Source organism: Eretmochelys imbricata, chromosome 8, assembly GCF_965152235.1.
Source record: "Eretmochelys imbricata isolate rEreImb1 chromosome 8, rEreImb1.hap1, whole genome shotgun sequence".
NCBI classification, from domain to species: Eukaryota; Metazoa; Chordata; order Testudines; family Cheloniidae; genus Eretmochelys; species Eretmochelys imbricata.
Genome location: NC_135579.1, coordinates 75,813,770 through 75,957,948, shown reverse-complemented (window position 1 = coordinate 75,957,948; position 144,179 = coordinate 75,813,770). Strand labels below are relative to the sequence as shown.

Genomic DNA, 144,179 nt, shown 5'->3' with positions numbered 1-144,179 from the left:
TTTCATTAAAAACATTAAAGAGGTCTCTATCCATATCCAAATTAGATCCTAGTGGTCTATAGCACACCCCAAGCACTATCCCAGTAGAGGCTCTAGTAGCTTTCTTCCCCAATGTGATTTTTGCCCAGACAGACTCCGTCTTATCCATTCCATCACTTATTTCTTTACAGTCTACCTCATCATTGATATACTATGCTACTCCACCAACTTTACTTCATTTTCTTTCCTCTCAATGTTAAAATCTGGTGTGGAGATTACCTGGACATCTCCCAACCATTTCCCCCAAATTCCTAGTTTAAAGCTAGTTTAAACATTTTTAACAAACATGTTAAACAAATTCCTAGTTTAAACATGTTGCTAATGGTTTAAGAGGCGGTCCCATAAAGCCCCATAACACTAGATTAAGGTCCCATGAAGGAGTAGGAGTTTGTATTTCGGGGCAGATGTTAAGAAGGCCCTTAGGAAAACGTCTGGTGATTGGGTGGGTGAAGATCAATAACTCATCCACGTTACGGTGGAATGCTGTGATAGCTACGAGATGTACTCTGATCGAGCTCAGGGAGAGACCCGATTTCTTAAGTTCCAATATATAGTTCAGTATCAGAGGAAGAGGAGACTACCGTGATTAGTTTATTTTGGCACCATATAGTGAATCACCTCAATTTATGTAGGTATGTATGTTAGGTAGTTGGTATACGACTGTTTAACAGAATGTTCCTTACTTCCTCTGAACAGGTCATTTTGGCTTATCAGAGTCATGGAGTAGCCATGCCTTGAGGCAGAGTCTTGCCAGGTTCAGCTGGTGAACCTGACCTGCATCTTGTGAGAGGGGATGAGGAAGAAGAGGAAGAATGTGTGATGGGCACGCAGCCATCTTTAGGAGGTAAGGAAACCAAATTTGCCAAGCCCATGTGGGGGGGCTATCAAGATGACTTTGGAATTGTCCGTTCTGATCTTGTGTATTACCCATGACAGAAGGGGGGTTGGAGGTAAGGTGTAAAGTAGGGTGCATTCCATTTGATGAGAAAAGTGTCGCCCAGGAATAGGGATCCAATCCTGCTCTGAAGCAGAACTGAGGACATTTGGCATTTTCTGTCATTGTGGAGAGGTCTATAGTTGGAAATGCCGACTCTTTGAATATATTCCATAGTAGTTGTGGGTTCATTTCCCCTTTGTGGTCCAGGGAGAATTTTCTGCTTAGTGCATCTGGAGTGGTGTTCGGACATTCTGGTAGGTAGGGAGCTGAGATATTGATGTTGTGACTGATGCACCAGGTCCAAAGTAGCATGGCTTCCATGCATAGGGCGTGTGAACATGCCCCCCTCCTTTGTTGATTTATATAGAATATGCAAGCAATGTTGTCTGTAAGGATCTTTATAGTCTTGATCTTGATCACAGATAGGAAATGACAGCATGCATTGCAAACCACCCATAGCACCAGTAGGTGTATCTATAGGAGGGATTGCCACAGGGACCAACGGCCTTGGACCACATGAGTGTGTAAGTGTGCCCCACAACCTAGTAGGGATGCAAGGGCAGCATGTGACTCCCACATTTGGAGAGGCTGGACATGAGCGCCAGAAGCTCCCTAGAAGTGGGGGGGCCCACCGACGCCTAGACAATGGCCTTGCCCCCTGCTCCACTCCAAGACCTTCCCCCACTTGGCCTCCTCCCCCAAGGCCCCACCCACGCTTCAAACCCCCACTCTGCCCCAGGCCCTGCTCCTCCCTGCTCCCCCAGAGTCCCCATGCCTGACACTTGCACCTCTTTGCCCTCTCCCCCATCTCCGTCTTTGTGGGGTATATTGCCTGTGTGGTTGTGTGTAAGGCGCAAATTGAAATCTTTATGACGCATAGTACTTGCCTTGTTTTTTTCTTATTCATAGGATGTAGATGTCCAAGGACTTCAGCGTCACTCTGGAGTTCTTCAACATATGAAGAGACTCATCAGTTTTGGCTGCAAAGAGTTGAGGGCCTTCAAACAGAAGATTCTCAACTGTTGATTGTGCTTCTCTAGGAAAACCAGAGAGGTGTAGCCAGGATGCAGGTCGCATGACTACAGCTGTGGCTATAGACTGCGCCACGGCGTCTGCGGAACCCAATGAAGCTTGCAGTGCTGTTCTATCAAAAAGATGCCCCTTGGAAATGATGGCTCTAAATTGTTCTCTTTTCTTCCGACAGGAATTCAATAAATTCTGACAGATTTGAGTAATTTGTGTTGTTGTACTTGGCCAGGAATGCCTTATAGTTGGTGAGTTTGATGCAGGTGTGATAAAAGGAATTCCATTCCCTTAGAGGGCACATAATACTATTTATCCGATCTTTTGCAGGTGGGTGAGATTGTCGCCGGGGTCTGCCAAATGGTTTTTGCTTGTTCCATGAGTGAGTCATTAATTGGTAAAGCAATTCTGAAGGAGGTTGATGTATGTAAAATATCTAGTAGCTTATGCTGGGATTCAGCCATTTCCTTTAGTGAAATGTCCAACAAGTCTGCCACTTTCTTAAAGAGCTCCTGAAATTGTTTAAAGTCATCCCCTGTGGTGGGAGGTGGGGGCATGATGTTTTCATTTGGGGAAGAGGATGAGAAATTGTTTGCTAGTGCATCTTCCTGGTCTGAAACCTCCTCCAACTCCTCGACTGCCTCTTCTGGGGGCTCAGAGGGTCCCAATACTGAAGATGAACGGGAATGTTGTGTCCTCACCCTGGGTAGACTGGGAAGTTTGTGATGTTGTGGGGGGTATGCTTCTGGGGGGTTCCAGTAAGGCCACTGTTGTGGGAAATGCATTGGTGGCATCCATAGATGTCCATACCAACTCTGTGTTTCAGGCCCTGTATGATAGCCCCTTTGCTGTGATGGACCTAGTCCAGTAGATGTATGGAGGTGGGAAGAGTGGTGAGAGGAGTAGATTCCTCCTTCATCATCCTCATCACTTGAGAAAGGAAGAGATCTGGGCAGTGTGGGGAGATGGCTCAGCATAGACCAGACTGGAGTGATGTCAGTGCCAAGAGGAGGAGATTCTGGCATTGAGGAAACCAGCAAGTCCTTATGGTGCAGGAATTGCTGCTTCACCAGGAGCCTCAGTGCTGCTGAAGGTGTTGCTGGTGGTACTGATAGCTGCTGTGCTGTTGTCGGTGCTGAGGATTGTCCCACGTGGGTTGTGCTGACAGAAGGTGGTGCCATGGTCTGCAGTAGTGCCAAGCTACTCAGTGCCAAGTGTCTCATTGGCTCCTATGATGCCAAGGCAGAGGGTTTCAATTTCCCTTTGCTGCCATTGTCTGAGCTAGACCACTTAGGGTCTTTTGCTCTTGTGGAACCCACGGTACCGGATGGTCCTGCTACCTCGGCGGTGGAAGGTCCTGGTGTGGGTAAGTACCGATGGGGGTGGTATGCTGATCTGGGAAATGCCATTTCTTGGCAGATTCCCAAGAAGAAGTTGGAGCCCACTTTTTAGTCACTTTCTTGGCAGGGTGCTCTTTTGCCTGAGCCAATAAAGGAGCGCCTCTGTCAGAGGCTACGGTGGGAGACTGTTGTTCAGGAGAGGTCCATGATTTGGGCTCGGATACCGGGCGCAGAGACTTTCCATCATGAGATGTTTCAACTGCAAGTGTCTTGCCTTCCTTGTGTGGGCTTTCAGGTTATGGCAAAGTGAGCACTTTTGCAGGATGTGCATCTCACCAAGGCAGCGGACACACTGTGAATGCCCGCCTGAGACCGGGATAGAGAATTTGCACAAAAGGCAGCATTTAAAACCCGGGAAGGTTTTTAATCAACAACTATCTATTAACTGAATAACTATGCTATTTAGGTTAGGTACAGAGGCGCTGCTAAGTACTTCAAGTGAATCCAAAGGCGGCAGAGAAGGAACTGAGGGGGGGTTGGTCGCACGGTGCTATGTAACTGCCTGAGGCAACGCGAGATGGGGACAGAACATGTGTAACCCAACCAGGCACTGCTACTACAAATCTCCGATTACAAGCAGAGGGGCACATGGACATGTAAAGTGGAGCACAGGGACACTCATTGAAGAAGAATCTCCTTTACAGTTCATACATTCACCATTTCCTAACCACAAAAGGATTATCAACAAATCAATGCTCTGAGTAGTTTAACTATTTTAGGGGTCTAATCTCTACGTGGATGTGTGTCATATTAACTTCTACAAACTTACAGAAAGAATTAACTGGTCAGAAAGGTGTTGTCTAGCAAAATGGACAAGTTCCAATGAATAGGAAGTACCTCAAAACCTTGGTTACTTACGTGTATCTCGATAATACCTACTCTATTGTCCAATTGACATGCATGTTTCATTTTAATTGTGCATGTCAGAATGTTCTTATTCTTTAATCAACACAATGTGGAGAAAATCCCTGTGCAATAGCTCATTTTCAAAGCAGTAACTATGAAGGCGGCAGTATTTTGCCTGATGCTAGCTTCTTCCTTCTGTTTTTTAGTTATAAACTGAATTAAAATTCTTGGGCCAAATACTCCTCTCTCACAGACAGCAGTGGGAGGGGATTTTTTTTTTAAACACATGTAAATCAGACTTTCTGTGAGGATTCCTTTGCAAGCATTACCCCACCCTGTCTTGGCATAAGGGGCTGGGTTCCTGTCCCAAGGAAAAACTGGTGGATCCCAGGGCATATGCAAGTGACCAGGGCCATACACACAGTGACTCTGTTCCCTTGCTCTGGCCATGACCCCTGGTGGGCCTCCCCCTGCTCCCTTGCAGTTCTATTGCTGCACTGCCATGGATTTTCCCTGTGGCAGCAATGGCAATTTTTCCAGGTAGCTTTTGTGAAGCCAAAAGACGGGGTCAGGGGTCATATACAATCCCAGCCCATCCAGCCTCTATCGCCTTCCCTAACACTGACCCTGGATGGGTCTGGTACAGTATCCATGAAGATATCCAATCCCCCCTTCTGTGTGGAGGAAGGGAAATCCACACGTAGAGGACACCTTCACTTACCAGTCTCTGGGGGACATGATTTGGCTCCTTATTTGCTAGGCGTTTCACAGTTCTTCATAAGTCTTCCCTTTTATGTCAGACGTTTATGTCATGTACACAACTATTTATTAAAACCCGTGTATCTTGAATGCACACCATCACACCCCCAAAAGAGGAAATACTTGTCTTTACGAAATGCATCAGGAAGACAAAGCGTGGCCTAATTTTTAAACCTGGTCTACAATTTGGCAGGCACAAGTTTGGATTCTCAGTTAATGATGGGCACAAATGCTAGCATTTTGGTGCCTAATTACTTCATTGGGTTCACATATCACGTAGTTTGATTTTTAACTGGTAACATTTGGACTATTAAAACTGGAGGTCAAACTTGAAAAGCAGGCCCAGAGTGAGTAACACAAAAACAGAGGGGAAGTCACAAAATTTTTAAGATCCTCAGATTAAACCCCCCCAAAAGAAATGCACTTTAAGAAACTGGCAAATCCTTCTGAGTAAGTTCCTACATATTTTCCAGAACAGTTTTGCTGACAACTAGTATTATACAGACCTATTTTACACCTGGCACAATTTACTTTCTTACAAGAACACCATCAAGTTTATTCTGCCAAACAGCGCATACAGTGTATGAAGTATCACATACTTTCAATGCCAAAATGGAAAAAAAGTGAAAAGGACCAAAGAGGCTTACCAGGCTATTGCATGTATATCTATTACTTTGTGTCATCATCCTACCAATGTATAGCACAGAAGTGACCATAACAACTACATTGGTGGGCATTCTTGAGAACATATATGTAAGTTTAAATAAAATCCTAAGAATCAACCAAACTTCAGCCCATATTATATAAATGTGCAGATCAATCTTTTCAGAGTATGAAATAACACCATGTTCCTTTTTAGATAATTGTTTGCTTAGTGCTGTATTTAAACAGCAAAGAATTCTGCATCATTTTACCATTTTTATATTATGAGCTTAAAAAAATTGTTATAATACTAGGAAGTGTTTTCCTTTTTTCCAAGCATGAGAGAGAATTATTCTCTAATAAAAATTCTATGAGGGCAGGCACTGTTGATAGAACATATATTTTAAAATGCGATGGCCTTGAATTTGACAGATAGTGGCATAGCGAGTGCCCCAGCTTTAAAAAGCTGTATGTGTATGTCAGAAATATTACAAGTTCCATATGTCTATTACAGTAGATGCCAGTTAGACAAATACACTCCTACTCACACAGAACAGCAATCTCCCAAAACTTACGTCAGTGAAGTATTTACAACTGAATCCACTAGGAATTTGTGGTCCTAACATTGCTCCTCTTAATGAGAAAAATGTCAGTATACAAAAGCTATTTTTTCTTCTCTTTATCAAATCCTTCAAAAAGCTGATAACTAGCCTTTATAGATTGTGGGAGTCAGCTATATCTCTGAATCTATTATTTTACTAGAACCCTGGGGGTCAATTTATCACCCGGAAACCATTTTACGTGGACAATTTGACTTTCATGTGGAGCATCAGAACATACCCTAGATGGAAATCTAAAATAAATTATATCGAGTGCCGTCTTCCTCGTGCGCAACTTTATCGTTCCCACACTGTAATAATTTTGAAAATTGTATCCCTTAAGCTAAAAGACTGAGATTATTAGCTGTTTGAATTGAAAGAGCATTTCTGATTGGCTGATAGCAATCAAAGCAAGTCAAAGGGTGGGGATTAATTTCTGTGGAACCACAAGCTTATCTGAAACGTTTTTTCAACAATCTAAACAGCCAATTTTATCTTCTTCTCGAATGCAATGTCAATTTTATCACCATAATCCCAAATATATGTTGTCATTTCAGTAAAGCTGTTCTAGGAAGTGAGAATGTGTCTAATCCTCCACTGATATAGTTGTCTGAGACAATCATACCCCAGAGAAAAAGGGAGTCATTCACTTGGGCCTCCTATCTTCCTCTTACAGGAAGTTTTCTCACTAAACAAGCCTTCCGAATCTGGAATGTACTCCTGCAGTATGTCACAAATTGAAGTGCGTCCGTTTCATTGGCTACATTTTGCTAATAAATTTCTAATGATATCTTTTAGGAGCAAAATAGTTTTAACATGTAGTGGTGATTTAGTAAGTGCTGCTTTTGGGTAAAATTTTCAAATGTACCTAAACGACTTAAGAATCTAAGGGTATGTCTACACTACGAAATTAGGTCGAATTTATAGAAGTCGGTTTTTTAGAAATCGTTTTTATATAGTCGATTGTGTGTGTCCCCACACAAAATGCTCTAAGTGCATTAACTCGGCGAAGTGCTTCCACAGTACCGAGGCTAGTGTCGACTTCCGGAGTGTTGCACTGTGGGTAGCTATCCCACAGTTCCCACTGCCCATTGGAATTCTGGGTTGAGATCCCAATGCCTGATGGGGCAAAAAACATTGTTGCGTGTGGTTCTGGGTACATGTCATCAGGCCCTCCCTCCCTCCCTCTGTGAAAGCAACGGCAGACAATCGTTTTGCAAATTTTTTCCTGAGTTACCTGTGTAGATGCCATACCATGGCAAGCATGGAGCCCGCTCAGCTCACTGTCATCGTATGTCTCCTGGGTGCTGGCAGACGCAGTACTGCATTGCTACACAGCAGCACTAACCCATTGCCTTGTGGCAGCAAACGGTACAATAGGCCTGAAAACCATCCTCATCATGTCCGAGGTGCTCCTGGTCGCCTCGGTAAGGTCGTTCAGGAGCGCCTGGGCAGATACGGGTGCAGGGACTAAATTAGGAGTGAGTCGACCAGGTCATTCTCTTTAGTCCTGCAGGCAGTCCTATTGTACCATCTTCTGCTGAGCAGTCAGGAGATGTGGATGCAGTCCTTCTGCACTGTCTGCTGCCAGCCAAAGATGTAAAAGATAGATGGAGTAGATCAAAACAAGAAATAGACCAGATTTGTTTTGTATTCATTTGCTCCCCCCCTGCCTCCCTCTCTCCCTCCCTCCATGAAGTTCTGCCTGAAATACCAGAGGGAGGGATAGCTTAGTGGGTTGAGCATTGGCCTGCTAAACCCAGGGTTTTGAATTCAATCCTTGAGGGGGCCATTCTGTGTGACAGTTGTTTTTGTTTCTCCTTGATGTAAAGCCACCCCCTTTGATTTTAATTCCCTGTAAGCCAACCCTGTAAGCCATGTCGTCAGTCGCCCCTCCCTCTGTCAGAGCAATGGCAGACAATCGTTCTGCGTCTTTTTTCTGTGCAGATGCCATTGCACGGCAAGCATGGAGCCCGTTCAGATCACTTTGGCAATTAGGAGCACATTAAACACCACGTGCATTATCCAGCAGTATATGCAGCACCAGAACCTGGCAAAGCGAAACCAGGCGAGTAGGCGACGTCAGTGCAGTGACGAGAGTGATGAGGACATGGACACAGACTTCTCTCAAAGCACGGACCCTGCCAATGGGGGCATCATGGTGCTAATGGGGCAGGTTCATGCCATGGAATGCCGATTCTGGGCCCGGGAAACAAGCACAGACTGGTGGGACCGCATAGTGTTGCAGGTCTGGGATGATTCCCAGTGGCTGCGAAACTTTCGCATGCGTAAGGGTACTTTCATGGAACTTTGAGACTTGCTTTCCCCTGCCCTGAAGCGCATGAATACCAAGATGAGAGCAGCCCTCACAGTTGAGAAGTGAGTGGCAAGAGCCCTGTGTAAGCTTGCAACGCTAGACAGCTACTGGTCAGTTGGGAATCAATTTGGAGTGGGCAAATCTACTGTGGGGGCTGCTGTGATGCAAGTAGCCAACGTAATCAAAGATCTGCTGATATCAAGGGTAGTGACCCTGGGAAATGTGCAGGTCATAGTGGATGGCTTTGCTGCAATGGGATTCCCTAACTGTGGTGGTGTGATAGACAGAACCCATATCCCTGTCTTGGCACCGGAGCACCAAACCGGTGAGTACATAAACTGCAAAGGGTACTTTTCAATAGTGCTGCAAGCTCTGGTGGATCACAAGGGACGTTTCACCAACATCAACGTGGGATGGCAGGGAAAGGTACATGATGCTCACATCTTCATGAACTCTGCTCTGTTTCAAAAGCTACAGGAAGGGACTTTCTTCCCAGACCAGAAAATAACCATTGGGGATGTTGAAATGCCTATAGTTATCCTTGGGGACCCAGCCTACCCCTTAATGCCATGGCTCATGAAGCGGTACACAGGCAGCCTGGACAGTAGTCAGGAGCTGTTCAACTACAGGCTGAGCAAGTGCAGAATGGTGGTAGAATGTGCATCTGGACGTTTAAAGGCGCGCTGGCGCAGTTTACTGACTTGGTTAGACCTCAGCGAAACCAATATTCCCACTGTTATTACTGCTTGCTGCGCGCTCCACAATATCTGTGAGAGTAAGGGGGAGACGTTTATGGTGGGGTGGGAGATTAAGGCAAATCGCCTGGCCGCTGGTTACGCGCATCCAGATACCAGGGCAGTTAGAAGAGCACAGGAGGGCGCACTGTGCATCAGAGAAGCTTTGAAAACCAGCTTCATGACTAGCCAGGCTACAGTGTGAAAGTTGTTTGTTTCTCCTTGATGAAACCCCCAACCCCTTGGTTCACTCTACTTCCCTGTAAGCTAACCACCCTCCCCTCCTCCCTTCAATCACTGCTTGCAGAGGCAATAAAGTCATTGTTGCTTCACATTTATGCATTCTTTATTAATTCATCACACAAATAGGCGGGTAACTGCCAAGGTAGCCCGGGAGGGGTGGTGGAGGAGGGAAGGACAAGGCCACACAGCACTTTAAAAGTTTACAACTTTAAAACTTATTGAATGCCAGCCTTCTGTTTTTTGGGCAATCCTCTGGGGTGGAGTGGGTGGGTGGCCGGAGGCCCCCCCCACCACATTCTTGGGCGTCTGGGTGAGGAGGCTATGGAACTTTGGGAGGAGGGCGGTTGGTTACACAGGGGCTGTAGCGGTGGTCTGTGCTCCTGCTGCCTTTCCTGCAGCTCAGCCATACACTGGAGCGTATTAGTTTGATCCTCCAGCAGCCTCAGCATTGAATCCTGCCTCCTCTCATCACGCTGCCGCCACCTTTCAGCTTCAGCCCTCTCTTCAGACCGCCACTTACTCTCCTCAGCCAGCCACCTCTCCTCCCAGTCATTTTGTGCTTTCCTGCACTCTGACATTGTCTGCCTCCACGCATTCGTCAGTGTGGGAGGACAGCATGAGCTCAGAGAACATTTCATCACAAGTGTGTTTTTTTTGCCTTCTAATCTTCACTAGCCTCTGGGAAGGAGAAGATCCTGTGATCCTTGAAACACATGCAGCTGGTAGAGAAAAAAAAAGGGACAGTGGTATTTAAAAAGACACATTTTATAGAACAATGGGTACACTCCTTCACGGTAAACCTTGCTGTTAACATTACATACACAGCACATATGCTTTCGTTCCAAGGTTGCATTTTGCCTCTCCCAACCATGTGGTTAGCCCCTCTTCCCTTCCCCCTCCCCATGGCTAACAGCAGGGAACATTTCTGTTCAGCCACAGGCAAACAGCCCAGCAGGAACGGGGACCTCTGAATTTCCCCTTAAGAAAAGCACCCTATTTCAACCAGGTGACCATGAATGATATCTCTCTCTCCTGAGGATAACACAGAGAGATAAAGAACGGATGTTGTTTGAATGCCAGCAAACATACACTGCAATGCTTTGTTCTACAATGATTCCCGAGGACATGCCACTGGCCTGGTGTGGTAAAGTGTCCTACCATGGTGGATGGAATAAGGCTGCCCTTCCCAGAAACCTTTTGCAAAGGCTTTGGGAGTACATCCAGGAGAGCCGCGAATGCCAGGGCAAATTAATCGTTAAGCCTACTTGCTTTTAAACCATGTATACTATTTTAAAAGGTACACTCACCAGAGGTCCCTTCTCTGCCTGGCGGGTCTGGGAAGCAGCCTTGTGTGGGTTTGGGGGATACTGGCTCCAGGTCCAGGGTGAGAAACAGTTCCTGGCTGTCGGGAAAACTGGTTTCTCTGCTTGCTTGTTGTGAGCTATCTACAACTTCATCATCATCATCATCATCCTCGTCCCCAAAACCTGATTCTGTGTTGCCTCCATCTCCATTGAAGGAGTCAAACAACATGGCTGGGGTTGTGGTGGCTGAACCCCCTAAAATGGCATGCAGCTCATCATAGAAGCGGCATGTTTGGGGCTCTGACCTGGAGCGGCCGTTTGCCTCTCTAGTTTTCTGGTAGGCTTGCCTCAGCTCCTTAAGTTTCACGCGGCACTGCTTCGGGTCCCTGTTATGGCCTCTGTCCTTCATGCCCTGGGAGATTTTGACAAAGGTTTTGGCATTTCGAAAACTGGAACGGAGTTCTGATAGCACGGATTCCTCTCCCCATACAGCGATCAGATCCCATACCTCCCGTTCGGTCCAAGCTGGAGCTCTTTTGCAATTCTGGGACTCCATCATGGTCACCTCTGCTGATGAGCTCTGCACTCTCCTGCAGCTTGCCATGCTGGCCAAACAGAAAATTGAAATTCAAAAGTTACACGAGCCTTTTCCTGTCCACCTGGCCAGTGCATCTGAGTTGAGGGTGCTGTCCACAGCGGTCACAATGGAGCACTCTGGGATAGCTCCTGGAGGCCAATACCGTCTAATTGTGTCCACAGTACGTCAAATTTGACCCAGCAAGGCCGATTTCAGCGCTAATCCCCTTGTCGGGGGTGGAGTAAGGAAATTGATTTTAAGAGCCCTTTAAGTAGAAAAAAGGGCTTCGTCGTGTGATGGGTGCAGGGTTAAATCGATTTAACGCTGCTAAATTCAACCTCAACTCCTAGTGTAGACCAGGGCTAAGACTCACTGACATTCAGTGGGACTTAGTGGCCTCAGTTCCACTGAAAGTCAGTAAGAATTAGGCTCTTAAATCATTTAGGCCCATCTGAAAATTTCACCCATGTCAATACTGAACCAACAACCTAGCTTGAGGCTGGATCAGCCACTGTGCTAATGCATATACAGGAATGTAGCTGATATAGGGTCAATGCTGGTGGACATACATTCAGCAAAAGTCCCAGGGTAGGAAGAAAAAACCCTCTCTAGATGTAATACACGTGACATAGGAATGCTGCTGTGAGACAAGAGAACTGTATATCCAGGCATAGTAACTTGACTACAAAAGTTAATTCCTCTGTCACGATTTCAAGTTTATTTATAAGGCAGTTTTTTTGTAATCAGAATAAGACCTGCTACCAAATGCTAACTACATTCCTTCAAGTAAATCAACAGTTTTTAAACACCAAAACAAACAATATAAACAGGGCAGCTCTTATGTCTTCAGACATCCTTGTATCAGCTTTCAGGTAGACACGTCCACCTGTCTTCCCTAAAAGGCACTCAGCCCCTTCCTAAGGCATTCAGACTAGACTTAGCTGCAAATGATTAACTCCTCTGTGGACTGGAGTTCTATGGGTTCCTCCAATGACACTCAGGCTTTGTCTACACTAGCACTTTTGTTGGCAAAACTTTTGTCAGTAGGCGTGTGAAAAAACCACCCCCCCGACTGATATAAGTTTCACTGACAAAAGCACCTATGTAGACAGACGCTCTACTGCCAACATAGCTATCACCCTTCATTGGGAGTGGTTTAATTATGCCGACGGGACAGGTCTCTCCTGCCGGCATAGAGTGGTTACACAGGAGACCGTACAGTGGTGTAGCTGCAGCAGTACAGCTGTGCTGTTGTAAGGGCCGTAGTGTAGACATAGCCTCAGCTCAAGAAGGTATTTGTAAGCAAGAGCCAAAAATTAGTTTGGAACGCCTGCTGGGATTTAATCTTCTCTGCCAAATCCCCATTCTCTGGCTCAGTAGGGTCTTTCTCTAGGGGGCATAATTTAGGTAGGATTTGTCATGTCTGCAACAAGGGCCCAAGAAGCTCCTTTACAAGGGGTGTATACTCAGATGCAACTCTCTCTACTTGCATGAAAGTGGGGAGATGCTGACTGCATCATGTTCCCTCTTCCCCCCATCCCAGCAGGCTTCCCAAGGATGCTCTTCTGGAATTCTGTGGAGTTGGTGCTCTGCAGGGTTTTGTGGGCAGAGCTGTGGAGCAGTGGACCAGAAATTCTCTGCAGAATCTTGCTTTTCTCAGTGCCTAAAACTCTGGGTGGGAGTTTTGATGTTGAAGCAACATTTTGTGCTGCAAACTCCCTCTCATGGCGGCTGTTCAGCAGCTAGATAGGGACTTATTCAATGGCAGCATGAATCCTGTATAGAGTTAATGAAACAGCATGCAAAATATTCCACCTAGAATTATAGATATTATTCCACAACCCCATCACCAATACATTAAAACAAGTTGCAGAACAACTGGAATAAGATGGCTTGTATAGTCAAATATTTATAGCTTTAGTTTTGAAACAGTGGATTTTTGTTTAGGGCTGACATCTGACCAGGTCAACTGTTGGCCCTGTGTGGAGGGAATTTTTAGAGAGAACAACCATATCTTAGATATAATTATGTGCTGAGGAAATTGTTTGGGGGGTATTAAAATGAGTATCACTGTGTCCATTAGTAATTTGGCCTTTGAAACGCTGAGGTAGTTGGTAGGACTTCTTTCATCTTATCTAAAAGTAGTATTTTCCCAAAATCACAGGATTTTAGTACTGGAGATAAAGAAAGTGCATGGTTTGTGGTTGGGCTCTTGGATTGCTGAATATTCAGACCATTTATAAACAGTTTAGATTGCTGACCTAAATGTTTTTAACCTATTTTAAAAAGTAATAGTTTAATAAGTTCACATTTAAAAATTCAACAATCTTATCGTGGGTAAAACTGATACAGCCTGAATCCTGTTGGAAGTGTGATCAGACAGACATCAACATGTAGTAGTTTAAAAAAAAAATATCAGACAATATGACTTTAATGTGTGTGACTATCAGCTTTCACTGTAGCAATGTGAATTTTTCAATATTCCTCGCTGAGCTTCAATCATGTCATTTATATGCAAATGAGACTATATTCTGCAGCTGTTTCTTCACTGAAGCCATGGGAATTATTTGCACTTAAAGCCTCATAAATAGGTTTTGCCTCGAAACAGGGTGGGGGAGAAGCAAATATATCATATCCATTTGCAGTTACAATCTTCTTTTTATTTTGAAATTTACATTAATCCTTTCATAGGAAGTTTCACAGTTATAAAAGAAACTGTTTCATTTATCCAAATAAAGCATCCTTATTCTGTTGAACAGGATTTATTTTGCCTTCTTTCCTACACTAAGGAATATTTTTTTAAATCCTTGAGTAAGAGCAGAAAGTGTCATTTAATGTTGACAAAAAGAATTGCACTGTACAAGTCATTACATGTCAGCCACATGTAGTATGCAGAAAACCACTCTGGACTGGATCCTGTTGTCATGTCACCATATGTTTAAGCCAAGATACTGATTTTACATGATGCATGGCAACCCTACCTACCTACTACCAATACCCCTACTTATATTAACAACTGATTTGCAACTTGCTACAATTACAAAGTAATTTTAACCCATTAAAATGTTTAAAACAGTATGAAAGCAAAATTATAATTAAAAACTAAATACGAGATGCGGGTATACGATTAAAATGGCACATCCTGCTACATTCAGAGATTATATTGTATGCATATACATACAAACACCTGATTGGCAGCATGTATAAGCCTTGAGGGCTACAGTCACAAAGGAATTTAGGAGTGGAGTAGGGGGAATGGATCCTAGGTCTCCCATCTCCCAGGTGAGAGCTCTAACCACCGGATACAAAGTCAGTCTCTCAATGACTCATTTATCCACAGTGGAACAGTGTCAACAGAAGAGACTGAAGGATACCCAATCACAATATGTCATAGCCCAAGTGGTTAAGGCATTCACCCGAGAGGTGACAGATCAAATCCCTTATCCCTCCTTCAGGCAGAGGGGGGACTTGAACCAGGGGTCTCCCAGGTGAGTATACTAACCACTGGGCTAAAAGTTATGAGGGAGATCCCCTCCCTCAACCCAACCCAACCGTTCTGAGCAAGTTTGCATACCATGCCTGATTCAGTAGGCGAGCTCTGATGAGCCTACTTACCAGATTGGGTACTGCAGGTGAGTTAGACAGAGCATCTGTCTTCCCTCCAGTCTGTGGATCACTCTGAGGCTTAGACAGGAGATAGATGCCCAGCTGCCTAGGAAAAAGCAGCAGTGCACATACCCAGAAGCAGGAACTTAGACACCTATGGAACTTTTACTGCAAAACTTAGGCACAGAGCAAGTTTAGGCACCCACAGTGTTTGGGGGCAATTGAGCAGGGGTTTTGTGAATCCCAAGGGGGCCCATGCACCAGAAATGCCTAAATCCTTTTGTGAATTTAGCCCTCAGTACATTCTCGCACTAACGATTTTGAGAATCATGCTTTTCAAAGTGCATACTGTAGATTTCTTTTCTGTTTTCTTCGTATTCAGGTGCAGCTCTTTTCAATCTCAGTTTTTATTTGGAAACCAATATCTATGACAGGACAAGGAGGCACATATGGAAGTTCAAGTTAAATTAAAAACAGGTATCAGCATGTACTTCTCAAATTGGTAAGATAGTAAAATTTGACTTCTTGTCATATTGAACTTTTCTTTCACTACTTCATTATGGGAAGCAGTATTGTTATAATGTGAGTTACATAGACTCTTCCACTGAATAATGACCATAGCATTCTCTTGAATTCTTGGAGAATTAGTTGTTTTATCCCTTTTATCCAAGCCTAGTCACTCATTTAATGCTACATTTCTATACTAGCAATAAATCAAAATCATAGAATCATAGACTATCAGGATTGGAAGGGACCTCAGGAGATCATCTTGTCCAACCCCTGCTCAAAGCAGGACCAATCCCCAATTTTTGCCGCAGATCCCTAAATGGCCCCCTCAGGGATTGAACTAACAACCCTGGATTTAGCAGGCCAATGCTAGAACCACTGAGCTATCCCTCCCCCAAAATACTTGAATATACTCACTTTCAATGAAATTATAGACAAAAAATTGCATTTCAAGCTCATATTTTGTTTTTAGTAGCTTAGTAAAATTGCCCTTATTACACCTGTTGTATTTAATTAGTGTTTTTATTATCTCCCATAATATCTGTAGGAAAGTTGTATGTAGTGACATTAGTAAGGATGTAGCCATTCTATGGTTGGTTTTGTTTGTGTCAGATTTCAAAAGCAAAGCAGGATCAGGCATGGCCAATACTTAGAAAGGAAGTGTTGTAGGAATTACCACTAGTGAGTCCATATTGGTCTGATCCAAGGTGCACTCAAAGTCAGCTGAGTCTTTCCTTTGACTTCAATGGGCTACAGAGGAAGGTTAGCACACTTAAGTCACTGGACTGGGCTGCAGGAGAACTGGGTTCAGTTGCTAGCTCTGCACAGGCTCCCTCTGTGACATTGGGCAGATTGCTTAATTGGCCTTTGCCTCAGCTCTTTATCTGTATAACAGAGTTTACTTGCTGCTATGGGCCTCCTTGTGGCCAGGCATGGTGCAGCACCTTGCTCAATTCTCTAGCGCTCCCTGCTAACGGTTGCTCCAGCAATTTCTCTTGCAGTGACTTAGTCCTCCAGCTGGGTCATTGTCTTAAGTCAACACCTTCCAGAGTCACGACTGTCCAAACTAAAAAGTCCTAAAAATGTCTTGAAAACAAACAAAATCCTTCCTCCATCACTGGGTCTATTCCTAGCCTGTTTTGGGGACTTACCCTGCAGCCCCCTCCACTGGGCTGGGTAACCTTTGTGATGGGCTTGTATGCCCCCTTCCCTGGGGCCAATAGGGGAACCCAATTTCACCCTCTACTCTAGGTTCCAGCCCAGGCCCTGTACTGAACAGCTAGATCTGGCCTGCTCCTTTACCTGTGCTATAGTTTTCCTGGGCCACTTCCTACCCAGCCTCTTAAGTTCCCCTCTGGGTCTCTTCATCTCTTCCTGGCTTAGTCAGTGTCCCTCCAGAACTCCCTGCCTGGAAAGCTTTCCTTACTGCTCTGAGCTTGCTTCCTGCCTGGCTCTTTCCTTACCCAAGTTTTGCCATCACTTAAAAGCTTGACTCTTCCCCTCTCTACTGCAGTCCGATTCCCCCACGTGGAGCTAATACTGTAATCAGGTTTCCTTAGCAATAGGCTCTCTAGCCCACAGTGCAAGCCATACTGTTAAAATCTACAAAAGGGGGATAATATTTTCTTACTTCCCAGGGTGTGGTCAGAATAAATTAATTTATCAGATGCTCAGATATCATGGGGATGGGGCTATATCAGTATGTATATTGATGTTTAGGTTTTAATCAGTTTTTACTGAATCAGTGCCATAACAACCATGGGGTGGGAGGAAACTGCTGCTGGAGGAGGTGGTCTCCTTTGATAAGGCGTAGGACCAAGGTCCATTCATCAACACTTAACATGCCAGTGCACTTTTTGTAAGAAAAGGTATTAATCTCTATATCCTTGCTTAATTCCAATAAACAATTATATTTTACCTATCTAAAATCCACATTCAGCATCAAATGAATACAAGATTATTCTTCAGTTACTGTCCTAAACTATTATGTAGTATTGCTGTGTTCTGTTAAACAGCTATTTGCATTACACCCCAGTGGTGGCGGCAGTTCACAAGTAGGTGAGATAATTTTAAAGTGAATAGTGTGTAAAAGGCATTATGTAATTGCAAGTTGATAATACTAGTGATTTTCAAATTAAACAGATGCTTGCCAGGTTGCAGTATGAGAAAAAAATATATATAGCATTTGTCAATACTCCTGCCGTAGTTCCAGATATAAGATAAGCACTAATTTAAGATCAAAGAACTCTATAAAAGATTTCTATTGAATTAACGTGGTGATTTCTGTGTCAGTCAGTTAAATAGGATTACATGAGGTGTATGTGAAGGCAGAATATGACCTGGAGTCTTAATTATTCACTTTAACAAAGATATAACAGGATACTTCATAGGTGCAGTACATTTAGCATGGTGCTCAGTGGTCTCAAAAGAAGAGGCCATATCATGGCAAATTACATATAGGCAAAGTATGCCAGCTCATGAAAACAAAACAGAAATTTTTTTGAAAAGCAAGCTCAGACCTCCGAGCAGCTCCAATTCATCATTCAGGATGTGACCACTGTGATGTTACACTCCATATTCTTTATGAAAATATGCTTATGATATGATTATGACATAACTGAGATATACTTTATGCAAGATGGCTCATGTAAGAAATCATTGGAAAGGTTATGATTTACTGAATCTGATTATCCAATTTGTATGCCTGTATAATTTCTGTATTTGAAGTTTGGAATATTGACCATGTATCTGTATTTCAAATGTGCTACTTTGGGTGTCACCCACAACTAATCCTTCAGATACAACAATGGAAAAGCCAGATAGGGCGATGGCCCATTAGCAAAGGCAATGGACTGCAAAAGAGCTTAGTCTTCCTGTAGATGCTCCAGACAACATACGAGTAATGACTGCCACAGACCTGCAGAGACATGGGTCTGTGTCACCTGGTACTGGACCCATCCCTGGGAATGCCAGTGTTTTTCCACTGGAAGACAAAGGGTTCACACCATACACAAAAGCTATATAAGGCAGGGGAGTGACATCATCAGGCTTCTCCTCTGCCTCCCCACCCAAAGAGACACTGAGAAACATCTGGAAGCAAGAACGGAACTGAGGGGAGAAAGGTTGAACTCAGGCTGGGAGGGTATCTAGTCTGTGAGTGGAAATACGGGAAGTCTCAAACTGCAGGCCAGTGCAGCTGCCTTTCAAGACTTTCTGTAATCTACCTGTGGCAATATTTACCTGTGGCAATAATGAGAAATTACATTTTGTAACCGGTTTCTTTAATGAATCAAGCTCAGTTTGCATGTTTTGTTTTATTTGCTTAGTAATCTACTTTGTTCTGTTTGCTATCTCTTATATTCACTTAACATCTACTCTTTCTAGTTAATAAACTTGTTTTTTGTTTATTCTGAAATCTGGTTTGTACATATCATAATGGGAGAGGGGCGGAAGAGGCTATGCATACCTTCCTCCACATTGAGGGAGGGGGTGGATTTCACAATACCTTTGGGTCTGCACTCCAGGGGAGGTGGGCACCAGAGTGCTGGGTCAAGTCCCTTAAGCTGAGTCTTCCCAGAGCTGACCTCAGTGTCTGCTTTCTGCAGCAGAGTGTGGCCCTGCCTGTGTGCGTGCTAGAGGAGGCTTAAGAGCCTGGCTCAGCAAGACAGGTTAAAGGGGGCCCATGCATGCAGAACAGGCGGGCTCAATGGTATCTCAGCACATCAAGTGGCACCTTGAAAGGGGGCAACCCGTCACAACCAGCACTTATGCCACTGTGCATAAGTCTTAAAAGTTCTTGAAGTAGACTTGTGTATTTACTATAAGCAGTCCAGAGTAACAGCCGTGTTAGTCTGTATTCGCAAAAAGAAAAGGAGTACTTGTGGCACCTTAGAGACTAACCAATTTATTTTAGCATGAGCTTTCGTGAGCTACAGCTCACTTCATCAGATACATACCGTGGAAACTGCAGCAGACTTTATATATACACAGAGAATATGAAACAATACCTCCTCCCACCCCACTGTCCTGCTGGTAATAGCTTATCTAAAGTAATCGTCAGGTTAGGCCCTGGAACCCCGACCTGGGATATTCTATCTACTACCCAAGATCCATAAACCTGGAACTCCTGGGCGCCCCATCATTTCAGGCATTGGCACCCTGACAGCAGGATTGTCTGGCTATGTAGACTCCCTCCTCAGGCCCTACGCTACCAGCACTCCCAGCTACCTTCTAGACACCACTGACTTCCTGAGGAAACTTCAATCCATCGGTGATCTTCCTGATAACACCATCCTGGCCACTATGGATGTAGAAGCCCTCTACACCAACATTCCACACAAAGATGGACTACAAGCCGTCAGGAACACTATCCCCGATAATGTCACGGCTAACCTGGTGGCTGAACTTTGTGACTTTGTCCTTACCCATAACTATTTCACATTTGGGGACAATGTATACCTTCAGATCAGCGGCACTGCTATGGGTACCCGCATGGCCCCACAGTATGCCAACATTTTTATGGCTGATTTAGAACAACGCTTCCTCAGCTCTCGTCCCCTAAAGCCCCTACTCTACTTGCGCTATATTGATGACATCTTCATCATCTGGACCCATGGAAAAGAAGCCCTTGAGGAATTCCACCATGATTTCAACAATTTCCATCCCACCATCAACCTCAGCCTGGTCCAGTCCACACAAGAGATCCACTTCCTGGACACTACAGTGCTAATAAACAATGGTCACATAAACACCACCCTATACCGGAAACCTACTGACCGCTATTCCTACCTGCATGCCTCCAGCTTTCACCCTGACCACACCACACGATCCATCGTCTACAGCCAAGCTCTGCGATACAACCGCATTTGCTCCAACCCCTCAGACAGAGACAAACACCTACAAGATCTCTGTCAAGCTTTCTTACAACTACAATACCCACCTGCGGAAGTAAAGAAACAGATTGATAGAGCCAGAAGAGTTCCCAGAAGTTACCTACTGCAGGACAGGCCTAACAAAGAAAATAACAGAACGCCACTAGCCGTCACCTTCAGCCCCCAACTAAAACCCCTCCAACGCATTATTAAGGATCTACAACCTATCCTAAAGGATGACCCAACACTCTCACAAATCTTGGGAGACAGGCCAGTCCTTGCCTACAGACAGCCCCGCAACCTGAAGCAAATACTCACCAACAACCACATACCACACAACAGAACCACTAACCCAGGAACTTATCCTTGCAACAAAGCCCGTTGCCAATTGTGCCCACATATCTATTCAGGGGACACCATCACAGGGCCTAATAACATCAGCCACACTATCAGAGGCTCGTTCACCTGCACATCCACCAATGTGATTTATGCCATCATGTGCCAGCAATGCCCCTCTGCCATGTACATTGGTCAAACTGGACAGTCTCTACGTAAAAGAATAAATGGACACAAATCAGATGTCAAGAATTATAACATTCATAAACCAGTCGGAGAACACTTCAATCTCTCTGGTCACGCAATCACAGACATGAAGGTCGCTATCTTAAAACAAAAAAACTTCAAATCCAGACTCCAGCGAGAAACTGCTGAATTGGAATTCATTTGCAAATTGGATACTATTAATTTAGGCTTAAATAGAGACTGGGAGTGGCTAAGTCATTATGCAAGGTAGCCTATTTCCTCTTGTTTTTTCCTCCCCCCCCCCCAGATGTTCTGGTTTAACTTGGATTTAAACTTGGAGAGTGGTCAGTTTGGACGAGCTATTACCAGCAGGAGAGTGAGTCTGTGTGTGTATGGGGGTGGGTTTTTGGAGGGGGGTGAGGGAGTGAGAGAACCTGGATTTGTGCAGGAAATGGCCTAACTTCATTATCATGCACATTGTGTAAAGAGTTGTCACTTTGGATGGGCTATCACCAGCAGGAGAGTGAATTTGTGTGGGGGGGTGGAGGGTGAGAAAACCTGGATTTGTGCTGGAAATGGCCTAACCTGACGATTACTTTAGATAAGCTATTACCAGCAGGACAGTGGGGTGGGAGGAGGTATTGTTTCATATTCTCTGTGTATATATAAAGTCTGCTGCAGTTTCCACGGTATGTATCTGATGAAGTGAGCTGTAGCTCACGAAAGCTCATGCTAAAATAAATTGGTTAGTCTCTAAGGTGCCACAAGTACTCCTTTCCTATAAGCAGTCCAGTGTTTTTTTCATGACTACCAGCACATTTGATATGTACATTGTAAGATAAATTTTACTTAGACTTGGCTAAGTTTTGCTGATACTGCAACAAACCCATTCCTTCTACCTTTATTTGCTTTAAAAAGGGAATTATTACACGCTAGCGTGAACGAAATACTGCTGAGAAGACCTACTAATCCTATGTTTGATCTGATCAGGTATTGCAACTATTTATAAATCAGAAAGCTGAACAATCAGAAAATGGATGTCAGCATATTAAAAAAAACAACAACCTTTCCTTCTCCTGAGACTTCAGAACATTTCAGCATGTATTAACATTTCCTAACTCTTTTTTTGAAAGGAAATTATACTTTAAAGAGTCACAGAACCAAAATGAATAATGAAGTAGAACGGTGTCAAATGAAACAATCTAATGAAATACTGCAAGCTCTTCTATTTTCTACCTTAAATTCAGCATTACTAAAAGGACTCTGCAGTATAAAAAAGGTTCATATCTTTTGAGATCTGTGAAATACTGTTACCATTAACAACAATACCACAGTTTTGTTATTTTCTAAGTATTTTATAAGGTATTGATTTGTTATGAAAAGAAAGAAAGTCAGGAAGTGATTTAATAATTGAGATGAAAAATAGTCACAATCGTCTTCAAGGTAGCAAAATGAGTTTATTACCATGTGTTCTGACTATACACCAAAACGGAAATGAAAGCCTTTTCTATCAAAATAATATGACCATGAATTACAAACAAACTGATGATATTCCCCAAAACATGGAGGATAGATTACTGATGAACAGCATATGAAATGAAAAATTCATATGGGGAGGAAAACCTATCAGGAGGTATCTGAAATTTGGCTACAGAAAATTAACCAGTTTGAAGATGTAAAAATTCCAGTAATAATTACTAACCCCCCCACACTTGGGTAAGCTTTAATTTAAGGGGAAAAGAGAATAACCTCGAAGATAATATTTTCAAGATAATATTCTCAATATAAAACTAGCAAATGTAGGTTAAGTATAAAGTCTCAGGTGGTGTTCAATTTTGGGGTACATACAGGCACATCTGATTTTGCAAAGGAGCAATAATATGGGCCTTGTTCTGCACCGCACACAGCTCACCAAAAAGCTCTTCATATTGACCTATATCATCACCTTCTGTAGGAAAGGAATACCATGTTTCCTATAAGGTATAGATCTTTTTCTAATGTTTGGTAGGTTGGAAAGTACTTTGAATTGGCACTGTCAATTTAGATTTATCATGTAATATGTGTTTTTAGCTTTTTTGCCTTCCCTTACTGTTGGCTGTCTCCTAACAAGGAAGGATACCATAATTCCATAAAATGATGATTTTTAAAAAGTTCAGTTAAAATAATTTGCTATCAGAATCTGTAGTTGCATGTACAATCAAAACTAAAAATACTTATTACACAATAAATATAAAATTGACAATACTAATTTAAAGCACTTTCTAACCCACAAACAACTAAGATCTGAAGACAACTCAATGGAAATATCTCACTCAATGTGCAAACGTGGCCAAAATAGCCAATAGCAAGGGAAAGATAAATTATTAGAAGGGAAAAAAATTAGAAAATGTATCCTGCTCATTTTGGTCAGGCGTTAAGCACTATCAACTCCCACTGAAGTTGTCAACTCAGAGTGCTCAACATATTATAGGATCAAATCCTCAGTCTGTCAAAATGGGGAGTTTTTTGCCTCTGTTTTTCAATTGTGTAGCTTCTGTTTGCTTGTCTTGATTGTGTTTTCTAATTCATGGTCTGTTTTGATTTATTCTCCGAACACTTTCTAAACTGATTATGATGAAGGATCAGAAAATCAAAAATACAAAACCAAAACAATGGTATTTCCTTACTTTTGAGTGTTTAACAGTGCAACTGTAACATTTTCTTAATATAGATTTTTATGTAATATTATATATTTCCATAACTGTATTAATTTGGGAAGCCTAATATTCAAGCATTGGTGCTTTAACAGGATGTTTAAATCCAATATTAACATGTACAAATCAGACTTAAAATGCATAAATGCCCATTTTATAAGTTTAAGTAGCAATGTCAACACCCAAATACTACTTCCAGTCACTCTTTGTGGACATATTTTAAAACTGTCTTGTGGTGCATTCTGAGACATTTTGCATGGAAAATGCTATACAATGTTTTAATGTTGACAAATACATTACAGGTTTATAGCGCTTTAGAATGAAATATAGAGTACAGAATATATTAAATTATTCAGTCTATTTCTTTTTATTTGTAAATCTCATTGTTTCAGAAATAATCAGTATTATGAAAAATTCAGTCTAAATGGGATACCTAACAGACATCATAAAAACAAATAGTGTAAGAAGTTTGTTAATGAACAACATTTCAGTTACACAAAAATGTGTTCTGTGAGCAGATGCATATTACAAACAACATCTTTGTTCTTATGGTAAAATTACATATGATTTATACCAAAAGTGCTTAGCTTGAAAACTATCCCCTTTAATAAGAGACTGTCAAATACGTTTATCATTCCAATCCTAAAAACAGCAAGTTAGATAAACAAAGATTTTAATATTTTTTAAAAAGATAAAACACACATGGAATTCTGTAAATAAATTAGCTAGCAATTTCATTATCTAGTCTGTGTAGCAAAGAGGGGCTATTAATGAACAGCTATTAAAGAAAATCCTCTAACTATATTTAAAGTTTTCATTCTGGAAATGAGAGTGTAATATGTTTCAGCACTTACAATATATCTTGTTTATGTTTTAGAAAATGCCATCAAATATTCCAAGAAAAGGCTTAACATCATTGGTTTCATCATCTGAAAGAGATCTAATAAAAATGAAGCAAACCAAAATAATTAAATTGTGAACAATACTGCATACCAAAACCCATGAAATCAGAATATTATTTATAATACAGCCAGGAAAGATCTGTATCTGAAAAATAATTTTAAAAAGTCTATTTGCATGAAAAACTAATTACAACTAGTAAAATAAAAACTTGTAAGTTAGAAAGAAGAGCTTGGTCTATGGCCTAAGATTGTGAGGTCCTCAGTACCTTGAAGGATAAGAATCTACAACAGAATATAAAAATTATTTTTATTACCTGACATCAATTTCTTTTTTCCTTTCTTTGTTGCAAATAAAAAAATTCTCCTTTCCAATGAATTGAGAAGAACCTGAGATTATTTCTGAGTTTGGAGAAAACTCTCTGTTTTTCAACTTTTGTGGAGGATTTGGATGTTTTCTTTTTTGGAAGCTGAACTGAAATGTATGGATTACAAAATAAACATGATTAAAAATAACAAATTTTAAGACAAACTTCCATATTGTAATAAACTCTAATATATACCATAGCATGCAACCAAAGCTATGCTTAATGTGATAGAATTCCAAACTCTAAAAATAAAGATTTGATATATAAAATTGATATTACACTAGTCAATGGGATATCCACGTGATTAAAGTTTAGCATGTGCTTAAGTGCTTTGTTGAATAAAAGCCTAAAAAACCAACTGGCTTGTTGAAATCAGTTCCAAAACACTGCATAATGGAAACTATGGGTCAAATTCAGGTCCTATTTCTTTTTGTAGCAAAGGGCACAACAAAGCCAAAAATGGATGAATATAGGTATTTTAACTAAGATAGCTTCCACAAAAACGTATGTGAACAGACACGCCAGTCATTCAAATAGCCACAGAAAACTGAACATGGCAAAACTGAGTAAGCTGACTATAGCAAACAAGTTCACCAAAAAAATCCCTTCACTGCATTGCAAGAAATCCTGTTATAAATATACCTTTACTTACATTACTTGTATTTCCATATTGTATAGATAATTTCTTTTCTGATGGTGATTTTAATGTGGAAGAGGCAGAATTTTGTAGACGAACATCAGACTTATCTCGTAACAGGCAAAAACTGAAAATGTGGAAGTTTGGATAATTTAGATATTTATGCATAAGCATAAATGGTTTTCTCAAAGTTCACTGCTTTCAATTTCTAAGTTATTTAAAATAATTCAAAAATTAACTATTTAAAGTAGTTTTTTAAAATGTTCAAACTTCTGTCTTTAGAGCTTGTATTCCAGCTACTTAGTCCTCAAGTTTTCCCAAAATCTCAGGACACATTGATACAAATTTAATAATACATATGTCCCTCAAATATAGACAATACTTTTACTGAACTGAATAATAACTAGTGTTATACATTATACTTACTTTTTTGAAATGTCACTTGTTACTTTGCTCTCTGAATTCTGGAACAGTGGTTTACATTCTATTGTACTTTGAAAGTAGGTGTTTCCAGATCCTATATTAGAATGATAATTTTAAAATATAGTCACAAAATAGCCAAAGAACTCTTTATGAATCCTTTCTGGAATTTCAGAAGTCATAGTCTCACACAGGAACTTTAATATTCATCAAGGTTTTAATATTTGTTTGGCTTTTTGATTAATTTTAAAATGTTGAGGGAAACAGTCAAACTATCAAACGTGAAGAGTCACATATCCTCCAAAAGATCTGAAGCTATTTCTTTCTTACTGTTCCATGAGTGTTGGTCTTGCACAACTATAGAAAAAAAGGAATGAGCCAAATATTCTGCTGGTGTAAATCCATGATCTCAGTGGATCAGCTTACTGATAGTCCATGTGGTTCCCTGGACTGGGACCTGAACTGGGGCTCAGGAGACGTATGTTCTATTCCTAGCTCTGCTGTGTTATTTTCAGCAAGTCGCTTTACCTCTCTGAGCTTCCATTTCCCTTCCCACCCTTTGTTTGTCTTTAGCTGTTTAGATTTCAAGCACTTCAGGGCAACAACTATATATGTTGTACTATACGTTTATACAGTGTCTAGGCACAATGGAACCCAAATTGCAGTTAGAGCCTCTAGGTGCCACTGTAATAAAAACAACAACTAATAATAAAAAATTTGGTCCTCTTGTTTGTCTATATTGGCAAAAATGGGACACAAAAATTCACCACAGGTAGCAAATCTGGAAATGGTGGTTACTCACCTGTAACTGAGCATTCTCTGAGATATGTGGTCCCTACCCTTATGCCACATGTGGAACGTAGGTGCTCCATGTACCTGAGACTTCCAGCAAGTATTGTCACTGCCTGTGTAGCTGCTCACCTCATTCTCCATACTGAGAGAATAAGAGGTGCTTTAGATGGACACCTGTCCAGGTCTTCCTTTTAGCATGAATTCGAAAGGATCTGAAGCAGAGGGGAAGGAGTGTGGGTGGTGGAATACAGATACTTCACAAACAACCTCCAGTTACAGGTAAGAAAAAAAAAGTTATTAACCTTTTGTAACTGTTGTTCTTTGAGATGTGTAGCTCATGTCCATTTCATGCCAGCTGTATGTGCACAATTGCCAGAGATTTTTCCCTTAGTGGTATCCATAGGACCAGCTCTAGCGCCCCCGGAGCCGTGCATATATGCCCTGGTATAAGGGGTGCTGCAAGCTCCGCATCCTCTCAGTTTCTTCTTCCCAATAACTCCAACAGAGGGGTACGAGGGTGGGTCATCGAATAGACATGAGCAACACATCTTGAAGAATAATAGTTCCAAGAGGTTAGCAACCACTTTTTCTTTGAGTGCTTGCTCACATCCATTCTATGCTAGGTGACTCACAACCAGTACTCTCAGAGGTTGGCTTGGAGTTTATGGACCTACTGACTGAAACATCACTCTTCCAAAAATGGCATTATGACGGGTCTGCTGCTGATGGCGCAGCGGGATGTGAAGGTATGAACTGACAACCATGTTGCGGATCTGCAGATGTCCTGGATTGTTATTTGTGCAAGGAACATATCTGACACAGTGTTCCTTGCACTGAGCTTTCATGGAATGAGCAGTCACAATGGCTGGAGATGGAACCTTCACCTGCTTGTAGGAAATCTGGATACAGGTGATTATCCGGGACGAGATTTTTTTGGGATGACACCAGCAGCCCTCTCATACTTTTCGTTACTGCTACAAAGAGTTGCGTAGACTTTGCCAAAGGGTTTACTCCTCTCAATATAGAAGGTCTACTGTATGGAGCCGACATTCCTCAGTGGTCTTGTGAGGTTTTGGGAAGTAAACAGGCAGAATAATGTCCTGGTTGTTATGGAATTGTGACACCGCCTTTGGCAGAAAGGCTGAATGAGGGCACAGCTGGACCTTGTCCTTTGTCACTGTATAAGGGGGTTCTGACATAAGGGCTTTGATCTCGGAGACCCTTCTGACCGACGTGATTACCACCAGGAAGTGACCTTCCAAGACAGAAGCAGTAAGGAATAAGATACTAATGGCTCAAAGTGTCTTCCCTTGGAGACTATGGAGGAGCCATACCCACATCTGCCTCCAGGTGGTGCCAGGGAACCGGTGACCAATGACAGACTAGAGAATGTTGCAATGGGAACATAGAGGGATTTCCTCTGGGTGATTCTATGATGGTAGGAGCCACGATGGAGCTCACCGCCTCTTGCTCCCTTCTATCCCCAGCAGCCATGGCTGTCAGGGAACCTTGGGGAGTGGGTGGGATTGGGAGGGACATCAGATCCTTTGCCAACTGGAAAGCCTCCGGAGTTGAAGGGGCCTGCAGGCGCGAAGTCCCACAACCACTCCTGGGAGTCGGGGGTGGGTCCTGGACTGGACTCAGTGTCTAGGTAGAGTCGCCAGAGCCCACAGAGGCTCTAGGGAGGACAAGTGGCCCAGCATGGGTCTCAATGCGCTAGTCACTCCCTGCTTGTCCTGCTTCAGCACCAGAGGGCACGCTATTTCTTATGCTTATTCCTTGGCACTGGAGATGGAGAATGGTGCAGGGAAGAGCATGGTGCCGGTGGAGCGCTTTGCATGGAAGCCAAAGTACTCAGCGCTGATTCGGAGCAGCTCAGCTCTGAGGCTGGTCTGAGTGCTGCCTCCTTGAGTAAGGCCTTCAGACAAAAGTTTCTATCTTTTTGAATGCACAGTCTGAACCCCTGCAGATCTGGCATGTCTCTGTAATGTGAGTTTCCCCGAGGCACTTTAGATACTCGAATGCGGGTCACTTACTGGGCTTGCAGCAAGAGGCACGTGGCTTGAAGCCCAGGCTCCGGGGCATGCCCAGCCCCTGGGACAAAAGTCCCTCAACAACACAGACTACTATTCACACTATATACACTAACACTAGGTAAGAACTATATACACTAACTACAAAAACTATACAATATAGTACAAAGTCCAAACCACTGGGAAAGAAGCTTTGCAAGAGCAAGAAAGATTGTTCCAAGCAACCGTCACGGGCGGTAAGAAGGAACTGAGAGGATGCAGAGCCAGCAGCACCCGTTATACCAGCGCATATACACGCAGCTCCATGGTGTGCTAGAGCCAGTCCTACTGATATCAGGAAGGGAAAAATCTCTGGCAACTGTGCACATGACATACACACACCTAGCATGGAATGGCCATGAGGAAGCACTTAAAGAAATCTCCATTTCTTCTTTGAGTGCTGGTCCCTAATGTATATTCCACACCTGGTAAGTGATACTCAAAGAGGAAGGGGTGTGAGGATGCAGTTGATATAATGTCTGTAATACCGCTGTCCCAGCTGCTGAATCTGCAGAAGAGGCTTGGAATAAGGTGTAATACTTTGTGAAGGTATGGATGGAACTCCAGGTTTCTGCCTTACAAATATCCAGTATAGGTACTTATTGAAGAGATGTTACTGAGGTTGCCTGTGCTCTACTGGAGTGGGTCCTCACTCCCTTCAGAGAAAGGAGATGTGCCAACTGATAACAAAGAGTGATACAATCAAAGATCCACTTAGAGAGTCTCTGAGCAAATAATACTTGTCCCCATGATCACTCTACTACAGTGACAAAAAAAATCTAGACATTCTTCTGATTGGTTTTACTCTTTGAAGGTAGACTGCTAGAGCCCATCTAATGTCAAGTGAATGAAGTCTCCTTTCTCTCACTGGAAACATAAGGATTTGGAAAGAATATGAGTAAGTGAATAGACTGATTTATGTGAAACTCAGAAATTACCTTAGGGATGAACTTTGGGGAAAGGTGAAGGGAAAACTTCTCCTTATGAAATGTGGTGTATGGTAGATCATCCATAAGTGCTCCCAGTTCATTCACCCTTCTAGATGATGTGATGGCAATGAGAAAGGTGACCTTCAAGTATAGGGACATCGACCACATGGCCAACAGTTCACACGGTGGCTTGGTAAATATTGAAAGTACAAGATTGAGGTCCTATTGCAGTGTTGGCTTCACTACTGGTTGGAAGGTCCTTGTGATTCCTGTAAGGAATCTGATCATCACTGGGTGAGTAAAAATAGAATAGCCCTCTACTGGAGGATGGAAGGCACGACTGCTGCAAGGTGGACCCACAGTGAGCTACTGGAAAGTCCTGATGTCTTGCGAGTGAGGAGGTATTCTAAAACATCCCCAGAATCAGCAGGCCTTCCTGCTAACTATTTATGTTGCACCTCAATAGACAAATGCCTCCATTTAGCTAGATAGCAGTTTCTGGTAGAGACTTATCTGCTGTGTCTAAGAATAATTTGAACAGCCTCCACACATGAATGCTCTAGGCCTGATGCCTATCCAAATACCAGGCCATGAGATGCAGAGTTTTGCGCAACTGGGAGGTACATCGCAAAGAGTATGATGTGGTTCCTGATACAACAGTTCCACCAGTGTACCATCTCTATACAGAGTGCAAGAGATTTTGCTTCTCTTCATTTGTTTACACAGAAGTGTGACAGGGTGGACTACGTGCAGAGGCCCCCTGCTGGAGGCCTCACAGTCCTGCCTCACCCCACTCAAGGAATTTGGCTCAAGGAAAGAGCAGAGGAGAAGTCCTCCAGGCAGCCCAGAGTGGCTGCAAGAGATGAGCCAATCAGATGCCAGAAGGACCATATAAAAAGGTAGCAGCAGAGGAAGATCAGTCAGTTACTGCCTGGAGCTCAAAGAGGGAGAACCGGGTGCCTGGCTGGCTGGAAGAGCAGCAGGACAATGGACAGGTCAGTGTGGGCAGGCTGAGCCCAGCACCTAGCCAGACCAGGCGAGGATACTGTGACTCGTCCTGCTGATCTGGCTGAAGTCTGAACCCAGGCGAGGACTGCTTGAAGGACACCACCCAAGGGTACAGAGGTGGGTCCCTGTTGAGCTATTAAAGAAGGTAGTGGCTCCAGGAAAAAAGCTTTTGTGCTATGGCCCCATTCCAGGGCTGTGAGAAAGAACTAGAGTCTACATACCCCGGAAGGGGAGACAATGTGTGCAACTCGTCCAAAGGGATGAGCTGCTGAAGACCCGGCAAACAACCATCAACCGAGGGGTGCTCATAAGAAACGGGTGCCATCCTATTGTAAGGACTGAAAGAAAAGCAGGGTCTTACTCGACCAGAAAGGGGGTGCCTGTGTGAGGGGGTGTCACCCTGTTCAAAACTGAGTGATTGAAGGCACGTCAGACGCAAGAGGCGGGTGCTGACCCCGTTACAAGAAGACAGTTGTCATTTTGTCAGATATCATTTGGATATGTCAGGACCATAAAAGAGGACACTGCAGGCCAGTCGGACTGCCCTTAGTTCTAGGAGATTGATGTGCATCCCGACCTCTTGAAGAGTCCACCTGGCCTGTGGAGTGTGAGTGCCTATGTGGGCTCCCCAACCTATGAGGGAAGTTTTGGGTGGAAGGAAAGGGACTCCAGCATTCACTTGCTCTGGGTTTGTCCACCATACAAGGGAAGCCATGACCATGGCCAGGATCGTTAGCTTGGTATTCATGTTGTCTCTGTCTGGAGAGTAAACAGACTGACGACAAGCCTGTAGGCAATGGAGGTGAAGCCTAGTGAACAGCATTACATCAGTGCATAAGGACATGTGGCCAAATAGGGAAAGACAGACCTTGATTGTGGTTCGAGATCTACAGTTGATTTGTCTTATCAGGCTGCTCATAGTTTCAAATCTGTTGAGAGGGAAGTAGGCTCTTACTGAGGTGGAGTCTAGGGTCACTCCTATGAAGCCTATGATTTTTGTGGGAGTCAAAGAAGACTTTTCCTTGTTTACGCAAATTCCTAAGGGTGCCAGAAGGTGGACCAAAGATAAGATTGCTGACAAATACCCAGTGGGATCTACCTGTTAAGAGCCAATAATCCAGGTATGGGAAGATGCTGTAACTGCTTCATCTCATCTGAGCTGCCACCACTGAGACGACTTTCATGAATACCTTGGGTGCTGTTGCTAGCCCAAATGGAAGTACTCTGAACTGGTAGTGCTCTTGTCCTACCAGAAATCTGAGGAACCTTCTGTGGGATGGCAGAACGTTCACATGAAAATAAGCATCTTTTATGTTGAGAGCCCCAAATTATGCACCCTTCTCCAGGGAGGAGAGGATTGATGCCAACATAACCGTGCATAATTTCGATTTGCAAATAAAAATATTTAGCTGACATAAGTCAAGCATGGGTCTCCAGACTCCTTTTTTTCTAGGATAGTATGAAATAGTGGGAGTAAAACTGTTTCCCTTGATGTTGAGGTGGCACTCACTCTATAGACCCTCTTTGGAGAAGAAAATCCACCACCTGGCAGAGGATCTCCACAGGAGATCCCTGAGGAGGGGCCAGGAAAGGGGTTTGTTTAGAGAAGGGGAAAGAAACTCAGCAATGTAGCCAGAGTGGATGATATCTAGTACCCATTTCTTCATTGTTATTGGCCTCCAGTTGTGGGCAAAGTACGGAAGATGGACGCCAAAACTTTGCGGGAGGATGGGGGGCAAGTGATGGCATCAGTAATGGGACGCAGTTCTAGAGCTTCCCATCAAAAGTAACCCCTGGACAGTGGATGGGTTTGAGTGGCTGAGGTTGAGGAGGCTACATACCTTGGTCTTTCTACTTTCTGGAATTTGCATGATGGCTCATATAGGTGCTGGTGACAGAAAGGCTGGTGAAGAGGCCTTGGCTTACACATCTGTTTGTGGTGGTTCCTCTTTGGGGCCGGGGTATAACTACCCAGGATGCATAGGACTGTTCTGGAGTCTGGGTGTAGTGGCTCATCTGTCTACTCATTAAAGCAGAGGTGGGCAAACTATGGCCCGCGGGACCATCCTGCCAGGCCCCTGAGCTCCCGGCTGGAGAGGCTAGCCCCTGGCCCCTCCCCCACAGCCACACCGCCAGCGCTCCGGGCAGCTGGGCTGTGCTCCTGCAGGGCAGAGTGGTGGCGTGTCTAGCTCTGGCCAGGCGGCGTGGCTGCCAGCCATGCTGCTCTGAGCGGCATGGTAAGGGGGTCGGGGGGTTGGATAAGGTGTCAGCCATGTCCATGCCGCTTGCAATGAGGTCTTAGCTACCAGTTTGCCCTCATCAATAAGAGTTTGGAATTGGACACTCTCCTCCTGAGGGACTTTGGATTGGAATGGATAGGAATGTGCGCCAGGAAGGTGGGCCCTCACGATCGGCAGCGGTGGGACCTGTGCCAGCTCGTATTAGGTCCAGATGCAGGAGGTGACCTAGCTGGAAATCCTCTGAGCTCTTTGACATTTATATTCAATGTCACCTCCTCCAGGAACCACATGCCCTGGGTCTGGAAGTCGTTGAGATGCGCTCTCCAGCCGAGGTCTGAGGTATCTGATATCAACTTGATCGAGTTACAAGGGTTGTCAAATGGAACTCCCTCAAGGACCGCTGTGGGGTCGGTCCACCACTGCAGTGAGGTAAGTATCGTCAGTGAGGACATGACCTTTTCCAGATAATCTCTGGACTGGGAATAGACCGTCTCCAGCTACTGCTGTAAGGGTTGCATCCGGAGCCTGGCATGGCAGACAACATACATACGTGCTGCCATGTGGCCCAGCAGGCATAAGCAAACCCTGGCCATGGTCAGGGGGAACGCAGAGACTCCCCCATTTGGTAAACACCCTTGGTACTGTCGCTAGGCTGAACGGGAGGACCACAAACTGATAGTGGTCGGGTCCCAGCGTAAATCGTAGAAAGTGTCTGTGACCTTGAAGCATCGCTATGTGGAAATATGCGTCCTTCAAGTCGAGGGTGGCATACCAGTCTCCAGGAAGGGGTTGATGAAGGCCAGGGAGACCATGCAGAACTTCAATTTATTTAGGTATTTGTTGAGGTATCGCAGGTCCAGGATGGGCCACAGACTGCCTTTGGGATTAAAAAGTACCAGGAAAAGAACCTTGTTCCTTTACTTGTGAGGAACCTCCTCCACTTCCCCCAACTGCAGCAACCCTTCTACCTCCTGTGCGAGGAGACTCTCTCGTGAGTGGGTCCCTGAAGAGGGACGGGGAAGGGGATGGGAATGAGGGGTAGAAAGAAACTGGAGGATAGAACCCTACGCCACTGTATTGAGGACCCAGTGGTCTGAAGTTATAGTGGTCCATGTGGGGAGGAAAAAGAAAGGCGGTTGAAGAAAAGCGGGAAAGATGAATCCGGGATATAGTCCGGTAGGTCATCCTTGGGCGCACCCTCAAAATGCTCGCCTGCCACCCTGCTTATTGCGGGTCTACCCATCGTGCGAGCCACGGAGTCTGCTGCATCTGAAGCTACCTGGAGGGAAGCTCTGGCTGCAGCTGTGTCTTCCTCGAAGATCGCCCGGAATTCCTTCTGGACCCTTCGGGAAGTGAAAACTCAAACTTGGCCATGGCCTGCCACATGTCATAATCATAGCAACCAAAGAGGGCTTGGTGATTGGCCACTCTCAACTAAAGACTGGAAGATGAATACATTTTTCACCCAAACAGATCCAGTCTTTCAAGTCTTTATTCTTGGGCATAGACCTGGGTTGACCCTGCCTCTCCCTCTGATTAACAGCCTCAACGACATGGGAGTTTGGGGCCAGGTGAGTGTACAGGTACTCGTGATCTTTAGCTGGCACAAAGTATTTGCATTCAGCCCTTTTTGAAATGGGGGGCAGGGAGGAGGGGGTTTGCCATAGGGCATTATTAATTTTCAATACCCCTTCATGTAGGGGCAAAGCAACCCTAGCAGGTGCCATAGAGCAAAGGATGTCCAACAGGGAGTACACTGGCTCCTCTGCGTGGAGTCCCAGGTTGGAGGCAACCATCTTCAGTAGTTCCTGATGAGCCTTAGCATTATCTTGTGGAACTAGGTGAGGGGGACCCGTAATAGCTTTGCCCGGAGACTATGAGGAAGAAGCCGATGCAGTAGGATCTGTCATATCCCCTGGCAGTCTCACCGGCTGTTTCCCTGGGTCCTCATGGGCCTGGGGGGGTCCTCTTGTGGGGCCACCACCTCCAGGAGAGGGCAGGATGCTGAGGCCGATGGCCTATCCGAGGCTCCCCGATACTCACCGGATGGCCTGCGAAGGCTGGGTAAACTCCCAAGAGTTCTAGGGATATTAGGCCACCGGCCTTGCCTTGGGGCCATGGCGTCGGTTGTGGTGCTGATGATGTAGACCGTACCACCAGCACAGGGGCTTGTTCTGACGTCAAGGACTCCTGCTCGGTGCTGGAGCCGGAAGCAGAGTGGTTGTTGTCAGGTGACCATGATCAGGCAGACTGTTGGTCCTTCTCTGTGCAGTGCCAACTGCTACACCTAGATATAGACCTGTCAGATTCAGACGAGTTCCTCACGCAGGACCTTGGGGACCAGCAGTATTTGGCCAATTGGTGTTGGTAATCCAGCAAACTATGCTTCATGCTGCTCGACCGGTAACGGGATCTAGAGTGGGACTGGGAGCTGGAACGGGCCTGTCATCAGATCTCCCTGACCTCAGGGTTCCGCGTCTTGGCAACAGGCGGGTCAGTGACTGGTGGCTCCACTCAAACGATTGGTCGCATGATTGGTGCAAGGTGCTGCCATAGTTCTGTGCCAGGTTATCGGCAAGCTGTGCCTCAAATCCCGCTGTTGGTGTCCAAGGTCTGGAGCCTGAAGGGGAAGTTACTCACCTTGCAGTAACTGAAGTTCTTCGAGATGTGTGTCCCTATGGGTGCTCCACTCTAGGTGTTGGTGCGTCCTGGTGCTGTTGATTGGAGATTTTCAGTAGCAGTGCCTGGTCAGGACGCAGGCGCTCAGTTGGTATCTCCCGTCTCGTTGGAATCTTCCTGAGCACTTGCGTCCTGCACCCCCCTCAGTTCCTTCTCTACCATGGAGTGATTATACTAGTACTCCAAAGTATAGTATAATACTAGTATAGTATACTTTCAAGGTAGGGAAAGTTTTCCCAGGGAAATATTGCTCGTAAGCGGCAGTTGATCTTACAAGGTGTGGCTCCAAAGTAGAGGGGAGGAGGGTGGGGAGCACCCTCAGGGACACACATCTTGAACTTCAGTTACTGCAAGGTGAGTAACTTCCCCTTCTTCTTCGAGTGCTGTCCCTGTGGGTGTTCCACTCTAGGTGAATGTGTAGCAGTACCCACTATGGTCGGTGGGACTTTGGAGATCCAGCATGAGTACTGTAGAGAGTACTGCATGGCCTACTATGGTGTCTGCCGTGGTAACTTGTGTGACAGCATAGTGTTTGGCAAACGTGTGTTCAGATGACCATGTAGCCGCTCTACAGATGTCAGAAATGGGTACGTTATGTAGGAAGGCAACGGATTTCAAGTGGAGTGGAAAGAGTTCCAATGCCTTCGGGCAGTTGAATATTTTGATGCAGTCAGAGATTCACTTGGACAGACGTTGTTTAGAGGTAGCCGTACCTTTCGATCTTTTGGTGATGGAGACAGAGTTGTGGAGATTTACGAAATGGCTTAGTCCTGTCTAAGTAAAAGGCGATTGCTCACCTGACATCAAAAGTATGCAGGGATGCTTCGTGTGGAGTCTTGTGAGGTTTGGGATAGCCAAGCTGGGGCAATAAGGATGACTCAGGCCGTGTCGTCTACTATCTCTCAAAGAACGCTGTGTAGCAGAGGGATTGGTGGGAAAGCATAGAGGAGAGAGTTGTTCCACGGGATGAGGAACGTGTCTCCAAGGGATGCAGTCCCGAGTCCTGCTCTGGAGCGAAACAGCCGACATTTTCGATTCTGGGTTGTGGCAAAGAGGTCTATTGACGGGGTGCCCCAGGAGGGACAAGAGCTGTTGAAGTATTGCGGGATGCAGTTTCCATTCGTATTCTGTTGAGAAGTGTCTGCTGAGTGTCGGCAGTAGTGTTGTGGCAGCCTGGTAGGCAGGAAGTGATGACTTGTATTTGATGTTGTATGCACCAATTCCATAGTCAGATGGCTTCCATGCAAAGGGAATGTGATCGGGCGCCCCCTTGTCTGTTGATGTAGTATATACATGTTATGTTGTCTGTCAAGACCCGAAAAGATTTGTTCTTTATGAGGGGAAAAGTGAAGGCATGCTCGCCTCACTGCTCTGAGCTTTAAGAGATTTATGTGTAGGTGCATCTCTGATTCGGACCACCGGCCTTGTGCCCTGTGTCCCCCTAGATGCACTCCCCAACCGATTAGGGACGCGTCCGTGGTGAGCGTGAGTGTTGGGGATCATTGCTGGAAGGAAACCCCCTTGCAGAGGTTTTCTGGTCTTGTCCACCAATGTAGGGAAGCTAGAACATTGGATGGAGGAGTTAGCAGCGTCCCTAAGGTGGGTCTGTTGGGTTTGAAATTGGAATTGAGCCAGCCCTGAAGACATCTCATGTGTAGCCTGGCATATTGGACCATGAAGGTGGTGGCTACCATGTGACCAGGGAGCTGTAGATAGATTCTTGCCTGTGTCCTCGGACAAATAGAGAGTGTGCGTATGAGCTGCGTGATAGCGAGGAATCTGTGATATGGGACCGAGGCTCTGCTCTAGATTGAGTCGAGATGAGCTCTGATGAACTCTATCTGTTGTGTAGGTGTCAGGGTGGATTTTTGGATGTTTATTTGGAGGCCTAGGCTGTGAAAGAGGGAGATGGCGAAACCGGTAGCTTGAAGTGTCTCGCCATAGGAGTTGCCTTTGATGAGGCAATTGTCCAGGTAGGGGAAAAGCATGATCCCATGTTTGTGGAGGTGAGCTATGACCAGGACTAGAGTTTTGGAAAAGACTCTTGGTGCTGTGGAGAGGCCAAAAAGAAGAACTCTGTACTGAAAATGGTCGTGACCGATTGCAAATTGTAGGAAGCGTCTGTGAGCTGGATGAATTGATATATGAAAATAAGCGTCCTGTAGGTCGAGGGCTGTGAACCAGTCCTCTTGATCCAGTGCAGGAATCATTGTGCCCAGTGTGACCATCTTGAATTTTTGTGTCCTCGCGAATTTGTTCAGTCAGCGTAGATGTAGTATAGGCCTCCATCCCCCAGTCTTTTTCTGGGTCAGGAAGTAATGGGAGTAGAATCCTTTCCCTCAGTGTTGCATCGGCACAGGTTCCACTGTGCCTAGCTAGAGAAGGTGAGCCACTTCTACGCAAAGTAGGTGCTTGTGAGAGGGGTCCCTGAAGAGGGATGGGGAAGGGTAGGAGGATAGGATATAAATGGGATAGAGTAACCGGACTGAACTATTTCGAGGACCCAGCGATCCTGTGTAATACGCTGCAAGGCATGTTGGAAACTCTGGAGGCGGTGGACAAATGGGCAAGTAGGGTGTGGAATCAAGGGGTGGTCACCCAGACCCTCGACCAACCTTTCAAAATTGTTGTTTATTCCTGGATGGGTGGGAGGTGGTTGCTTGAGCTTGATTTTGTCTGCGCTTAGGGGGTCTAGAGAGATTCCCATTTATGTCCTATGGTTTGGGTTGACGCCGATAATATTGTTGTGTGCGTGATCTTTGGTAAGGTTGGTATCGTTGTCTCCTGGGAAGAGATGGGTGAATATCCAGGGTTAGCAGTGTTGCTCTAGAATTTTTCATATTGTGAAGTAGTTCATCCGATTTTTTTTTAGAAAACGGTTTGTCTTTATCAAAGGGGAGGTCCTCCACTTTGGTCTGCAGATCTTTAGGGATGCCAGATGCAGAAAGCCATTAAGATCTGCGCATAACCACAGCAGTTGCAGTAGTACAGGCTGCTGTGTCTGCCATGTCTAAAAAGGCTTGTAGGGCCATTCTGGAAAATCAATTGGCCCTTGCTCAGAATTGATTTAAAGTCCACTCTCCTGTCCTCTGGATGTAGGAGGCAAATTCAAAAAGTTTATTGTAGTTATCAAGGTCGTAACTGGCGAGGAGTGCAGAGCAGTTTGCAATCCTGAATTGTAGAGTGGAGGATGTGTAAACCTTGCACCCTAAGACGTCAAGGTGTTTAAGGTCCTTGTCTTGCGGGATGGGCCGATATCGTGGTTGTTTCGTCCTTTGTGCGACTGCATCCATGACAAGAGTTCGGTTGTGGGGTGAGAAAATAGGAAGTCAGCATCCTTAGTAGGAACATAGTATTTACATTCGGCCTTTCTGCAGGTAGGTAATAAAGAAGGTGGAGTGTGCCAGAGTGTCAGCTGGTTCCAGGGGTGCTTCAATTATAGGGAGCGTGATCTTTGAGGGTGCAGAGGGTTGAAGGATTCTGCGGAGTTTGTGTTGTGTCTCCTGAACCTCTTCTAGGGGGATGCCTTGACTGAGTGCCACCCTCTTGAAAAGCTCTTGAAATTGTTTACAGTCATCCACATTTTGTGGAGGCGGGGGGGAGAGGGCTCTGTCTGGAGCAGATGGAGAATTAGGGGTCGGTGAGTCAGGATATGGTTCATAGCTCATGTTCTCAGGAGGGGGTTCAGGTACTCTAGAAGTGAGCAGAGCTGGAGATCGAGGCACAGAAGCGGTTTCGTGGAAGAGGTCTGAGGATGTGTGGTAGGAGGATGTGGCCAAGGGTACCACTGGGGCCAAGGCATAGGGTAGGAGAACCCAGGTGCCGTCCACGGGGGAAGGGAAGGGAAGTAGGGAAACTGAGACTGGTAGCTGAGGACTGTAGCCTGAGGTGGAAGAGGGTCCAGTGGAGGAGGAGAGGCAGGTGGCGAGAACTCCACCTGCTGCTGTGTATCGTGTTCGCAGTCCCTGAAGGTAGCCAGTTCAGGTGGTGAGTGGCTGTTCGAAGAGTGAGCCCTGTGTATCCAGAAACAGAGTTAGGCTCAGGTGGCACTGAGAGGTCACACTGAGTGAGGAACTGTTGCTCCTGCTCCCTGGGCTGCGCTGAGCCTGGTCTGTGCTCTAGCGCATTTGCAAGTTGAAGAGGAAGTGTCAGCGGTGCCGCAGGTCTGTTGGCGGTGCCCTGCAGGGGGTCCACTGCTGGTGCCGGGGCAGGAGGCAGGCCCGGTGCCGAAATCCTTTCTGGCACTGGGGCAGAGTGCGCAGTCGGCACCGCGGCTATTTTTAGCGCAGAAGGGGTCAGTGCTGACGTCCTTGTTGGCACCGGGGCAGAGTGCACAGCTAGCACCGTGGCTATTTTTAGTGCTGAGGCACTCGGTGCCGCGGAGACCTTTCCGGTATGGGAGGTTGGGTTCCTGCCTCTGCGGTCTGTGGGAGCCACAGCTGAGGCTTTAGAAAGAGCTGAGGCGCCTGCCTGTGGCGCTGTCAGCACAGAGGGTAAGGATCTCTTTACCTTTGTCAGAGTCTCCTTTACCAAAGGAGACCCTTTACCTTTGTCAGAGTCTCTCCTATGAGACTGCTGTGCTTCTTGCCTCTGTTCCAAAAAGGATGAAGCAATGCTCTCCACTGGTTTGGATCTGGCCGGGGAGCGGGTTTAACTTTCTCTGAAAGCAGCTGCAGAGATTTTTTCATCAGAAGCATTTTAAGCCACAGGTCCCTGTCGTGCCGAGCCCTTGACTTGAGGCTTGTACAGTGGAGGCACTTTGCAGGAATGTGGGTTTCTCCAAGGCACTTCACACAATGTGAGTGCCCATCGGACCATGGCATGGAGTCCTGACAGGAAACACACTTTTTGAATCCTGAAGCCCCTGGCATTGTGAACTAGAAATGGCAGGGGAGAGTGTCTCAGCAGGAGACAAGCCTGAAGCGAAAAGTTATTGTTTTTTTTAACTAAGTAACTAACTATGTAACTACACTAAAGGAAGGGAAACAACTGGGATGTAACTAATGACTATTTCTATATTCTTTGATACTTTATTCCTACAGAGACCAGGGAAGAGAAGTAGCACTGCCCCGAGTCCCGTCTTCAGCCGGGGACGGTTGAGAAGGAACTGAAGGGGGTGCGGGATGCAGGCGCTCAGGAAGATTCCAACGAGACGGGAGATACCAACTGAGTGCCTGCGTCCCGACCAGGCACTGCTACCGAAAATCTCCGATCAATGGCGCCGGGATGCACCAACACCTAGAGTGGAGCACCCACAGGGACAGCACTTGAAGAAGAAGAGAGCTACTCTCTTCTTCTGATGGGGAGCGGTGCTGCTGAGGCAGGGACACACAGGGAGGTCTCAAGGTGGGTTTACCCCTGCACCAGTTGCTGGAGCCAGTGTGGGCGGCACCAGTAGCGTCGGGATCTCCTGCGCAGCCTGCAGGGCGTCGGGTGTCGACAGGACCTCTAGTTGACGGAGGCCCTCGTCACCGTCCAGCATGGCAGGCATGTTACAGGATTGGCTAGACCACTCGATTTGAGCTGGGGCCCGACTCCCTGATGGATGTGCTGAGCTGCCCAGCACGGCTCTTTGCTCTCCTCTGGCCCTCTCCTTTCCCTTATGGGAAGTGGGAGATCTTCCCCTCATGGTCCTCTTCAGCTTCTTGGCCAGATCCAGGGAAGGGGATCGGTGCCAGCTTGTAGATGGCACTGGCAGGGCGCTCTGCACCGATACTGCGGTGTTTGGGGCCGAGTCAGACCTCTGCTCCGGTGCCAGAGTTAGTGCCGACTCCATCAGGAGCGCCCTGAGAAGGATGTGTCTCTCCTTTTTTGACCGGGGTTTAAAGGATTTACCAGTGTGACACTTGTCACTTATGTGCCCTTCGCCCAGACACCTTAAACAGCTACTGTGCGGGTCACTGATGGGCATAGGCTGCTTACAACGATCACAGTCTTAAAGCATGGGGACCAGGGCATGCTCTGTCCCTAGGCTGAATCCCGTCCAGGACCGGCTAAATTAGAATCAACACTAAGGGAATTATTAACTATGTACAACTATTTTACAGGAAAACGTTCATAAGAAACAGTGAACGAGCACAATGCTAGCTGAAGCAGCAGACGTTCCAGCACCATCACTGATGGCAAGAAGGAACCGAGGGTGGAGGGAACCAGAGGGTGCCAGAGTTGGTCCCCTGTGGATACTACTGAGGGAAAAACTTCCGGCACCAGTGCACGTGGCGAGCACACACAGCTAATATGGAATAGACACGAGCAAGCACTTGAAGAGGAGGAGGTTGGAGGATATTTTTGCCTTATCTCACCCTCAGAGAGTTAAGTTTCAGTCTGTCCCTGGGTGCGAAGCATTATGGTAGCCAGAACTGATGGATCCAGTGTGACTATGGGCATGGTCATCAGTGGACCCTGATGGGAGTCAATCAGTATCATCAAAGAGGAGTCCAACTTGGAGATTTCAGTTGGTGCTTATCTTCCAGCATAAGAGTTGGAGCCAGAGCCAGTACCGACAGATACTTTCTCCTTTGCGCCTTACTCTTGTGGCCAGAAGATTTAGGTGGACCTAAGTCTTTAGGACACACATAACTTGAATAGAGACAGAAAGGGAGCCTCTCTTTTAAGAGCAGATCTAGGAGATATGTTCTTATGTCTATGAGAGTGCCCCTTACTCTCATGAAAGCCCTAAAGTAATGATTCCTTGGGCTTAACAACTCTGGTCTCTATTCCAGAGCTTGTCCTCAAAGGGGCACTGCTCACAGCCTCAAGCCGATGTACAGGAGTTCTCCCCAGCCTGGATCTGATGGGAGTCTCATGGCCTTCTCCATAAGGTACTTTCTCAGTCAAAGCTCTCGTCCATCTCAGTTTCAGGGAGGGAAGCAGCAGCAGTTGCTGCACTTGGCAGAGATATAAGCCTCCCCAAGGCAGTAAAGGCAGCATTGGTGTTCATCACTGATCAAGAAGGAGCAGGTATAGGAGAGACAGTTCTAAAAACCTGGGACTCTGGGCACAGTCCTTCTCCCAAAGGGAAAAAATGGGAAAGGTCCCTGAGGTGGGGGAAACTACTAATATGGTAAAATACTAGAACTCTGTACAAGATGTAGACAATACTCTTTGGAGACAGAGGATTCTGACTCAGGCTATGCTGAGGTAAGAAGGAACTGGAGAGATGTCAGTTCAAACCACCCCTTATACCTTCGGTATGGAATATGAGAACAACTGCACAGGTGTGGTCCAACAGACACTATTTGCTAGAAATCTCTGGTCTCAAGTGCACGATGCGCCTGTGTGCCCACATGTGGAATACACATAGGGACCACCATTTGAAGAAGAAACTAATTTAGACAGGTGTTTTTACCATTGAATTGGTCAACTCTGCTCAGAGTGGGGATAGACAAAATGGTGGTGAAAACAGTTTAGCCTGCTTGAGCCCTATCTATGGTACAGCTCCTGCCATTGCTACCAACAGGGGTGAATTAAGGGTCATGTTTTTGTCAGTGTAGATGCAGCCTATTTTAAGAGTTTAACTTAACATTTGTAAAACTCCCATTTTTTTCTGGTGCTTTACCTGTTAAGTTAAGTTAATATTTATCCACACTGCAGCATAAATAAAAAAACAACAAATTCACATATTTACAAAATTATCACGAATTCTGAATTGATCTATCATTTGACTTTCATGATAATTTGGAGACTTTTAATACACTTGTTTCCTTATATTTCTTTTCTATTGATTTTAAGCACGTATATAGCTGCAGAAGAACAGAAGGAAATACATTGCAAGTGTATTTACTTTAATATGGTTACATTCACTTGTGAGAACAAGTAATGCTTAATTCAATATGCACTTTAACAAAGGTTTATTTTGTCTTCAAAACCACACTGCTTATTGAAACATAGAAAGCAGAAGGGCCAAAACAATTCCTAATTTTCAGAAACCATTATTTTCCCAACTTAAAGCATGCATTCTGATAGAGCTATCCTACCCAGGCCCTGGTGAATAGGCACAATTCTGCAAATTCCATTTACTTCACTGAGATTTGAAGGTGCTCTGCACCTTATAGAAAAGGGCCTAAAAAGTGAATATTTACACAGAGAGACAGTGGAAGAAAGGAAACTTTCCCTTCTCGCAACCTGTATTCTAATCGAATACTGTGGATGGCTCTTCCAGTTATCTGTCTTTGTGAGAGGGATTGGTTATGGACTCAATCCAGAAGAACCAGCTTCACTGTGATTGTGAAATAGGGAATAATACACATGAAATCAGGTCCATGAACCTGACTATGATATAATGTATGGGGAAAAGGTGGATATGGTGTCTGTAATTCAGGCCACAGGAAGGGAGTAATCTTTGGCAGTTGCAAAGTAATTTCACAGCATTTAGACAGTAGAACTTGCCTGCTGGAAAAAGGCAAAATCTATTGATCTTAAAATCTCTGAAGTCTATGGTGATTCAGAGGGCTAGCAAGTGCTGAGTCTATAATTTGTTGGTAAGGCCTACAATTAACTGTACCAAATTGGAAACAATTTAAGTGAAAACATTAACTATTTCCCTGCTCATTTTAACAAACACCCAACTTCTGAGACTGTGAATGAAGGTTGAGTAGAAAACTATCTTTGATATTTAGACTGCAATAATCTTGAATGAAAAATCTGTCTTTAAACAACAATTCTAAATCAGCTGGTCAATTAAGTTACCCACAGATTTTAAGTTAAAGTTTACTTCAGATCATAATCAATTACTTTTAACAAAAAGGGGGCGAAGAGTTAATTTGAGGAAGATTATCTGGTGCACTGTCCATTTGGTACATACAGTGACAATTATAAACAATAGGTTACACCAAAATAATTTTACCTAAATCTTCTCTACTCTCCACACCAGTGGAAAAGCTGCTAGCATGTATTAATTTGTCATCATCAAAATCATCCCAAACTTCATCTCCCAATTCAAAGTTCACATTCAAAGCCTCTGAAAACCAAGAGCTGTTTTTATCTGCATTAGTCAAATGCTGCATTAAAGATTCTTTAAAATTTTTCTTTGACGTCATTGTCTGATGGCTCTCCTCACTTACAGTCACAGAATGTTCCCAAGAGAAATCTGTAATGCAATTATAATAGGGGTGTGAAACTCTGGATTACATGCTTAAGAGTATTTGTTCAACCTATAAAAAAAGCAAACTATGTTAGCTACACACTTTTTCTCAACGTTATTTTAAGAAAACGGTCATCTTCACAGCAAATTCCAGCAAGGGACCCTTATAAAGAATATTTCAAGTCACCTCTGATTTAATTTTTTTTTCAAGTGTGAGAATTATGGTTTGATAGAGTGCAAGTTTAACACGGACGAGCCCAGTCCCTTTACCTTCCCACCCCATTCATTTGCTCTTTATTCACTCTATTTAGTCTTACTCACTGTCTCCCTCTCCTATAAATTCAACTCCCCAAAACTAATCACAGCAGACTAACACATTTTAAACAATTAATTTTAAAAGCATTTAACTAAAATATGTAGAGATAGCTGCACTAAAACATTATTTGAGAGTACTATGCAGAAGGGTTTTCATTTCTTTTCATTGCTTGAGTAGCAGAAATGAGCATAAGCAGATGTGGAGGCAGTACATTTCTGGAAATACACATTCAAGTTAGCAGTATTTTCTATTTCTTTTGTTACCTTTTGAACACTGGAAATAGAACACAATTGTATACTGTAAATCGCCGTGCACTAGAAATGGAAAGCACTTAACATGCAGTGTATGTAAATGAAAATAGTTTATGTGGTAGGATTGGGACCTTCATCAACAATGATGGGAAGCAGCAATAAAGTTTCATTGACTATTGATATATACTCACATTTATGGAGCAATTAGAACCTTGAAAGATATTAAAATAAAACTTTAGTTTTTAATATAAATAGAGAGGTTTTACTAAAGGTTAATTTAGCTGTTTTAAGAGCCCAACAATACAAAGCATAATGCTCACTTTTCACTCAGATACTCCACTGATGATGGGAAACGTGTGTGGAAAAAGAAGGAGATAGAGGTAAACTATCTGATGCATTACAACTGGCATCAATGGGAATGAGCACAGTCATAAGCATCCAACTCAGTAATAAGTTTTTACAGAATTGGGCCCTAAGGTATTAGAACTAACCAGTACATTTTTCCTTTAAGGGACATTTATTGGCTGAGATCTGTTCTTGAAACTTTAATTGATTTTTAGAAGAAAAGTCAATGTCAAATCAAGTTCCTTGCCTTGACAGAACATATTGTATTGCCCTAATTATGCAGTTCCCTGCAGCACTATGGTGGTTGCTGTAGTGATTTCAACAGGTTTAATTCTGCAAGAAACGTTTAATTCAAAACAATGAAAAAAATCATAGAAAATCTCATACATTAGTAATAACTTACCACTCTTTTCATAACTCTCTGATTGCAGTTGGTTCTGAGGTCTACCAAGGATGTTAACATTATTCCAGTGTTCTCGTGAAGCTGAGGCAGAAGACTGTGTGTAGTCAGACCTTCATACAAATCAGTAAAACAGAGTCACAAGAAAGTTGCAAATTAAAAATAATTTGATTCAGAAAACAGGTCTTCACTGCTTATGCCAGTGAGAGAATTTAAACTGAGCAGGTTTTAAATTTTATTTTACTTATAGCAATAATATAATACCTTGGCAATGCTGCCAGCAAAGATTTCGATGTAAAAACAAATGGTTTCAGATCCACATTTTGAGATTTATTTAACTGTATCTGCATCTAAAAAAAAATTATTACAGATGATTAGTGTATTATTGTATTTTAAATAGTCTGCATCACACCACTTGCACTTTCCAAAAAATAGGGAAGCCACTATAAGAAGAAAGTTGTTATTCATATTTTATAGAATTAATGCATGAAATGTGCAGCTACCTGATGGAACAGATTTTTTAAAAAGTTTTATAAATCACATTACTCAATTTAGCCAGTGAGATCTTGGAGTAATGCAAATATTTCAGCAAGACCAGACTGTTAACCACACTTCTTTCTCTGTTATCTGTGGGCCAAAACATCCTCCACTGCAGAAAAAACTGCAAGGAGGGGGAAATAAGCATTGCAGAAACTCAGATGCCACATTCTTCCCATAGGGAAGAGAGATTTGCAGGCACATCCAGGGGGCAAAGCGCTTAGCCTTGATACTTTGTAGAGTCTAAGAATCTAAAAATAATGTTACTCTTAACATCTCCCCTGGCAGCATAATTCTCTCAGGACACCAGTATTAATTTTTACTTATAATTTCAGGTAGTATTTCCCTAGGTTGCCACATAGAATGGTGGCTTCCAGCTATGCCTGCTACTTAGTCCACCATACTTTCCTAAATCTGCAGAGTACAAATCAGGCAGTGTTTGCAGAAAAAGGCTTCCACAGGCTCATGGGAAGCATACCACTTAGCAGCTACACCCTTCCAAGATTACTGGGCCTTTCCTATCTTTTTTGTGTTCCTTTGCTATTTCCATATTTCACAGCAATGGGACACATTTGATCCTATGTGTCTGTATGTGATTAACAAAATACCTTCAACCCACAAATACTTATATATTCAATAAATAAGATTAAATAAAAAAATTTTCAGGAACGTGTGTTAAAACGAACCTTTAGTCGTTTGACTGGGGGAACTGATGAAATTGCATTTCTGTTCCTTAAATCAGCTAGGTATGAAGAAAACTTTGAATCTCTCTTTAACTCAGATTTCTGTGAAACTCCAATTTTACCTAAGAAAAGGAATTGAAGATTCTTCAGATTAAATTTTAGGGGTAAAATACAGGCCCCATTTGAGTCAATGGGAATTTTGACTTCAACAGGGCTAAGATTTCATCTTAGATGTTTTATAAGAGACAATTTTTGATGCATTTGTTTTCATACAAAAATATGAAAAGCTTGACATTGCTATCAAATTCTGTAAAATATTACTCTTCGTTGTATTCGCTACAGAATAATTATACTGCAGTTATTTATTAATAATTTTTACTTTTTAGATTGCATCATAGTGACATTTTAAGCATGATTCTCTTGCTGTGTACTCTTTTTATACCAATGTCACCATTAATATCAACAAAATTAATCCTAATTTACACTTGTGTAAATGAGGGAATTAGATCCTTTGAATTTAGATGTTAGAAATAATGAGGTTTCATGAAACTCACAGCAGTCGTGTCCACATACATCTTTATTTTTACAGTGATGGCTGCATTCTCTGTTCCCAAGTTTCATGTAGGTGGTCTCTCGGTTACAGGCACCTCCTGAGGTAATAGAAGAAGAAATGCTGCCGTTTTTCTATTTCACTGATTTTATTGAGGGTTTCTCAGGGAGAAAAAGAACAAAGTCATCCATGACACTAGATTTTTGTTCACCCTCAAAAAACTTTTGGGTCAAAAAAGTCAACTGCTTCTTGTTTGTCAGAGAGACTTCCTCTTTGGGTTGCTAAGACTGTTTTCATAGCAAAGCAATAACTGTTCCCACTAAAAGCTGTGAGCACCATGTCAACACCACCCTAAAACTCTGAAGGCATGAGGTACTAGATGTCCAACTTCTCTCCCTAATTCATTTCCCTATGGAAATGTACTTCACTACCTATTGAGCCAATACAGCAACACTCTATGCCCTTGTTGTGACTTGATGGAAATAGTCACAACTGTCTATACTGGATTCAAAGCCACAGTACACTAAATTCCTTAATATATTGTAGTGTGTTTTCATACAACATTTTACCCAAAAGTGAAGAAAGATGAACAAATATGGGGCCCAGTCCGGCTCATATTGAAGTAACTGACCAAACGTCCATTGACCTCAACAGGAGCAGGATATGGGACTCTATTCTTTAGAGTATTATTAATTACCTGTATCCTTTCTCGCTCCTGTTGATCTTATTGAAGAGGCATGATACATAGGTGAAGACTCAGCTTCTAATTTTCTTTGTAAAACCACTTCATTTCCAAACCTTTTTGGTCCTAAGTAAAAGGCTGTATACTTTTGCTGAATATCCACCCCAACTTTTAGAAATGGAACACAAAAATGTTTATGTAAATTGAAAAATATTTTCTTATATTACCATTTACACAAGGTTAAAGACAAGGAGCAATTTGCTATTAAGAGAATCAATGTTAAATCAGGCAAATCTGATATGATGAATTGGTATGTGGCTCAGAACTGATGGAGAGGAGATTGGAAAACTTTGGGGATGGATGGGGATAAGTATGGGCTGAAATGTTTTGGAGTCGTCTTCTAAAGAGTTTTGGGGAGAAGGGCTCAGGTTAAATCCTAGGGAGCAAGGAGAGATGACTTGCAACATATATGACACTAACATGAAACAGTTACATTAGAAAAAAAAATCTCATAATTAATTAATTTTTATTGAAGTTTTGGGTTGGTATAAAGGAAACTGGTTTCACTATTTATTCAACATTTTTAAAAGTATATTTTAAAGTACTAATCATATCAATAAACCTACCATATTCAGAGCTAATTAAATTTATACTAAGTTCCTCAGATTTAAGAGCTCTTTTCACTTCAATTTTTTTAGTCCAATTTCCATTTTTCAGCAAGACAGAATCCCTGCAACATATAATAATATAATGATATTAAGTATACACAATGGACAGTAAGATAGTGGTAAACATTTTATGAAAAAAAAGTCACGTTATTTGTGATGCTAGCAGTATGGAAATCTGGTAAAAGACCATAGAGCAGTTTTGATTCAGGGGATCAAATTGATGAGGGGTCTCAAAAACATTCCAATAGGATGTGCCTTCAGGGCCTGCAGCCCTAAGATAGCCAGGGTCCTGAGATGACATTCCAGTTTTGCAAGGTGGAAAGAGCACGCCTTCCTCTTTGTGAGGACTTGATCAGGACCCAGGTGCAGGTCATTTAGTTGGAGAAGATTTATTTTACTCTTTGTTTCCCATTCCCTTCATGTACAGCTCATCCAACTGGAGAGAGAGTGTCTAATTCCTCCGCCAGGTGAAAAAAACGTGTGTAGGGAAGGCAGGCAAGTGCTGCCTATGTAAATAATTCAGTACCTAATTTTCACGAGTAACAATTCAAAAAGTTTCCTTTCTGTAAGCATTAAGTAATGTAAATTTTGTGTATTTATATTAAAACTGGATGCTTTTGGCTTCAATATAATCAATAAAATTGATAACACAACTGCACAGATATTTAGAATGGCATGATATATGCAAGGGGACTGACTTTATTGGACTGCGCCTTGTTTAGCCATTTACACCAGTGCAAAGCACCTGTAAAATGCTACGAAATCAGGAAGCACTTTATACGCATTTTGCACAGGACACGGAGCAACAGAGAATAGGGCCTAGGGAATCCATTTGCAGCAGGACTTCCACTAAAATAACAGATATTTCGTTAGTCTCATTAATATAAAAAAATGTTACACCAACTATATATTATTTGACTCTTCATGGAAATAATACAAAATGACATTCCTAAATATGTAAATAACATGACTGATCACACTTACATAATTTTCTGTTTAAAAGCCACTTGATTATCAGCATCTCCTATGAGTAAGGTTACATAGTGAAAATCTGGTGCAGTTCTCTTAATCTGAAGTTGTTCAAAGTTTGTTAATATGATGGTCACTAAGATTTCAGCCACTGTATCATTATATTTTGCAAGCTAGGAAAATAAATCATACATAAAATGATATAACCAGTAAAAACACTTCAGAGTAAGCCACACTCCTTTTCATGAATTTGTACACCAAGAACAAAGGCTCAATTTGGACAGGTGCAATTTCAACAGAACACACATTTATTTTGTCCACAATCAGAAAGGGCTATCATCGTGAGTTCATTGCCGAGATTCTAAGTTTGAATGACTGTTCAAAGATGCTCTGCACTTCTAGCCAAAGATGAATGGAACAGCACAGAAAAACCCCTTCTGTTCACTGCCAAGGAAAATAGAAACCTGATTCTATGAGGGATGCCCACCAGTAATTTCTGGTGGAACAGTCTGTTTACTAGTAAATCCAAAGATAGATATGAATGCTCCTCATGTATCCATTGCTGGAGTTCAAACACCAGAAATAAAGATTCATGCCCTGTTTCTACTAGCATTTCAACATGTTTTACAGTCTTTAAACCAGGTGCTTTCTAGAAATATGTAATTTATAAAATACCTATTTTACTAGAACTTTATTAAGTAATCCTAGTGTTTTCAAAATATGTCAGACTGGTGATGCAAGTGAATCAACTATTATTCCATTCACCCAAATAACAAGTTCATTACAGACAGCAGCGAGGCAAGCTTTCTCAGCACTTGCCCTGTTCCTCATTCGAATGTGTATCTGTCTGATTTAGAAGGAGACTACTTTAGGTGAGTGAAGCTAGTTCGGTCTCCATTCTTTTTCTAATGTTAAGACTGCAATGATGAGCGCTAATCATGGCAGTTTTGAGAGTGGACTTTTTTCATGACAAATTAGACTGAGACCATCAACTTCTTTCTCACAAACCCCTAAAGAACCTTCCTATTATAATGACTTACAGTCACAACTGCCAGTTCTATGTGGGAGACAAGGGACAGGAGGTAATATTTTTTATTGGACTTACTTCTGTTCGTGAGTGAGACAAGCTTTCAGGCTTACATAGGTTTCGGAGTAGCAGCTGTGTTAGTCTGTATTTACAAAAAGAAAAGGAGTACTTGTGTAACCTTAGAGACTAACAAATTTGAGCATAAGCTTACATAGAGCTCTTCTTCAGGTCTGGTAGAAGCAGCAGCTCAAAAGTTCGTCTCTCTCACCAACAGAAGTTGATCCAATCAAAGATATTGCCTCACCCACCTTGTCTCTCTAATATCCTGGGACTGACAACTACAACACTGCATAGTTCAGTCTGGCTCATGTTGGTAATCTAACAGTCAAAGCTTCCGTATCCCTTTACTAAGTTTAATAGCTGGGTACTAATTATACCATTTAAAAGATTAATCAGTGGTTAATGGAAGACAGTAACATGATCACCAAATTCTAGAAAAATGAACTGTGCCCGTAATTTTGAAGAATTGTTATGGAAAATATGGGAAATAATTGCTTTGGAGAAACTTATGGTAAAAACAAAGTGTATTTTACATGTATGTATATTTTTCATAAACAATATAATGCTATTTCAAATGCTGATTTGAGATGTCTTGGTTTTTTTCAGTCACTGATATCAGCTATTATGGGTCCAATTTGGATTATATAAATTAAAATATAATCATAATAAATCTTGGCTGAAAAAGAGTAAATACATTAAATACTGATCCTCTATTGTTGGCATAAACAAAAAATGCATCAGACACAAATACATGTGTCAAAATCTTAGCTTCACAGGAAAGAATACCAAATAAGACAAGAAAAATCCTCCTTTTCTCCTATTAATTCGTATGTAAATATGTCTGGGGATGAAGCAAGAAAACTAGATACTTCTTGCTTCAATTTTATAGGAGAAAAAAACTTTAATAATGCAGGCCGATCTTTGTGCAGCATTTATCATTGTTAACTTTTCCTTCTGAAAAGGATTTTAGAATTACTAATACATTATTCAAGTACTTGTGCTAATCTACAAAATGACAGACTAAAACTGAATTGATCATTATTATAATAATCGTCATAACACTTTAAACTTATATCAAGTTTTTCATCTTCAAAGTACAAACTGTAACTAATTGTCTTAACAACTCTATGAGGCAATTAAGTGTTATTATCCACATTTTGCAGATGAGAAAGCTGAGGCAGACTGGTTAAGTGACTTGCCCAACACCACAGAGGGAGTGAGTATCAGAACTCAGGATTTCCTGTCTCCCACCCAAAGCATTAGGTCATGACTCCTTCGATATGCATGGTATCAATTATTTGATTCTAATCAGCTATTGTTTCTGTATGTTCCTGAATCTGATATCTAAAAACAGAAAAAAGTTCTTATTGACCTCTTTTTGCCTCATGTTTGATATTTAAGATGGAAGAGAGCTGTCAGATTTACATATTCAAAAGAGCTAGATCAATAGGTGAACTGTCTCCTTTCGCATCTTTTAACATAAAAAGGTTGCTGACAAACAGAAAAAACAAGAAAAGAAACAGATCAGATATTTTGTGTAGAATGTAGACAACTAACTCAAGAAGTCCTTGAATGAACTTGTGTTTCAGGAACATTTGATTTCTTATGACAATATTTCCTAAAATGGGGAGTGTGGCCATAGAGAGGTCACAAAGAACAATGTTAGGAACACACAATATATATAAATTAAATGGGCAGGCCTTTAACAACACATGGAAAGGCTGAAGAGGGCATGCCTCATTTCATATTCCCCGATGTGGAACTTACACATTTACTATTGTAATATTTTATTGAAATATTTTATTTTTACTATGTTAGCAGAATTCCAAAGCAAAACAATCATAAAAAGCATTACCCAGTAAAGCAATTGGAAGAATTTACCTGTTCAATGCCAAGTTCATATTTTGGCAGGTGTAGCACAGATTCTTTTATTTGGTTTCCAAAAGGAGGATGTCTGTTTAAAATCTGCAAATATTTAGTTTTATTTCTGATATATTACAAGTCATCATGTTTCACCAGTAATAAAAATAACTTCCAAATAAACAAGTTTAACAAGAGAATGCACAGGATCACCTACAACTACCCTTAATATCAAAGAAGTTGGAGGTTTCCATATCGTTTGAAGATTTGGCCCATAATTTGCAAATACTGTACTTATTATTAAAGAGGGATAATTATTTTCCAGGGATGGTATAATTTCTTCTTTCCTCATCCTGATGAAGGAATGTCTTAACTGGAAGTAGTTATTGCTTCACCAATCAGGAAAGAATTGACAAGAAAAAATATCAGTTGCTCTGATGTACAATAACTGTTCAGCCACAAACAGAATAGACTCTCCGAGGTGGACTCTCACCTCTCTCATAATCCTCAACAGGCAAGGAACTTGGAACCTACTAAACTCCTTAGTCCCCCACCCCCTCCGCTCACACAAAAAAAATGCTATAGAAGACTGCCTCCATTAAAATGGATCAGATCACGCTAGAATGAATATGAACAACTTTATCTGATAAATTATACTATTCAGAGTAAGGGCGGGGGAACCCTAGTCCTGGGTAAGGTCTATTCTTGAGAGAAAACTGAGATAGCACATATATGGAGGTCCAAGCATAATTCCATACAAATAAGTGTTTTGGGACCATCGAGAGCGTCTATTGTCATTTTGGAAGGACCATAGTTCCTCTACATTACTGTGGAGTAGGAGAAAGGAGTTGTTTTAGATGCAGGATTGGCAATACCACAATAAAAAGAAGTTACTAGATGACCCAGCATCCACAGGGGTTCCCCTAAGGCAGTGGTTCTCAAACTTTTTTTTTTGTGAACCACTTGAAAATTGCTGAGGGTCTCGGCAGACCACTTAATGATCTTTCCAAATGTTTGTACTGATAGCTAACTACCGTAAAAAAAAACAAAACAGGTTTTTTTGTTCTATAAATAAAAGCACACAACTCATAGTTTAATATCAGTAATCTTACTTTTCTAATGTGATGGATGTGCCCTCTCTCCCACACTGCGGCAGCCCTCGAGCTGGCACTGGGAAGGAGGGTGGGGGGGTCTCTTCCCCACCACAGTAGCCACAGAGCTAAGCCTGGGAAGGAGGGCCATCTCTCCCTGGCAGCCGCATCCCTGGAGCTGGGGAAAGTCGCCTCTTTCTCTGGCCGCTGCACCCCTGCACATCCCAAATTCCCCCTACCCCCTCTTCTCACCTCACTTCCCCCTCCCACCTATCCCCTATTCCTCCCAAGGCCACCACCTCACCTTACATGTGTGTCTTCTCCTGGGTACAGGCACCTAATTTGTGGACCCATGCCTCCGCAACTCTACTAATTAGGTGGATGGCCCTTCACTGTCTTGTGTGCAGCCGACTAGGCGCACACCTTAGAGGAAACTATCTGCGAACCACCTGAATTGAGTTCACGGACCACTGGTGGTCCACGGGCCATAGTTTGAGAACCTCTGCCCTAAGGAAATGTACATTGTCCTAATGTTATAGGCTAGTAGCACCACCTATTAAAGTTTCCTGACATTTTCAATTATAAGACACTATTTTCAGTCACTTAAAACTCTGTCAAACTTTAACCATTAGGCTGAAATTTTCCATTTTTTGGTGTCTGTCACAGGCTGAACTTTTTGGGCAGGAGGGTAAATGTTTCAGCTAAAACAGTTCATCTTCTTCCAAGGATGAGGTTTGCAAAACAATGCTTTTTTTCCTATGTCAAAAGAATTCTGGTGACTTTTTCTTTGAGAAGCTCTATCACCCCCAGACTTCGGAGCAGGGAACTGACATTTGGCAAGAGTGGCCTTTGTGTTAGGGATCAGAGTAACAGCCGTGTTAGTCTGTATTCGCAAAAAGAAAAGGAGTACTTGTGGCACCTTAGAGACTAACCAATTTATTTGAGCATAAGCTTTCGTGAGCTACAGCTCACTTCATCGAATGCATACTGTGGAAAATGTAGAAGATCTTTTTATATACACACAAAGCATGAAAAAATACCTCCTCCAACCCCACTCTCCTGCTGGTAATAGCTTATCTAAAGTGATCACTCTCCTTACAATGTGTATGATAATCAAGTTGGGCCATTTCCAGCACAAATCCAGGGTTTAACAAGAACGCCGGGGGGTGGGGGTGGGGGGAGGGTTAGGAAAAAACAAGGGGAAATAGGTTACCTTGCATAATGACTTAGCCACTCCCAGCCTCTATTCAAGCCTAAGTTAATTGTACCCAATTTGCAAATGAATTCCGATTCAACAGTTTCTTGCTGCAGTCTGGATTTGAAGTTTTTTTGTTGTAATATAGCAACTTTTATGTCTGTAATCGCGTGACCAGAGAGATTGAAGTGTTCTCCGACTGGTTTATGAATGTTATAATTCTTGACATCTGATTTGTGTCCATTTATTCTTTTACGTAGAGACTGTCTAGTCTGACCAATGTACATGGCAGAGGGGCATTGCTGGCACATGATGGCATATATCACATTGGTGGATGTGCAGGTTCAATGTGATATATGCCATCATGTGCCAGCAATGCCCCTCTGCCATGTACATTGGTCAAACTGCTCCGTCCCCGCACAGCTCCTAGTGCTATCCAAACTAGGCATGCACCATGCCCAAACAGCAACAGAGCATGCCTGAACACAGGAATACAGGAGTGAAACAACGCTTTCTCTGTAATTGCTGCTCCTATCTGCTATGGGCCGGGGGGGGCGGGGAGGATCAGGCACCAAAACTGAGAACAGGGAGCTTGCCTCTCATGGGCACTCAAGGACCCTGTGCTAAGCCCAGGCAGCATGAGAGAGCAAGCTGCCTGATTTGAATGTGTAAAGAACAAGAGCCAGATCAGGGGGAAGGAAAGGAGTAGATTGTGACAAGGAGTTTGGTGACACTGATGCTGAAAGTGGGGGAAGGGGAGAGAGAAACAGTGACTGGCAGTTGTGGGTTGACACTGGGATCTGGGGGGAGCCTTGGACTAATTGGAGCCTGGGACTAAGAGCTGGAGGGGGGAAGGAAGGGATTGGCTGAGCAAGGAGACTGGGACAAGAAGCCTGAGGTGTGGAGACTAGGACTGAATAGGCCAAGAGAGCAACTATCTATGAAATACTGGTAAAATGTATCTTATCCCCCTCTAGTGCTGGTTCACATAGCAAGAGTAGGTTATCATCTGCTATCATTTACTCTGTTGGCTTCAGTGGCAGAGGTCAGCGCTGGGGATCTAGAGGTTCTAACCCTGTTGATGAACCATTTGGATGTCAATATGAAGACACATGATGGTATTTGTTTTTTCAGTTTGCTTTTTAAAAAAATCTAGGAAATTACACACAAAAACTATGTTAACAGAACAAAAAGGTTGCAAAGTCAAGCACACAAAAAGTCATCTTTTGCAATCTTAATTTGGCACTCTTGTGCATATGGTTCACGATATGGTCTTGGATTACATGACCACATATCTTTTCCTTGAGACCCCTGCCTCATTCAGTGCACAGGATGGACTTCCTCTGGACTGAATCAGGGCTGTGTAGTGCAGGGTATTGTCTAGAACAGTGGTTTTCAAACTTTTTTCTGGTGACCCAGTTGAAGAAAACTGTTGATGCCCATGACCCAAAGGAACTGGGGATGAGGGGTTTGGGGTGTGGGTGGGGCTCAGGGCTGGGGTGAGGGCTGCAAGGTGAGGCCGGGAATGAGGGGTTCACAGTGTGGGAGGGGCCTCTAGGCTGGGGCAGGGGGTTGGGATGCAAGAGGGGGTCAGGGCTCTGGGCTGGAGGTTCAGGCTCTGGGGTGGGGTCGGGGATGAGGGGTTTGGGATGCAGGAAGGGGCTCCAGATTTTGGGGGGGCTCAGAGTTGGGGTAGGGGATTGGGGCACAGGGTTACCTCGGGTGGCTCCTGGTCAGCGGCAGTGCTAAGGCAGGCTTCCTGCCTGTCCCGGCACTGCAAACCGCGATGCACTCCGGAAGGGGCCAGCAGCAGGTCCGGCTCCTAGATGGAGGTGCACAAGCATCTCCACGCAGCTCTCGCCCGCAGGCACCGCCCCCACAGCTCCCACTGGGCGGGAACCAGCCAATGGGAGTGCGGAGCTGGTGCTCAGGCAGCTCCCAGAGCCCCTTGACCCTCCCGCCTAGGAGCCAGATCTGCTGTTGGCCACTTCCAGGGCGCAGCACTGTCAGAACAGGTAGGTAATAGCCTGCCTTAGCCAGGCAGTACCGCACTAAATGTGGCAGGGATTCTGCACAGAAGGTAATATGTGATCATATAATTAAATATTGTATCATAACGCATAAACAAAAGGGAGACAAATTAAGGTTGCACAAGCAACCTTAATTCTGGCATTTTCTGACTTTGGAGTACTTGACTTTGCAACTTTACTATTATTTTATCGTACTATAAAAACTATGTATGAGAGAAATTTTAAACCAAGGACAATGAACCAAGTAAGGCCACCTGAGTCATTAAAAAAAATAAAAAATAAAATTCCAATCTCCCTACCTCCAATGGTAACCTGAATAGCAACCTAACCAAAAGGCCAGAAATGCTTCAAACTGCTGCTCCTCTCCAGAGTAGAGCCAGACCTCAAAAAACTGCCTCTAGCGCCTACATTAGGTATCTGTACTACACTGTCCTAAACTTTAATGTATTAAATGATGAAACACAAGTAACCAGGGGGAAAAAACAGGGAGAGAAGGCATATTAAGATCTAACAAATTCCCAAATGCAAAACAAGAGTATTAATGAAGTCCACACCATTTGGAGATATCAAAGAGCTCCTTACACCTGTGGGGAGAGGATGCTATCACACTTAAGAAGCAAAAATGCCAAAGAAATTGTGCATCAGGAGCCCAGCAAAATTTAATCCCACATCTTTCCACATCTGCAGTGAGATCCTGGCCTCACTGAGGTTCAATGGGAGTTTTGCCATTGACTTCAGTGGGGCCAGGATTTCATTCTATAACTTTCCACTACTAAAAGGATAATGATGAAATTCCTGAATTTGAGCTATTATTCTTTTAGTTAGTGGAAAGGTCTAGGGTGAATCTCTCTTCCCCCATATAGTAATACAAAAATGTCAGTAAAATTAACATGTAACTTATAATTGAAGCAAAACGTCAACTTATTAACCAACTTCAGGAAAAAAAATCAATGACCTCTGTCAGATAATTGCATATTTCTTTAATCTAGTGTGATACTGAACAAGAATAAACCACTTAAAACATTGGAGTCTATAACTCATTAAGTATTAAACATTAGCATTTTCCTTATATAAATATGCATGTAAAATTTTAAATACCAATTCAAGTTCCCTTGTATTTGCATCTTCAATTTTTTTAAACGATGTCAGACCTGCATTTACCATTGCATTTGACAGTGTTACACCTGTAAAAATTGAAAAATGTTGTAATATTTTTATATGGAATTCCTAATTCCAAATTATTACTTTCAACAACTGCATTACAGCAAATAAATATAAAGCATAAGTAATTTTAACAAGAGATCTTTTATCTAACATTTTTTCAATAGGTTGTCAATGTTTTCTTTTCAACAATAGTTAATTTTATTTCTCTTCAGGTGGTCAGAAAATTTAATACTGCGTAGTTCAATTTATACAACAGTATAAACAAAACATAAAAGCAATAAAATGAAGTATAAAACATTTGAGAATGACAATGTCTTTTACTAAGTTATAGAATCAAAGAAAGGCAGATCAAGGGCCAATTCCTGCAGGCTTTACTCAGGAAAAACTCCAACAGTTAGCAAATAACTAATGTGGGCACACAAATGAATACACAGCACGGCACTGAAATAAAATAAGCTTCCACGCAAGAGACTCCTGTTGACTACCCAGGGGATCCTTTAAGCATATGCTAGAAATCCCTGTGAAGTATATTTTTTTTGGAGGAAGATATAACTAAAATCCACTCTAGGGAGAGCCACTTGTCTCCAAAATCTTCTGGGAGAATATACAGTCCCTGAACAGATTTAGCAAAACACCTGATTAGAATCAGGAAAAGAACAGGCAGTCTCTGTGATCTATTGGACTAAAAAGGATAAGCTAGCAGGGAATTCTGAAAAAATACATGCCTCTGCAAGTATTCCCAATTCCTCAGTCTCCCCTTGTGGTGTTTGGGAGTCAGCACGTAGATTCCAAATCAGGAAATTCCTCCTTAGAACTATGGAATGAATACAAATAACTTGAGACAGAAAAGTCTACTTGAAAGAAAAGGAGGTTACTTACTGTAACTGGAAGTTCTTTGAGATGTGTGGTCCTATCTCTATTCAACACGTGATTACGCATGCTGCACACCATATGCCCAAGTGCGAGATTTTGACAAGCAGTGTCCGTTGGCCCACACATGTGCAGTAGGTCTCCTCGTTCTCCCAAGCAAGGGCATAAGAGGCAGTGCAGGTCGTTGCCCCTTCAGTTCCTCTTCTTACTGCGAATCTAATCGGATCCGAAGCAGAGGGGACGGAGGACGGGTAGTGCACTACAGATAGGGAACACACATGTCAAAGAATTTCCAGTTACAGTACGTAACCTCCATTTCTTCTTCAAGTCCTGGTCCCTATGTGTGTTCCACATGTGGCTGTTGGGCAAGCTGAGCTCAGACTGGAGGTGGGTGTGAGGAAGCAGGCAGCAAGGACGCTTGCGGTACTGCAGATCCCATTGCTGAATCCGCAGCAGAAGCCTGGATTAGTGCATGTCTAGCAAATGTGTTGTAAGGGACCAGGGCATAGGCAGTCTGATCTAGCGGTCACAGCTGGGCTGGGGTCCACACATCAGGGTGGGTAACCAGTGAACAGGGGTCGGAGGAAATCACTGGAGCTGGGTTCAATACAAAGAGTCAGGATCAAAGTCAGACCAGGATCGGAGACCACAGGTAGTACAAGGCTGGAATCGGAGACTGGATATCAGAGGTGCTACCAGGCTAGAGTCAGGAGGCAAAAGCAAGGGTCAGGCTGGGATTGGAGACCAGAATCAGGAGACGAGGTGAGGTCTGGAGTTGCAGCAGGCCAAAAGTCTGTGTGGCTGTCCAGAAAATTTTCTGGGACAACCACCAGGGTTAAATAGGGTGGTTGAACAATCAGAGGGCCACAAGGTACTGCCACTCGGGGTCTCCTGGGCAGTACTTCCTGCAGCACCTATTCTTCATGGTGCTTCCTGACTAGGGCTCTGCAGGGCCTCCTGGTAGCACTGTGAGACTGTCAGCCATCTTACATTTTTAAGACCTGGGTTCTAGTCCCTGTATCCTTATATCATCCCCTTCTCCAGGGGCATCCTTCCTCCAGATGGGCACTGGGCCTGGTTTATCTGAGGGGTCTTGAGGAAACCTTTTTAGCAGGTCAGGGGCATGGACATGGGCAGCAGGTTCCGCAGAGTGTTTTAACCCTAACCCTAGCCTTCTCAATTGATTAGGTAGTACAGTCTCTCCCCCTCTGCAGTTTAGAGTCAGGATAGCATGGACTAAATACTCTTGGACCTGGACTGGTGGGGGCAGCTGTTGGGACCAATCAAGAAAGGGGTCCATCTTGTAATGCTTCAGGAGGGATACACAGAAGACTTAATAACTTTCAAGAGATTGAGGGAGCTGCCATTTGAATGACAGGGTTGATTTGCTTACAAATCCGGAAGGGTCTGAGGAACTGGTGGTCTAGCGTATGGGATGGCTTATTCATACAGAGGTGTTTTGCTGCAAGCCAGACCTTTTGACCCATCATGAGAGCTGGGTCTTCCTGGTGTCAACAACTGCATACTTGTAGTTCCTTTTCACATCTTCAAGGTGGTCCTTAAGTTTCTCCTGTATATGGTGAATTTGTTGGTTTCAGTCACCGGCTGCTGGGTTCGGGGAGGCTGCTGGCACAGCTAGGTGAAAGCAAGGCTGGAACCCATAATTTGCAAAGAAGGCACTCTGCCTCGTGGAGGCATAATCAGCATTGTTGTATGAGAACTCGGCATAAAAAAGGAGGGAGAACTAGTTATCTTGATGGTAATTAACCAAGCACTGTAGGTATTGCTCTAATACCTAGTTCACCCTCTCTCTCTGCCCATCTGTCTAGTGGTGGTACATGGAGGAAATAAAAGTGTGAACATCCATTAGACAGAGGGCTTCATGCCAAAAGCATAAGACCAACTGAGGGCCTTGGTCCAAAGTGCTACAGTCTAAAAGCCCATGAAGATGGATCACATGAACTGCTAGGAATCGAGCCGTTGTTTCAGCAGAGGTTAGGTCGATACAGTGGATGAAATGCACCATTTTGATCAATTGGTCTACAACAGTTAAGGCGACTGTGTGGCCAGAGGAAGGGAGTTGCACTATGGAGTCCAGGGTGATGGAGGCCCAGGGTCTAGGGGGAGTCTCTGGAGTACTAGGGCATCAAGGGGAACCATGGTATGAGCACACTGGTCACAAGAGTCAACGTGATCCTGGACTTCAGCTTACCTACGGGGCCACCAGGAGAAATGGGAAGGTGTGTGGACCCAAAGGAGGTCCATGGCAAAGATGGGTGTTAGTAGCCGTTCTAGCCAGGGGCGCCTCGGTGGAATGTATATGTGCCCATCGATGTAGGTGATCCTATCCGGTGTAGAGAACTGCATTTTTGTTCTGGGTCTCATTTGCTCAGGCTGTTCCATCACCTCCTGAGCTAACAAATTGCCCTGTGAAGTGAATCGGATTAGATGAAGCAAGTTCTGGTGTATTGTGGCACTAAGGAAGTTGTGAGGTTTTAGGAGAGAGGATGGTTCTTGATTAGGCTCCGCATTCTCTTAGCAATAGTCTCCCTTTCAGGATATGCCATCGGCTTTCCCATTCCTGGTTGATAGGTGATGACAAAAATCAAACTGGAGAAAGAATAATGCCTACCTGAGCTGTCTTTGGTTTAAAGCTCGAGCCGCATTCAGATATTCAAGATCAAAAAAGACTTGCATTGGGCGCTGGGCTTCCTTGAGGTTATGGCACCACTCTTCAAAGGCTGATTTAATGCATTTCCTTATCTAATGTATCATAATTTCATCTGGCAGGGGTGAGTAGTAGGACCAGGGGTGTAACATTTGCTGTGGACCATGTCTCTGAGACAGTATGGCTCCAATGACTACACTGGAGACACTGGCTTCCACTCTGAATGCCTGGGTGAGGGCCAAGTGTGCTAGAATGGGAGTGGTGGTGAAAGCAGCTTTGAGCTCTTCAGAAGCATGGTCAGCTTTGCGTGTCCAAACAAATGTGATGGCCTTGCAGAGGAGGTTGCTCATGGGGGCTATGTGCCCTGAGAAGCCCGGAATTAAATTCTGGTAAAAATTTAAGAAGCCCAGAAAAAGCTGTAACTCATGAGGGGACCAGAGCGTTGCCCCCCTGCGGATGACCTCTAACTTCTGTTGATCCATCTGGAGAAAGGATGTATTCCCAAGAATTTTGTGGAGGACAGATCAAAGGTACCTTTTTCCAATTTCATGAACAGACTATACTTTCATAGCTTTTCCAGCATGGAATCAAATGGTAACAATGCTGATCAGGGTTATCTGAAAACATAAGTATGTCATCAAGAAAGATGACTACATACTGCTACAGGATGTCTCTAAATACATTGTTCACAGAGAGTGCTGAAAGATCTCTGGAGCACTGGCCAGACTGAATGGCATTACTAAATATTCAAAGTGCCCACAGAGGATGTGTACTAGATTGTAAACACCCCGGAGGCCCAGTTTGGTGAAAATTCTGGTAGAGTGCACATGTTCTAGTAACTCGAAGATGAAGGGTGGGGGATACCAGTTATGGAATGTCACCTGGCTTAGTGCCCAATAGTCTACATAAATTCGGCTTCCTTTTCTGGGATGAAATAGTACCTCTCAGCCCTCCTAGGTGTGGGGCTACAGGATGCTGGGCTGTGCCAGATTGATATTGCCAGTTCCAATATGGTCTCGTTAACTGGGAGGGCCATCTTACTTTGGCCCTGAGGCTGCAGAATGTCCAGCAGTCAGTGGTATGGGTCTTGGACTTCCTCCAGGGGTATCTAGAGATTGCTAACCACTCTTTGCAGCAACTCCTGGTATTGCCTATGGTTATTCGGTGGGGATGGAGGAGAGACTACCTCATCTGGATAGGAGGAGGAAATCCTGTTGAACTGCTGGTACCTGTGATTCTGGCTCAATATCCTCCTCATACACTCACAGATCCAGTTGTTGGTGAAAGAAGAGCAGAAAGACTCCTGAGTGGATCCCAGGCATCTGTTACGGGGATCCCACGGCTCCCAATAAGGCCAGAACGAGGAGCCACTTGTTCGTGGGGGACCCTATGGCACGGTCTCTGGGGAAGTCATCTCTATAAGGGTAGTGGCCGTAAGTCCTGAATTGCCTGTCTGGGATCGACTCTCTCCAGGAGGGATGTAAGAGGGGCCAGCATGAATCTGAAGATTGGCCTTGTTGAAATGGCAGACACATCAGTACCAGGGCAATCCTGCCTGATGGCTATAAGTGAGAGGATTAAGGGGAAATCAAAGTAGTATCATCTGTCCCTTAGGAAGGCTGGGCCAGAGAAGAGGGGGGGACTGCAAGTAGAAAAGATATCCACTGGTGCCATGTAGGTCTCTGTGTGTCCCGGTGTGCAACAGTTCCCAGTGGTTGGCACCAACAATACCAGCGTGTCCCTGGGTGTAGTACATACTTTGGGTGGACAGGTAGGAACCAAGAAGTCCAGACCCACACTTGTAGATGGAACTGGCAGATAAAAGTCCTTATGCTTTGGTGACAGAATCACTGATGGAAATGTCAGATCCTTCTTCCTACACACTTTAGCCTGCAATCTAGGAGGTTTTAGAGGAGCCAGTTTCTTGGGGAAGGCACCTGACCTCGGTGGACTCAGGGAAGGATCATGTCTCTTATGGACAGTCCTCGACGGGGATCTGCCCTTGTGCCCATAACAGTGCCCTTTACACACATGGGAAGACCTGAAGGGTCTTTGTGCCCATAACAGTGCCCTTTGCACAAAAGACCTGAAGGGTCTTTGGGCTTAGAAGCCAAAAGCTCTGCTCCTACGTATGTCTCCCTGGCCCAGACTGGAAAGGGGCCTCATGGCCTTCTCCATCAAGTGTTTCCTAAGGCAAAGCTCATAGGCTCTACAAGGCATTGGTGGAAACAAGTGACAAATACTTCACTTTGCAGAGATATGTGTCTCACTCAGACAGTAGAGATAGCATTGCTGTTTGTCAGTAACAGAGAAGGATCTAGGGCAGAAGACACAGTTTTTGAAGCCCAGGACTCCGGGCATAGTCCCAGACTGTGGGGAGGGAATCCCCAGTCAGGGGAAGAAAGATACACTAAAACTATAACTACTAAATCTAGGAAGAATAAATATTTACAATTTTATTTACAGGTTCTCTGAAAAGCTGAAGAAAGAGAGGGCTATGGATTCTGCCTCAAGCCATGCAGTGGTAACAAGGAACGGAGCGGCACTGACCCACACGCTTCTTATACCCTCATTTGGGAGAACAAGGAGACCTACTGCACATGTGTGAGGCAACAGACACAGCTTGTTAAAACCTCTGGACTTGGGCACATGGTACTCAAGTGTACCCATGTGTGGAATTCACATAGGGACCAGCACTAGAAGAAAAAGTATCGGCATTCATCACAATTTTCTAGGAACAGTGAAAGAAGGCTAAGAATAAGCAACTTAGAAGCCCTCAAGCCTTTTTAGATAACTTCTGGGAGGAAAGGTTAGTCTCCTGGTAAGATTTAGCAGCCAAGGAGGACTCTTTGTTTGTGTCAAGAACTTCATAGGTAAGAGTAAAGGAAGGGGCTTGTTGAGATCCCTTCCCTCAATGAAGTATTGAAGCACCTCTTCCAGGTCTGACTTAGGGAGAGCCTCTAACAGACAGACTTCCCTCCCCTTTGTGATAACTTTGGGGCTGCAAAAGACAGCCTGAACAGAGACCACATCCATCACTTTATTAGTTTGCTGTTACTTCAGCAAATGTCTCTACCCTCTTGGGTGAGCTTTTATCCCCTTTAAGGAAGTGGACTAGCTGACAAATTTTGTTTGTCACAGCTCCTGAACTTGTTTTAGCCACTGCCTAGCTGAAGTAGTGGGAGGTTCTGTCAAAGAAGGAAGGAAAAAACGTTATTATAAGGATATGTTTTTTTCCCACTTTTTCTGTTTCATTCTCCGGTTGGGAGACAAATAGAACAAGACGCAGACACAGAAATTGCCTTTTTGCATATTACCCTGAGTGAAGCAGCTAAAAAACTGAAGAAACAGAAGAGGTGAAAAAATCCTGGATGGTGATTGGTCATAATCCTGCCTGCCGGAAGAAGTGAGGAGAAATTTGGCATTGGATATAATAGCCTGAAGCAGCATTTCTGCTGAATATCAGGGAGAAATGTGGAGGGCACTAGAAAGTGCAAGAAGCATTAAGAACAGTCCTAAATTGAACAAGGCCAAATGTCAATTAAAAAAATAAATAGAAAATCACACACTTATGAGATAAATTGACCACAAAGCTTGAAGTTTCTAAGATTCATGCAACACTGACATACAGAGACCCAAAATTTTAATAAAAATAAATATATCCAAGACTACAATGCATGTTCAATTGTGTCAGTAAATTCACACCCAACTATGTAGTTCAAATAACTCAACTAACTTCACAAAGATAAAAAATGGAGTTAGCTGCCAGAGTATGAAAGAATTCAAGAATTTGAAGAAAGTATTGATATCAACTCTAATTTGGCAATTGTTTGACCCACCGAAAGAGTATCTTCAAAAGGAACCTAGAAGCTCTACTGCTATAGAGGCATGAAAATGAATGGCTGTCAATAAAATATGCTGCAAGAGCTATGACAGCAGTAGAAAAACCTACAAGAGGAAACTGAAAGAGAGAAATATATGGGCCTTTTATATGGCTGTACAAAGTATCACAATTTTCTGTACAGCTGTAGCTGAGGAGCTGAAATTGACCTTAACCCGCTGAATACAACACACAAGAAAGTACTTAAAGAAGAATATAGAAGTTACTTCTGTGTATGTGTCTACACTGGAATAAAACACCTGCAGGTGGCCCATGGCAGCTGACTTGGGCTCATAGGGCTCAGGCTGCAGAACTATAAAACCGCAGTGTAGATGTTGGTGCTCGGGCTGGAGCCCAGCATCTGTGACCTGCTCCAGCCCAAGCCCCAACATCTACAATTTTTAGCCATGCAGCCCGAGCCTGAGTCAGCTGCCACGGGCCAGCTGCAGGTGTTTTATACTTTCATGGTCTGTCTACACTGCAGTAAAAGTATAGTTTAATGCTATAGTTCTGGCCAGGACATCATCTAGTAATTGCAGACGTTCTGTCAAGAGCATATGTTCTCTTTGCTACCTCCCAAATAGATGATCTAGAATAAGCAGTTACCAGTTCATGTGAACTCGATAAAAGCACCACGTGCCCTTTTGCCACAAATACAAGATGAGCAGGAAAGAGAAACAGCTAAGGATGAAACAATACAAGCAGTAATACATGCTCTAAATACTGGATGGAGTCAAACGCTTCCACACATCATATTCGCCATATTAAAATGAACCTCTCTGATTTTGGGAGTATTCATGAAGTGTACAAAAACAGTAATTTCCATAGTCAGAAGGAAAATACTGGAAAGACTATGGACCTGATTCTCGTTTACATGAGGGCCACTTTACAAAGTACATTTACTCCCACTCCCAGTGCGTTGTAAAGAGATCTTATTGTAAATGAGAATTAAGTCCCACACCAAAACTCCTTGGAATGACTAAATTAAAAAAAAAGAGAGCAGAAGTAATATGCTGGCCACATATAAACAGTGATGTGGACGAAATAATGAGCAAGTGGGGAACCTGCCTGAAATACAGAGATACACAAGGGGAAAGAAACATGATACCACATGAACAACCTGCAATACTCGAAAGCAAAGTCGGAATGGATTTGTTTGCCCTGGAAAGACATGACCACCTGATCATAATGGACTAATACTTCAAGATACCACAGCTTCAACCGTGATCACTAAGTCTGTATTTACATGTCATGGAATTTCAAGGACTGCGATGATAGCAATGGACCACGGTTCACAAATACAGAATGCATCCATCTGGCTAAAACTTACGAAATTCAGTATGATATCTAGTTCCTGATACGCACAAGAAAACAGATTTGAAGAATGTGGACTCTGTAGAGTGAAGGGGAAAAGGCTATTTATTTAGCACTACTCAATTATAGAGCAACACAGTTGCAATGTGAAAAATCACAGGAAGCACAAAAAAGTGTAATGGATCGACTGTGTTTCAGACTATTTCGAAGAGAGTGAACAGACTGTTTAAGACATGGAAATGCCTAGAAACCCCTATTACTGCAGATACAGAAAAGTGCTGAAGATTAATTAGATTGGTTGAAATTGTAAAAACAACATTAAAAATGTTAAATCACTGATAGAATTTGTTCAGTTAGAGAATATGGTGAATTTTTTTTAAAAGAGAAGGTGTATCCTAAAGAGCCAAACTGTAGCAAGAAGTTGCTCCACATTCTGTAGGACTCTATGCGGTACCACTCTTCCTGTCTCCCACACAGCGCCAAGAATCAGCTGCAGAGACTCAGGCAGCAAGGTTAGATTACAGCAGCGTCAGTCCTGTATTTATTTTGTAGGTAATCTCCTATTAGGTAAATAAATAAGTTGTCTTAAAGCCTCTCAGACATCATTAACATACTACATTTGTCACAATTATGTCATCCTTGAAAGTGCCCTGTGTGTGTGGATTTTCAGTGAAAAGACTGTACCATTGAGGAAAACAGTAATGTAATAGGACAGGGTTGTGTACATTATTAGCAAAGCAGTAGAAATTCAGTATTTTTCAGGGTACATCACAAATTACAAAAAGATTTAATTAAAAGTTCAAATATCAGTTGTTTCTGCCAAGAGACCGGATAGTTAAATTTTCTTTATAAACATGAATCTGATACTATAAAGTCTCTGGAAAAAGTTCCTTAAATGTTTTCTCTAGTGTATTTTTGTTCTTATTCCAAGATAAAAGTTTTCATTCTAGTTACTAATCCAGTTAAGAATTTACTAATTCTGAAAGAATTTATACTGGTCTGTCAAATAATCATCTTTGCAACAGTCTTTCTTACCATGATTCTGGCAAATGAAAAGTTGGGAGACTTATTTAGTCCAGAAAACAGATCTTCTAAAAGTTTACAGTGAAGTTAATGATGAACTTTGACACACTATTATAATTACTGCTTCTTTCTGGTACCTACCAATTTTTTCAAGCTGTTTGGATACATGCAGAGAGTTTTCCCACAGTTTGCACCTGAAACATTTAGCTAAAATCAAAGAGTTTAATAATGCAGGAAAATTGTTTTTACGTGATGCCAGAAAGTCAGACAACCCTAAGAAAGAAAAAAATATATTTAATAATATAATACAGTTTATTATTAAATATATCAAAATGCATTGAATTTTAACATACATTTAGTAACTCTTAAGCCATGTCTGAAAATTTTGCCTATATCTTGTGTCAAAGTGAAGTCTTGAATAGGAATGCATCCTAATTGAGCCTGAATAAGACTGAAAAAGAAATATTTCTTAGTATATAAGCAAACAAAATATAATAAAACAAAAGTCAAAGACTCCATTGAAAAACAAAGGCAAGTTCAAGATAAAAGCAACATTGTTTGGCATCTAAAGGCATGAGCCTGCACACAATGAAGTCAATCGGAGTTTGGATCAGGGCTTTTATTTTCAAGCCAATGAAATGTGACACAAAATATTTACCAGTTTACTTTCATTTCTCTTGTTTTTATCTTCCCTTCCATTGGAAACCTGTATAATAAAACACACTGATTTTTTGCTATTCACTTTAACTAAAAAAATACTTTCTTTCTGTACATTAATTCACTGACGTTTTTGTACCTGATAGTTATCCTGTTCTTGTCTTTATTCAAAGTGTTCAATATTTTCTTCTCATTTGTTCTTAACTTGACATCTGAAAATTCAACGCAGCTGGATATCATTGTGATCTGTAACAATTTAATATTGTTTAACAGATCCTGTTTTCATCCAATTGTCATTAGTAGTAAAATATAATGGAAGTAATAGCACAAGACAATATAGTATGTTATATATAATCAGAATTGCTTCAGAATTCCTTCATTCAGAAGGGTAAGATGACTCAGTGCTACGTAATTGAGGAGAGTAAAAGATGGGAGAATTGGAAGATCTCAGAGAATAAAACCCTCGAAAAAATAATATTGCAATTCATTTTGACACATCTTATACATCTTGATCATCATAATTCTTTGGTGTAAGGAAAAACAATATAAACTGTCTTCAATACAACTTTCTGTTTTAAACTTACAGATGTACATATATATACATATATATATTCTTAGAAAAATTAAATTACCAGTTCTGATAAAGTTTCTGTTCCATTAATTGTGGAAAACTGTTTCACTGTATCAAATGCAATATAGTACCAAGCCATTAGTTTTCCAGTGTCTGTAGATAAAGATTAAAAATATTTACTGCATTTTTTAAAGAGAAGTGTAGTATACTTGCTTCTTCTAAGCAACAGAACTGCATTTTTATTTTCCTTATACTATTATACATAGATCACTGCCACCAGGCCATCTTTTGATCCACAGCAGAATTTCCAGTGATTTAATAGGAGGATTTGCACAGGGATCCAGATCTGTATATGGTCCTAAGAATACAACTTCTATCATTTGCTAAATTAAACTCAGTTCAGATAATAGAATACAGAGTATGTTCATTATGGCCCAAATTCTGCCCTCAGCTACATCTGTAGAACTCCACTGGAGGTAAGTGAGCTGTAGCTCACGAAAGCTTATGCTCAAATAAATTTGTTGGTCTCTAAGGTGCCACAAGTACTCCTTTTCTTTTCTCCTGAATGGTTCTCTGTTCACTGGCCAATCGCTGTGCCCTTTAGTATGTCCTATGATAAACTCATATCAAGAATAATTTTTAAACCTTATAAATATATTTTCAAAATATGTTTTCAATACTATAGTCTAAATTATATTATGAAGTAAATGTTACCTGTAGGTTTGAAATTAAATTCTTCATCCATCTTGATCAAATCAAGAGATGACAAATCGTTCAAATTCTTCAAACACAATTCTGTCCAGAGTTTGAAAAGAGAAATTTATCTTTAGAACATGCAGGAAAAAAATACGATATTTTTGTACATACTAAGGAAGAGATTATGGTCTAAATTACATCAGGCTAAAACCGGAGTAATTCCACTTAACCCAATGGAAGACCTAAGCACGTGATCCTTCTCCCACTGAAGTCACTGGCAAAAATTCTTACTAAATTCACTGGGGTAGACTCAAGCTCAACTACACATTCAACGAAAACAAACCAACCAACCTCATTTTAAAATTGTAGAAAGCGTGAAAGAAACTAGATGCGAGAAGTTTAAAATGTCAGCTTAAGCTCTGAAAAGATTGAGAGTCCACTAGTAATCACCCAACACAATACAATATTTTCACTAATTTTTAACCACGTAGCAAGGCATGGCTATTCAACTGCACGTGTGATTGTTTAATCGTATATGTACATTATAGTAACTGTGCCTGCATTTATTTCAATGGTTACAAATTCAAATGAACCTATGTAGTCACTGGCAGTGGATATTGAATGATGATCAAAGTGTTTCCTTTGTTCTCATCTCTTTCAAAACCAAGAAAATTAAGTGCAAAAATGACATTAATACAATGTTGAGATTTTTCAATGCAAACATGGGAAGAAACTTAAAGTTGTAGTTCCCATAGCAACCACAAATCATCCACACTGCATACACACATACACACACACATATATATGAACATAATTATAATTAACAGAATATACATTACTACAAAATACTGCATATGTGCAAGAGGGCTGAGTTACAATATCCGTTAGAATAATAAAGTTGAATTTCCAGATCGGTGCAGTTAAAATCTTGGCAAGTAATGTTCTATTATCACACTTATTTTGTATTTCATACAATTCTTATGTTGTAGACAGTATGAAAGAAAGTATAGCATATTTGTTTTTATCATTTAAAGATGGGAGGGGCTGACCCCTAAACTGTTGAGTTTCATCTGGGTAATTTGATGGTATTGTCATAAATTGAGAAGTAATTTTAATATTTAATATTTAAAATTAATTTAAAATTAATAGAGCCCTAAAGTAAATACTTATTTTATGTTCAAGCCACGATAAAGCCATCTTCTTAAAAATTCTTTAAGTAATAGTTAAAGACTATTCTATAAAACCTGAGAACTGAAGAATATAGTTGATCTTTTTGTATTTGCAAAGTCAGATGCTACATGTCCACTTTAACAATACAGCATACAAGGTCCCTTAATTGCTTGATTGAATTATCTTACTTCTTGGCATTGCTTTATCTACTTGCTATATGAATAAATGTATAAACAAGCTTAGAACCATTTTAGCATAGCAAAATAATTCTTAGAAGACCCAATAAATCAAATAGATTTGACATATGACTAAATAAGGTATGGAGCACTTTATGCATATAAATCTTGCAAGATGTGTAAGATTTCTTCTGGCATACCGAAACAGAATGAATAAATCAAGCAATAAATGCTAAATCTTTAGCAATAGAGTAGAATATGCATTAAAGGGCTTTGCTCCATGTGAAAAATCTCATAGTCCTCGGGAATGGAATCCTCAGTCTAAACCAGCCAGACCGTATACATAGCCAAATCACAGCCACCAATATAGGTAACGTGAAAGAACAGCATATAAGGCCCTCCTATAGCTCACTGGATACACTCCCACTGGCCATAAAATACCATGCCCTTGACCTATACAAAATTCTCCTCCCACCTTCCTCAGGGAGTCAGGAGGCCTGATGCAAAGTTTTCTATAATACAAGGCAGTATGAAGTTCCCCCACAGTCTCTACTAATGCTGCCCCATGTGCATTAAGCATGCAGTTTTTAAATTGCTTTTGGGCAAGCTGCAGGTATTTAAGTTACCCCAATTTGTGGAATGAGGAAATCTGATATTAAATTTCTGTAGAGAAAATTTTGAAAGAATGTAAAAAGAAATTAAATCAAATGACAAATCAATGGAAGAAAAGAAAGGAAAATGAAAAGCATTCAAAATGAAATGAATCTAACTGTATGCAAAGTCTGATTTATGAGCAGGATATACAAGAAGCTCTATACCTGTGCATGTGTTCAAGAACTTGGGAAGAGGAGTATTTATTGTTTCTCCATATTATGAAATTTTTGGGGGGTAAAAGAATCATATTTGGAAAGCCCAGTATTTCTGATATGGAATAGCTTGCAAGTTAAATGAAAGTAATAGTGTTGCTTTAACACTTCACAAAAGGCTAGAGTCAGCCAACCTTAATCTCACTGAATAGTATCTTGCTCCATCGGTAGTTCCACGGAAATGAACAGAGCTACTCAGATATGGTGGAAGAATCTGGCCCAAAATGTCATGTTGTACTCAGAAAGGTGAAAAGGCACTGACCTTGTAATTTTGCTTCAATTCCAACTGTGTCTAATCCACACGAAAAACCTAGAGGAAAAGGCAAAATGGCCTTTTAAATGAATACAATCATGCATTTAATTTTCAACATTACTGTCTACCAAAACAATTTACTGACTGTAAAAAAATGTCAATTTAAGTACCTTTCATACTAATTGACATTTAAAATGGAGGCACAAGGTCGGTGAGGTAATATATTTTATTGGACCAACTTCTGCATATATATGAAATAGTATCCATTTTAAGTTTGCAGTGTTGTTGTAACTGTGTTAGTCCCAGATCTGAGAGAGAAGGTGGATGAGATAATGTATTTTATTGGATCGACTTCCGCTGGTAGAGGGGACAAACTTTTGAGCTTCACAGAGATCTTCCTTACTCAGGTCTGGAAACGGTAACCAGAGTGTCACAGCTACATAGAAGGTTGGACAGATTGTTCAGACTAATGTTGTAGGAGACCACTTCAAATGAAGATGACACTGAACACCTCACCAGTTTTAGGACAAAGGAGGGTTAGTAGGCAGCAGAGTTCGTTAAAAATTGTGATGAACCATAAAACCAGTGCCTTTGTTAAGTCCATTGTTTTTAGTATCCAGAAGAATTATGAATTAAAGTTTTCAGGCTCATCTTTTGAAGGTGTTTTACAGGTTTCCTTTGATGAGCCCTGAGGGGTCAGATATAGAGCTATCACTTAAGTGTTTGCTTGCACGTGATAGGGGTTTTTTTTGGTCTTTTATCGTTTTTCTTTGGGAGTTCATTTGAGAGCATAGTGATTGGCTGGTTTCACTCACATAGTTGTTATGGCATTTGATACACTGGATCAGGTACACCACATAGTGTGATAGGCATGTGTAGGACAAATGGATCTTGAAAAGTGTATTGGGGGGATATTGATCATCATAGCTGTGGAGATGTATCTGCAGGTTTTACATCTATTGTTCTGGCAAGGTCTGGCACTGCTTTCAGGTGGTGTTTCCTGGACTGTGGGGAGCTTGCTTCTGATGATGAGCTTGGTGAGGTTGGATGGGAGTTTGAAGGCCAGAAGTGGGGGGTTGGGAAAGATTTCTTTCAGGGTGTGGTCCTCAAAGTATGTAGTGTTCCATTTTTGAAGCTGATCGTGGTGTACCTGAATGGAACTGGTGGATAATCCTGGTTGTTTAAAGGTGTAACATGTAGTCCAGGATAAATGTTAGCAGAGCACATGCTGTGTCAACTTGGTGGGAGGTTCACCAGCATTGAAATTTAGTCGATTTGTGAATGTAAGTGTGTCTCGTTGTGTCACGCCTGCTTTTCAAAAGTATCTGATTGCATCCGAACAGGTTATTTCTGAATCCTGGAACCATGGAGGAGCCAGGCTTTGAAGGGGAGTGTCTGGATTGGGATGGAGGATATGTCCTGTGAAAGGAGCTGTGGTGTTGGACAGATTGGTTGGCATTCTATCATGTGAAGGAGATAAATATACCAAACCTGTCATGGCCATGTTGGAGCTATAAGAATGATGTGAGCTTGGTCTTCCTGTATTTTGTGAAGTACCTGGAATAGGAGAGGAAATGGACAGAAGGCACAGAAGAGTGGTGTACTCCATGCAATGAAGAATGCATCTCCCAGCGTTCCGTGTCCCAGTCCTGCTCTGGGACAGAATTGAGGGAGTTTTGCTGTAGCAAAAAGATCTGTGATAGGACATCCCCATCAATTGTAGATGGGCTGAAGGGCTCGCATATCCAGCTGCCACTCGTGATCCTGGGAGAATCTCCAGCTCAATGTGTCCGCGGTGATGTTCTGGTATCCAGGGAGGTATGCTGCTGAAATGGTGATGTTGTGCTGGATACACCAGTTCCACAATTTGAGTGCCTCTGAGCATAAAGAGTGAGAACATGCTCCACCTTGTCTGTTGAACTTACAGGCGAGATTGTTCGTCATGACTCTGATCGTGTGATGTTCAAGGAGATGGAAGAAATGTCAGCAGGCATCGCGGACCACTCATAGTTCTAGGAGGTTGATGTGTAGAGTGGATTTGGTTAACGACCATCTGCCCAGCACCGTGTGATTGTGTAGATGTGCTCCCCAACTGATTAGGGAGGCATCGGTTGTTCAGATCATGGTCGGTGGTCGTTGGAGGAAAGGAACTTCAACACAGACATTGTTGGGCTCCATCCACCAAAGTAGTGAGTCCTTGACTCTTATTTCGCACGGATAAGAGAGTTTCTGGAGGCTGCGTTTGTTGGGGTGATATTCTGTATGGAGCCATGCCTGAAAACATTGCATGTGTAGTCTTGCGTGCCTGATCATGAAAGTGACTGCTGCCATGTGGCCTAGATGTTGGAGGCACGTTCTGGCAGAGGTCTGGGGGCAAACCCGCATATTGGATATCAGATCTAGTATGACCAAGGATCTGTGAGGTGGTAGGAATTCAGAGAACCATTCAGGAGAAAAGAAAAGGAGTACTTGTGGCACTTTAGAGATTAACAAATTTATTTGAGCATAAACTTTCGTGAGCTACAGCTCACTTACCTCCAGTGGAGTTCTACAGATGTAGCTGAGGGCAGAATTTGGGCCATAATGAACATACTCTGTATTCCAGGTATTGTACTGGCATTAAAGTGGACTTTTCTATGTTCATGAGGAGGCCTAGTTTCGTAAACAAATCCATTGTTGTAGATGGCTCTGAGAATGTCGGTCTCAGCTGGGGTCCTGAGGAGACAGTTTTTGAGTATGGAAAGATGATGCCTCCTTGTTTCCTTAGGTAGGCAGCAACTACTGCCAGGACCTTGGAGAACACCAAAGGAGCAGTCGATAGTCCGAAAGGAAGCACCTTGTACTGGTGGTGGTTGTCGTCCATGACAAATTGGAAAAATAGTCCGTGAGCAGAGTATACAATATAAAAGCATGAGTCTTGGAGGTCAAGGGCAGAGAACCAGTCCTCCTGTTCCAGTGCTGGGATAATAGTGGAGAGGTAATCATCTTGAAGTGTTGCAGTTTGATGAACTTGTTTAGATTGCGAAGGTCCAGGATGTGTCGCCAGCCACCAGATTTCTTCTGGATGAGGAAATAACGGGAGTAGAAACCCCTGTGTTGGAAAGGGACCAGTTCTATGGCTTCCAGTTGCAGATGATTTATTTCTCCCCCTAGAATGGGTTTGTGAGGGGGTCCCTGAAGGACGGGGGGTGGGAAAGGTATAAAGGGGATGGAGTATCCTTCCTGAAATTATCTCTAAAACCCACTTGTCTGAGGTGATTAGTCTCCATGATGGGAGAGAAAGAGCTAGTTGGTCACTAAACTGGTGGGACCTCAAAGATGGTGGGAATGACTGGAAGAGGGGGAGGCTTCTTGGGGCCTTGATACACTTTCAAAATTGTTGCTTCAGTGTGGGGGTGTGAGAGGTAGCCCCCTGAGGAATAGGTTGTTTACACTTGGAGGGAGGCCTTTGTTTTCAGCCCTGGGTGTCATAGTACCATTGAGGAGTATATTGCGGTGATCGAGAGTAAGGGGGGAGGTGGTATTTCTCTGGAGGTCTCTTCGGTACAGGCATGTAAATGCCAAGACATTGGAGGGTAGCTAGGGAGTTTTTACAGGAGTGCAGGGAATCGTCTGTGTGCTCCGAGAATAGTTTTCGGCTCTCAAAAGATAAGGCTTCCACAATGGTTTGTAACTCTTTAGGAAAACCTGAGAGGAGGAGCCATAATGCATGCCTCGTGACCACAGCAGTTGCAATGGATTAGACAGCAGCGTCTAGAGCAAGGGGTCTCAAAGTCCTGGCCTGTGGGCCATCTGTGGTCCGAGAACCTTCCTACTGCGGCCCATGGAAGAGAGACGCAGGCAGACACGCTGCTGGCAATCTCAACTACAGGAGCCGCCACCCCCGCCCCCCAGCTCCCATTGGCTGGGGGAGAGGGACACAAATACCATCATTAGTTGCCGGGCAGAGTCAGCCCTGGATGCAGCATCATTAGTTGCCGGGCAGAGTCAGCCCTGGAGGCAGCATCACTTTTTTCCCACAAAGAATATAAACATGTCAAAATACTGAAAACAACTCTCTGATGCACACCTTGCTGCAATCCTGAAGGTTTCAACTGTTCAGTCACTGAGGCCAAACACCAATAAACTGACAGAACTGAAGCGTTGTCAGGTGGCTGGCCATCACTAAAAACTCTCTGGGAGGTGAAGAATTGTATAAAGTTGTATGACAGTTTTATTATTTCTAAGAAATTTGAAATAAAAAAATACAATATAAATGTTTTCTTTTCTGAACACCATCTTCAGTGACATTATTGACCCTGCTGGGAGGATTTGAGGACTGGCACTGGCCCTAAGGTAAATTGAGTTTGAGACCCCTGATCTACAGAGTCTAACAAGGCTTGTAGGGCTGTACAGGCTAGAAGGTATCCTTCCAATATTAGGGACTGAAATTGCTCTTTCTTGGCCTCTGGGAAGTCATGACAGAAATCCTCCAATTTGGAGTAGTTTAAGTAGTTAGCCATCAGAGCCTCGTAGTTTGAGATTCAAAACTGGAGTATGGCTGATGAATATGCCTTGAGTCCAAATAAGTTAGGCATTTCCAATCCCTGTCTGGATGACTAGCACATGGTTGGTATTGGCCTCTCTCTTGCACCAAATTGACCACCAGAGAATTTGGGGTAGGGTGCAAGAATAGAAATTCAGCATCTTTCACTGGAAGGTAGTACTTTTTGTCGGCGGGTTTGCAAGTCGGATGGATGGATGCTGGGATCTGCCAAGAGCTCTTTTGCAAGGTCCAGAAGAGCTTCATTGATCAGTAGTATAATCTTGAAGGAAGAAGAAGTGTGGAGGATATCAAGCATCTTATGTTGCTAATCCTTGATTTTCTCCAAAGGAATCTGCAGGGGCTCTGCAATCCTGCAGAATAGGTCTTGAAAATGTCTGAAGTCATCGGCCATAAACAAGAGCAAGGGTTCCTCAAAGTCATCGGCACAGCTTCCTAGCAAAAATTTCCTAACTAGAATTTCCTCCAACAATATGCAGCTTTCCTAACCTCCCTCCTCCCAACAAGTTAGGAGCATCTCTTATGTGGTAGGAGCATTTCCTACCAAACTAGGAAACAAAAGACAAATCTGGGTGAACATAATTTATTTGGATTATGATAGTGCCAATGAGACAGGCATCTATTGTAATACTTTTAACTAATAATGGCCTTGGTTTTGCAGGGCATTGTAATCTTCGTATTATTTTTATATAGCTTTTCACACGATAGTACAATGGTATTAACAATATCCTAAAGTGTAAACAGACATATATATATGAATATATATAAAAAAGGAGTCAGGAGTACCTTACTAACAGCTGTTGAATGTCCAAACACTTATCACTTGAGAACATGTCAACCAAAAAGATTTAAATTTACCAATTATTTATTTTCTTTTTCAGTGCCACAAAGCAACTGTTCCACAATCACAATCATAGACATCCCATTTTGCTAAGTACCATAGAATGCCTTATGCTGGTTGGGTCAGCAGCCTGTACTATCAGTGCTGAAGCAGAAAATCTGCCTTTGGGGGAAAAGATAGATGTATTTTTATTCAATATGAAGCAGTTTTCTGAATTTTAATATCCTCATTTTATCTTCTATAAAATAAGGATATTAAAAAGAAAAACCACTCAATATTAAATAAAAGTTGATTTACCTTTTCCTTGGAGGCAAACTCAATACTCAGAGCTGAAAAGCAATGGTAATATGCCACCAGCTTTGTGTGTGCTGTGATACCTCAGCACAGTGGGAAGTTGGTAATCATAGGCTGAAATTTTGCAGACCTGTTAATGAAAAAGTAGTACATGTTGAAATGCCTCCTAATTATGTTAACATGGTTGAAATGCTTTTTCCTAAAGATGTTCCAGGTCACCTTTAACAACTTCATTGTCCTCAATCCCTACTGAAATGACAGCCCATAAAAGACAAGAGAAAACAAGTAACACTAATCTTTTTTATCATTTATCACAAACAGAAAATTACTTGCCAAAAATGCAGGTAGTTTACTGTAACCTACTTTATCTTAGACATGACATATAATCCAGTATCATATTCTAGTCAATTTCAAAGCCACAAACCATAATGAACTGGATTTTTCAAAACTCGGATGTATAGGAAAGTTGATCGTATCCATTCCAAAGCTATTTTCACATCTGTGATGGTGTGCAACACTATTTCTGCATTTAAATGCTCAACAAGATGTTTGTGCAAACTAGTAAGGAACAAAAGGTAAATCAATTAGAAATAAAATTAAATTACAATAAGCATTAATCAAAGTATCAAACAATTTTTTTTTACAAATAATAAATTATATTTTATAGTAAATAGTCCACTTATTGCTGCGGCTTTTTATGGTACTTGGTATAAAAAGGTAAAAAATACTTAAATGATCAGGAATTCAAGCTGTGTGTTATGGAATAGGCTCCAGTTAGCAAAAGAAACACAGATTTTTGGTGTTGGCTGTTGGACATCACTGGCATCCAAGAAACAAAACTATCTATATTTGCATGTTGCATTATATTCTTGTTATTATGGGAAATATCAGAGTTTAAGTCTTAACTAGATTTACCTTATAAGATTTTCAACTTTAGCATTTAAAATTCCACTGTAATTCTGAATGTTCTTATTTTTAAATGTCTCTCAAACCCTGTAGGCCTTCCATCAATTGAGCATTATAGGCTAGTGTTTCTGGAATCTCTCTTGTATCAAACTTCAAAGACATGTCCTGGAAGCTTTCTGTGTTCTATTTTTTGTTTTTTTGAATACTTTCACCACATACAGTGGAGTCGCATTTTACTCAGAGGTTAGGTTCTAAAGTCAGGACGTAAGGTGAAAATTGCATATAGTCAAAATTACCCTTGAAAATCCCTTAAATCGCCCATAAAGTACAGTATACTGTACATGGTTTTGTGTATACAACCCTGTACAGTAATATGTATAAATGTATAATGTATACAGTAATGTACAGTATATTATAAAGAGTACATATGCAAAATATAATTTTACAGGACTGTATTTTTAATTACAGGGATAATTACAAGGGGTCGTCAGAGCTTGATGTCGATCCAGGAGACGGAGGTGATGGAGAGCAAGTCGTAGACCAAGTGGTTGGCTCTGGTTCAGCTTGAGAAGTTGATTGCATAGGCTCATCTGCTGCTGGTCATTTTTCCTTGAAAAACATGGTGAACGGCAACTGTCGCTGTTGTCTCTTGAGCTGCTCAAACATTTCTTGATACGGTCTCAAATCGTCCGTAATACTACGCGTGATTTTGAGGCTTCGTTAATTGGAGGGATTGCATTCAAAAATTAAATAATTCAAGTGTTTTGCTGCTTTGAACACTTCAGCAAATTTATGAAGATTCCAGCTTGCTGGCTCTTCCTGTTCATCGTCATCATCTTCGTCTTCTGTAGATGATTTTATCAGTTCCTCTAATTCTTCGTTAGTCAATGTTTCTCTATGGCAGCGTTTCCCAAACTTGGGACACTGCTTGTTCAGGGAAAGCCCCTGGCGGACCGGGTCGGTTTGTTTACCTGCTGCGTCCGCAGGTTCGGCCAATCGCAGCTCCCACTGGCCACGGTTCATCGCTCCAGGCCAATGGGGGCTGCGAGAAGGGGGGCTGGCACATCCCTCGGCCCGCGCTGCTTCCTGCAGCCCCCATTAGCTGAGAACAGAGAACCGCGGCCAGTGGGAGCCGCAATCGGCTGAACCTGCACACGCGGCAGGTAAACAAACTGGCCCGGCCCGCCAGGGGCTTTCCCTGAACAAGCGGCGTCCCAAGTTTGGGAGACACTGCTCTATGGTTCTCAATTAATTCTTCAATTTCTTCCTCAAGGATGTCGACAAAGCCATCACCACGCACTTGCCTGGCCAGCTGAACAATGCGTTTCACTTCTTTATCAAATGGTTGGGAAATCCTTAAAATCATTCACACATTTTTTCCATAGGTTTCGCCAAAATGCATTGACTGTTTCAGGCTTGACTGCATCCATTGCCTGTTTTAATATAAGTGATGCAATCGGCAATGTTGAAGGACTTCCAGCTCTCCATCACATTAAGATTGGGATCAGCATCCATAGCGCTACATATCTGTGAGAATGTAGGCCTCGTGTACGTGGCCTTGAAACAGTGAATCATGCCTTGGTCGAGAGGTTGGAGGAGGCATTGGGGGGGAGAAAGATGACTTCAATGTCGTTATGTGCAAACCAGAGTGCCGCAGGGTGGCCAGGAGCATTGTCTACGATCAGCAACACTTTAACGTCAGTCCTTTCTCATCGAGGTACCGCTTGACCTCCGGAATGAAACACTTGTGGAACCAATCCAGAAGCGATGCTGCCATCACCCAAGCCTTTTTATTTGATTGCCAGAACACAGGCAGGAGATTTTTGTTCTTGCCTTTTAAGGCACGGGGATTTGCAGCTTGTAGAGCAAGCCCGGCTTTATTAAATGCCCAGATGCATTGCCACAAAACACAGTCAAACAGTCTTTAGCTTCTTTGAAGCCAGGGGCTTGTCTTTCTGATTTCGAAGTGTGGTGGGGCATTTTTTTTCCAGAAGAGCCCAGTCTCGTCAGCATTAAAAACTTGTTCCGGAATATAGCCCTTTTCTTCTATGATTTTCTTTAATTGTTCAGGGTAGGCTTTTGCTGTCTGTTCATTGGCAGATGCAGGTTCACCAATAGTCTGCACGTTTTTGAGGTTGAAGTGGTTCCTAAAACTGTTAAGTCAACCTCAGCTGGCTTTGAATTCCTTCTCATCAGAAGGCTGTCCCTCTTCGGCAGGAGGTTTGAACAGCGCGTGGAGGCTAAGAGCCTTTTCTCGCAACATGTTGCCATCGATAGGCACACGTTTACGATTCATGTCTTCCAGCCATAAGTTTAATGCCTTTTCAGTCTTCACTAAAGTCTTATCACACACCTGACTCGTCACCTTAGCAGTTATTGGAGCACTTGATGTCACGGCTTGACAAATTTCTCTCTCTCGAATCTTGATGGCACGGATGCTAGATTCATTGAGGCCATATTTAAGCACCATGTTGGAGACCGACATACCATCTCTTAATAAGTCCAACACAGCCAGTTTTTCCTCCAGCGTTGGAACAGATCGCTGTTCCTTCACTTGAGCACCAGATGAAGTAGTTGGCTTGCGTTTAGGAGCCATGTTGTATGAAAAATACGTATCTTTAAACACTAGAATCACACTCAGCGTGGCAAGATGCTCATGCTATGAGAGGCACGTGGGAACTGAGACCGACTGAGGGAACAGCAGATTCACGTCCATCTCATGCTCACTCCGGAGCATACACGCATTGAGTGGAATGGTGGGCGAAATTGCCCGCACTATTTACAGGTATCTTGTTATTTTTTTCTTTCTTTCTTTCTTTTTTTTTTTGCCAAGCACGTATACTCGAAGTCAGGTAAGTTAAATGCATGTATGATGCGATTCACCTGTGTCTACAACCAATTTCCTTTGATATGTTTAAGATAGAACTATAGACCTAACTCTCTTTTTCAGGTATCAGGTATGGGGAGTATTCCAGCTAATGAAAAATTCATGGAGCTCAATCTCCAAACTCAGAAACTCATTCAGTGTCATACTGATGTTTTCAAGGAACATGACTTGTACTTTAGCAGGGATCTACATCTCTACAGACAGACATTTCAAAACAGGGATAACTTAAGAACCTCCTTACCCCACACAAAACCAGGATGCTAGAACAGGAACATCATAGGTATTAGGAACAAGATTAATCACTTGAAATCAAAAGAATTTATATACCAAAAGAACTGGTGAGAAGAACTCACCTCTAACATTAAGCTGCTTACAGTAACTGAAGTAACTGTGAAGCATCTCACACATCCAGTGCGACAATAGCCAGCAGTATTTATGTCAATGTTATGGTGTTGCAGGTATACCCAATCAGCTCCTTAGGGTGGTATGACCCTGTGGCCCAAGTCACCAGGGCAAGCCTTGGCCTCAGGACCATAAGGCCTAGAGGCTGAAGTCTAAATAGCAGCCCTTTTCCCAGGACAGCATGGCCTAAGGGCTAGGATCAGTAGGGCTACCCTGGGATTCAGGATAGTAAGACCTAGTGGCCAAAGCCTAAATAGCTGTCCTTCTCAGTGTAATATGGGCCAATGGCCAGAGTCAGTCACGCTGTCCCGAGGTTCAGGACAGCAATGCCCAGTGGCCAAAGTCTACATAGCTGCCCTTCTTCTCAGGGTGGTATGATCCAAAGGCCAGAGTCAGTCAGGCTGTCCTGGGATTTAGGACAGCAAGGCTCACTGGCCAGAGTCTAAACAGCTGACAGTTGGTACAAGGCAGCGTGGCCCAGAGGCTAGAGTCTAAATAGCTGCCCTTGGATTCAAGGCAGTACAGCTCGCTCCTTTGGGCGGTGACCTCATCCAGTGGTGGGTATGGTGCAGGACAAGGGGACTCAGGCCCAATCTACTCCACTGGGTCCCGACCCACGGACCTGAGGAACCGATTCTCCTGTGTTCAGGCTTGGTTTCTCTCTGCAATCATTCCGTTCCCTGCATCACTTCCTACCCTCACTTCCAGCATTGGTAGCCTCCCGGCATCAGCAAACTCTTCTCTGTCATCCTCGGCGGTGAACTGGGTATCTGCAGTGGCTTCAGCGCAGTCAGCCTCTGCAGCCTGGGGCTCCAGTAGCTTCCTGGCAGGAGCCTGCAGCACATATCTACTCTCCTCCTCAGTCAGCCCAGACTGAGCTGAACCGCTCCCTCTTTTACTGTGATTCCAGTTGGAGCATGCTCAGCAGGAGTGACGGGGTGCAGCTTCTTCATCCAAGAGCATGGGGTTAATCCCCTTCGTCCCAGTGCGGGGTAGGTATACCCCATCACATATGGGAACACTTCAAAGTTCATCTTTTTTTCTTGGACTACTGGAAAGGGAGTGGGCTCAGGATTGGGGTGTTTGGTAGATTTCTATGGTGTTTTAAATTTCCAGGATAGATGCCCAAACTACAGAATTTATTTTTCTGAATTAAAAACTGATTCTAAAAAAAAATACTACAAGAAAGCTTCTGTGATTACATCTAAATATTATTTGGTTTTCTTGTTGATTAGTATTCTCACAGACACTGAACAGATAAAATGAAGTTTCCACTTCTGGTGTACCTCTGTATGATTTCCCCATAAACCTGTCTTTTATAATCCATGGGATGATAAGCCAAAAGAACAAGAAAATACATTCTGTTTGTTCTATTCATCAGTATGCTTGTTGCAAAATTACTTAGTTACCTGCTTTCTATTGTATCTGCACCATTTAACAGCTGTACATATTTCTCTCTCGTACTTAACCTAGTCAAGATAACTGCTGTAGCGGTAGTGTCAAACTGAAAAAAAAAGTACTTTAAGATTTAGCAGGAGACACCTAAAATATGCGTTTCATATCTTTGGTAACAATTCAAAATGTATTTTTAAAATGTTATGTTTAATCTGTTGAGGAATGCCAAGACAACAACTGAAAGACAAATCCTGACAAATCCATTTGCACATTGACCAGTACCTGAACTTTAAAAAAAATAATTGTTTGCATTTGGGCTGGTGCTACTAACCTATTTGCTGTAACACGCATATACTATAGACGGTATTAGGATCCATGCAATTTTGCACAGCTGCTAAACAATACCATGCATACACAAAAGAGAATCCCACTTATTCAGCGGACAAATAAGCATTTGGAAAAATCTATTAACCTCAGTCAAGTGATTTCCACATCCCACCTCACCCAAGCTGCATGTCACCACCACAATCCTTCTGAATGAAAAGGACTAAAGAGAATTCACTTGGTAGTCCTTCAATGCACTCTGCAGTGCTGGACATTAGTCTTATGATTAGCGAGATTGTCAATTCCTCCCTCAAGTGGGTAGCAGCTCTTAAATGAATGATTATTAAATACAAGGTCAGAAAACCAATTCTTGACACTGATAATCTCGTTAATTATTGCCAAATGTTAAAAAGCCTGGAAATGAACCATTAAGAGATACACCAAATTCCCTACTGACTTCACTACTTACTATCAAGTTACCTCATGTACTCGGCACCCAACCTTCACTTTCCCACTTGCTTTGTTCAAAACTGGAAATATAGAGCTAATTGTATATTAGAAAATTCCCATACAAAAATCAACTAGTTTTTTCATTTGGATTGTTGAATGTGGTACATATGAAAACAGCCCTTAATCAAATAACTCTTCCCGATTCAATATAAGAATTTAAGCACCTGCTTAAAGTTAGGCATATGCTTAAGTATCTTTCTGAATCAGGAGCTCTAGCACCAAAATCATGTATCCTTTATTTAAATGGACAAAGGAAAGAAGAATTACTTATATGTACAGTAATTGGAGTTCTTAAAGACGTCTTGTCCACATATATATTCCAATTATCGTTTGTGTGCGCTCCAGAAACTTGAAACCGGAGTCTTTTGTCCAGCAGCGTCCATTGGGAGGCACACATGCCCGAAGTGTTCTCATGCCCCTTACCAACAGCATACAGAGTGGGCCAACCATCACTTAGTTCCTTCACCACCAGAGAATTCCAACTATACAAGACTCTACAGCACAGGGGAAGGAGGCTGGATTGTGGAATATACTAATGGCCAAAGTCTCAAAAAAGTGAAGGTTACTTGTAACTGGAGTTCTTTGAGATGGCTCCGCTTACCCACACTTATGGGTATTGCGCCTCCTAGTGGTGCCTAATAGTAGAACCTTCTCCAAGCAGCGTCTGTTAGAATGTTCACGCAACCCTCCCTATTACTCCTCTCCGCATTTCTCAATATTCTAAGGATGAGGCTATATAAGAGGGTGCAGCGCCCTCTACCACCTGTGTTCCTTCCGCCACCAACCCAGAAATACAGAACAATAGGACCTTAAGAGCGAGCAGAAGACGGGAGGAAAGTGTGAATATGCAGAGCCATCTCAAAGAATTCCAGTTACAAGTAAGTAACCTTCATTTCTTGTTCAAATGGCTATGTGTATTTCCACTCACGGGTAGTTTTATAAACAGTACTTAAAATAACCTAAAAGAGGGAACAGACTCCTAACTGAATAGTGATTGAAGCACTGCTGTGCTATCTAACATCTGCCCTAGAAGCCAAATTGAGAGAATAATGTTTACTAAATATGTGAACATAAAGAACAGTTACTAACCTTTCCACAACTGCTGTTCTTAGAGATTTGTTGCTCATGTCCATTCCAATGTAGGTAGGTGTGTGCTCACCCTGATCATCGCCTCTGGAAAGTTTTCCCTCAGAGGTATCCATTGGGTCGGTTTTGGTGCCCCCTGTGGTTGCGCGTTCATAGCACCGGTATGAAGGGTCCTGCCGACCCACAACCCCCTTTGTTCCTTCTTGCTGGCCAACTCCAACAGAGGGGTAGATAGGAAGGTCTTGGAATGGACATGAGCAACACATCTCAAAGAACAGTCATGGAAAGGTTAGTAACTATTTTTCTTCTTTGAGTGCTTGCTCATGTCCATTTCAATGTAGGTGACTCTCTAGCAGTTGCAAGTGGAGGATTCAGAGTTTATTGACCTGCTGATTGCAACACCGCTCAGTCAAATCCAGCATCATCTCTAGCCTGTTGGGTGATAGGGCAGTGAAAAGTGAAAGTGCGAACCGACGACCATATTGCAGCTCTACGAACGTTCTGGATAGGAACTTGTGTTACAAATGCTGCCAAAGATGCTTAGGCCCTTGTGGTATGTGCTGTCAGGGCAGCTGGGGCAGGGACTTTGCCAGGTGATAGCATGTGCTGATGTAGGATGTGATCCACAATGAAATTCTCTGGGTTGAGACAGGAAGACCTTTCATCCTGTCTGCAAAGGACATGAATAGTTGAGTGAATGGCTTAAAATGGCTTAGTTGTTTCTATGTAGAAAGCCAGTGCACATCTGATGTCTAGCGAGTGGAACCTCTGTTCTTCTCTGTTGGCATGTGGTTTCAGATAGAAGACCGTTAGGAAGATATCCTGGTTACTATGGAACTGAAAAACCACCTTTGGATGGAAAGCTGGATGAGGATGTAGTTAGAATACCATCTCCTTGTCCTTGAAGGATACCTTGTTATGGTGGTTCTGAAGTAAGGGGCCGGATCTCTAAGACACTTCTGGCAAAAATAATGTCCACCAGGAAGGTCACCTTCCAGGACAGGTAGAGTAGAGACTATATTGCCAGTGGCTCAAATGGAGGTCCTGTCAGTTTTGACAATACCAGGTTGAGATCCCTGGGAGGGATTGGTTGCCAGACCTGGGGGTACAATCTCTCAAGGCCCTTAAGGAACCAATTACAGATGGTGTTTGAAAACACGGAATGGCCATTCATCCATGGGTGAAAAACTGAGATTACGGACAGATGACCTATTTAGACCTTGTCGTTTTAGGTGTAGTAAGCAGTCTAGAATAAATGGTATTGTTGATAGCATAGATGAAATATGCTTCTGTGTAGACCAGATTGAGAACCTTTTCATCATTGTCAGGTAAGTAGCTCTGGTGAACGGCTTTCTGCTCCCTAAAAGTACCTTGCAAACCTGCCCCGAGCATGTTAGCTCTAAGGGGTTCAGCTATGGAGCTTCCAGGCTGTCAGATGAAGGGACTCGAGATGAAGGTGATGCAGGTGGCCCTTGTCTTAAGAGGTCAGGTTTGGATACAGAGGTAGAAGAATTGGCATCTCCACCGAAAGGGCTAAGAATGTGACAAATCAATGCTGGTGGGGCCAGGCAGGGCTATGAGGATGACCCATGCTCTGTCCTTTCTGATTCTCAGCAAGACCTTGTGTATTAGAGGAATGGGAGGAAACGCGTAGAAGAGATGATCCATGCAGGGGAGGAGGAAGTGTCTGCGAGAGATCTAGGGCTGTGACACAGGAGGCTACAGAATCGGAGACACTTCCTGTTGTGCTTTGTCTCAAAACAGAGCTATCTGGGGAGTTCCCCACTTCTGGAAAATGGTTTTCACAACATATGGACAAATAGACCACTCATGCGGTTGGAGAAAGATCTGCTTAGGTGATCCGCTAGCTTGTTCTATGATCCCAGCAGATAGGAGGCCTGGAGGTAAATCGAGTGGTTATGCAGAATTCCCACAAGCGAAGTGTTTCCTGGCACAGGTGAGAGGAGCATGCTCCTCCCTGCCAATTGATATAAAACATCGCCATCATGTTGTCTGTGAGAACTGACACGTTCTTGCCCGCCAAATAGGGCTGCAATGCCTGGCATGCCAAGCAAACTGCTCTGAGCTACCAGACATTGATGTGTGTAGCGAGAGCTCTTCCGGAGACCAAAGGCTCTGAGTTCTGAGGGAACCCAGAAGAGCACCCCAGCCCATCACTGAAGCATCTGTAATGAGAGACACTGATGGTTGGGGTCAGCAGGTCTAACCACCAATTGAGAGAGGTGATCACTGACAGGGAACTGTGATAACTATGTTCAGACTGTGTCAGTTTGGCGAGTATACAGATGCCAGCCATGCCTGGAGAGGTCTTAGTTGAAGTCTCACATGCTGCACCACATATGTGCATGAGGCCAACTGGCCCAGGAGCTCAAGAAGTTCCTCGCTGTAGTGATGGGATGATGTCTGAGGTTCTCTATAAGCATCACTATTGCTCGGAACCCTGCTTCTGGGAGGAAGGTTCTGGCTTGGACAGAGTCGAGGATCGCCCCAATAAACTTTATCCTCTGAACCAGGGAGAGGGTAGACTTCTGCACTTTTATCAGTAGACCCAAGTCCTGCATGTTGACTGGATTAACTTTATGTCAGCCTCCACCTGGCCATTGGTCTGACCTCTGACCAGCCAGTCACCAAGGCAATGGTAGACCTGAGCTCCTTGTCTCCTCAGGAAGGCTGCAACAACCGCCATGCACTTCGAGGGGCTGCTGGCAGGCCATACGAGAAAACTGCAAATTGGTAGTGCACATGGTTCATGATGAACCTGAGGAACCTTCTGTGTTCCTGAAAGATCGAGATATAGAAGCAAGCAAGCATCCTTCAAATCAAGGGCTGTGTAGTCCCCTGGGAAGGGATGATGGAAGCCAAGGAGACCATGCAGAACTTTGGCTTCTTCATATATCTGTTGAGCTTTCACAGGTCCAGAACTGGTCTGAGACTACCGTTGGCTTTCGGGATAATGAAATATCAGGAGTAGAATCATCAGCCCTCTAACTCTGGTGGAACCTCTTCCATGGCTTCCACCCTTAGGAGTGACTGCACCTCTTGGGATAGAAGCTACTCATGAGAAAGGTCCCTGAAAACGGATGAGAAGGGCAGGAATAACTGAACTAAAGAGTGTATCTCACTGCTATTATGCTTAGCACCCAGTGGTCTGTTGTAATGCGGGCCCATGCCTCATTGAAATGGGATAAATGGTCCACAAAAACTGGATAGGTTGGATCCAAATTCTATCCTGATATGTTGTCCTCAAGCGTCCCATCAAAAGGCCTGCTTGGACCTCCGAGAGTGTTGGGGGGGGGGGAGGGAAAGCAAGGCATAGACGAGGACGAGGACTGGGGCAGAGGTCTTCTCCTAAAGCTCCTGCTCTTTCCCTGTGGTAGTCTTGCCAGGCAGGCAGTGGGAAGAATCAAGCAGCCAACTGAGGCTTAATGTTTCCTTGTGGACGCCAGTGTATGAAGTCCTAGAGACTTCAGGGTGGCCCTTGAGTCCTTTAGGCTGTGCAGCTTGGAGTCAGTCTGCTCAGAAAAGAGTGATGTGCCCACAAAATGAAGATCCAGCAAGGTCTGTTGGACCTCATGCAGCAGGCCTGAGGATTGAGCTTCTGTGCATTGAGCTTCTGTGCATTGCCACTGCTAAGGCCATAGATTGGGCTGCAGAGTCTGCAGCATCCAAGGCTGCTTGCAAGGATGTTTTTGCACCGATTTGCCTTTCTCCACAGGAGCTGCAAATTCTTGTCTGGACTCCTGGGGTAATAACTCCTTAAATTTCAGCACGGAGTCCCAGAAATTTAAACTGTTCCTGCCCAGGAATGCCTGCTGATTCATGATCCTGAGCTGGAGGCCACCTGTTGAAAAGATCTCTGCCAAAAAGGTCTAATTTTTTGGCATCCTTGACCTTGGGGGTTGGCCCCTGTTGTCCCCGCTCACTGGCTGCTGACACAACCAAAAAGCCCAGTGGCGGATATGTGTAAAAGAAACTCACAAACCTTAGCTGGGATAAAGTATTTGTTTTCAGTTTTCTTTGCTGTTGGCTAAAGAGATGCTGGGACCTGCCATAATGCCTTGCTGGAGTCCATAATGGCCTTGTTAAGGGGCAATGACATTCTTGATGTGCTGTGACTGTTAGAATGTCTACCAGGGCATGGGAAGACTCCCTGATATCTTCTACCTGGATCCCCAGGTTTTGAGCCCCCTCTTAAGGAGCTCCTCATGAGCCTTATAGTCATCCTAGGAAGGTGCTACATCCACTCCTACCACAGCCTCATCACGAGAAGAGGAGGAGGAAGCCTGCACTGGTAGGGGGAACTGTTCTTCACACTCAGCACCAGACAGGTCTCAAGGTGCTGGCTCTTGGTATTTGGCACCGGCCTCGGTACTGCAGCTTGGGTCCCGCTCTGAGTGGAGCGGTGGAAGTGCTCTGAACTCAGACACCACGGAGTAGGACCCTCGGCAATGAGTCCTCTGCATTGGCTGGAAAGCCCAGGGGTTCCAGAATGGCCATTGAACTGCATCTGCCACTGCTCCGGGGGCCAAACTGTGGATGGGATGCCTTGGCTTGGGTCCATGGCCAGACAGTGCTAATTGGAGTGACGGAGCTAGCTCCTGCAAGAGTTGCATGACTCATCCTTTGACTCTGTTTCCGAAAACTCCCCTCCTGGAGACCAGGCAGGAGCGGTGCTGATTGGTGCCAGCGAGCAGTGCTGAGAGGGAGGAGACCAGGAATGGGCCATCATGGCCCGTTTCTCTTTTGAAGGCACCTGGGCCCTCAGTGCCTCTGAGGTCCTTCCCACTAGTGCTGCTGCTGTCAGCTCCTGCATAGCTGGAGATGCTGGTACTAGCAGTGAGAGTACGTCTCTCATTGCAGCAAACGTGTCTGATGTCTATTGTTCTGTCAACACAGTATCTCCAGTGGCTCTGCTGCAGAGGTGAGTTCATTGGTACGGGACTCAACGGTACTCACACTCTACTAGTGTCTCCCTGCCCTGCCAACCTTGGGGATGGGGATGGACCACTATCAGTCTTCTTCTATTTCTTCCTCGATAGAGTGTGGTACTGAGGTTCTCTCACCAGAGCACTTTTCTTTGGCACCGGAGATGGTGCATGGTGCCAAGGCTCTCGAGAGGCAGAAGGAGCATCTTTTCTCAGTGCCAGTGATGAAGAGCAGCGCTGAGAATCTCAAACAGTAGTCAGAGCACGCCTCATTGAGGCTGAAGTGCTTGGTGCCAAGTCCGAGCGGTCCAGTGCCAATGGAGGCCTTAGCGCCGCCTTCATTAGGATAAACCTCAGTCTGGTGTGTCTATCCTTTTCAGTGCAGGGCCTGAAGTCTTTACAGATCTTACAACGCTCTTGTATGTGAGCTCCCCTCAGGCACTTAAGGCAACTGGAATGGGTGTCACTCACATACATAGGCTTGTGGCACGAGGCACAAGACTTAAAACCTGGAGACTGAGGCATGCCCCGGCACCAGGCAGAGACTAACTCCGCTAATCTATCTAAAAACAGAAACTTAACTACTAACAACAAGAGATAACTATATACAATATAGGGTTGAAAAAGTCCACAGAGGGTGTACTTGCAGATTGCAAGGATAAGGTAGTTCCAGTGACCGTCAGAGGCAGTAAGAAGGAACTGAGAGGGCTGCGGGTCCTAGCAGGACCCTTTATACTGGCGCTAGGAGCATGCGACTCCAGGGGGCAGCAGAGCTGACCTGATGGATACCACCGAGGGAAAATTTTCCAGTGGCGGTGCTCGGGGCAAGCACAGACCTACCTACATTTGAATGGACATGAGCAAGCACTCGAAGAACTCCACTTTGCAGCACTGGAAATTTCAGTAACAGGGACTTGCTTAAGGCAAGCAAAAGAGGCTGCCACAGCTCTGGTAGAATGAGATCATATCATCACAGGTACAGGAATGTCTACTAACATGTAACATTCTACAATACATTATTTAATCCATTTAGAAACAGTCTAGGGCAGTGGTTTTCAACCTTTTTTAATTTGCAGACCTCTTAAAAGTTTCTAATGGAGGTGTGGATCCCTTTGGAAATTGGGGTTCTGCAGAACACAGGTTGAAAACCAGTGGTTGAGGGAGACACAATATGACCCGTGTGATTTTTAGCATAAAACACAAATAATCAGATAATTTTCAAAAACTTTTAGTTCTATTTAAATAATATGCAACAGCTCTGTGATATCCTTCTCAGTACTGCACACACTATTCCAGATGAAGCTGCACGATTTATATAAAAGGTATAATAATATTTGCCATATTATTCAACTTTCCATTTCTTATGCAATCTAACATCTTGTTTGCTTTTTGGACTACAGTTGCACATAGATCAATGGAAATCTCCACTGATCTGTCTACAGTGTCACACAGTTCTCTTTGTTCAGTATTATTTTAACTCAATAATTCACTTACCAATAAATCTTTAAAAAGCAAATGCTATCCCTTAAATTGTGGGGGTTGTTTTTTTTTTTTTTTTAAACTCGTCAAGTGTATACTGTAGCTTTTACTAATCCAGATTTAGAAAGCATTAATATAAAATACACAGTTAACTTACTTGAGGCCTCCCTGCTCTCCCAATCATTTGCAGAATATCTGTTTCACTGTACTCTTGAAACATTCCTCCAACATAGTGCATTGTAGATTTTATAATTACCAGATGTGCAGGTAAATTTACTCCCATAGCTAAGGTACTAGTAGTAACTGAATCAGATTAAAGCATATTAATTTAATAACAAACAGTATTCGGAATACTAGCAAGATTTTAAATAAAGCAGCAAATATATGGCCCAATTCTGTGAGGTCCTCAGCACTCTCAATTCTAATGAAGTCAATGGGAGGAAAGGGCACTGAAGAACTCATAGGATTGGCCCATAATCTGTATACACATTCATATACAGTATTGCAGTATATCTGATCATGATTTCTGTATTGTCAAATGCTCCCTTAAAAACTAAATATATCCAAAGTATTTGTATTTAAATATTTGATAACATTTACAGGTAAATCAGGGTTCAATCTTTCATTCCTCATGCTCCAAAACTCACACTGAAGTAATTGCTAATCATTCAATACAAATAGTTCAGGAACTGTTTGAATATAGCCATGACTTCATCCTGTTTTGTAGTGACTGGTATACTTAAAGACAGTTTTCAGGTCTTTTAATTTGCCTGTAAAGTGACATGCACATCTACAGTACTAAAATAATTATTCTCACAATAATGTATTTTTCATGACCCACCAGTCTCAAACTCCAGGCCCTCAAGGTTCATAAGAGCAGTGGCGGATTAGCCAATAGACCAGTAGGGGGGCCCTGGAAAAATGGGGGTCTCCACGCTCCTGCTGGGAAGCGGAGTCAGGGTGCAGAGAATTGCCCCTTTCTGCTCGCCTGGTGCTCCTGCCGGGGAGCAGCGGAAGTCCCCATGCTCCAACCCCACTCCCCAGCAGGAATGTCAGGCAGGCACAGTGGGGCAAGCCCCTGCACCCCAACTCCATTTCCCCAGCAGAAGTGCAGGGGTGGGGGCGGACTGCTCTGGCCCAGGGCCCCCCAAGCACCACAAAAGCTTAATCCACTCTGAATAGGAGCAACCAGGCTCCAACCCTCCACATGGTAGTAATCTGGCAATAGCCGACATGAGAACAACGAAGCCCACCCCAATGGTGAGATTCTGCCCTTAAGGTCTGATTTGTGGAGTCCCCAAGTGACTGTTTGGTCCACTGGCCCTACTTAAGACAGCAACAGGAAACCATCTGAAAAACAAGGCTTCACCCCCTTGTCTTGTCCCACTACCTACTCCCGCTTGCCTGCCCAGCTTGATCTCCTGACATTCTGACCTGCTTGACTCCTGGTACCTGACTGGTGGTTCCTGATCTCCATTTTGTCTCCTGCTCCTGACTCCCTGGTGTAAGGGACCAGGCTGTAGGCAGTCTTGCCTAGCAATCACAGCTGGGCTGGGGTCCACGTGTCAAGGATGGAAGTCAATGAACAGGGATCAGAGGAATCGCTAGAGCTCGGTTCAATAAGCAAGAGTCAAGGTCAGGCTAGAATCAGAGACCAGAAAATGAGGTGAAGTCTGGAGTTGAAGCAGGCCAGAAGTCTGTGTGGTTGCCCAGACAACTTCCTGGGGCACCTGCCTGGGTTAAATAGTGCGCTTCATCAATCAGAGGGCTGCAGGGTACTCTCACTATGGATCCTTTGGGAGGTACTTCCAGCAATGTCTACTCTCCACAATGCTCCCTGGATGTGGCTCTGCAAGCCTTCCCCGTGGTACTCTGAGAATGTCAGCTATCCCAAGGTCTGCAGACCTAGGTTCTAGTCCACGGATCCTTACATCTGGTATCCTGACCCAACCTGACTCTAGTTCCCGACTCGTGTTCTGATCTCTAGTTTGTCTCCTGATTCTGATCTCCCAGTATCCCAACTCAACTGATTCTTCACTCCTGTCTTGTAACTGTGGACTTTAGGGTCTGACTACTAGGTCTGGCCGCCTATCACACAGTTGTGACAGCGTCAAACACAAAAGATATATTAGTAAATCCAGAGGTGAAAGTAAGCTGGTACGGCGTACTGGTAAGAAAGTGGCTGCCAGTATGGGCCGGTACACAGCTGACATTAAAGTGCTGCCATGGCAGCGCTTTAAGCACCATACCAGCAGGGCTACTGATGGGAGAGGGGGAAGAAAAGGGGCAGCTTCTCCAGGACCCGGTGATTTAAAGAGCCCCAGGGCTCCAGCAGCGATCTAAAGGGCCAAGGGCTCCCAGCCACTACCAAGGCAGTGGCCAGAGCCCCAGGCCCTTTAAATCACCGCCAGAGCCCCGGACAGCACAGGCCAGGCAGCACTGAAGGGCTGGCTGGGGGAATCTTGCCCCAGCCCTGCCCTTTCCGCCTGAGGCCCCACCCCTTCCGGGGCCCAAAGCTGCCCCCAACCCACACCTTGCCCAGGAGCCTGGTGGCCCTGCGTACCAGTAAATCCTTTAAGTTACTTTCACCCCTGAGTAAATCACAAGTGTATTGATTTACTTGAAGAATTTGTCATATTTAGATAATATTTTTCACGTTTAGTCCATTTTCTTTAAGAAGAATAGGATAACATGATTAGAACTAAAGAGTTGGCTTTCCATTTTCAACTGGAATTACTCTTCCTCAATGAAGAAGTAATATTCTGAACAGAATTTATTTTTGAAGGGAAAAGAAAAACTAAAGTTAATGGGAGTTATGAACGCAAGAAGAATGCAGGATCAAACCCTAAATTACAGAGCCAGTCATGCAGCCTCATCTGAGTATTAGTATCATTTATACTGTAGTAGCACTTAAAATGTCCTAAATACTTATTGAAGCAAATTGACCTACTCATATACAGGCTGCAGAACCATACCCTCTATCACAGGGGTGAGCAAACTTTTTGGGCCATATCGGGGTGCGAAACTGTATGGAGGGCTGGGTAGGGAAGGCTGTGCCTCCCCAAACAGCCTGGCCCCCGCCCCATCCACCCATCCGCCCCCTCCCGCAACCCACACCCTTAACTGCCCCCTGGGGACCCAACCCCCCTGCTCCCTGACTTCCCCACCCCCTATCCACACCCCCGCCCCCTGACAGGCCCCCAGGACTCCCATGCCATCCAACTCCCCCTGTTCCCCATCCCCTGACTGTCCCCTCCCAGAACCCCTGACCCATCCAACCCCCCCCTGTTCCTTGTCCCCTGACCGCTCCCTGGGACCTCCTGCCCCTTATATAACACCCCACCCCCGCCCCGCTCCCCGCCACCTTACTATGCCGCTCAGAGCGGCAGGACTGGCTTATTGGAAAGCCTGTGAGGTGGGCGGGTGCAAGCCAAGCTCCCTGCGCGGCGGCATGGCTGCAGGGGACGGGGAAGAGCAGTGGAGGGGCCAAGAGCTAGCCTCCCCGGCCAGGAGCTCAAGGGCCGGGTAGGACGGTCCCATGAGGCCAGATGTGGCCCATGGGCCATAGTTTGCCCCCCTCTGCTCTATCATCATGGATTTCATGACATAAAAAGAAGTGAAAGAATCATAACATTTACTTTTTCCAAATATGAATCTCACTATATTTAAAAAGAAAAAATATAGTAACAACATTTTGATTTTCAAAAGTTTAAGTTTACTTACAAAGTACTGGTAAGTCTCCCATAGTAAAAGCTCCTTCAATTATTTTTCTATCAGATATCTCCATACCAGCATGATGATAAGCCACACCACACATTAAAAGATCTGAAAAAAAATATTATATCCATTGCCTTTACCACCTTTCGTCAAGCAAATATTAATTCATGTTGGCAAAAATTAGCATTGTTGTACTTACCTCTCACTTTGGTATCTTTTGTTGAATTTGCACACTTTTGTAATCTACATAAAAAGGAGATAAAAACAATAAGTAGTTTTTAAACCAAAAATCATAAAGCATTTTTACTTATTTATATACAATATGAAGACATACCAACGTGTTTTAAAAAAAGCACAACGATATCCTATGAAGAACTCTGCATAATGACAAATGTCGATTCCAGCAGTTACACTCATTAAGAGTTTATAAGATTTATTCTTCTGTTTAAATTCATTTGTCCTTATTTCTGTCATATTCTTGTGTTTTTCAATACATTCCTATTTCATATCTACATTTTAGAATACTAAAAGGTCACTGTCAATGTATATGGCATAATTTTTAATTAATTTTCTCACTTATAATTACCTTTTGGATACTTGAAACAAAAATCTACTTGTTTTCAGAGGACTAAATCCTGTAATCCAAACTCAGGCAAATCTCCCATTGTTGGATACGTCTAGATAGAGAATTAATACCCAGGAACCTGGGTTGTAAATCTACAGCACTTCAGCATTCCATGCACTAATTGACCGTGTGGACCCTACTACCACATAGTGAAAGTTCTGTAGAGCACTTTCACTTACTGCTGATTCAAACAGCAGTAAGTCTTAAGCGCACTATGGAAGTTTTAGTGCACAGCAACAGATCCACATACAATTTAGCACACAGCAGGCAAGTGCACTGTACATTTACACCCCAGGTTGCCACACGATAACCCTCCTTATAGGCAAAACCTAAATTTCATTATTGCACCCTCCCATGGTAAAATCTACAAGAGGATGACAGGGAGTGCCAGAAACTCTATGAAGAGAGCCATGGAGAAAGCATGGAGAGTAACCTCCAAACTGTGTATCTGCCAAGGAACCAATCATAAACAACTGCCCCTTCACACTGTTCTTTGAAGCCACTGTCCCTCATTCACTGATCCCTGCCTTTTGTATGACAATCACCCTCAGCAGCAACATGAGTTTATGGGGCTTCTAATGGGTCGCATTAAAGCAACTACAGATTTGTAAGGAATGTTTCCATCAATCTGGGAGGAGAGCATGCCACAATGAGTAGTTACCCATCAGCTCCACCAGAACAGACCGCCTCCTAACCAACCTCATGAGAGTTCACTATGAGTCCAAACATTACAGTAGTTCTCTAATATGGCTTCCATAGGTTTGGGGAAAGAAAGAATGCTAAAGAGTGACTCTTCTTTTGCACCTCACTTACTGTGTGCAGGTTTCTTTCCACTACATCAGCGTAAGTGAAGAGGAGCATCTGGCCCCAAATAAGTATTGAAGAATTTGGATTTGATTATTTTCCCACAGTAAAAACACAGTGCATTGTAAGCCTGTTCATAAATGTTGGGCTATTCATGTCAATATTCTTTGAACATTGATGAATTTGGACTTGGGGAAGAAACATTTATGGACACAATCTTGGAGTACTTTCTCAAGCAAAGTTTCTATTCACATCTTCAAACTACTCTGATTTCAATGAAGAGTTTTGACTGATTAATAGTAATAATAATAATGACTGGGCTCAGAGTTTCAAGAACTTCTCAGACATTAATATAGAGGAAGGCTACTAATAGTTGCTTAATAGTGTCTGAAATTCTGAACACAGAATTGTATCATAATTGTTATCTCAAGATCAATTTGAAATCTGTTTAAAAAAACAGCTTTCAAATAAACTTTAATGTAAGTACTGTCTTAAAATATACATGTAGGCCTCAATTCAGGAAAGCACTTAAGTATGTGCAAATGTCCATCAATTTTACAGAAAACACTTAAGCATGTGCTTAAATCCCATTGATTTAAAATAGGAATTAAACTCGTTCTTAAGCATCCTTCTTGAATTGGGCTCTAATGAATACATTTGCGATTGAACAAGACACACAGCTCCTATTATTCCTAACAGGAATTGTACAAATGAAAATTTAGCTTTGATATAACTACCTGGTGAAATAAATAATTACTAACAGAAGTTAGGACTGTGTTTACTAAAGACTTGATCCCACAAAGACTTACAGTATCTTAAATTAAGCACGTGTATCTGTGATAAGTTCAACAAAACCATATCCAATGGGACTATTCATATGTGTAAGTCTTTGAATGCTCACTGGAAATTAATGTTTTTATTCTTCAAAAAACAGGTAATTTAAAATATTAAATGCATTTAGTGTTCATGAAAAAGTACCCAAAAGACATCCTTCAAGAGGAGATTCCTTTACTTAGAGGAAATAAGTATAGCTCAGTTAACAGAAATGCAAGTTGGATTACACAGTCCTATAAATGTATCTCAGCACTATTCTGGAGAGATCATTCTAGTGGCGAGAAATTCCACAATCCAGTCTGCATGGTCCATTCAGTCCCTGGCCACTAGTGAAATTTCCCAGCAAGGGGGCCAACTGCAATAATGATTTTGAGATATAGATACCTCTCTACTAGAGATTGTATTGAACCAACCCTCTTCACATGGCCCATAGAATGACTAGAATACATGTATGCTTTTATTATAGCAGGGACAAAGGACAGACAAGAGGGAATAGATTTCCCTTCTAGATGTCTGAATACTAACATAAATATGGGAAATAAACAGGAAAACCTAGAAATAATAGTGAATAATCACAATTCTGACATAACTGGCATCACAAAGACTTGGTGGGATAATTCACATGACTGGAATACTGGAAAACAAGGTTTCAATGTGTTCAGGAAGGACAGGCAGGGAAAAAAAGGGAGGAGCTGTTGTATATAAAAAATGTACACACTTGCACTGAGGCTGAGGTAGAAGTGGGAGGCAGACCTGCTGAAAGTCTCTGGGTAAGGATAAAAGGGGTAAAAAACAAGGGTGATGTCATAGTAGGGATCTACAATAGAATTCCTAACCAGGAAGAAGAGGTGGATGAGGCTTTTTTAAAAACTAACAAAATTATCCAAAGCACAGCACTTGGTGGTGATGGGAGACTTCATCTACCCAGGCATCTGTTGGGAAAATAATGCAGCAGGACACAGATTATTCAACAAGTTTTGGAATGCACTGGAGACAACTTTTTATTACAGAAGGTGGAGAAAGTGACTGGGGCGAGGCTATTCTAGATTTTATTCTGACAAACAGAGAGGAACTGGTTTAGCATTTGAAGGTAGAAGGCAGCTTGGGAGAAAGTGATCAAGAAAAGACAGAGTTCATGATTCTAAGAAATGGTAGGGGGAAAAACAGAAGAATAAAGATAATGGACTTCAAAAAGGCAGATTTTAGCAAACTCGGAGAATTTGTAGGTAAGATCCAGTGGGAAGCAAGTCCAAGGCAGAAAAAAGTTCAGGAGAGTTGGCAGTTTTTTTAAGAGGAACTAACAACAGCACAAGAGCAAACTATCCCAATGCATAAGAAACATATGATAAGACACAACTGTGGCTTAACCATGAGATCTGCAATTATCTGAAATTCAAAAAGTGAAATTAGGTCAAATTACAAAGGATGAATATAAAAAAAACACACAAACATGTAGAGACAAAATTAGAAAGGCCAAGGCACAACAAGAGATTAAACTAGCTAAGGACACAAAGAGTAACAAGAAAACATTTTACAAATATATTAGAAGCAAAAGAAAGATCAAGGACAGGTTAGGCCCATTACTCAACGAGGAGGAAAAGACAATAACAAAAAATGTAGCAATGGTCTAAGTGTTAAATACCTTTTTTGTTTTAGTTTTCACCAAAAAGTTTAGCAGACATCGACACCTAACATAGTGCACATCAGTGTAAATGGGGTAGGATCTGAGGCTAAAATAGGGAAAGAACAAGTTAAGAATTACAAAGGCCTTGTCTACACAACAAAGTTTGGTTGACGAAAGTCAGCTTTCATTGACAAAACCATACGCATTACAATGCTTCCTCTGCTGACAAAATATTCCTGCTTTATTTCAAGAGATGCTCCAATCCTCAGATGCAGAAAAACAGAACACAGGGCATGGAAAGAGCCAGTAAATGAAAATTATAAAATAGAGAGACAGGAGAAGGAGGAGAGTCAGGAGTAAATTTTAATGGGTCAGGAGCAGTTGACAAAAGTGATGGAGGTGCATACAGAGATGTTGGAGTCCCTATTTGTACTAAGGCCTAATACATGTTTGCTTGTCCCTCCCTGCAGCCCATACAGAACTGCTTTCCATGCCCACCCCAAACTTATCCCACACATTCCTTGCATCTTCCCAGCCTGTTGCAGTACCCCATTCACTCCATCCCTTCAGATGGGTTCCAAAATGATAGCTGGAGTTACAAACAGCTATGATACTACCTTTCACTGTTATCTCCCTTTCAACCAAATGTGGTGTGTGTGTTGTTAATTGATATTTAATAAAAACATACCCTCTGAAAGATAATCTTTATTTGTCTCCTACACACAATGGCTGCTGCTAGAATTAATACACAGTGGCAACTGTAACATTTGCAGACTACAAATCATGGTCAGGAAGCAATTATCAAAATTTCCCACCTTGCAAGAAAATTAACAACGCATGGCAGAGTGCTTTATAGAAAGTCACACTACTAGTGCTCATTGTCAAAATGGAGCCTGAAAGCCTCCCTGATTCGAATACCCACCCACCCCCACCATTGTGTCCTGCTTATAGCCCTGATACCTGGCTGCTCAAAATCAGCCACCAAACAATCTGCCTCTGCACTCCATTCCGGGGGGGAATTTTTCCCCATTAACCTCACAAATACTATGCAGCGCACAGCAGGCTGCTATGCCCATGAGAATATTTTCCTCATTTAGGTCTAACCGGCCATAAAGGCAGTGCCAGCGAGATTTTAATCTGCCAAACACACATTCAACAGTCATTCTGCCTATTGTTGAAGTGCTCCTTGCTGCTGTCCAGATTTTCTGTGTAAGGCTTCATGAGACATGGGAGTAAGGGGTATGTTGGGTCTTCCAGGATCACTATGGGCATTTCAACATCCCCCGCTGGAATCTTCTGGTCTGGAAAGAAAGTCCCTGCTTGCAGCTTGCTGTACAGTCCTGAAGATGCGTGCGTCACGCACCTTCCCTGACCACCCAGCACTGATGTCAATGAAACGACCACAGTGATCTACAAGCACTTGCAATACCATAGAGAAGTACCCATTTCTATTGATGTACTCCATTGCAAGATGGTTTGGGGCCAAAATTGGGATATCTGTGCCATTTATCACCTCGTTGCAGTTAGGGAATCCCAGTGCCGCAAAGCCATCCACTATTTCATGCACGTTTCCAAGAGTCCCACAGTCCTTCATAGCAGGGATTAATGGCTCTGCACACTTGCGTTAACGCAGCCCCAGCGGTTGACTTCCCAACTCCAAACTGATCTGTGAGTGACCAGTAGCAGTCTGGGAGTTGCCAGCTTCCACACAGCGATCACCACACACTTCTCCATCAAAAGGGCAGCTCTCATTTGGGTGTCCTTGCACTGCAGTGCTGGGGCAAATTCCACGCACAGTTCCAGGAAGATGCCTTTCTGTATCTGAAAGTTCTACAGTGGCTGCTTGTCATCCCAGACCCGCATAACGATGCAATCCCACAATTCAGTGCTTGTTTCCCCGAGTCCAAAAGTGACAGTCCATCGTGCGCAGCTGCTCCTATTTTTACTATTGCTACATTTGAATGCCAAAAGTAATCTGATGTTGTTTCTTTCCACGGCACACAGAAGATCAGGCACCTAGGATTCCTGTTCAGACTGGGAGATCATGATATATGGCATGACTAGCCGCAAAGTGTTCATTACAGTGACCACAAAAGTCGAGAGCAGTGCAGGATCCACCCTTTCAGGCAGACATGGCATGCACACAGTAAACAGTAGCAGCTGAAAAATGGCACAAAATGCAGTCAGAAGCCCATGGAATGATGGGACAGAAAAAACTGCATCATGGGACGTTAAGTTCGTACCCATAATGCACTGTGAACAATGTTCCCTCTAACGTTTTACATCCATGTGCGGAATGAATTTTGTTATGTGCACCAATATGGAGGTGATATGGGGTGGGGGTGGAGCTGAGGGGTTTGGGGTGTAGGAAGGGGCTCAGGGCTAGGGCAGAGGGTTGGGGTGGGGGGGTGAGAGCGCTGGCTGGGGGTGCAGGCTCTGGGGTGCGGCCAGGGATGAGGGGTTCAGGGTGGGGGAAGAGGCTCAGGTCTGGGGCAGAGGGTTGGGGTGCAGTGCGGGCTCCGACTCTGGCTGGGGTGCAGGCTCTGGGGTGGGGCCAGGGATGAAGGGTTTGGGGTGCAGGCTGCCCCTGGGCTGCAACGGGGAGATAGGACTCCCCCCAGTCCTCTCTCGCTGCAGCAACCCAGGGCCAGGGGAGAGGCACCTCTCCCTGGCCACAGCAGCTCCAGGGCTGGGGAAGAGGTGCCTCTCCCTGGCTGCAGCAGCTCCAGGGCTGGGGAAGAGGTGCCTCTCCCTGGCTGCAGCAGCTCCGGGGCTGGGGAAGAGGTGCCTCTCCCTGGCTGCAGCAGCTCCGGGGCTGGGGAAGAGGTGCCTCTCCCTGGCTGCAGCAGCTCCGGGGCTGGGGAAGAGGTGCCTCTCCCTGGCTGCAGCAGCTCCGGGGCTGGGGAAGAGGTGCCTCTCCCTGGCTGCAGCAGCTCCGGGGCTAGGGCCATGGGAGAGGCGCCTCTCCCCGCCTGCGCAGCTCTTCATAGCCTGCTGCGCAGCCGCACAGCTTAGAGGGAACTTGGACTGTGATTCACTTGACCTTCCCAAAACTTCTAGCTGCAGAAGATGGCGAGTAGCACAGTGGGATAGCTACCCATGGCATACTGCTCTCACTGTCAATGCTAGAGCACCAACTATAGACGTGCGCCGCCAACAGAAGAAGCGTTGTGTGAACATGCAAAAGGGATGTAATTATAGTAGTTTTTGATCGTCGGCATAACTTGTCTACACTACAGAGTTTTGTTGACACAAGGCCTTGGACAAGTTAGATATCTTCGAGTTAGCAAGGTCTGATGAAATATATCCTAGAATACTTAAGGAACTGTCTGAAGAGATCTCTGAACCGTTATCGATCTTTGAGAACTAGTGGAGGATGGGAGAGATCACAGAGGGCTGGAAAAAGTCAAATATAGTACCTATCTATAAAAAGGGGAATAAGGACAAATGGAATTATAGACCAGAATTATATTAACTTTGGTACCCAGAAACATAATGGAGCAAATAATCAAACAATCCATTTGTAACCACCTAGAATAAGGTGGTAAGTAAGAGTCAACATGGCTTTGTCAAGAAAAAACATGTCAAACCAACCTAATATCCTTCTCTGATAGGGAAACAAGCCTTGTGGAAGGGGGGAAAGCAGTACAAGTGATATATCTTGACTTTAGTAAGGCTTTTGATTCTATCTCACAAGATCTTCTCATAAGCAAACTAGGAAACTATAGCCTAGATGAACCTACTATTTCCAACCTGCACAGCTGGTTGGAAAACTGTACTCAGAGTAGTTATCAATGGTTCACAGTCAAGCCTGGAAGGGCACATCGAGTGGTGTCCTAAAGGGATCTGTCCTGAGTCCCGTTCTATTCAGTATCTTCATAAATGGAGTGGAGAACGGCATAGACAGTCCACTTACAAAGTCTGTGGATGATACCAAGCTGGGAGGGGTTGCAAGTGCTTTGGAGAACAGGATTAGAATTCAAAATGATCTTGACAATCTTGAGAAAAAGTCTGAAATAAATAGGATGAAATTCAATAAAGACAAATGTAAAGTACTCCACTTAGGAAGGAATAATCAGTTGCACAAATACAAAATGGGAAATGACTGCCTAGGAAGGAGTGCTGCAGAAAAGGGTCTGGGGGCTATAATGGATCACCAAGTAAATATGAGTCAACAATGTAATACTGTTGCAAAAAATAAGCAAACATCATTCTGGGATGTTATGACACGGTAGCAGCCTGCTCCTTTCTCCTCTGTAGATGCAAACTTCTCAGAGACATTCTGTACAAACAACTTGTGCAATTTATTTACAGTGTTCTCCCCACCACCTTTACAAACTTGTGCAGCTCTACATTTACAAGCACACAGCCCTTAACTCACTCAGCCAAGTTCAGGGAGACAAGATATCTTCCCTTTGAGAGATCTCTTCTGGCTCTGGCTCTCAAAAGCCTATCAGTCTCTTTCTTCTTCCCTGAGCATTTCATGTCTGTGCCTTTTCTACCTACTGGGCTAAGATAATTAGCCTTTGGGGCTCTCCTCAGCCCATCCTAGTCTATCAATTAGGCAAATATTTGCCCCTCAAGTTTACTCCAGGGTGATATAATTGGAGATCCAGCAATCAGAATTCTGGTACAGCTGCTGCTGCCAAACACTTTGTCACAGATGTACTATCAGGAGTGGTGTAAGCAAGACAAGTAATTTTCCACTCTACTCAGCTCTGATAAGGCCTCAGCTGGAGTCCTCTGTCCATTTCTGGGTACCATACTTCAGGAAAGGTATGGACAAATTGGAGAAAGTCCAGAGTAAAGCAACAAAAAATATTAAAAATCTAGAAAACATGACCTATGAGGTCAAACTGAAAAAAATGGGTTTGTTTAGTCTGGAGAAGACCGACTAGGGTCCTAACAGTCTTCATGTATTTAAAAGGTTACTATGAAGAAGGCAGTGATATATTGTTCCATATATTCACAGGGGACAGGAAAATAAATAATGGGCTTAAATTGCAGGAAGGGAGATTTAGGATAGACATTTAGGAAAAACTTCCTAAACTATAAGGATAGTTTAGCACTGAACTATATTATCTAGGGAGGGTGTGGAATCTTTGTTTCTGGAGGTTTTTAGGAACAGGTTAGACAAACACCTGTCAGGGATGGTCTAGATAATACTTAGCCCTGCCACAGTGCAAGGACTGAACTAGATGACCTATCGAACTCCCTTCCAGCCCTACATTTCTATGGTTAGCAACTACACGAAATATAAATATACCTTTGTTTCTGTTCCATAGTCATAATAAATTTAGCATCTTTTGCAAGAACTGAAGCAGCCTGCTGTACTCCTTTTCTTGTGGCACAAAACTATAAATAAGAAAATAATTTTTTCTTTTTTGTATTAATTGTACTAAGAAGAAAACCAAGAATTTCAAAAGCATTAAGAGAAAAACATATTATACCACAAGGGTTGGTTTTTGTTCAGAGTATGTTTGTATAACACTAGCTATTTTGTAGTTAAGTGTTAAGTCAAATTTGAATTCTGTTTGGTTGCTACTGCAGGGAAATCCAAGAACTATTTTGCGAAGCTTCACAGGTCGATGACTTTCATCTATTTTCAGACATACAGCAGGTCTCATACCATCTGAAAGCCATTCTGCAATCTTTAAAGAACAAGGAAACAAGTTAAAATGATGCTTGAAAACAATGCCTCTGTTACTATACATGCTCTCTTCAAACTACAGAACATACATAATAAAGAACTGGGAAGCAACTATTTTTACTGCCCCACATGCCCTATGACATTGACAAAGAGAGTTTACATGTTAAATACTTTTTGCCACGTCTAAACTAATTAATACACTTGAAAATAATTTCTTCACTAATGAGCAGACCAAATTCTGTTCCAAATTACACTGGTACTATTGAAATCAAAATCTGTCCCTAAGCTTTTGTGACTTGTGTTTTCACCCTTAAAATTTTTATTAAAAATATAAAACTGAAGTACTTTATCAATTTTTGGTTGGTATTTCCATATTGTTGGGGCCAAAAGTTATATCTGTGTTCATCAAGACAGCAGCCTTCAGCTGACAGCCCAGAAATGACAACTTTATTTTAAAATTCATGGCAAGCTAATTTTACAGCTTTACATCACTTTTCTTTATTTACGTTTCTCAAATGAAGTTCCTCAGGATTCTCAAATGAAGTGAATAGTCTAAAGGACCTCTGCTTTTACAACTGATGTCAAAGAAACAAGTATTTTAAAAATATTTTGAAAAAGTAATTAAAATGTAACCCTTACATCCTCAGCATTTGGGATTGTTGCAGAAACAGCCACAAATCTCATGGGAGTAAGCATGTCAGGATTCTCTGAGATACACGAAAGGGAAGACTGTATAGTCTTCATCCGACTGACTACAACCTCAAGTGTTGCACCACGGCTTTCGTCTTTCACAACATGTACCTATTAAAATAATTAAAGACATCTGTGAAATAACATTGCTTACTTTTTGCATTCTAACCCACAAATGTGTTAAAATAAATATATAAACTTTGTTATACTTCCTAAAAGTTTTCTTTTTCCTCAAGTACAAACAGACTATAAAAATCAGTACCTCATCAATGAGGAACAGTCGTACCAGTTGGACTAAAGAGTTGTCTCTCCATTTTCTAGTCATGCTATCCCATTTTTCCTGGGGAAGAGATGGGCGGTGGGGGGCGGGAAGAGGCAGAAGAAATGATGAAAAACAGATTCCAGAAGTAGTAGCAGAGAGACCATAAACATGACCAAATTCTTATGATAAAAAAAAATCAGTAAAGTTCTGATGAGCTAATGCTATATATTTTGCATCTGACACATAATTATTTTATTACTAATTATTGTTTATATAGTACTCCTGAGGGCATTCTGTACCAAAAAATTTAAATTCTGCACACAATATTTTAAAATTCTGCAAATTTCATTTGTCAAATAAACGTGGAGACTCCAGCATGGCACTGGGGAGCACAGGCCACTAGCTGCACAGAGGTGGGAGATCACTGTGCAGCTCCCTCCACCCAGACACAGACTCAGCAGTGAGGCTGCACCCAACCTTGACACAGTGCAAGGACCAGGCCTTCCCCAGAAACACCACAGGCCCCTGCCCCTCCATGCCAGGTGCATCAGTTGTGGGCAGGCAAGCTCACCAAGGCAGGATTCAAGTGTGGACGGGTTTAGTGTGGGGGGATCCAGGTTTGGGTTGAGAGGGTTCTGTGTGGGGAAATCTGGGTGCAGGAAGCTCAGTGGGGAATCTAGTTATGGAGGAGATCTGGATGCATAGGGGCTTGTTGGGGTTTTTTGGGTGCAATGATAATGCGACTCTGCAGGGGGTCCAAGTGAAGGTGGCTAGGGTTCAGCAGGGAGGTGTCTGGATGGGTCTCAGTGTGGAGGTGGTCCAGGTGCAGGAGGAGTGAGGCTAATCAGGGCTGGAGGGAGCAGGTTGGTGGGAACGTCTGGGTATGAGAGGTTCTGGATGCATGGGGGTTGGGTGGATGGGGGAGCAGCTACCTGAACAGGGATTCCTCCCCCTGCAGCTGAGGAGCGATGGTTGCAGGAAGCGGGAGGGGGAGTTTGCAGAGCTTCCTGCAGCCGGAGGAGGAATCTGGGGGTGGGTCTGACCCGGCCCCAGATACCATGCAGGGGAAGAGGAAGTCCCATCCTCCCCAGCCCAACCCAGACTAGCAGCTGAGCCCAGTGCAGGATAGGAGTCACCAGGCAGGTCTTCCTCATTCCTGCCTCCTGCCTCTCTGCCGGCTGCCCTGGGCACCCGAAACATACTGCTGGGGAGAGTCGCATGACTGCTCTTGTGGCTTCCCTTTGGTTCCCTGTCAGAAAGTCATTTTTCTGCGGGGAAACAAAGAAATCTGTGGGGGACATAAATTTTGCACATGCGCAGTGGCACAGAATTCCCCCAGGACAAATACAGCACTAAAGTATGCATGGCAGTTTACAGGCAAGTAAAACGACCTTACAATTATACTGAAAGTTTCCAATCTCTATAAAACGAGGGGAGCCCTGGAAGCATACATACATTAGCTAGACTATGTGCAGCAAATTATTTCTACAATACATTTTTCTTCAGATTTTTGGTTTAGAAAAAAATCAATGAAACAAATAGCAAATTATATATGAAACCTACTGGTGTGGTCATAATAATGTGAGCATGTTGTATTTCAAATAAATCATCCATCACTGTGTCTCCTGTCAGTTCTTTACAGCTGAGCCCTATAGGTCCAAATTTATCTTTCCAATCATTAAAACGCTGACTGCACAGAGCTTTTATTGGAGCCACTAAAAAGAATACAAAATTGAGGGATTACACTGAGAAAAGTAAAGGATTTTAAAACAAAACATTGAATGTATTCCTTAAGCTGCTAAATGCATGAGTTTTGGGAAAAAATTCTTGAGCAAAGCTAAAACCAGAAGAACTTAATTAACATATATATTAAAATTTACCCATTGATTTAATGATGGCACTACTCTCGTCTGCCTAGACCAGTTCTGATCTCTGGGCTATAGCTCTTCCCCACCCAAAAGAGAGACAAAAGACTTGAACATCCCTTTGAACACACCTCTCTATACCAAAATGCCTAGTGCCCTCTCATAATCCTTGGTTGTTTTCTGACTCCCACAGGAGAACAAACACCCTGTTGACAGAGCCAGACTCTCACACAAACAAGAAAACACAGGAAAAGCACTCCTAGCAGCCACATAATAGATTAATATACAAAAGACAACCTCACTCCAAATCAGAGCTTGATTTTTCTGGGCTACTCTTTAATACACACATAGGAAGAGTCTTCATAATAGAAAACATGATCCACAAACTCCAGAGTTAGAGTCAGTTTCCTGTAGGATTCCATCTAGACTCAGTACAGAGCTATTTGCAATCATGGGGGTGTAGGGAAGCAAGCCTTGAAGTCATCATCCAGCACAGATTCATACAATTAGTGTTCTGCAACACTGACAGTTTTTCCTGACAATGCCAACACAATGTGGCTCATTTCTAAAATATCAAAAAAGAAAGGTCCCTAATTCCCCACACTGACATACAAGTAGCAACAGATATATGCCTATGGGGATGGGTAGCTCATATAGAAAATGCTGTGTCTCATCTTTAACCAGTGAAAGAAGTGATCATCAATGACATTGAAGCAGGAGTAATAAAGTTTGTCCTGTTGTGACTGCATTCTAGGCTAGGTAGTCAGAGTCCAGTTGGAAAAAAGCAACCACAACAATATACATCAACTGGCAAGGCAGGAGAGGGGGAACAGGGGGAAGCAAGTACCAAGAGTAAAGCTGTTCAGATAAATCAATTTCCTGACTCAGTGGTCAGCATGTCAGTAGTCTGCATTGCTAGGAAATCACTACCACAGAATTCTGGTTAAGCCACAAGTAAAAATAAACCCAGGAAAATCACGGGTTACCAGGAACAATTTTGAGGTGCAGTTTCTCCATCCTTCCCAAGTCTAGGGGGTGGGAAATGGGAGGGAGAGAGAAGGAGACACCAGTGGCCCCCTAGTTCTCAGCCACCCAGAGGCATCCTCAGTTGAAGTACAGGGGAACAACTCCCCCACAGATCTTATGCCCCTGACATGTCCACTCTCTCTCTCTCCTTATGCCACGGTGCAGAAGGCAATAGAACTATCTCCACCAGCAGAGAACTCCCTTCTCCACAGTTTAATTCCACTTTGCACTGATTGTGACAAGGAAAGGTCCTTTGATAAAGAACAGTATCATAACTCTAAACTTCAAGTGAGCTGTCTCCATCTACCGTCAGTAAGGAACTGTAATACACACATCTAAAAAAGTACTACATTTGTGGTATGCAGTGTTGTTGCAGCTTTGTTGGTTCCCAGATATTAGAGAATGAAGGTGGGTGAGATAATATCTTTTATTGGACCATCTTCCTTTGGTGACAGAGGCAGCTTTCAAGATTACACAGAGCTCTTCTTCAGATTTAAGAGCTCTGTGTAAGTTAGAAAGCTTCTCTCTCTCACCAACAGAAATTGGTCCAATAAAAGATATTACCTCACCCAGCTAAGCTAGTAACCTTTGTAAATGCAAAGTTGACCATTTAAGACAGGGGTCGGCAACCTTTCAGAAGTGGTGTGCCGAGTCTTCATTTATTCACTTTAATTTAAGGTTTCGCATGCCAGTAATACATTTTAACATTTATTAGAAGGTCTCTCTCTATAAGTCTATATATTATTTAACTATTGTCATATGTAAACAAGGTTTTCAAAATGTTTAAGAAGCTTCATTTAAAATTAAATTAAAATGCTGATCTTACGCCGCTGGCCAGCTCAGCCTGCTGCCAGCCTGGGGTTCCGTTCACTGGCAAGGGGCTGGCAGCCAGAACCCCAGACCAGCAGCGGGCTGAGTGGGGCCAGCGGCCGGGACCCCAGACTGGCAGTGGGCTGAGCGGCTCAGCCCGCTGCTGATCTGGGATCCTGGCCCTGCTCACATAGAGTGGGCACCTACCTTCTCCCTGGTTCTAGCCCATTCTCTTCCTCTCTCTCTGCACTGAGCTGAGGGTGGGAGTGCACTGAGCACAGGGCTGGGGGTGAAGGAGTAGGCTGGGGGTTGGGGTGTAGGGCCTGGCCAAGAGCTAGAATGAGGGAGGGGGCTCAAGGTTGGGGCAGGAGGTTTGGTGTGGAGCGTTTAGCTGGGAAGCTCCCATGTGGTGCAAGGGGTGCAGGTGGGAATGTGGGGGGTGTGTGCACGAGCTCCCATTTGGTGCTCAGGGTGGGGGTGGGAATGTGGGGGGTGCAAGAGTCAGGTCATGGGGTGGGGGGGTGCTCCCAGCCCCCTGCCCAGAGCGGCTCATGGCAGGGGGCTGGAGGGGATATGCCCTGATTCCACCCCCCTTCCCCAAAGTCCCATCCCCACCTCTTCTCCGCCTCTTCCCCGAAGCAGCGAGTGCACTGCAGCTCGGCTTCTCCCCCTCCCTCGCAAGGGCCATCAGCTGATCGGCGGCAGGGAGGGAGAGGAGGAGAGGCAGGAACCCAGCATGCTGGGGGAAGAGGCGGGGGAGGGGAGAACTTGCCTGCCTTGCAGTAGTAGCCAGCAGGACCAAGTTTCTCCCCCCTGCCACTCCCTGCGAGGGGGAGAAGAGCAGGTCAGGGCGTGCAGGATTTTTAATGGCACGCTGCTGCCTGCCGGGGTCCTGGCCCCAGTCCTGCTCAGCCTGCTGCTGGCCTGGGTTCTGCAGCAGGCTGAGCAGGGCTGGCGGCTGGAACCCAGCAGGCAGCAACGTGCCATTAAAAATCGGCTCGCGTTTGGTCTTTGGCACGTGTGCCGTAGGTTGCCGACCCCTGATTTAAGATAAGACTACCAAAATATGTTGAATTGTACCAAACTGCATATGGCTTTACAATGTGGACAAATCAAGGGTAGGGGGAAAAAATCACCAGTCTCATTTCATCTACATGAAGATACAAAATTCCTTTCTCCAAAAAGAAAAACAGAATGACAGATCTAGAGATGTCACTACCATCAAATATACTAATTACATTTTATTTTTGTTATAATTAAATCAATGCAAATAACTCTTAACCTTGCCTGCTTTGTCCTATAGATTAGATAAGAAGAAATGGTCTGTCCACTGGACCACGAAACTGCCTTCCCATTAACCAATGGACTAGGATTCAGAAGACCTTGGTTCTATTCCTGGTTGCAGCACTGAGCAAAGCATTTCCATTGCCTCTGTCTGTTCAGGCTATAAGCTCTTCAGGGCAGGGACAGTCTTACGACGTGTATATGCAGAGCCTAATAAATTCCCAATCTCACTTATGCAATACAAAGAATAATAATAATAGTTGCCATGGTAATACAAATACATGATTATAACAACAACCCCACTATAATACACAAGTTTTATGAAGTAGGCCTCACTTAGCCCTGGTCTACACTGGGGATGGGATCGATCTAAGTTACACAACTTCAGCTACGTGAATAACATAGCTGAAGTCAACGTACTTAGATCTACTCACTGTAGTGTCTTCACTACAGTGAGTTCACTGCTGCCGCTCCCCTGTTGACTCTGCCTGCGCCTCTCATGGCACTGGAGTACAGGAGTCGATTTATCGCATCTAGACTAGACGCGATAAATCAATCCCCGCTGGATCGATTGCAGCCCGCCAATCTGGCAGGTAGTGTAGACATATCCTTAGTTGTCATCACGTATTTAAGTTCAAGCTTACTAAATGTAACCAGTAAGTGTACATAACAAAATGTAAAAGTTGAAATAATTTTCTATCATTGCTACTAGTTAATAATTAACTGTTTAAAATTAGCATAATACTCACTATAGACAATTTTAATATTTAACCAAGGCATCGGCACTTCTATTAGTAACCTTGTAATAGCTAGTTCGAACATTACAGTTTTTCCAGAACCAGTCGGAGCACAAATCACAAAGTTCCTATCTGTGTAAAGAATCTAGGAAAGAATTAGAAAGCAGTAAATATAAAGAAGCTATTCAAATGTATCTATTCATACATTCTGACAGAACTGTGAAGGAAAAAAATTACACAGGAAGGATTATTAAACTGATATATGTACCAGTGAATGACTGCTGGTATGACACACCATGGTTTTTCTAAAGATTAGATAGATACTTTGTATTAGATGAGAACTTTAACTTTAAATAATGGCAAAAGAATGTCTTTTTCTATTTCTTGCTGCCATTGAAATATTTATTAAAGAGATACCATAGACCTATAACTATGATGTAGTGAAGTACTAGTCACAAACACAGAAATGCCAGTCTCTAGACTCAAATTACTGCTGTACAAATAGACCACTGTCAGTGTTCAACTATTAGCAAAGAGAGGCTCATTATAAAGTTGTATTAATTTTGCTGTTATAAAAATTTCAAAGACATTCCTGTAGTCTTTTTATCATTTCTGTATCTATTAATGCCTATACTGGTAAAAAGACCACATTAACAGAATTCTGAGTTTTAAACAACTTGTTGGAGACAAATATGATAAAAAGAAAGTAAGTGAACATAGTTCCCTATTTAGGCACATATTAATTTAAAATATTAAAAGAAAGTTTCTCAGCAGACTCATTAAGTTTACTTGAATCAAGGAAAACAGTTACCTTTTTGCTGCTGAAAATTAGTGTTGGAAAACTTGCTTGTTATTTTTATACTAGGGAGTTGCACACTTTGTTGCTTCCGTAGAACAAGCTCATTACATTCACCAGGAACTCCTGTAACCCTACATCCTCCCACACAAGCTACCTGCATGCCATCCTCCCATCCCCCTCTATTTTAGTGACTCGCTGAACCTCCCCATCCCCTCCTTCTTGCCGTGGCCTCTGTGTGCCCCCAATTCTCTTCCCTACCAGAGATGCCTGCGCCCATCTTTCACTATGAGCGCTGTGTGCACCCTCAGTCCCCCACTACTTATTCCCCCACATTCTCCTCCCACCAGGGATTCTGTGTGCCCCCCATTTCTCCTACCCCAACGGCTCTTTGTGCACCCCCCATTCCAGGGTCCCTCATTTTACTCCACCCTCCATGCCTGGGATTCTGCATGTATCACCATTCCATGCCTCCCCATTTCCCCTTCCCCTCCAATATTCTTATTCTCCTTTTCTTTCTCTTTCAGGGTGTCAGCATTTTAAAATTGTATTAGGAGGATGGGCAGAACTAAAATGAATAGGTCTTTGATCTATAGACAATTAGAGAGATAGTAGAAGGTGCTAGCTAATCAAAAATCGCTAATCGGATGCCAGGAGCATTGTGTGTCCCCCATTTTCCGCTTCTAGTTTTCTGACAGTCACCAAAATTAAGAGGGTTCTGCCCATGGATGCCTATGATATGCCCTGAAAATTTAGAATTGATCAGATAAAATGTTCAGGAGTTATCAAATTACATCCAAATCAGAAAAATGTCAACAAGATGAATCAGGCCTTACAAGCTCGGCCAGTTGATAAAAAATAAGTAACTATATTCTGTAGTTCAACATAATATTTCTATAATATACAGCTAATTGCAGTGACTATTATGATATATGAGGCTAAATGAACTGTATTATTTTGTAATTAAATCATTTCATGATTAAAAGTACTAAGCCAAATTCATGAACTACTTAAAATCATAAAGAGAGAGGGTTATTCACCTTGAGCAGTAACTGAGGTTCTTGGAGATGTGTGTCCCTGTGAGCGTTCCACTTCAGGTGTCAGTGTGTCCTAGCGCTGTTGACCGGAGATTTTTCGGTAGCAGTGTTTGGTCCGGATGTGCATGTGCAGAAGCTGTCTTGCGGCCACTGGAGTCTCGTCCAGCATGTGCACAGCCCAATCCCTTCAGTTCCTTCTCTACCACAGAGTCCTTGTATAGGACTCCAAAGTACAGGGGAGGAGGATGGGTAGTGGAGCACCCACAGGGGGACACATCTCGAAGAACCTCAATTACTGCACAAGTTGAAAAGGAGTACTTGTGGCACCTTAGAGACTAACCAATTTATTTGAGCATGAGCTTTCGTTAGCTACAGCTCACTTCATCGGATGCATACCGTGGAAACTGCAGCAGACTTTATATATACACACAGAGAATATGAAACAATACCTCCTCCCACCCCACTGTCCTGCTGGTAATAGCTTATCTAAAGTAATCATCAGGTTAGGCCATTTCCAGCACAAATCCAGGTTTTCTCACCCTCCACCCCCCCACACAAATTCACTCTCCTGCTGGTGATGTCACTTTGGATGGGCTATCACCAGCAGGAGAGTGAATTTGTGTGGGGGGGTGGAGGGTGAGAAAACCTGGATTTGTGCTGGAAATGGCCTAACCTGAAGATTACTTTAGATAAGCTATTACCAGCAGGACAGTGGGGTGGGAGGAGATATTGTTTCATATTCTCTGTGTGTATATATAAAGTCTGCTGCAGTTTCCACGGTATGCATCCGACGAAGTGAGCTGTAGCTCACGAAAGCTCATGCTCAAATAAATTGGTTAGTCTCTAAGGTGCCACAAGTACTCCTTTTCTTTTTGCGAATACAGACTAACACGGCTGTTACTCTGAAACCTGCACAAGTTGAGTAACCTTCTCTTCTTCTTCAAGTGCTGTCCCTGTGAGTGTTCCACTTCAGGTGTTTGTAGAGCAGTGACTCCTATGGTTGGTGGGACTTTGGAGTTACATGCATATTAGAGGAAAGGACCATTAGGCCTAGTATGACATCAGCTCTGGAGTCTTGTGTAATTGCGTAGTGTTTAAAGAATGTATGTTCGGAGGCCCATGTAGCAGCTTTGCAGATATCTGCGATTGGTACGTTGTTCAGGAAAGCTATGGATGCTGTCATGGAGCAAGTAGAATGGGATCTGATCTCCTTTGGTGGCTCCCTTATTTGTTTGATAACATAAGCAAATGCAGCTTGAGATCCACTTAGATAGTCTTTGCACAGATATAGCTGAGCCCTCAGATCATTCTGTTGTCGAGATGAAGAGCCTCACAGATTTGAGGAAAGACTTTGTTCTATCCAGGTAAAATGCTATTGCTCGAATATCTAGAGCAGGGTTGGGCAAACTTTTTGGCCCGAGAGCCACATCGGGGAATAGAAATTTTATGGTGGGCCATGAATGCTCAAAAAATTGGGGTTGGGGTGCAGGCTCTGGGGTGGGGCTGGAGATGAGAGGTTTGGGGTGTAGGAGGGTGCTCTAGGCAGGGACCAAGGGGTTTGGAGGGCGGGAGGAGGATCAGGGCTGGGGCAGGGGTGCGGGAAGGGATGCAGGTTCCATCTGGGGGTGTGGGCTCTGGGGTGGAGCTGGAGATGAGAGGTTTGGGGTGCACGAGGGTGCTCCAGGCTGGGATCGAGGGGTTTGGAGAGTGGGAGGGGGATCAGGGCTGGGGCAGAGGGTTGGGGCCTGGGGAGAGGCTCAGAGGGTGCAGGCTCTGAGTGGTACTTACCTTGAGTTGCTCCCAGAAGCAGTGGCATGTCCCTTCTCTGGCTCTTATGTGGAGAAGCAGCAAGGCAGCTCTGCACGCTGCCCCATCCACAGGCACCGCCCCACAGCTCCCATTGGAAGGCGTACGAACCAGAGCGGGGCCGAGCCGCATGGTGCGGCCCCCGAGCCAGAGCGGGGCCGAGCCGCATGGTGCGGCCCCCGAGCCAGAGCGGGGCCGAGCCGCATGGTGCGGCCCCCGAGCCAGAGCGGGGCCGAGCCGCATGGTGCGGCCCCCGAGCCAGAGCGGGGCCGAGCCGCATGGTGCGGCCCCCGAGCCGCATGGTGCGGCCCCCGAGCCAGAGCGGGGCCGAGCCACGTCCAGCCCCCAACCAAGCACCCTGCCTAGAGCGCGGCTGAGCCACGTGGTGCAGGTCGTGGGCCGGATCCGCCGCGGGCCATAGTTTGCCTATCCCTGGTCTAGAGTGTGTAACATGGCCTCCTACGTGCTTCCGTGTGTTCTGGGATAGAATGTGGGGAGATTAATAGATTGGTTGATATGGAAGGATGATGCTATTTTGGGGAGGAATTTGGGTGAGGTCGCAACGTGATGTTGTCTTTAAAGAAGACAGCATATGGTGGATTGGCCATTAGTACACCTAACTCACTTACTCATCTTGCGGAGGTGATAGCCTCCCTCAAAGAATTCCACCTTCATTGACAAATACTGCAAGGAACAAGTGGCCAGCGGTTCAAAGGGTGGTCTAGTTAGGCCTTTGAGAACTAGGTTTGAATCCCAAGTGGGCATGGGTTGGCATTCTTCTAAGTAGAGATTCTGTATGCCAGTGAGAAACTCCTTGGTGGTCGGGTGAGCAAATACCAAGAATCCAATTGATTTCATGATGGGAAGTGGTGATCGCTGCGAGATGTACTTTAGAGTTTGTGGACAGTCCGGAGTTCTTTAGCTCTAAGAGAGATTCTAGCACTAGTGATAGTGGTGTAGTGGTGGAAGTGAATTGTTTGTTCTGACTCCATATGGAAAATATTTTCCATTTTTGTAGGTAAGTATTCCGTGTGGATGTATGTCTGCTGTTCAATACCATGTGTTGGACTTGCTCCGAACAATATAATTCGTGTTGCTGGAACCATGAAAGAGTGACGCTTTCAGATGGAGATTCTCGGTTTGGATGATTTCACCGTTGGCATGTGAGAGGAGATCAGATCTCAACAGGAGAGTTCATGTAGCACAAACTGTCATGCGCATCAGGTAACTATACCAGGACTGTCTGGTCCACATCGGGGCTATCAGTAGGATTTTGGTATTGTCGTTCTGAATATTGTGTAGGACTCTGGGAATTAGTGGAATTGGTGGGAACGTATATAGGAGCACTGTGTTCCATTTGAGGAAGGCATCCTCTAAGGATCAAGGGCCTAATCCCGCTCTCAAACAGAACAGTGAACATTTGTGATTTGGTGATGTTGCAAATAGGATGATGGTGGAAAAACCCCTTCACTGGAATATATGTTGCAGGAGTTTGGGATTTATTTCCCATTTGTGCTCTTGGGAGAACTGTCTGCTTAGAGTGTCCGCTGTGCTATTTTGACATCTGGGAAGGTAGGAGGCTGAGATGCCACTGTGGTGATGAATGCACCAGTTGCATAGTTTTATGGCTTCAGTACAGAGGGAATGGAATTGCACTCTCCCTTTGTCGACTGATGTAGAACATACATGCAATATTGCATGTATTACCCGTACTGTCATCTTCTTTATGAGCTGAAGGAAATGGAGGCTGCTGTTCCGTACTGCTCTCAGTTCTAGTAAGTTGATATGGAGATGTATCTCCACTGCTGACCATCTGCCTTTGATTGTAGGACGATCCAGGTGTGCACCCCAAGCTATCAGTGAGATGTCTGTTGTGATAATTATTGAGGGAGGTTCTTGATAAAAGGGGATCCCTGAGCAGAGATTCTCCTGCTTTGTCCACCACTGAGGGGATTCTAGGACTCTGGGAGGTAGTGTTAAGGTCTTGTTCAGGCTGTGTTTGATGGGTTTGTATATTGAACTCAGACAGCCTTGGAGACAGCGCATGTGTAGTCTGGCATGCTTTACCACGAATGTGGTGGCTGCCATATTTCCTAGCAGCTGTGGACAGCTTCTTGATGTGATTCGTGGAGCAGTCTAAACTATCTCTATGAGATTTTTTTTATCTACAGAAATCTGTTCTGTAGTAGAGACGCTCTAGTTTGAGCTGAATCAAGGTGTTCTCCAATTAAGTCTAGCTATTGCATGCACAACAATGTCGATTTTTGTATATTTAATTGCAGCCCTAGTGTTTGGAAGAGGGCAGTAGTCCATTGGGTGATTTCTGTCAGCGCTATCGGAGTGGGGCCTTATAGGAGGCAGTTGTCTAGAAAAAGGAAAAACATGATCCCTTGCTTATGCAGGTGCACAGCGATGACCACAAGGGATTTGGAGCAGTGGACAGGATGAATGGGAGCACGCTGTATTAGTAGTGCTCATGGCCTACTGTAAAGCAGAGGAATTGTCTGTGTGCTGAGTGTACGGTAATGGGGAAATGTGTGTCTTGTAGGTTGAGGGATGAAAACCAGTCCCCCTGTTCCAGCTCTGGAATTATTGTGCCTAATGTGACCATCTTGAATTTCTGGGAACAGATTAACTTGCAGAGTTTTTCCTTTTGGGTCAAAAAATACTGGGAATAGAAGCCCTTCCCTTGTATTGCATAGGTCCTGGTTCCACAGCACCTAGTTGCAGTAGATGATTTAATTCCTGTCTTAAGAGGTGCTCATGAGAAGGGTCCCTGAAGAGGGACAGGAAAGAGGTTGGGTAGGTAGGCAAGAAATAAAGGGGATGGCAGAGCCCAATTTTATGATCTCTAGGACCCAACGGTCCTTCGTGGTGGACTTCCATAATTGCTAAAAAGATCTCAGCCAATGGCCAAATGGGCAAAGTGGCGCTGTCTTGAGGTCATTCAGACCCTTGACCAACAATTCAAAACTGCTGTTTATAAGGCGGTGGTTGCGACACCACTGGTTAGGGTTGTGATGGTTGACGTTGTGGTCTGTTTCTCTATCTGTTGGTTTCATAAGGTCTGGGATTCTGACAATTAAATGGTGTGTCCCTAAAATGGTGATAAGGTTGGTAACTTTTAGCAAGGCTGCTTTCTTTTAGCAAGCGGTATATAAAAGCCCAGCCTACAGAGTACTGCACGAGTCTTTCATGAAGTGTAGCACCTCATCAATCTTAGAGGAGAATAGTTTTTCTTTGCCAAAGTAGAGGTCTTCCACCTTGAGCTGCAGTTCTTCTGGGATGCCAGAAGACAGGAGCCAAGGGGCTCTGCACATTACAATTGCTGTGGCTGTGGTACACACTGTCGTATCAGCAATGTCCAGGGAAGCCTGTAAGGCAGTCATGGACACCAATTATCCTTCAGTTAGTAGGGTCTTGAATTGTGTTTGTTTGTCCTTGGGAGGATCATTTGTGAACTCGAACAGCTTCCCATAGTTGTTGTGGTCATACTTTGCCAGGAGGGCGCTGTAGTTAGTGACCGTAAATTGCAAAGTGGACAATGTGTAGACCTTCCTTCCTAAGAGGTCCAGTCTTTTATGGTCCTTATTGAGAGGTGAGAATTTAGAGTGAGGCTGTTTGGATCAATGGTTTGCTGCGTCAACTACCAGTGAGTTTGGCGCAAATGGGAAAAGAGGAAGTCCATTCCTTTGGCTGGCACATATTTTCAATTGGCCCTTTTACATTCAGGCAGGATGGTGGCTGGCATCTGCCACACCGTTTCGGCAGGTTCCAGAATGGCGTCATTTACTGGAAGTGCAATTTTTGACGACGAGGTTTGCAAAACGTCAAGCAATTTATGCTGATTTTCTTAGACTTCTTCCAATGGGTATGTCCTGGCTCAGCGCAATTCTCTTAAACAGTTCTTGAAACTGTTTAAAATCATCCACCATTGTAGGTGGAGGTGGCATAACAGCCTCATCAGGAAATGAAGAGCTGTGAGTTGGCGATACATTTTCTTTACCTGTTTCTTCCTCGAGTTCCTCTGCTATATCCTCTGGGGCAATGGATGTTGCAATCACTGGGGATAGTGGAGGAGATCTAAGTTCGCCTTTGGGTAGCAGTGAGGTTCTGGCATAGTGGGTTCTATATGCTGCCCACTGGTCCCATGGCAGCCACTGCATGGGGAACACATCCAGGGTTGTCCATACCATGGGTGAGTGGGCTGTTGAGGGTCAAAAGCCACCATAAGTGTTCCCCTCCAATTGGTCTGCGGTGAGTAGGAGAGGAGTGCTGTGGTGAGAAGACCCCTTTCTCCTGATCTCATCTACCCTGTCACTTGGTGCCGACGGTGCCATGGGAGATGCGGCCTGTGTAGTGATGCTTCATGGGGGAGATCTGTTGGGGCCGAGAAGAACTGGTGATAGGGGTACCAAAGATATCGAGATATCCCTCTGTGTGAGGAATTGCTTTGGTGCTGATGGAGCAGTGTTCCCTCTAATTTTTCCCACACATGTGCAGAATGAATTTTGTTATGTGCACCAATATGGAGCTGATGTGTGACACACCACTTCCATACTGGTGCACATAACAAAATTCATGTGGTGGGGGTGGGGCCGAGGGGTTCAGAGTGTGGGAAGGGGCTCAGGGCTGGGGAAGAGGGTTAGGGTGCAGGGCTGTGTGGGCTCTGGGGTGGGACTGGGGATGAGGGGTTTGGGGTGCAGGCTGCCCTGGGGCTACAGCAGGGAGAGAGGACTCCCTCCAGCTCTCTCTCCCCACAGGAGCACCTGGGCTGGGGGGAGGGGGGAAGGCACCTCTCCCCACCGCGGCAGTTCCGGGGCTGGGCTACAGAATAGGTGCCCCTCCCCCAACTGCGGCAGGCCCAGGTTGGGTTCGGGCTGGGGGAAGGGCTCCTGTCCCCCGGCTGTGGCAGCTCTGGGGCTGGAGGAAGGACACCCCTCCCCTGGCCATGGCAGGTCCCGGGCGGGCGAGTTCCCTGAGCGCCTACGCGGCGCTTAATAGGCTGCTGTGCAGCCGTGCGGCTTACAGGAAACTTAGCGATGGTGGTGGTGCCGAGGGTTCCAATGATGTGACTTTTGTAGGAGCTGAATAGTGTGCAAGCGCCTTGTGGCTCACCTTTGCCGGTACCGGTGGTCCCATTGTGGTTATATCAGCTGGTGCTGCCAGAAGTGGTGGTGCCAATGAAGTTGGTGGTCCCGAGTTCGTTGTCAGTGCCGGAAGTGGCAGCATGATCGGTACTGGTGCCGATTTCCGTGCTGACATAGTTGGTGCCATGGAGGAGGTGCTGACTCGAGAGGTGATTGACTCAAGCTGGTGATCGGCACCAAAGGTAACAATCTCGCAGAGGACCATTCCTTTTTATGTGGTTCCCTCTGCAGAGAGGTTGACACTCGCTACCTCTTTTCTTTAAAGGATCGAGCCATGCTCTGTCAGTTCTGACCTGGTCAGAAAGCCTTTAGAGCGGGGCTTTTGGTGGCCCATTTCTGGGCTTGGTAGTCATGATTTCTCCATTAAGATCATCTTTAGGCGAAGGTCCCAGTTGCTCTCATCTTCAGGTTGTTGCAGCGAATGCACTTTTGGGGTATGTGCAATTCACCAAGACATCTCACACACAGCGAGCGTCTGTTCGACCTCAACATCGCTTCGCTGCAGGAGCCGCATCTTTTAAAGCCTGGGGGAACGAGGCATGCTTCAGAAATTGCTCTGAAAAGGAGCAAGGCAAGAAGAAAAAATTTTTTTGAACTAACTATTATGAACTATAAACTAACTTATCTAAGGTATCTAACTAGTTTTTCTCTTTTTTCTATCTACAGGGGAAGAAGTTGACACACTGCCCCAAGTCTTCAGCTGAGGACGGTTGAGAAGGAACTGAAGGGGTTGGGCTGTGCATGTTAGACAAGACTCCAATGGCGCTGCGAGACAGCTTCTCTGCACACACATCCTGACAGAACACTGTGACCAAAAATCTCCAGTCAACAGCACCAGGATGCACCGACACCTTAAGTGGAGCACCCAGAGACAGCACTCAAAGAAGAACTAATGGTTTTTATGCAATCTTCCACTGATTTCAATTCGATGGGAGTACTGTATGCAGAATAATGGCAGAGTATGGCCACAAGCAAGGCTGATTTTCATGAAAGTTATAAGAAAAAAATTGTGTAATATATCTTGTAGGTACTCATTAGACTCAGTATTAATTAACAAGGGTTTCTTACTGAGCAACAGGCCATCTAACTGGTATGGATAAAATAGACATGCACTTCAACAGGAGGAAAAAAACAGGGGAAAGAGATTGCAAATGTAAAAAGAATACCAATCCCCATGATTTTAAAGGTTCACATGCAGCGAGTTTAAATGTAAGATTAGTCTCTGCAGAGGCAAAACAATCTTATCAGCTGCTCTGAAGAAAATTTTAACTAATGGATATGAGTTCTGCATGGCTATCCCTTAAGACTCCAGTCCATCTTACAGCATATGCTTAAAATGCTCACTGAATTGGGACCTAAATCTCCAATGCAAACCCCTCTGCTCATTTTAACCACAAGACTGCAAAACCTGTTATAGTGTCTTCCTCTGCTGGAAAGCCCTGGCTGGGATGATTTAGTTGGGGATTGGTCCTGCTTTGAGCAGGGGGTTGGACTAGATGACCTCCTGAGGTCCCTTCCAACCCTTATATTCTATGAGTTGTTTCAATTTAGGGTCTTGAGGTTTGGAGAATAAAAGCAAGGAAAAATTGGAAAATCCTCAAGACTCCCTAAATGATGAAGAACCCTAGATGTAGGATAAGAAAGTATATTCTAAATGGCGGTCTTCCCTGAGACATAACTGTGTTATCGACTTCCCAAATTTTAATTTCAAAATTTGATATTTGTTCTGGGAAAAAACATTCTTATGAGTCCACATGTGAAACTACTCTGGAAATCACAATTTACAAGAATATTATACTCAAAATGGATAAAGAAATTTAATCCTGGACCTTTTTCTAGATGAGCTGCATTACTATTCTGCTTACCTGCTCCTGAAATGTGTACTGCTGCAATACTCTGTACCTCACTAACAATTAATCTAGTAACACTTGTAAATAACAAAATGGTACTTCAATTTATTTAACATTTAATATATTAAATACTATCTGCAGACATAATTAAGAAATATTCTTTACTTACATCATCCAAAGCCTTGGACTGTATGTAGTTAAAATATGGGAATTCCTTGAAAATATTTCTAAACTGAGCAGCTTAAGATCATATTCAAACCATTCAGTTAAGAACGTAAAACATATCTTTCTTTTCTTTTAACTGAAAATAATAGCTGCTTTATTAAAACCTAAATAAAGAATTTCCACTGTTACAAACATGTCAAGCAGTTTCCAAAATGTAACTCAAATGATTTGATGGTTTCAGTTCAAATCTTTGTGGACAGGAGTCCACTTTACAAAACCCCCACATCAGTAACTTTTAGGAATGTATTGGCAGAGACTAAGAACTAAAAGGAAAACAGAATAATCCTTAGAGGTGGTCCCTTTGAAGAAAGACTGAAACTCTCTTTTACTCCACAAAACATGTATAGCAGGGTGAAGTAGAGTATTCACTGCCTGTCCATGCCTGCTCTGGGAAGAGAGAGAGAGAGAGAACACATTTCAGATTCAAAAGCATTAAACTGATTAACGTTTTTTAAAAACAAGGTTTCAAAACCTCTACCTCACATTTATTTTTTTAAAATACATAACATAAATGAATGTCATGCTGTTTTCTTTATTCTGTATATGTAGCTTTATGCTTCTTTACTTTTCTCCACAAAACACAAATGCACACACACACACAAAAAAGAGGGGAGGTGCCCAGAAAAGCCAAAAGGGGGCAAAAGTGCAAGAACGCATAGGTACTGTCCAATTAAAAAAATACATATGTGGGGTTCAAATACAGTCTCTTAAAACTAACAGAACTTTTAAATACTTTTGCTCAGCTCTGATTAGTATATACAGTTCTGTTATTGTTATTGTATATTTTCAAACAAAAACAGGTTTAGTTGTTTCAATATTGTTTTTATTGAGAACTAGTTGAAGGAAAACACCAAACAAGAAAAGGAAACATCAATCAATATGTAAGAGTAATCAAAGACCAAATAAAGAAGACTATGTAATGCTGATTGAGTGTTTAGGAAAATAAGGGCCAAGAATTTAAAAAATGGATACCTAAGGTTATGTAACAACCTGCCTGTAAAAGAGCTCAGCATCCAGGAGCTTTCACTTATTAGATCCACTGACACCTCAGTGCTTTTGAAGTCTGGTCACTTAGTTGCCTAAATATGGATTTGAGAAGCCTAATTTTAGGCACCCATTTTTGAAAATGTTTAGCCTAGGAGTGTGTCAGAAGATTAGAAAACAAATATTAAAGAACCAAAAATGGCAAAAGTGAAACACATCTATATGCTAATTTGCTTCAGCTTTATTTGAAGTTTTATATTTGAATTAGGTAAGTACCTGTATTTTATATTGATATTTTAAATGTATCACTTTTATAAACAAGTATGAGTACATGATCTAAGAATAAATTACTCAGGCAATGAATGATTAATTATCATCCCATTGTCCTATTTTCACTATGTTTTAGAGGTACCAAGCATAAAGAATATTTTACCCTTTGATTCCCAGATTTTGTTGGGAATCAAAAGTAATACCGTAAAATACATTTAAAACATAAAACTTGTAAGCCAGTAACAGTAAGTAAAAGGATACGGATTTCTGTAACAGCCTTCAAAAACCCCAAATCTTTTTCTACAGTTCCTAACGAAACAAAACCAAATTTATAAAAACTGACACTGATTTCTACCAATAACCTTTAAAAATTATTTTCCTAAATCTTGTATATACATCCTTTGAAGAGTTGCAGGCTTGTAATTGGGCACAGGATGATAAGGGAGTATTTGACAGCTGCGGGGGGGGGGGGGGGGGGAGAAGAGGTCATGGGCTTGTCACTAGGAGGGATCTGTACAGGTTTCCACAGCTTGTGGGTAATGGGAAGGTCACAAACCTGTCATGGAGGGTTTAGCAGTAGTTGTCAGTCACTTGTTACTGTAAGGGGTACTTGAATATGCATTCCCCTTAACATCCTTTATTGATTATAGCTCATTTTGTGTCTTTGCTTAGTGAATTTATCATTCCTATCACATTATATTGAACTCTGTTATTTCTTTTGTACAGTTTTATGTGATTTCCTTTTAATTTACAAGCCTTTAAAAATTTCCCTGATGCAACCACAATGGGTCATTTATTTATTTTCCTAGGTTTCCTTTACATAAGGATTTAACTTTTTACTATGTCTTGAGTATTATGCCCTTCTGAAGCTTTCAACTATTCTGTATCTTTTTTCCACAAGTGTCCCTGTTCATGGGCCCTTACGCACCAACCCAATCCTTTATTCTTCCATGAAGAACGCTCCGTAATTTCAATGGGGGTTACGTACATAGAAAGGCTACAGGATTAAGACCACATTGTCTTTAAGTTATACTTTCCTTCATAGCACCAAGGTGTAGAAAGGGCTTATGAGCCACACAAATTACTACAAAACAGAGCCGTACATTAAAATGTATTATGCCATCCTATCATGTGAACATGCATTTGTATCAGTACTAAGATTAAAAATGTAGGTACTAAACAAAAGGAAGAGCCTGTAATAAGGGACCACAAAATACAGAAGCATCCGGTGAAATTTTTGAAGTCTCTTGCAGTCAGGAAAGGAGTCTACATCCATCTGCTATTTTCAAAAGACTTATACAATAAATACATACAATAACTGAAACATTTATATTTTGCCCCAGTGAAGTGTGAATTTTGCAAGTCAATGTTTCTACAAATAGCATTAGATTTAACACTGATGTACTATATTATGTTGTTTTTCCATTATAGCAGAATCAGTATTTCTGATTCAAACTGACTCTTCATATATTTCTTCTTAGCCCTTTTTTGAAGTTGGCAAACCAAACAAAAATAAATATTAGAACATAGAAACCCCTAATAATGTCAGATAGCCATGCATGGTTAGGCTTGTAATGAAGACAGACCCTAAAGTTTTTTCTTTACTTCAAGGTCCTGCATAGCTTAGTTTTTACCTGCTTGTCTACTGTCTCCTACTGACCCAGCTACTAACATCACCTTTCGGTCTACCCTTTTCCTCACTTAGAATCATAGAATCATAGACTTTAAGGTCAGAAGGGACCATTATGATCATCTAGTCTGACCTCCTGCACAACGCAGGCCACAGAATCTCATCTAACCACTCCTGTAACAAACCCCTGACCTATGTCTGAGCTACTGAAGTCCTCAAATCGTGGATTAAAGACTTCAAGGTGCAGAGAATCCTCCAGCAAGTGACCCCTGCCCCACGCTGCAGAGAAAAGTGAAAATTCCCCAGGGCCTCTGCCAATCTGCCCTGGAGGAAAAATTCCTTCCTGACCCCAAATATGGTGATCAGCTAAACCCTGAGCATGTGGGCAAGACTCACCAGCCAGACACCCAGGAAAGAATTCTCTGTAGTAACTCAGATCCAACCAAATTCTAACCAAATTAGATAGCCAATATCCCCATTATTTCCTTCAACTATTCTTGCCTGTCCATCTTCTTCCATGAAGTCCCCTTTACCTATAACTGCCATTCATACTTCCAACATCTTCTCCAAGTACCTCTTTAAATCCTACTTTTCAAGAAAGGCTTATGATTCTCTATTAACTATCTATTAGGGCTGTCGATTAATCACAGTTAACTCACACGATTAACTCAAAAAAAGTAATCACAATTAAAAAAATTATTCGCAATTAATCATAGTTTTAATCACACTGTTAAACAATAGACTACCAATTGAAATTTATTAAATATTTTTGGATGTTTTTCTACATTTTCAAATATATTAATTTCAATTACAACACAATACAAAGTGTACACTGCTCACTTGGTATTATTTTTATCGCTTTTATAGTGCAAATATTTGTAAACAAAATCAATGGTATTTTTCAGTTCACCGCATACAAGTACTGTATTGCATTTTCACGACAAAGATTTCACCTTACAAATGTAGATTTTTTTTTGTTACATAACTTCACCCAAAAACAAAACAATGCAAAACTTTAGAGGAGGGGTTCTCGAACTTTTTTTGATGGGACACCCTTTGAAAATATTTCAGGCTGTGATGGCCCCCCCATACCATGCCACCCTTACTTCTGCACTGCTGCTGTGGGTGGCACTGCCTTCAAAGCTGGGTGCCCAGCCAGCAGTCGCTGTTCTCTGGCCACCAAGCTCTGAAGGGCTCAGTCAGCCCTCTGCAGGGCTGACAGATGGATCCTCAGCTTATGTGGGGACTGACAGCTTGCAGCCCCCTGTAATAATCTCACGACCCCCTGAGGGGTCAGGACCCCCCAGTTTGAGAATCCCTGCTTTAGAGCCTACAAGTCCACTTTGGCTGAACAAGAAGCAGGACTATCATTAAACAAACAACTTTGTTTACATTTACAGGAGATAATGCTGTCCACTTCTTATTTACAAAGTTACTAGAAAGTGAGAAGAGGCATTTGCATGGGACTTTTGTAGATGGCATTGCAAGGTATTTACATGCCAGTTATGATAAACATTTGTATGCCCCTTCATGCTTCGGCCACCATTCCAGAGGACATGCTTCCATGCTGATGACGCTCGTTAAAAAAATAATGCGTTAATTACATTTATGACTGAATTCCTTGGGGGAGAACTATATGTCTCCGGCTGTGTTTTACCCGCATTCTGCCATATATTTCATGTTATAGTAGTCTCGGATGATGACTCAGCACACTGTTCATTTTAAGAACACCTTCGCTGCAGATCTGACAAAACGTAAAGAAGGTACCAATGTGAGATTTCTAAAGAGAGCTTCCGCACTGGACCCAAGGTTTAAGAATCTGAAGTGCCTTCCAAAATCTGAGATGGATGAGGTATGGAGCATGCTTTCAGAAGTCTTAAAAGAGCAACACCCTGATGCAGAAACTACAGAACCCAAATCACCAAAAAAGAAAATCAACCTTCTGCTGGTGGCATCTGACTCAGATGATGAAAATGAACACGCATCAGTCCGCATTGCTCAGGACTGTTATTGAGCAGAACCTGTCATCAGCATGGATGTATGTCCTCTGAATTGGTGGTTGAAGCATGAAGGGACATATGAATCTTTAGCGCATCTGGCACACAAATATCTTGAGATGCCGGTTACAACAGTGCCATACAAATGCCTGTTCTCACTTTCAGGTGGACTTGTATTCAAAAATAAAACAATGTAAAACTTTAAAGCCTACATTTATTTTTTATACATAATTCTACATTTGTAAGTCCAACTTTCTCGATAAAGAGACTACACTACAGTATTTATATTAGGTGAATTGAAAAATACTATTTTGTTTTTTACAGTGTAAATATTTGTAATAAAAATAAAGTAAACATTGTATACTTTGTATTTTGTGTTGTAATTGAAATCAATATATTTGAAAATGTAGAAAACCGCCACAAATATTTAAATAAATGGTATTCCATTATTGTTTAACAGCGCAATTAATCGCGATTAATTTTTTTTTTTATCACTTGACAGACCTACTATCAATATAATTTTTAATTATGATTTGTATTCTACTAACAACCAGTGTGCCAGGCACTGTCCACACACAGAGAAAGACACAGTCCTTTCCCTGAAATCTAAATCTAAAACTGAAAGTATTTTAAAAAGATATTAGTTTATTGATTTTTAAAAAAAAATCAACAAAAATTATAAAAATCTACAAGGCTCACATTTTATTATTTTATCAAAATACTTTGTCACACTACTTTCTCCTGCTTCCTTTTCACTGTTCTTTTTCTTTGTAAAGCCTGATCCACTGAGGTACTGAGTCATGTCCACAAGTTATTCAGCAGCCACCATTCAATTCCTGTTGATTTCAATGGAAGATTAAAGCATTTACCACCTCAAAGAACCAGGCTTTAAGATTGCAAACTCTTTGGGACAAAGACATCAGGTGATTTTCAAAAGTGCTTAAGTGACTTAAGAACAAAAGTTTCACTGACTACACTAAGGAGCTTTTTAAAATCCCACCCCCTTGTCTTCATATATTTGCCTGTCAAGCACCTAGTATGCTATTGTCACAGTACAAATAAGAGTCCCTCATTATTATAAGCCCTTGTGACTTTTGTGGTTTAGGAGTACCTAGTTAATTCCTTCTTCCTGATTTGGTGGTCTACACATAACCTTCACCATCTGCTCATTACTTCATCTTACCCAAATATTTTTAACATTTATTGTACATATCCTGAATTCCTCTTCATCTAAGAGCATGAATATACATTATTAATACAGATATCACATCAAGAGTGTAGTAAATATTTTTTCCGAAATATTACAAAGAATAATTATAATTACCTTCCACGCCAAAAGTCTTTGAAGCATCAGGAAATGACTGTACTTTAACTTCTTTTCCATCTTCAAGAAGTGGAAAAAACATCATTTACACCGAAATCTGAATATTGAGATATCTACATACTATGATTATTTTTCCATAACTTTTTTCATCTTTTATATTTTTTAATTGTATTACAATAAATGTCAACTTCCTTCGTCACAGAACTGTCTTTGTAATCTATATTTGCATATGTATAATTAGTTGTTTTAAATAAGCTTCAAAAGTCTTAATAAGAGATTTCATATATTTTATTACAATTGTCCTAATATTTTCAAAGAATACACTTTTTTGACAATACAAATAGTAGGAAACAAAATCTTTTCTTCTCATGAGCATGTCTAAGTTTGCTTGATCCAACTGAAATTTGTCTACCTAGAAAGTAGTCCTCTTTTTTAGCCAGATTTTTAAGAACTGAATCACAATGGACAGGCTATTAAACCCATCTATCCTGTCATGCAAAATAAATACTGGATTCTAATGCTGGATTGTGACTTACTGCACAGATGAAAGAATGAAATTTAAAGACCTGAGGACTGGGAATAGCTGGACATGAAAGAAGAATGGTTTATATGTATGACCTCTCCTCTTAGGCAGCAATAAAGCTGCATGGAGGGCTGTTTTTCCTAGTCTTCCAATCGGCTTTCAATTTCATACAGCTATAAACAAGTTAGTGCTACATTCATCTAGGGGTGTTTGTGTTAGTCAGTAATTTCCTTAAAATAACAAAATCTACTCCATGCTTAACTTTCTTGTAGAAGGGTTGAGCTCAGGGCAAATTTAATTAAGGTATTAAAATATTGCCAGGAGGAAATATCTGTTTTTAATTACATGCAAAAGAATAATAGCATTAGTGCCTGGAGCTCTATTAAGTACTTTCATTTCAAGGATCAAAAACTCAGTCTTTGACAAATGTATCTAAAATAATAATATGATTCTGATAGTTGATGAATTATGATAATTGACTAGAAACACATACCTTTTTTTGAACGTTGAGCTGGTACTTTCATCATCACTATCTTTTTGAAAGTTAATTAATATTTTATTTTCTGAAATATTTCTACCAGGTTCTTGACAAGCCCTGATTTCATTTTTTATCTTTATTGTGGTCAGAACAGGGAAAAGAAGAAACCAATTCCAGACTTTCATGTTGCAAATGACTTATCTCCCTCTCCTAAACTTAAGTACTTCTTGTTATAGGTCATGTCAAAATGGACAGATACTGATGATTTACTATTTGGTTCTTCAACAGCCCTCTTAAAATGTGGTATAAACTTCTGCCTCTCTGTCTCATCTATAAAAGCCAACACATTATTCCCTCTATAATATTTAGTCAGTGCATTAAATCTCTGCATAAAATAGGACCAAGTTCACATATATTGTCCGTATGGACAGTGCTATTTTCTTTTAGGTACCCTATTATATATACTGTCTTTCAATGCAGATGTATCAAAAACCGACATAAATTGGGCTACTTGCTACCCTCTGCTACATAAAACAGAGGGTAACAAAATGGAGTAGAAAACTCAAAACTACATGGCAAGTGGAAGACAGATTTCCCCTGGTCACCAAGACCTTTCAAGCCCCATACATAAGAATCTTGCAGCTCTGGAGGAATCAGACATTACCTTCTCACTGCAAAAAACTGAACACACATATGAAAGATGCCAGGCTACTGCAGGAGATCTGCAAACCGTAATTTAGTAATATGACTGGTGTGAGTCACAGGAGGGAACAAGTGTGCATGCACAGGGCTTCCACACAGACAGCCTTGGCTTTTACTAGATATCCCAAGGTATGTACAGATTCTGATCACACCAATGACTCAGGAGTACAGATCCACTTCTGTCAACCGGTTCCTTCTTGCGAAACAATTTGGAGGAAATGCCAGGATTGGGATCTTGTGGAGTTTCATATCCCCCAACTTACGCAGAGGCTAATTCAGCCTATGATCTTAGCCAGTATTGCTTTTAAAGGACTTCTTTGTTGGTTGTTTCTTCTATTCCAATGCTTGCATAACAGCCAGAAGTAAACTAAGGGGTTTTGACACAATGGAGCAATCCTTAAATTGTTAGTAAGATTAAAGACTATGAACCCTCTCCCGTATTCCCTGCACACTAAAAATTCCCAATGAAGTCATTGAGATTTTGGGGTATATGTATAATTAATGAGTAAGAAGAGCAGAATTTGGCCCAGTATTGTCGCCATCCTATATTAATGTCAATGTCATATGTTTGTAAGTGAAAAATACAAAGGCCAGTTAAGCTTGTTAAACACAAACATTTGCAAATGTACGTAACTTTATTCAATGAGTAGTGCCACTGAGTTTAATAGGATTATTCATGTACAGAAGCATATGAAGAAATGGGCCTTAGCACCACAATTCAAAAAACAAAAACAAAAACAAAACAAAAAAAGAACCTATCAGTCACAGCAGCTGAGAATTGTACAAGTTTATTTTGTGATCGTATAACACCAGAATCTGAGGAGAAAATTTTCTCCTGGTAGAGACCCTGGACACTCATTCAAAATAATTACTCGTCGTAAATCTTTAGGTCAAATTCTAAGCTGTGCCTCCTTAGTGGGGCAGTTGGGAAGGCATAACCAGAGGGGGTCCGTGGTGAGCGGAAGGGCAAAGGTGGCTTTATACCACCTCACCTTTGCATTTCTTGAACTCTGGGCTGATGTGTGGGCCATCATACTCTTACAGCTCCTTCCCATGGCACCTTACCACAATCCAAAGTAAACCGAGTCTGGTCATGCCCTGCTCTCCTCCAAACCACCACCTTCCACACCTCTATACCAGAGGCTGTGCATAACCACCATGAAACCCCTCAAGTAAAGGCTCTGAATGCTCAGCAGAGAGGACGTGCCTGGTTTTCACTTCCTTTGCACCACCAGAACAACAAAAAGAGCACGCTCATCCCTCAGAATCCAAACTATTATTTTTCTAAATTACATGTCTATAATACTTCACATGAGCACCAGTGTATTTCATATTAAAAATGAATATCAAACATTTTACCTAGACAGTTATTTTTTTCCAAATCCTTCTGTAACTCTTGAGTGGTTGGAATTCCAGTAACAGATGGAGCAGGTGCAAGATACCAATTTTTTGGCTCTTCATGTTCTAAATATCTGCTTGTAACAAAGGTACATGAGATAAAAGTATTCCTTAACCATTTCCCACCAAATGTATGTTAACGTTATTAATTATAAGTACCATATTGATTGTTCCTTCCCCTATAAATAATCATTTTTTTAAAAAAGTCATAGTAAATTTAAGACAAAACTTCTGTTAGTCCAGGTCTTAGAAGTACATACTGTATACAGTATAAACACAAGCACAAAGTAACATTGTTCAGTGTACTTTAATCAATATTTCAGAATATTATGTGTTCCCAGTTTGGGACTAACAACCTTCATTAGCATCACACCTTCTCTCTCTCTTTTTTTTTTTTTTTATTTACAGCTAGAGGGGAAGGGGAAATTCCAAAACGTTTCTCTGTTGCAACATGAGGTCAAGATATGGAAAAGGTTGAGAACCAGTAAAGTACATCATTCAACAAACTTACTTTTGATTTGCATCTGGTCTTTCAAAAAATAAATTATCCAATGCAAAGACAGTGGCTGTAGGTTTCAGCATTGCTCAAGATCAGACATGAATTCTCATTACACTGTAAAACACTGCACAAAGTTGTGTTGTATATATACATACATGCAAAGAACAGAGAAAGCTTTCTAACCAAATAAAATGTGTATGTGTATGCGCCGCTTTGGCGCCTACGTGTAGGGGCAGCCAGGGGGCTCCACATGCTGCCCCCACCCCAAGCACTGGCTCTGCAGCTCCCATTGGCCAGGGGCTGCGCCCGCAGACAAGGCAGTAAGTGCACAGAGACTCCTGACTCCACCTTCAAATAGGAGCCGGAGGAGGAGCATTCCGCTGCTTCGGGGAGCTGCTTGAGGTAAGTGCCACCCAGAGCCTGCGCCCCTGACCCCCTCCCATGCCCCAAGCCCTGATCCCGCTCCCACCTCTCGGTCCAAGCCCAGAGCACCCTCCTGAACCCCAAACCCCTCATCCCTACCCCCACCCCAGAACCTGCACCTCCAGCCAGATCCCTCACCACAACGCCCCAACCCCCTGCCCCAGTCCTTATTCCCCTCCTGTCCTCCGAACCCTTCATCCCCAGCATGCAGCCCCCTCCTGCACCCCAAATCCCTCATCCCCAGCTGGAGTCCTCACTCCCCACACCCTAACCCACTGCCCCAGCCCAGAATCCTCTCCTGCACCCTGAACACTCATTTCTGCATACTGGAACCCACACCTTCAGCCCAGAGCCCTCACCCCCTCCCGCACCTGAACCCCCTGCCTCAGCCCAGAGCCCCCTCCTGCACCCTGAACTCCTCATTTCTGGCCCCACCCCAGAGCCTGCACCCCCTCAGCCAGCCCTCACCCCCTCCCACACCCCAAGCCAGCCTGGTGAAAATAAGGAAGTGAGAGTTGGCAGAGCTACCGACAGAGGACGAAGGGCATGGAGTGAGTGAGGGCGGTGCAGGGCCTCACAAAAAGGCGAGGCCTGGGGTGGAGCAAGCGTGTTTGGTTTTGTAGGAGTAGAAAGCTGGCAACCATAATCACCAGTACAAAAGTTTGAGAACCACTGATGTAAACCCTCCGCAGCGTAGGGGAAGGAGGCCACTCACTCCACCCCTCCCCCGGCGGCCAACCCTCACACACCGCACCATGCGGGGCTCCGCCACCCCCCACACAAACGATGCCTGCCATTGACTGTGACAGCCTAGTCTGCCTGCAGGAGCTGGGGGCCCTGGTGCTTTAACAGAGCGGTCACCAGAGCCCCTGGGCTACAGAGCTGCCGGGCCCCATAGCAGCAGGCGCAGCCACCCCTCCCGAGGCCCAGGAGCAGAGCCCGGGGAGCTGAGGAGCCTTTGCATGACGCTGCTCGAAGAGGTGAAAGGAGCCTCGACTCTCTCGCCTTCGGAACTCTGGTGACATCATTCGGGCCACTCCCGGACAGCGCAGCCATCGGCTCCGCCCCGACCCCCAGTCACGAGGGGAACCGAATCATACCTCGTCCAGCCACCTCTCCCGCCACCGCACAAAATGGCGTCAACTAGGGCAAGGACGGAGCGCGCGAGCGTTTTAAGGTTCGATCGATCCCACTCCCGCCTCGGGCTCACAGACCAGCCAAGCTGACCGAATGATCGATTGATAAGCTCGCCGCTTCAGGAATCTATCGTCCTCCGGGGCGCTCTGGGCTGCGCTGGGGCGGGTCTGCTGGGGCACGTGCCTGAATTTCCCCTCAGCAGATCCCGTTCAGAGGTCACGCCTTGTGCCACCTTTATAATCACTCGCTTTCGAGAGGGAGGAGGCGGTGACTAGGAGGATATCCCTAACATTGCGGTACCCCGCAGAAGAATGGAGGGCTGCGTTTTCTTTGCCTCTCCTCTTGCCAGCGGGAGCATGGGCATGGGCATGGGCATGGCGTTTCTGGTGGTGAGCTGCTTCCTTCCGCCCGCCCCGGTACTCCTGGCTCTGCAGAGGGAACTTGTTTCTCTCTACCTCTTTTGGTCAGGCAGAGAGAGGGGTAGGGTGGAAGTTGCAGACCTTGCTTGGGATGTGAAGATCCTCTCCAAAACGGGTCCCACGGGAGATTTGGGCATCAGTGTCCTCTTCTCTGCTCCTTCTCTGGGAAGGAGGAGATGCCTGGAGTTGTTCCCTTATCTGATGACCCACTGCATGAAGTGGGCAGAGATAAATGGTGGCTTGTTGTTTCCCCCTTTCTGGGTTTTACTGGGGTTGAGGATAAATAGGCAGGCTTGGGAACTGCAGAACTTGTGTGGTTTCAGGGGCATCTAGAGCGTCATCAGGTATGGGGTGGAGGGGGCTTTTTTTTATATACCTTTGTATGGTAGAGGAGCTCATCTGATGGAGCCTGTGGCAAAGCTCTCATGGCCCAGGTGGCAAAGCTGTCTCAACAGCAGGCCCTCAGTTATTGCATCCTCTTCTACTAGGAATGGCCATCAATCAGAACATCTTAAGGGCAAAATGTTAAAAAAAAAAACAAAAAAACCCTCTTTGCAAATCCTTCACACAAGTTCAATGCCTGAGAAATTACCTAGAAATATGTCACTAAAGAGAAAAACCAGTAATATACACACACAAATTGTGCTAACTGAAATAAGAAGGAGAAGTAAAGGAAGGACCAAATTCTGCTTAATGTTACACATCTGTGAATTTGGAGTAACTCCATTGGTATCAGTAGATTTAGGGCTTTTCTACACAGGGAGTTATTCAGAAACAGCTTATTCTTGAATAACTCCATTTGTAGACAAGCCCTTTTTACAGTGGGGTTCATGAAAGCAGAATTTAGCACAGTGATTTTCATACTGAATGTTTGCATTAGCAAAATAATTCCTAGACACTACAGTAATAGCTGCACTAGAAAAAGACTGATAATCAGCGGTTTTCAAACTGTGGGTTGGGACCCCAAAGTGGGTCACGACCCCCTTTGAATGGGGTCACCAGGGCTGGCTTAGACTTGCTGGGACCCAAGGCTGAAGCCACACTCCGAGGGCTTCAGCCCTGTGTGGCAGGGCTCAGGTTGCAGGCCCACTGCCTGGGACTGAAGCCCTTGAGCTTCAGCTTTGGCACCTGCCCAGAGGCGTGAGGCTTGAGCTGTGACCCCTCCACCAGGGGCAGTGGGGCTCAGGCGTGCTCAGGCTGCGGTCCCCCATCCTGGGGTCATGAAGTAATTTTTGTTGTCAGAAGAGGGTCACAGTGCAATGCAGTTTGAGAACCCTGGATTAGATTCATTAGGTTGATCTGTAGGATATCTTCGGGAGATATGTGCAAAGATCTGCAACATTTTCATTTAATCCTGGAATGGATTGATTGATTTATTGCTGCTGCTGAGCTTGAACAGAAAATCAACCTCTGAATCTTTTATTAAAATTGAAGTGATATCAGGTAAAATATTTTTAATTGCAAAAGTTTGGGGTTTTCCATAGAAAATACTATAGATTGCAGTTGTTGCTTCACTATTAAAGCCTTATTTTTGAAATCATAAACTTAAAATTAATTAATTAGTCTCAAGCAGACTAAATTTTAAACTGGTTCAAAGCTTTATGACATCCAAGAAATAATATATTATAGAGAGAGCTACTGTAAATATGTATTTTCTCATACATAAATAGATGAAAAAGAGAAGATTTTAGCAAATACTGATTTATGATTTTTGCATAATTGCTTTTTTATATATAAACTAACTTTTTGGTTCCCCTTTCTTGAAAATATTCTTTAATGTTTTACTTTCTATTTCAAAGACTTAAAAGTATGTTTATATAATGTAAGTATATCCTCAGATACTGTACAGGATCAGGTCATTATAAAAACACACAGCAAAGGTTATACTCACACTTCCACTTATGTGTATATGTTTCTCAGTTATTACCATCACAGAAACTTCTGTCCTGAACAGACTCAGAGCATCAAAACTATTATGTGAAATTATGCCAAAACCCACACCATGTATTCACAGTCTCTAGTCCACCTCCATCTAAGTACTGGGCAGGCAGCCAGAGATAAGGTGTAAGCTCAGTCATATTTCCTATTGCAGTATGATAGTTGGAATCCTTCCTTGCCAGTGCAGAATAAAATAAAAGATTTCACAGTAAACTACTTACAATCCAGTCAGAATTTATAGTGAATCATTTTCCTGAAATAAAATTAGGAAACTATAACTATTGTGCACTAATCTGTCTAAATATAAAGAGAAAAAAAGTTCAAGTGTCCATTTTATGTATATAATGTATTTTGATTCCAGAAAGCATTTTTCCTTTTTACTATTAGATAGCGCCTTCTCCAGTTTTTCTGGCCTCAGGCAAGTTTCCATTTTAGTTGGCAACATCTGCTTTTAGCTGACCAGACTTTAAAGTTTAAAGCAACAATACAAACAGCTCATTTTTTAAAGCTTTTTTTTTTTTTTTAGATTCCCTTCCCTAGGTGGCATCTCCCCCAACACACACACACATACAAATCACATAAAATATATAGCAAAGCAGCCTCTCAACAGCTCCGAGACAGTTTAATTTTTGATTTCCCCCAAGCCTAACATCTGATCTGCCATATGCTTTGAGTCTTTCCAGCTCATAGAGATCACATACTAAGTCATAAACCTGCATGTTTTGGAGAAATGTGACTGGAAACTCATGAACATCAAAATGTCATGGGTCAGTGATCCACATAACAATAGAATAATACATGTCCCTACCAAATGCAAATCTGTTAAAACTTTAGAATTTCTCTGGAAGTTAGTAATTGAGCAAAGCTGCACAAGCAGTTTTTAGATGCAGAAAAACCTCAGCCTCAACTAGGCTGAGAGATACAGATGTGATACTGCTCCCTCAGTCTCCTTTGCTCAGCCTTCTCCAAGGTTTCAGTGAAATAAGAAAAACATTAACCTCTAATATGAATTGCCACTGCCTTCTTACATGTGGTGGAAATTACTATATAGCATTAAACCTGTTAAATATTAAAAACAAAGTGATATATACCACATGGTTGAGACTGTGGTTATTGATTCAATCATCTGCAGAAACAACAGACTCAAGGACTTCCAAAATGTTTACAGTGGTCTGAAATTTTTTCAATCAAATTCTAAAAGAAATAAAAATAAGGCATATGTTCATCTGATAATAGACTTGGGGAAAGGGAGATGTGGTAGAATTCTTCCCATTTTCTCATTTTTCCTAGCATCATGTGCCCTGGGCCTAATGTTGTACCAATCTTATAAACACTTAAACACGAGTACCTTTACGTATTCAGGTAGTCCAACTGTTCACATCCTGGCATATTCTATGGGGCACCACAGTTATTTTGGGAGGATGGGGTACACTTGTCAGTCTCAGGTGCTTCCTTATTTTTGGCTGATATAAAAGGGCATTGGGAGATGTCTGGGAACTCGTCTGGGTATGGGAAGGAGGCAGCCAAGCTAATGCTAGCGCCTCCTTGCGGCGGATATTCAGTGCAGGTACTCCATATATTAAGGCACAAAAGAATGGATAAATGGCTTGGAAAAGGAATTAAGGAGAGGTGTTTGGTAATTGAGCGAGCTGGAGGTAGTTAGGGACTCCTCTGATTGGTATGGCAAGGAGCCAACGCCACATCATTATAGTCCACCTTAACCCCTCCTACAAGGGGGAGTGGTTGGTAAGGTCCGGCAAGGGAATTGCTGGAGGGACCTGGATGAAAAGGGGGAGGGGGAAGCTGGTGGAAGACACCGCCCCCCAGAATTGGTTGTAATTGGAGGTTCCCGGCAGTGGATCTGTTGGAGGGACATGAACGGAAAGGTGGGGGGGCTGGTAAAAGCGCTCCGCCCTCCCCGTTAATTGTGGGGGTTTCACCTGCACTGCATATTTTATCCGCCAGGTTAGTCCCAGACCTCTAATAATAAAGTTGCGGCCTGATTAAACCCATATCTAATGACTCCTGTCATTCTTTCGGCATAGCCAGACAATCACCACCCTGCACTTTGAGCAAGGGCGGGTGTTGTCTGGCTGGCTGGGAGAAGCAGGCAATGCTCTCTGGCTTGGGGGGAGGAGGGGAGATGTAAAACTGCTGGAAAAGCAGTCAGCTTGGTGGATGACTCATGGTCACTCATCACCTAGGAATGAGGAGTTTAAAAAGGTCAGCCTGGGGCTGGACCTCCCCTCATCACTCAGAGCAGACTAGGCAGCACCCCCCCTCCCTCCCTATTTAGGTCAGAAATTTGCTGGGTGATTAGCTATATCTACTGTGGGTATTATGCTAGCCACCCCATTGCAGGGAGCTGGGAAGGAATTTTTCCCTTACCACCATATTGGCCAGGTGCAGCTGGGGGTTTTTTGCCCTCCTTGCAGCAGGTTCAGCTGGGCTCTGTTCATGCATAGCATGATGGGCGGTAGGCCATATGTCGCAACTCTTTATTTACGTGTATAGCGGATGTTCAGTGCAGGTACTCCATAAATTAAGGCACAAGAGAATAGATAAATGACTTGGAAAGTTACTCACATGCATGTTTGCAGGATGGGGCCTTACGCGGGCTAAACACAGCTCCCTCTGGAGCCCATTAATTCAGCTCTGTGTCAGCCAGAGGAAATCTCCCAGGAGTGATACATGGTACTCTCCTCCAGGAGCTGAGTAAGAACACTGTTTCTGCAGTGTTCATAATTCGTGTTTAGCCAGGAAGTTCAGGTCCTGAACTCTGATTTCTATATGGTGGGACCCAAATAAATATTTGAATTAATTTATGTTCTCTTTTTCGTGACAGAGGGGAGAATTCCTATTTTCTATCATTCTTTATCCGTACCTATTTTGTTTCCTTTCTCAGTTTCTCATCTATCCTCTGTCTCTTTTGGGACAGTGTTCTTTCCTTTGAGTTCTTCAACCATAGAATAATCTCCAAGTAGCCTCTGTTCACTATGCAATGATTTCCATAAAACAAAAACAATGCTATAATTATGTAATAATGTTTAATAATATTAACATCCTGCCTGAAACTCACAAAGCAATAACATTCTATGTTCAAGCTAAAACTCCATCCTTACCATATGTCATCACACCTAAGTATTGTGGCACACTCAGTATTTAGAGATATCTTGTAATCCTGTACCTAGACTATATGGGGCATATCAATAATAGATTTTTATCCTTAACATTAAATTTCTTCTGTTTTGTACATATCAATCAGAGCTCTTTTGACAAAATGAGGTATATGCAAAATGGGATTGCATGAAGTATATGTGAATGGCAGTATTGTTCTTTAGGGGTATATTTTCAGCACAAGGTGCAAGCTGTGCCACACCATTCCATTAATTAGCAGTAAATCAATTTGTATAGTTACAGCTACAGCCACTGTAATGGAAAATTTATCCAGTAATTATCTAAATATATTTTGTTTTAATTTTTTTGACATTTTTTTTTAAGCGAAGGATATTTCATTGAGGTCAGATCTCACTGGAAGCCTTTGAAAGACCCCAGTACAACAAAGATGTTGTTCAATTTTATTGAACATAATTTGTCTGCTAGATTCTGATCTGCATCATATAATGTTCATGGCTGACACCTAGATTCCAGGTGCTATGATGGCTCATTCACCTTAACAAAGCTTTTCTTGTAAATATTATTTTCTGTTTTGGATTGGCAACTATAATAGTGTTATTGAAGCGTTGGAATTATTTTGAAACCTTCAAAATTTTTTAAAAAGTTAATAATTTCTATTTCAAGTTTTATTTGTAAATGTATTACAAAGCATGCAGAATTAGCATAGATTTATACAGAATTTTTCTCTGTAATTTTTTTAATTATGGAGAATTCCAACAGTGATAATGAACATTAAGTACTTTTAAAGACACCAGTCCTACAATGAGCTCTGTGCAGGTGCTGGGACATAAATTATTATACCATCTTGTTCCAATGTGCATCTATTTATAATTTCCTTCCAAATTATTTCTCTGGAGGAAAATACCCTCTCATCATAACCTATCTCAACTCTACTTACCATCTCTCATTCACTGTCAAGTTAGACTCCCATCTCTGATCGGCTCATGATGTCAGCCTCCATTGACCACTTGTTACATTTTCAAATATACACCTTTTTTACTCGTGGGGGGAACTCTGCACCAAAAAAATTAAAAATTCTGCGCACAATATTGCAAAATTCTGCATATTTTATTTGTCAAAATAGCACAATATAATCATGTCAGTTTCAATTATTTTGGTAATTTATTTCAAAATACCTGTCAGCAAGTATGTCTGTAACAATACAGACAACAGAAAAGATTCAGGAAATGTTTTTTGACAAATAGATTCCTTACTAGGCATAACTTTGAGTAATAATTCATTTAAACTACAATACAGAAACATATTTCCTGCACCCCTCTGGTGCAAAGACTTGGAGGAGTCATGGGTAATGGAGGAACTAAGGGAGAGTTAAGTAATTGCTGGGAAGGAGCATAGGAATGAACCTGGAGGCCTGTTGGGTGTGGGTGGAAATAGAAAGGAACATTTTTTTTGTGAGACAGATTGTTAGGAAGTTGGGGAGTCTACCCATGCAGACCCTGGCTGACTCTTAGCCTTTCCTGTTCAGTCAGGCACATCTGATCCCATCCCCATGTGGCCCTGCACCTCCACTCAGCCACCCCACAACCCCATGTGTTCCTGCACCCCCACTCCCATTCAGCCCCTGCCCCAATCGGTCCCGCCCACACCAGCCCTTCTGAATCCCAGTCTATGTGACCCCCCATCACGTGCTCCACTTTGTCCCCACCATATCCATGCCTCCTCACCTTGCCCCAGGGGCAGGGTGCTGTGAGGAATGCAGCCTCTCCTACTCCCTATCTGCTGCTGGCTGCTATAATCAGTTCTGGTGCCACAGCAGCCCCTGGTGGGTGAAAGGCGTAACTGAAGTGCCTCTCCAGCAGAATTGTATGCTCTGAGGAGAAAAAAATCTGCAGGGGACATGAATTCTGCACATGCGTGGTGGCACAGATTCACCCAGGAGTACTTTGTGCTTTCTCCCATGCTGTTCCTTATGCTGGCAAGAAGCTCCCCTAAACATCCATAAAGCTATCTCATTGCCCTCCTTTAACACCCTCCTTTGCCATGATGCCTACAAAAAAATTGACAAGAGGCTGCTGGTGTGCTGAGACCACTGCCTATCTTGCTGACCAATATTGTCTCATTGTTCCTTGTTAGGGCAGGGACCATCTTTTTGTTTTGTTTGTATAGTGCCTACCATAATGGGTTCCTAGTCCATGACAATGGTTCCTAGGTGAAATGGTAAACAAATAATAAGTAATAACACAAAATAATAATAATAAATGTTGAATAGCAATTTTGTGCCATATTCAGGTTCAACTAACTCCTTAATTCAATCCTAGCTTTCAAAGATCATGTTGAGTCTATGGGGACTGTGAAATTGTCACGTAAGGTCCTGGGGCCTAGTCTTTCAAATGCTCACTTATATGACTATTCCTTAATCACGTCTTTAGTCCACTTAACTTCAAGAGTGTGAGTCAGGTTTGAAAGATCAGGCTCCTACTTCCATTCAGTGCAGCATAAAGGAAGTTCCATTTTGAAAAGTGAAAAATCAATAGAACAGGATAGAAAATGGAGAATGAAGAGAATTTTTCTGGTACCGATGAAGATGGAAACTGCATGAAAGAGATACGATTATAGAAACCTTAAAATCTCTGATGGATTCTACTGTGTTCAGATGACAAAATAAAATTTCTGAAGTTCTGAATTTAAAGTCCTAAAATAAGATTAACTTTTACAATATATATTTACTCCATGTAATTAAATTTTAATTTAATTCACTTGCCACCTAAATTCATGACCAATATTGTTGAAATCTTCCTTTTAGTATGTTGGGAGGTAATGTTGTCTAGTGGTTAGAGCAGCAGGCTGGGAGTCAGGAGACCAGTCTTCTGTTCATGACACAGTGTGACCTCCAGCAAGCTGCTTAGCCTCTACATGGATCAGTTCCCGCACTTTTTTTTTTTGGGGGGGGGGGGTCTGTGGAGCCTCCATTTTCTTCAGGAGAAGATTAAAGCAAACCTTTTAACTCTTGTTTTCCTTCAGATATCTATCAGCCCCCAATTTGTTCTGGAAATGAACACCAGTCTGATAACTTATAGAGGAACATCTCCTATCCAATGACCCTCTTCCGCCTAAGGCCCCATCCCAAAGGGAGATGTTAACTGAACTATTTTAAAACAGTATCAAACGTGGTTTAGTTACCTAGTATTATAGGGCAGATAGGCTAGAACATGGTTTCTAAACTTTGTTTAAACATGGTAGAACCTGTCTACATGGGCCATACAAAACATGTTTAAAGTGAGTTAGCCTGATACATGTTTAAACTGAATTTTACAACAGTCCAACATGACTAGGGCCATACCAAATTCACGGCCATGACAAAGGCATCATGGACTGTGAAATCTGATCTCCCACCATGAAATCTGTATAGTATAGGGTAAGAGCACACAAAAGACCAGATTTCATGGGGGAGACCAGCAAAATTTCTCATACTGGGGGTTCTGACCCAAAAGGGAGTTGCGGGGGGGGGGGGGCGTTGCAAGGTTATTTTAGGAGGCCACCCTTACTTCTGTGCTGCCTTCGGAGCTGGGTGGCTGGAGATTGGTGGCTGCTGACTGAGGGCCCATATCTGCAGGCAGCAGCGCAAATGTAAGCCCTGGTCTACACTGCGGGCAGGGGGGCGGGGGTGGGGGGAGATCAATCTAAGTTACGCAACTTCAGCTATGTGAATAATGTAGCTGAAGTCGATGTACTTCAATCGACTTACCGTGGTGTCTTCACCGCGGTGAGTTGACTGCTGCCGCTCCCCCGTCAACTCCGCCTGTGCCTCTTGCGGAGATGGAGTACAGGAGTCAACGGGAGAGCGCTTGGCAGTCGATTTATCGCGTCTAGCATAGACACGATAAATCAATCCCCACTGGATCGATCGCTGCCCACCGATCCAGCGAGTAGTGTAGACATACCCTAAGAGTGGCAATAACATGCCATGCCATCCTTACTTCTGCGCTGCTGCTGGCGGTGACTCTGCCTTCAGAGCTGGGCTCCCGGCCAGCAGCTGCCTATCTTCAGCTGCCCAGGTCTAAAGGCAATACTGCCGCCAGCAACAGTGCAGAAGGTTAGCAACCTCCCCTACAATAACTTTGAGGCACAACTCCTTTTTGGGTCAGGACCCCTACAATTACAACACCGTGAAATTTCAGATTTAAATAGCTGAAATCA

At 43.2% G+C, this 144,179-nt stretch overlaps 1 protein-coding gene across 1 annotated transcript; it reads right to left on the bottom strand.

Moving 5' to 3' along the window:
* Window positions 1–24,492: 24,492 nt before the first annotated feature.
* On the bottom strand, window positions 24,493–133,026 carry HFM1 (helicase for meiosis 1). Its single transcript, XM_077824684.1, has 34 exons — window positions 132,940–133,026; window positions 132,390–132,502; window positions 129,328–129,387; window positions 124,638–124,685; window positions 123,067–123,137; window positions 112,271–112,403; window positions 108,100–108,251; window positions 106,537–106,614; window positions 106,224–106,385; window positions 105,385–105,585; window positions 105,201–105,289; window positions 96,247–96,290; window positions 96,054–96,155; window positions 72,727–72,774; window positions 70,271–70,351; window positions 69,618–69,709; window positions 69,125–69,231; window positions 68,987–69,034; window positions 68,682–68,779; window positions 68,470–68,601; window positions 58,508–58,593; window positions 53,115–53,198; window positions 50,162–50,319; window positions 49,136–49,239; window positions 48,525–48,677; window positions 47,832–47,927; window positions 47,281–47,399; window positions 46,322–46,407; window positions 46,061–46,170; window positions 44,509–44,751; window positions 25,950–26,040; window positions 25,539–25,650; window positions 24,836–24,993; window positions 24,493–24,559 (listed from the first exon to the last, which is right to left on the bottom strand). Exons 1-34 carry the CDS (start codon window positions 133,008–133,010, stop codon window positions 24,493–24,495), a joined length of 3,597 nt encoding a protein of 1,198 aa, XP_077680810.1. The 5' UTR covers window positions 133,011–133,026.
* Window positions 133,027–144,179: the final 11,153 nt, after the last annotated feature.

Bases quoted from the DNA above. Each gene is read 5' to 3' on its own strand.
- HFM1 (XM_077824684.1), bottom strand. From the start codon at position 133,010: ATGCTGAAACCTACAGCCACTGTCTTTGCATTGGATAATTTATTTTTT. The intron at 96,156-96,246 runs GTAAGTACAACA...ATTTTTTTTCAG, and splicing joins AAAAGATACCAAAGTGAGAG to ATCTTTTAATGTGTGGTGTG. The intron at 24,994-25,538 runs GTAAGTAAAGGT...CATACATTTCAG, and splicing joins AATATGGAAATACAAGTAAT to TTCAGCTTCCAAAAAAGAAA.